The 120273-nt window shown below is 42.1% G+C and overlaps 3 protein-coding genes across 3 annotated transcripts; all 3 read right to left on the bottom strand.

Annotated features, from left to right (window-relative positions):
• Positions 1 to 8866: 8866 nt before the first annotated feature.
• Positions 8867 to 12744, bottom strand: SF3B4 (splicing factor 3b subunit 4). Its single transcript, XM_052637349.1, has 6 exons — positions 12670 to 12744; positions 12074 to 12202; positions 11298 to 11840; positions 10772 to 10978; positions 9622 to 9795; positions 8867 to 9426 (listed from the first exon to the last, which is right to left on the bottom strand). The coding sequence occupies exons 1-6, from the start codon at positions 12701 to 12703 to the stop codon at positions 9239 to 9241; spliced, it is 1275 nt and encodes a 424-aa protein (XP_052493309.1). The 5' UTR covers positions 12704 to 12744; the 3' UTR covers positions 8867 to 9238.
• A 1119-nt stretch (positions 12745 to 13863) lies between these two features.
• Positions 13864 to 22498, bottom strand: MTMR11 (myotubularin related protein 11). The gene is made up of 17 exons (XM_052637680.1): positions 22433 to 22498; positions 22000 to 22090; positions 20942 to 21063; positions 20377 to 20437; positions 20064 to 20206; positions 19516 to 19594; positions 19250 to 19385; positions 18913 to 19000; positions 18667 to 18755; positions 18457 to 18581; positions 17942 to 18008; positions 17627 to 17697; positions 16948 to 17114; positions 16513 to 16686; positions 15222 to 15398; positions 14501 to 14794; positions 13864 to 14230 (listed from the first exon to the last, which is right to left on the bottom strand). The coding sequence occupies exons 1-17, from the start codon at positions 22496 to 22498 to the stop codon at positions 14084 to 14086; spliced, it is 2097 nt and encodes a 698-aa protein (XP_052493640.1). The 3' UTR covers positions 13864 to 14083.
• Positions 22499 to 25198: 2700 nt separating this feature from the next.
• OTUD7B (OTU deubiquitinase 7B) lies at positions 25199 to 83424 on the bottom strand. The gene is made up of 12 exons (XM_052636757.1): positions 83196 to 83424; positions 50684 to 50833; positions 46752 to 46940; positions 44650 to 44877; positions 43185 to 43286; positions 40845 to 40972; positions 35238 to 35350; positions 33428 to 33555; positions 33015 to 33164; positions 32315 to 32429; positions 31301 to 31385; positions 25199 to 30074 (listed from the first exon to the last, which is right to left on the bottom strand). Exons 2-12 carry the CDS (start codon positions 50766 to 50768, stop codon positions 28866 to 28868), a joined length of 2532 nt encoding a protein of 843 aa, XP_052492717.1. The 5' UTR covers positions 50769 to 50833; positions 83196 to 83424; the 3' UTR covers positions 25199 to 28865.
• Between the last annotated feature and the right edge of the window lie 36849 nt (positions 83425 to 120273).

The raw sequence follows: 120273 nt of genomic DNA, 5'->3' as shown, positions 1-120273 counted from the left end.
TACATAAGTGTTAGGTTACAGAGAAAAATTTAACTGTCACTCATACTGAAGGAAAACTGATGTCTGCATGTCCAGCACATTCTCTCCCTTTAAACCAAGTCAACAATAATGTCAACATATAAATGCACATTGATATAACCAAAGAGAAGTTGTGTCTTTAATGGCATCTGGCCATCCCCAGCAAGGAGTCGTGCCAATGGGTTCAGAAAACTCTTCTTGGCTACGATTCTCCACCCCCCATCTCTACGCTGTGGGCAGCCTTGCCAATGCTCCTGGACTACTCTAACTCTGCTGGTTGAAGCACTCTTTCCAGGATGGCTCTTGGAAAGGCTGTGCCCACATGGGCCTGAGGGACTCTCCCGTTACTAGCATTCACTGCTGACTTCTCTTCAGGTTGGCATATTCTTCATTTAAATATGTAAATATTTTCAATTAGGTTATAACCAAGTTCTGCTGGCAGGGAGCCATGTCTTCTCTTTAAGGTGACTTTGCATACTCTACTTAGCCATTACCTATCCATTTCTAAAATAGAAATCTTGTACTCTTAGAGGGAAACGGTGGATATATTTTTCAAGTTCTGAGGAAAGATTTTATCATTTCTCCCTAGAACCAAGGACCCATGCACCTCACCAGCTACTCCTTCATGGGCCCCTTTTCTGGGTCCACTAAGTTTCCTAGGGGCTCAGTTCAGGGCCCTTCTCTGCTTGCACCTACTCTCTTTGTGATCACCTCAAGTAGATCCTTGACCTTAATGCTGTCTCTATGATATCAATTCCCACATTTCTATCTCCAAAGGTCCAGACCTTTCCACCAAGCCCAAACACAAAATCATCATCTGTCAATTCAACATCTCTCAATTCAACCATATGAATATCTAATAAGTATCTCAAACTTAACAGATCCTTAAACAAACTTCTGAACGAGTTCTTTCCTGTCTCTTCACCAAGGTGTTCAGGCCAAAAATCTTAGTTATGCTTGTTTCCTTTCTTTCTCTTATCCCTACATCAGCAAGTCTTGTTGGCCCTACCTTTAAAATATAGTCTGTGTTTACCACTTCTCCACCCCTGCCCCCTAGTCTAAGCCACCATCATCTCTTACCTAAAACTACTGCAACAGCCTCCTAACTGGCTCCCCTACTTCCAATCTTGCTTATTTAAAACCCATTATTCTCAGCAGTTAGGGTGATCCTTTAAAAACAAGTCAAATCTGATCCAACAAATACTCTCCCAAGAGAAATGAGTGCATATGTCCTACAAAAAAGACAGTACAAGATTTTCCACAGCAGCTCTATCCGTAATAGTCAAAAACTTCAAATGTCTGTCAGCCAAAGAATGGTTAAACTTGTATAAACCAATTGTGGTATATTCATATAGCAAATGTGTGACATGCTCAGCTGCGTCAATCATGTCCGACTCTTTGTGACCTCATGGACTGCAGCCCGCCAGGCTCCTGTCTCCATGGGATTCTCCAGGTGAGAGTACTGAAGTGGGTTGCCATGCCCTCTTCCAGGAAATCTTCCCAACCAGGGATCAAACCCATGTCTCCTGCATTGCAGGTGGATTCTTTACCGCTGAACCATTGGGGAAGCCCCCTAGAGGGAATACTATTTTAAAAGACTGAACTACTGTATTTGTTGTTGTCAGTTGCTCAGTCATGTCTGACTCTTTGGGACCCCATGGGTATATAGCTGCATAAAAAGATCTCACAAACAAAATACTAAGCAAAGAAGCCAGACACCCCCCCCTCAAAAAAAAAGAGTACACACCTATGATTCCATTTACATAAAAAGAAAAAGCAAATTAAACAGTGAGAGAAAATAGTGGTCACATGGTGGGAATGTGCTACATTTTAATCTAAATGGCAGTGAAAAGGGTACATGCATATGTAAAAATCCTTAAGAAATACTTAACAGAAATACTTAAATAATTTGTTTTGTTTGTTTATGGATCTGTGTAACTCAGACAGTAAAGAATCTGCCTGCAATGCAAGAGACCTGAAGTTCGATCCCTGGGTGGAGAAGATGCTCTGGAGAAGGGAATGGCAACCCACTCCAGTATTCACAACTGAGCAACCAACACTACTACTGCCAAGGATTCCTTAAGTAAAAATATTGAAGATCTGTGTGTCTTTTTTAATGTTTATCTGATTTATTTATTTAGCTGTGCCAAGTCTTATTTGCGGCATGCAGGATCTTAGATCTTCTTTGCAGCATGCAGGATCTTTAGTTGTGGCATGTGAACTTTTAGTTGCGGCATGTGGGATCTAGTTCCTGACCTGGGATTGAACCTCGGGCCCCCTGCATTGGGAGTATGGAGTCTAAGCTACTGGGCTACCAGGGAAGTCTTTTACTCTAGACTTGTTCCTACCCCTCAGACCGCTCTTCCCCACAAATGGCTTATATTAGGAGTGGGAAATAAGACTGTGGAGCAGGAGGTGATAAATGGGTGTACAGTAATGATGGCTGACATTGTTAGAGCAGTTACTTGACTTGGGCACTTTTCTGACCACTTTACGACAATTAACTCACCCCACCTCCCCATTAACCTATGAAGTGATCACCATTTACAGATGACATTTACAGGCACTGATTGGTTAAGTAGTAACTTGATTAATCACATAACTCAGAAACGGCAAAACTAGGATTTGAACAAAGGCAGTAGAGATGCAGAGTTCTTAATCTTTAAAAATGTATCCATCTTAGGTGTATAGTTCCATGTGTTTTAACAAATGTATATTTCCCTGTAAGCATCCTTCTGATCAAGATAAAGAACATTGCCCCTAAAATTTCCATTGTGCCATTCTGAAATTAATGTCCCCATCCTTTGCAACCACTGATCTCCTTTCTGTCACCATAGATTAGACTTGTCTATTCTAGAGCTTCATATAAGTAGGTCCATACAGTATATAGGTCTCTAGCTTCATAGCTCTGGGTTTCAGAGCTTTCCAAGGTTTTAAATCACGGCTTTATACTACTTTCTGGTGTAACTTCTTTCACCACTTATCCATCAAATTGGCTCTTCTTCAGGACTTCCCTGGTGGTCCGGTGGCTAAGACTCTGCACTGCCACTGCAGGGGCCATGAATTTATCCTTGGTTGGGAACTAAAGATCCTTCATGCCAAGCACGTAGCATGTCAAAAAAATATTTTTGAATATTGACTACTCCTCAACATCAGGCACCCACCTATATCCTATCACTACTTTTTATCTACTCCACTTCATGCACGTGAGATTGTCAGGATGGGGAGCATAAAGAGGGATATAAGAGGGTCAATAACAGCCTCTCTAAGATACCATAAGTGGCTTCCCTTGTGGCTCAGATGGTAAAGCATCTGCCTACAATGTGAGAGACCGGGGTTTGATCCCTGGGTTGGGAAGATCTCTTGGAGAAGGAAATGGCAACCCACTCCAGTATTCTTGCCTGGAAAATCCCATGGACAGAGGAGCCCAATAGGCTACAGTCTATGGGGTCGCAAAGAAAATACCATAAAGTTCTAATGAGAGACGTTAACAAGTGAAGCATCAAAATTCCTATCCTCGAAAAGCTTTTAATCCAATTAGAGAAGGGATAGCTTATATAGAAAGCCAATAAGTCACAAGGCAAAACATTCATTCATTCAACATGTATTTATTCAGTAAATACAATCATATAACATGACTATGCAGTTGGCTACGGAGTTCAGTTCAGTTCAGTCGCTCAGTCATATCCGATTCTTTGTGACCCCATGAACCGCAGCATGCCAGGCCTCCCTGTCCAAAACCAACTCCCAGAGTCCACCCAAACCCATGTCCATTGAGTCAGTGATGCCACCCAACCATCTCATCCTCTGTCGTCCCCTTCTCCTCCTGCCCTCAAACTTTCCCAGCATCAGGATCTTTTCAAGTGAGTCAGCTCTTCACATCAGGTGGCTAAAGAATTGGAGTTTCAGCTTCAACATCAGTCCCTCCAATGAACACCCAGGACTGATCTCTTTTAGGGTGGACTGGTTGGATCTCCTTGCAGTCCAAGGGACTCTCAAGAGTCTTCTCCAACACCACAGTTCAAAAGCATCAATTCTTCTGCACTCAGCTTTCTTTATAGTCCAACTCTCACATCCATTACTTGACCACTGGAAAAACCATAGCCTTGACTAGACGGACCTTGTTGACAAAGTAATGTCTCTGTTTTTTAATATGCTATCTAGGTTGGTCATAACTTTCCTTCCAAGGAGTAAGTGTCTTTTAATTTCATGGCTGCAATCACCATCTGAAGTGATTTGGGGCCCAGAAAAATAAAGTCAGCCACTGTTTCCACTGTTTCCCCATCTATTTGCCATGAAGTGATGGGACCGGATGCCACGATCTTAGTTTTCTGAATGTTGAGTTTTAAGCCAACTTTTTCACTCTCTTCTTTCACTTTCATCAAGAGGTTCTTTAGTTCTTCTTCACTTTCTGCCATGAGGGTGGTGTCATCTGGGTGTCTGAGGTTATTGATATTTCTCCCAGCAATCTTGATTCCAGCTTGTACTTCCTCCAGCCCAGCGTTTCTCATGATGTACTCTGCATGTAAGTTAAATAAGCAGGGTGCCAATATATAACCTTGATGTCCTCCTTTTCCTATTTGGAACCAGTCTGTTGTTCCATGTCCAGTTCGAACTATTGCTTCCTGACCTGTATACACACAGATCTTATTTCAATTACTACATCTACCGCTTCTTAGCATGTGACCTTGGTCAAGGAAATTAATGTCAGCTTCCCCATCTTAAAAAAGATGGTGTAAAAGCAAAATCTAAAAGCAAAATGTAAAAGCAAAATCTAAAATCATAAAAGTAAAATCTACCTAAGGCATCGTTTTAAGGATTGAGATAATGCATATAAAACAGTTCAGTACCTGGCATACAGTACAAGTTCAGTAAATGTTAGCTATTATTGTTCTTACAATTGGAACTTCCCCAGTGGCTCAGTCAGTAAAGAATCTGCCTGCAATGCTGGAGACTAGAGTTCAATCCCTGGATCAGGAAGATCCCCTGGAGAAGGAAATGCTAACCCACTTTAGTATTCCTGCTTTGGGAATCTTATGGAAATCCCATGGCAGGCTATGGTCCATGGGAACACAAGAGTTCATGACTTAACAACTAAACCACCACCACCACCATTTTTACAATTATTATGTGTATTAGACAGCTTTCAACACTCTCAAGGGATACAGATTAATAGAAAGAAAATCAAGGATTCTTAAGGGATTCAGTTTAGTGCAGGGATACTTAGATTGGGATACATGAAACTTCTGGAATTTTTGCTTCAGGATATTGGGTAAATATGCATGCATGCATTTTTTCCTTGGGTAGGGTCCATAGTTTTGTCATATTCTCAAAGGACTGTCCCATGGCCTACAAACATTAAGGACCCATTGTCTAGAGCCTGCATTGTCAATGGCAGTAGTATTGCCCCCCTCCCAAGAAGTCAAAAATTGGTACAGGGATGAGAATCTTAGATGTTACGTTTATGTCCTTCCAAAGGGCCATAGTACATATACAGATACAACAGCATATCGGTGATATTAAAATTTCATGCTTGGGGGAGGGCGATTACAAATGTCAGAAGATGCACAAAAACTAAAAAACAAACAGATGTGTGAACTGAAGTAGCAAGGCGTACTCTTTTCAGAGAACTGCTAAGCAAAAATGGCAACCCACTCCAGTGTTCTTGCCTGGAGAATCTCAGGGACGGGGGAGCCTGGTGGGCTGCTGTCTATGGGGTCGCACAGAGTAGGACACGACTGAAGCAACTTAGCAGCAGTAGCAGCAGAGTCTGAAATGGAGAAGGCAATGGCACCCCACTCCAGTACTCTTGCCTGGAAAATCCCATGGATGGAGGAGCCTGGTAGGCTGCAGTCCATGGGGTCGCTAAGAGTCAGACATGACTGAGCGACTTCACTTTCACTTTTCACTTTCATGCACTGGAGAAGGAAATGGCAACCAACTCCCGTGTTCTTGCCTGGAGAATCCCAGGGATGGGTGAGCCTGGTGGGCTGCTGTCTATGGGGTCGCACAGAGTTGGACACGACTGAAGCGACTTAGCAGCAGCAGCAGAGTCTGAAAGAACCAGAGGGTGGAGAGATAAAGGAGAGTTTAGGGGAGTCAAACTTAATAACTAGAGGAGGCACTCGGGAATCACTCAATGAATAAAAGCTCAGAGATTCTGAGAATAAATGCCTGAGAAAACAGTGGTTTGAATAAAGACAGTAGGGAATTCAGCAAAGGCACTAATTTACTCTATGACAGTGTGCATTCATCACCATGATATCAGAAAACAGCCAGAAATGCCTCATAGGAGGAGTTCCCTGGTGTCCTAGTGGTTAGGATTACAGGCTTTCACTGCCACAGCCCAGGTTCAATCTCCAATCAAGGAAGTGAGATCTCAGAAGAATCCATTCATTTGATAGATAACCTGAAGGCAGAAAGCACACAGAGACTGAGACAAAGCTTCCCAACACCTGGGGATGCTCCAGTGTTGGCCTTGGCGTGTGGGGCCAGGATCCAGCTGCTGGCTATGCCAGGTTCCAAGCGTTTCTGGGACCTCAGTTTATGACCACATATAGCAGAACTCTGCTTGAAATTAAGGTGGTCAGTTCGTCCCCTTGTGACTCAGAAGCCTGGTATCCAGTCACACTGTGAAATACCGCGTCTAATCTTCCCCCAAGTTTTTAGTTTGGCCAATGTAAGCGCTGCATGCAGGCTCTTAGTTCCGCGAGCAAGGATGAAACCTGTACATCCTGCAGTGGAAGCACAGAATCTTAACCACTGGATCGCCAGAGAAGTCCCTCCCCCAAGCTTTAGGCATATGTAATCAGACATCCACTAGATGACTCAACCTGCACACCTTCCAACACACTACAAAGTCAACATGCCCAAAATTGTGCTTATCATCTTTATCCTGCTTCCCCAAGTTCTTCCTGCTGCATACTCTCATCTTTGATTCCACTCTTCCTTTCATTCACTGTATCCAATCTAATTCCAAGTCCTAACTTGCCTTTTAAGTATCTCCCCACTGGAGGCTTCCCAGTGGTCAAGTGGCAGAGTCCACCTGCCAATGCAGGAGACACAGGAGATGCTGGTTCGATCCCTGGGTTGGGAAGATCCCCTGGAGGAGGAAATGACAACCCACTCCAGTATTCTTGCCTGGGAAATCCCATGGACAGAGGAACCTATAATTCTTAAGCCAATAGTCTAAAGCCTGAAGCATCCTATCTGTGTGCTGTTTGAAATGGTTCTCTGTGCCACAATGTGAGAAGGGCTGAGAACTAATCTTTGGGCACTCCCTGACTGGTTCTGACCTCATCCTGCCTCCAGCACTGAACAGCTTTAGCTTTAGCACATTACAGACTATGCTACTTATCAGTCTTTTACTTCTGCTCAGAAGCATCCCACAGATCTGGAATGAGTTTCCCTTCATCTTAGTCTGAGAAGCTTCTAACCTTCAAGATCATTCAACTATCATTTTCCCAGAAAGTTTTCTTGGACTTTCAAGCCAGGTTGGATACCCTTCCTTACGCTCTCAAAATGTTTTGTTTCATAATAATCTCTTATGTATCAGTCTACTGCCCTGGTGGCTCAGACGGTAGAGACTGCCTGCGATGTGGGAGACCCAGGTTTGATCCCTGGATTGGGAAGATGCCCTGGAGAAGGAAATGGCAACCCACTCCAGTGTTCTTGCCTGGAGAATTCCATGGTCCGAGAAGCCTCGTGGGCTATGATCCATGGGGACACAAAGAGTCAGACACAACTGAGCAACTAACACTTTCACACACCCCTGGTAATGATCAGACAGTGGAAATGCCCTGCTCATCTTTGTATCTTCAGTGGCCACCAGCAGAGTCGTGTGTACGACATTACCTGAATGAGAATGACGCAAAAGAACAAGAGGGCCAGGCTTACCTTTTCTTGCCTGGAGTTTAAGAAAGTTCGTGGTTACATAAGCCATAAAGAGCTTTGGAGAAGAGGATGATATAACAGGATTAAATGTGGCAAAGGGAAGAATAGGCCATTGGATTTGATCTAGTTACTTAAAGTCTGAGCACAGATTTAAATATGATGGAAATCAGGTTTGGAAGGCCTGAGGAGAAAAGAAATAGGAATAAGATACAAACCCCTTACCCAAGATATTTGGCAGTATAAAGAACAAAAGAAAATGAAGGATTACTGAGTTCCTACAGTCCCACTGCAATTACTTTGCTACCATTTAAGATACATGGTTCCACAATAACATAGTATGCTTGAGAAATCCAGTTTCCCTCCATATTCCTTCCCTTCCCCCAGTCGGTATCAATTTCCATTAGTTTATGGTTTATCCTTCCTTTTTCTGGCCGTGTAGCATGTGGGATCTTAGCCCTCCGACCAGGGATTGGATCTGTGGCCCTTGCAGTAGAAGCAGTCTTAACCTCTGGAGCTCCAGGGAAGCCCTATCCTTTCATTTTTAAAATAGAGACAAATGTACAACATACATTATGTGTCACCCTTTAGATAAAGCACGTTGTACACTCTGTTCTACATGCTACTTTCTTCACTTAATATAGCCTCGTGATCTCTTCAATCAGTGTGTAGAGTCTCCCTCATTCCTTTTTACTGCTGCTTAGTATCCTACTGTATAGATTTACCAGTTTATTCAACCAGTCCCCTACTGACTGATATGAGAGTTGTTTCCAATCTGTTATTACAAATAGTGCTGCAATGAATAGCTTTGTGCATGTTACTTCCTATTTTTGCCATCTTAGTTCTAGGAACTTTACTTCTATTCTAACTTAATACTCACAATAACTATGCCATAGATACTGGGTCTTCATCTTATGTATAACTTTGATGTAATGAATCAAGTGCTGCAGTACACAGCAGTCCAGCATTTGCAATAGCACATTATAGAGTAAGTCTTTAAAACTTGGAATAAACACCCTCACTCCTGCCTTACCGTTCTTCTCCCAATATACGGACATCTCTTCTCAGAGAAAAAGAAGTTATTCTGTCAAGTTAAGCACCACAAACGATAAACAAGGAGTTTAGTTTAATTTTCTCTGGGTATTTGTAAAACACTTAGGGCCAACATAGGAAAAAATAAAATACAGCCTCCTGTGAAAAAATTACACTTACAAAAGAAAGGCCTGAGAGGGATTAGCGCCTTAGCCCCTCGGAGCTATAGCAACTCTGACTGGTCCAAGGAAGTGAATAGATATTGGGAGGCTACAACAGGAGGAAAAACAATGAGAAATCACTGAGGGAGAGGGCCTCGAAGTGGGCCTCGAGGGGGCACTGGAGGTCGGGGAGTGGGTCTGGGTGGAGGGAGGGGCCCCCGCTGGTAGCCATAGGGTGGAGGTCGTGGAGGGCCAGTGTATCCATGAGGAGGCATCAGTGGAGGAGGTCCACGCATACCATGCGGAGGCATAGGACCTGGGTGACCTGCAGGTAAAAAAGGAAAACTAAGTAAAAACAAGGAATAGGAGACAGTTCATATTGAGACAATGTAAGGAGAGGATACACTGGGAGATAGTGAAAAGAAAGAGAAGAAAAGAAAGTGCAGGGGATAAGAGGTGTGACAAAACAAGCTGCAAGAACAATATGTGAGGATGAGGGAGGTGGCTAAAGACTACTCACCCATAGGAGAGCCAAACGGAGGCCCTCGGGGGGGCATGCCCATTGGGGGAGGTCCAGGATGAGGCATTCCAGGTGGTGGTCGGGGTGGTGGCTGCCCCCCAGAGCCAGGCGGCCCAGCGTGGGGGTGCCCTAAGCCATGAGGGCCATGGTGGGCCAGCTGCATCTGAGACATCCCTATGAGAACAAAACAAGACACAGTGAGAAATGAGACAAAAGGAAGTTAGAAGACAGGAGGGCAAAGAAAACAAGACAGAGAAGAAAATGAAGAAAGTGACATCAGATAGAATACAGAAATTAAAGCTGGTAAAAAGTGCCCTTATCTTTGACTCCATCCCAAGAGAATAAATCAACCAACTACCCTACAGCTCCCCAGTCCCTGAAGCCCATTTGCTCCTTCCATGATTTAGGCATTGTAACAGTGCTACAGAATGGCGTGATTATTCTACTGAACAGAATCTGGGAAGATAACAGAGACACTCACAGCAAAGATCTAATTCTAAAGGATGAACAGGAATTTTTCAGGTGGACAACAGAGTGGGAAAAGAACATTCCAGGCAGGAAAAAATCAGCAGGTGCAAAGCATGGATGTGATCAACAGCACAGTTTGTTAAAGGAAACCCAGTAGAACAGCTTGCAGTCATGGGAGTAACGGGCAGGAGCCAGATTGTGCAAAGCCTAGAATGCTACGATAGCGAGTCTGGGTTTCACTCTGTAAGTAAAAGGGAACAACCAGAAGAATTTTGAGCAAAGGGGTGTGAATATCTGTATTTAAGAAAAATTACTCTGAGATAGTCAATCAAAGAGAGATAATTAGAATCAAAGTGTCAGTTAGGGTATTACTAAAATAAATTAGATGTGAAATAATGAGGATAGGAGAGCCTGGGCTTCCCAGGTGGCGCTAGTGGTAAAGAACCAATGCAGACAGACTGTTGTTCTCTTTGGTAAAACTTAAACAAGAAATGAAGACAGCATGATGGTTGTTAAAACAAATGGTCGAGTATCTTGCATTTTTTTCCTAAAAGAATGTCTGAAAGAAAGGAGAGCTTGGGCACTATCTATTATTGTTAAAGGACAAAGAACAGCAGCATTAAATACTGACAGAGCTCCTCTATCAAGCTCATCCCTCTCCTTCCCAGCAAAGAACACCCACCTGGATGGGGCATCCCACCCGGTGGGAATGGGTGAGGATGTGAGTGTCCGTGTCCAGGATGTCCAGCCCCTGGGGTTCCCGCTGATGGGGGACCATGTCCTCCAGCCCCAGGAGGCATAGGTGGTGGTGGCATGGCTGGGGGTATCCCAGGAGGAAGGGCTCCAGGAGGTGGCACTGGAGGTGGGAAGGAGCCAGGAGGAGGCATGCCTATAGAGAAAATGGAAAAACAGTTAATGATAGTGAGCAGAGAGTGCCTTTAGAGAGCCTGTTCCACCCTGGCCTCTCCAGGCAGAATGAGCTCTTTTCCCCTCCTCCCAGCTCTCTGAAGTCAGCAGCAACATTAAGTGACTCGAACAACAACCTTCTGGAGAAAACTCAACAACTTTCTTCCCACCACAATCATCATCCCTCAACCCCTTTCTCATCACCTAATGACTCAATGTCCTCTCCTTGCCAGGTTATTTTTCCTTCTTCCTGGCCCCACCCTTCCCAACCCAAGACAAACATTTTTTATCAAAAGCTTTACCTGGTGGAGGAAGCCCAGATCCCAATGATGATACCACAGGATTGGGAGCAGATGGTGGAGGGGGTGCATCTGCAAATAGCTGATGAGGGCGGTCAGCCTGGGAGAGTGGGTTCTGTGCTGCCAGAAGTCTTTCAGCGGCTGAGCCATGGCGCTCACCCTTGGAGTCCTTCTTGAATGCGTAGGACACAGTGATTGGGCGGTTACAGAGGTACTGCCCATTCATGGCCTCAATCGCTGCATCCGAAGCATCAAATGAAGCAAAATTAATAAAGGCATAACCTTTGGAGTTGCCTGTGTCAGGGTCCCGCATAATCTTGGGGGTTTGTAAGATGACCCCAAAGGCGCTAAAAGTATCATAAAGCAACTTCTCATCAATCTCCGGGTCCAGGTTCCCAATAAAAATGTTGGCCCCCACATCCAGGTTTTTGTTGTGAGCTGATGCCTTGTTCACCCGTATTGGCTTCCCATAGAGTTTGATCATGTTCATGATCTTAATGGCATAGTCAGCATCTTCCTCACTCAAGAATTCCACAAAGCCATAGCCTGGGGAAGTGGAAAAGAAGAGGTTAGCAACTGAAGTGATTTAAAAACGAGTTTATAACTCATTTGTCTTCTAAAGCACAAAGGATAAGAAATAATAATTCCAACTTCAATTGAGAATGGTTCCAGAAACAAAATCTTTAGTTTGCTCACTCCAAAACGCTTAATATCACTGGAGACCTCCAGGAGCAATCTGTCCCCTCCATACGTAACTGTACTTTTTGCCGTGTACTCACCTTGGTGCTGACCAGTGACTCTATCTTTTGGCATGTGCGTGTTCACTACTGGTCCTGCCTGGAGAAATAGTTCCCACAGCAGTGGTTCGCTAACCTTCTCATCGAGGCCCCCCACATACACAGTGGCATCTGGAAGACAGGATTAAGAGGTGAGGACAGAGATGAGGGGAAATAGGGAGGTAACGGGAACATGAAGATGGAACCCAGGCGGAGGAAGTGGGGGTGGAGATGGGGTAGAAAAGCGAAAAAACAAAAAGATGTTAGATTAAGCTTTTAGAAGCTCCTCCTTTCCAGAAAATAGACAATCTTATGTCTAATTGAGAGTGACGGTGCAAGTTCACTCTGTAACTTTTCTTTTTCTTCTTCTTCTTCTATTTTTTTTTTTTTTTTTTTTTGAGTGGGAAGGCAGCAGAGGATTGGACACAGCATCACAACTACAGGCCTCAAGTCTGTCCATCCCGTCCCCATAAGGCATCGGAACCAGTCTCGCGCCCTTCGGAAAGGCAAAATCTCCCGCCCCAGCGGAAACACTGCTGGGCCTAGTCGAGGTCCCTCAAACCCCCAGAGCCCATTCTGGGTTTGTCCCCTCCAGTCACCCTGGTTTCGCTCGGAGATCGGCCCGGCCGCCATGGCGAAAGCGCTCCCGCCGTCTCCAAGCAGCGATCCCGCCCCCTGACCTCAGTCACTACTTCCACTTCCGAGGCGAAGGCTGACGTGAGGTGGTGGGCGGGGCCGCGGCAGGGGAGGAGCCGGAAGCGGCCTCGGCCATCTTAGGAGACGCTGAGACTGGAAGCGGCTGAGGTAGTGGTGCGCTTCAGTCCACGCTCCCGTGCAGGAGTGCTACTATGAGCGGACGCGGCGGGGAACGTGAAAAGGAAACGTTCTGTCTCTTTTAAGGCAGTGTTAGAAGTTAAACGGTCACACTGCTCCCGAAAATGTCACTTCAGAAGCTGGGAGAACAAAACTTTAGTTTTCATGTGTTTTGTAGCCTTTTTTTTTTCCCCTTAGAAGGGTGTGCAGAGGAACCCCTCAACGCAAGGCGTGGGGACAACCGTCCATCCCAACCCGCAGTCCTTGAACAGACGCGTCCTCACAGCCCAGGCCTGAGCTTGAGGTATTTCCTTTTTCCTCAGGGAGGGAATTGTGGAATGTCTGAGCTCGCCTAGTCACTGCATAGGAGGGGAACCTGAGGTTCGGAGGTGGGGTGGTACCGAAGTTTACGGGGGTTTGATACTGAAGCCGAGAGGCCTCGGCCTCGACCTTCAGAGCACACCCTGAACTCCAGCAACCTCTGGGTGTGCCTTTGCCCTGTCTACACGGAAGAGAGGACCTTAAATTGTGAATCCTGCAGCGCCTCACGCAGCCCAGCCCCTTACTTCCTTAGCAGTAATATGGTCGGTACCGTCCCTTCGTGGGTCACATTCCTTTCCCTCCTCTCCCACCACTCCCTTACCTAAGGTTCCTTTAATCAGACACAAACAATGCCAGCGGCGTGTATAAATATTGTGCTTTAATGAACTCCATAAATAGAAATGTCACAATGAAAATATATAATTGGAAGAGATAGGGTGTCCCGTGTATATTCCACACCCATAGAAAACTATAAGGGAAGAAATAGAAATTGGAATTAAGCAGCAAGAGGAGGTGAGAAGGAGGTCTGTAGGCCATCTTGTTGGCACTGATAAACAGTATATCTGATTATCACAATTTACCAGCGAAATATCCGAAATTTCCATCCCAAAGACATGGAATTGCCCTGAAAAAGAGAGGCAGTCTTCTGGATTGTTGTTGTTTCCTAATTCTTTAAATGATAAGAACTGTTTAAACCAAACAAGGCAGGATAAGAGTTGGATAAGGTTAGCACCACTCATCCTCAATAGAAACTCAGGTCAGTGATCTTGTTTATGAAAGCTGAGGCAGCAAGACCAGATAAGAAAAACCAAAGGATCAGACAGAACTCTCCCTCACCCCAGGCCACCCTCTGCCCTGCCCATGAGAAGGCCAGCAATTTCAACAGGATTGGGAGAGAATGGTATTTGGGTTTCTTTTCTTGGAGTGATCCTCAGGAGATATTCGTGGTGTCCATTTCCTTAATAACTCTTGAAGATGGGATAGCTCCTCCTGGAGACCAGAGATTGTGGGAGCTGAGAGGCCCATCTGGGAAGAGGGTGAAGAGAGGCAGAGAGGATCCTTAATTCTCTTAGTTCCCTTTCCTCCTCCAGCTGTCCCCTAGGTTCCACTTGATATAAGCCAGAAGCAGTTTTCCCACACTCCCAAATCTATCCACTTTGATACCAATAGGAATGGTATCTAACTTCCCAGTCCCCCAAACCCTTGCCCTTCTGCCTCCCGGAAACATCTGGTTTCTCCTAGAATATCTGGTTCAGACCCCTTCTCCCACTCCCAATTTTTGCCTTCCCTTCTCACCTGGACCTCAGGCCTTCCCCTCAGGTAGCAGCGTCTCCAGAGCCTGATCTGGGGTCCCAGACATCCAGGCAGCAGCAGTCCCGGGGGTAAAGGGCAAGCTCCCCAGTGTGAGGGGAGCCCCCACTCCTGATCAGCCAGGCTTTCAGAAGAGATAGCAGGTCGAGGGAGCCAACGAGAAGAGACTGCCAGCAGGGAGGGACTGTCCCGCCAAGGACAGAGTTGATTCAGGGGTGTCAGGGCCCCTCTAGAGAAGAGCCACACGGAACTGGGGGGCCCAGGAACCATGAAGCTTGGCTAAGGAGGAACAGGAAATCAACTGGCAACCTAGAAACCTGATGACCCCCAGTTTCCCCAAACTGGGTCATGAAGGAATGTCCAGCTGTCACCCATTGCACACTGTACCAGTTATCAAACTACAAGCCTTCCCCTGAGAACACTTTATCTGCTCTCCTTATTAGACTTCAAACTAGGCCTCAGGACTGATTAAAGTTGATTTTAAGGAAACATAAAAATGTGTGCATGAGACAGGAAGACTAATAAGGATGAGGAGGACCAAAAAAGATGCCATTTGTGATTTGTAGGATTTCTGTCTTCCTGGGGACAGTTAGGACTATAAATGACACCAGAAGGGGAATGAGGAACTCAGACACTATCACTTCTCATCTAGTAGGATGAGCCTGTGAAAAAAATCAAAGGAATTTAGGAACTTCAGACACTTTACCTGCTGTCTAGGGAGCCAGGAATCTGGGCAGTGTTCTGGGTTATAGCCAGGATTACAGAATTGTAGTATTTGTTTATTGCTGTAGCGTAAATTCCAGTCCCAGACAGATAGTTGTGGGTTAATAGAGTTCCCAGCCCCTGGGAACCCAGGGGTATAGACTTGTGTATAGTTGTTGAACTAGACAGAGGAAACAAGAAGAGGAAGGTTAAACAAAAATATATAATCCTCCTCAGTTTAGAGATAAATCGTGAAACTCATCTTATTCTAAGAATCAGATGTAAGGCTTTCCTGGTGGCTCAGTGGTAAAGAATCCACCTGCCAGTGCAAGAGGCACAGGTTCAATCCCTGGTCCAGGAAGATCTCATCTACCTTGAAGCAACTAAGCCTGAGCACCATGACTGTTGAGCCTGTGATCTAGAGCTTGGGAGTCACAACTACTGTGAGCCCACACGCCACAACTACTGAAGCCTGCACACCCTAGAGCCCATTCACAACAAGAGAAGCCACCAAAATGAGAACTCCATGCACCACAACTGGAGAATATGCTGCAACTAATGTGCGAGTTGGACTGTGAAGAAAGCTGAGCACCGAAGAATTGATGCTTTTGAACTGTGGTGTTCGGGAAGACTCTTGAGAGTCCCTTGGACTGCAAGGAGATCCAACCAGTCCATTCTGAAGGAGATCAGCCCCGGGATTTCTTTGGAGGGAATGATGCTGAAGCTGAAACTCCAGTACTTTGGCCACCTTATGCGAAGAGTTGACTCATTGGAAAAGACTCTGATGCTGGGAGGGATTGGGGGCAGGAGGAGAAGGGGACAACAGAGGATGAGATGGCTGGATGGCATCACTGAGTCGATGGGCGTGAGTCTGAGTGAACTGCGGGAGTTGGTGATGGACAGGGAGGCCTGGCGTGCTGCGATTCATGGGGTCGCAAAGAGTCGGACATGACTGAGCGACTGAACTGAACTGAAAGAAGAGCCCACTCAGCAATGAGGACCCAGCACAGCCACACACAAAGAAAAGAATCAGATGTAGGGTGAAAGTCCAGTCCTGAAAGAAAGCACCAACCCCCTTCCCCTTTCCCACCCGAAGACCACTTTTCATATTCAAGAGTAAACTTCAGAGAGTAGTTCTTTTGTTGACTAAACAGCTTGTGGGATCCTAGTTCCCCGACCAGTAATTGAACCTGGGCCATGGCAGTGAATGCCCAGAATCCTCACCACTAGCCCACCAGGAAACTCCCAGAGAGTACTTAATGGGTAGGGGAAAGCCAAAAATGGAAGTCACTGACCTGTCCACTCTGCTTTCCACGCTCCCAGGGGGTGTCTCTCAAGAATGTAAGGGTGTCAGGAACTCTGACACTGTCATGAAGAGCAAGAAGGAAGAACTCAGAAAATTCAAACTCAGCTGGAAACTGCTGGAGGAGCTGCCAGACACAGTCAAGGAAGAGGAGAAACACTGGGGCCTGAGAAGAGGGAAATTAAGAGGTTGGAAGGGTGTGTGGGGACTTAAATGGGGAGGATGAGTGATGTGGGAATGGGGACACTAAGGAGGTCAGGGGGTGGAAATCAGTTGAGGTAGGGGGTTGGGGTCCCTCATCTGGATCTCCTTTCAAGCTCAGCCCAACCTCAGACCTAATTGGGACCTAATTCACCTCCAGTGGATTTTAGTATGTCATTTTCTCATCCCTGTACTTCTTAATAACACCCTCCCCAAACATTCTCACCTCTTCACTGGCCCCAGATCCCCCAAGTCGGGTCAGGAAAGGATGTCCAGCTGCCACCCACTCTCGTTGCACTAATGATTGGAAGCCAAGCAGTGTTCGGGCTTCAGGGGCTGAAAGCAGCTGGACGAGTGAAGAGAGGAGGCCATTGAAATCACGATCACCGCGCTCTGGGTGATAAAGAGGGATAAGGGACAAAGAAAGAAAGACCAAGAAACTAGGGCAGAAGAGAGTGAGAAAAGGAAACATGGCAGGAGGAAGAGGCACAGAGGGGGAAAGTTTTGGGTAGGTAGGATTGAGAGGGCACATAAAAGTGAAGAAAAAACAAAGACCTTGAGTGATTCACTTCATACACTCCACCAAGAAATACCCAGCTTCACATGTAGGAAGCAGAATCAAATGCCAAACCAGTTTTCCTCATTTTCCTTCCCCAGCCCCCAATCCAAGCCCCCATCCACTGATGGAAGGACAGGAACAGAAGGCTGAGAAGCCCTCTGTTAGGGACCACAAGCTTAATGGGGAGGCAGAAGTAGCCCTGAAACACGAGTAGTTCCTAGCAAAACGAGAGAGGATGCCAGCACTGGAAGGGGACGAGCAAACTCTAGACCTCCCTGAGCAGAATCCAGTCAGGTGAGTAAAGAAAAAAGGCAAGGAATGGAGTGGGTTGGCCCAAGAAACTCACCTTGAAGTACTACAGAGCGAACCCTGGATGTCACTAAGACTGAGATGTCACTGGCCTTTCGAAGACAAGACCTGGAGGGGTGGGCGAGGAAGAGAAGAGAACAATAGGCCTAGAGGAAGGGAGTGATGGGTCATGGGATACTATGGGGGCAGACTCCCAATTCCTGCCCGCGCACCCTGCACCCCCCCGCCGCCTTCTAAGGAGCAACAAATAATAGTCTTCTTGGGGAACCAAGGAGAAGAGTTAATGGAAGACTGAGGAGTCCAAGTTAACAGAAGTTTGAATTATAAATCATGCCAGAAAAAGATGGAGTACCTGGTGTAGTCCAACCATCGTGTTCCTTCCAGAGCTGAGAGCCATTTATCCTCAGCCACAGATGAATCTGAGAGAGTGCAGAGAAGTCAGGAGGGCCAAGAGATCAGGAGAACTGGGGATTCAGGGTCCAGAATTAAGGGGTAATAAGTTGGGTAGTTGTTGCTTATGGGGAAAGGAATGAGAAGTAACTATAAATGGCTATGAGGTTTCTACAATTAAGTTGTGATGGTTGTACAACATTGTAAATACAATGAAATGCATTGAATTGTGCACTCAAGATGGGTGAAGGGTGAATTTTATGGTACGTAAATTATATTTCAATAAAGCTGCCTTAAAAAACAAAAATGTTGGGATCAGGAAGACAGGAAATCAATGAGTCTGTGGGAAATGGGAGTTGAGTGGAAAACGAAGGATTATTGGGCTGAAGGAGTTCTCTTCCATATCAGGCAAAAGGGTAAAACCAGGTTAGGGTCAACAGACCTAGAGGTGGGGTGAGGGGTCAAAGTTTATCTCACCAGGCAGGCAGAGGGCCCTCAGCCTCAGGTGGGCAAGTTGGACATCTGCAAGACTAGGCAGCTCATCCATGGTGTCTACAAGGACAACGTCTGAATGCCCAGCCTGAAGCATGGACTCCACTGCTCTGGAGGGAAGGGAATCAAAAAGTAAGGGAAGGTGTCTGCCGCTCACATCTAACCCTTGATTCTGCTTATCAAACCTCCCCTCACCTGATATCCTCCTTGTTGGGGTCACTGGCTGTATAGAAGCCCCCACAACGAAGAAGATCACTGCCCCCAGGGTGATGCCAGGACAGGCGCTTCACATGGATGAGAGAAGGATCACTGAGGGAGAAAATCCTAGCCTCACCCTACCCTTGCCCCAACACTGACCTCAGGGATCCCCTCCCTTCACAGTGACCGCTAACCTCCCATGACCCTCTAATCCCCAAATATTACCATCATCCCCACACTGACCGGTCCACGGCCCTGATGGAAGTGGCCAAATGCTCTCCTGACCTCACTGTCCAGCGTTCGGTTAGGGACCCAGAAGTAACGAGGGAGGCTGTGAAATTGAGAGTTATGTCACAGCATGGCCCAGTGACCTCAATACAATGCAAACCTGTTATAAGGAAGTTGCTTAGGAGGGGATCTTTCTGAAGGATCTCAGGTTTAGAGATCTAGGGGATAATGGGGCTAGCTTTGTGGATGTCCTTGGAGTCTGGAGTTTGTGGGAAGTCCCAAGTTTTAGAAGATCAGAGTAGCATGAGAAGATTGATGGCGCAGCATGGGGTTGGGTGGACTGGGGCATCACCTGGTGGCTACGTCGAACCTCTCATTGACAGTGCTGACCCTCCAGCCCCTGGCTGCCTGCTTTTTCCGCTCAGTCTCCCAGTCTTCTATTGTCTCCAAGAGGGGAATAGGTGGTTTTCTGGAGTCAGAACTCTGGCCTAGGGCAGGAGGTCGGCCGGCACAAGAGGAGGAGGAAGAAGAACCAGAGACAGCTTAGCTCTTCTCTCTCCAGCCAGCTTCTGCTTTTCAGACTCTACCCTTTCTTTACCCCAGAGCACCCTCACTCACCAGCCTTGCTCAGGGTTATCCCTGCATACTGTTGGGCTGGACTGTTCTGAGCTCTGGCTTGGACAATGGCTGTGGTCACCTGTAGAAGAAACGACAGCCCATCCTTTGCCTCACACTAAAGTGAAAAGGAGGCAATAAGGCTCATATGTTGTTTCACCATCTCGGCCACTAATAGAGAAGAAAAGCGAAGACAGTCCCTAACAAAGGGAGCTTCCACTGGTTATGAGAACTGGAGTCAGGAGAACACATTTAGAACCACAAAATGACAGAATGGTGGTGCTGGGAGGAATCTTGGGAAGAATCTTGTCCAACCCTCCCTGTTTTTCAAAGGAAGACACTCGTCCACAGTTATACTCCTGATAATTGGCAATGCTGGGCTAGAACTCAAGCCTTCACTTTCACCATACTCTAATTTTAGTTTTTCCTAGAGGAGAGAAGCAGAGAGAATGATGAGAGGGATCTTGAGAGATGGGACTATTGGGGATTGCCAAGTAAAGGATCCTAAGATTCTAAGGGGAGGAGGGATTCTTGGGTTGGAGACCTCTTACCTGAAAGGCCTGAGGCTCTAGTCCTCCAGCCTCAAAACCGACTCTGAGTAGTCGAAAGTCTTGGCCGTGAATCAGAATCTCCTCAGGGATAAATTTAAGCAGGGACCCTGGACGGAGGAGCTGGACTCGGGACGGGCCATTCACTGAAGTCAAGAATTAAAGAGTGGTATAGCCATGGATCAGGGTCCCTCTAGGAGGAACTCTTCCAGCCCATCCCACTCCATCCACTCAGTCTGTCCTCCGAGAATAGAGGAAGGATGAGGAAGGGTTCCAGCACCCACAGTGAGCCCTTTCACCAAATCGCCACACTTACCAGCCTCTAATCGCCCAATGTTGGCCAGGGAAAAATCATACTCACTGCTCAGGGGAGTCTCCTAGAGGAAGCACATGACTGACGCTAAAGACATCTGAAGTCTCATTCATTGTCCTACCTTGACAGCCCTAACCTCCCTAGAGATGCTTCCCAATGACAATCCTTGATACTCTTAGAAGGCAGCCTTTTAAGCATAACTATCTCACTTCTCGGAGAAGGCACTGGCACCCCACTCCAGTACTCTTGTCTGGAAAATCCCATGGACGGAGGAGCCTGGTAGGCTGTAGTCCATGGGGTCGCAAAGAGTTGGGCATGACTGAGCAACTGCAGTTTCACTTTTCACTTTCATGCATTGGAGAAGGAAATGGCAAGCCACTCCAGTGTTCTTGCCTGGAGAATCCCAGGGACAGAGGAGCCTGGTAGGCTGCCGTCCCTGGGGTTGCACACAGTCAGACATGACTGAAGTGACTTAGCAGCCTCTCACTTCTATAATGTTTGTCTAAATCTTCTAGACTCCCTTTCCACTTGCCACTAGTCGTCCTTTCCACTGCCCTAACCTTCTCACCTGACTCCGCTGCCATCCACGGGGCTGGAAGGTGACCCTCAAGTTGCTGCAGATCAGGGTTCCAGGAATTTCAGGTTCCAGCCCCTTCCTCACCCCCGGGGCCCATGCTAGAATCTGCTCCCCTGCAGGGCAAGAAGGAAAGCCAGGTTATGACTGTTCACAGTGTTGCCCCCACTCGTATACACACACTCCTCTCAGACATTCTGTAGCAGAAACTAGTTGAGGCACTCCACTGTTAGCCCTTATGCAGCCTTTATTCTCTCCACTCACTCAACCTACCCATGTTTGTTCTCCTTCTCTTTCTTGCTTAACTGCACTCTGAAAATGATTGCCTTCTGGCTACTTGATGTTTACCCCTCCAAGACAACTTTCCCTAACACTCCTTTCCTCTGGGAGCATCCTTCTTTCCAGAAAGAATGTCATAGGACGATGACCTCGAGGACCACCAGAACCTGTTCTGGAGTGACCCAAAGCCAGCCCTAATGATTCCAGTGACTCTAAGAGAAGAATACAAGGCTACATCAACCCTGATCCTTATCTTCAGTTCCATTTTCCCACCCTAAAACTATAAGACCTCTTCCAACTTCCCAGGAAGGGGAAGGGCACAGTCTTGAAAGCGTTAGCTTGCTGCGGCCCCCTTTGCCTGGCAAAGTAATAAAGCTACTCTTTTCTACTCCTTTAAAGCTCTGTCTCCTTTAAAGCTCTTTCTATTCAGCATAGGTGAACAGAGGCCAGTTTTTCGGCAACAGACAGGAGAATCTTAAGAGGAAAGACTAAGATTCCTCCCTAACCCCACAAGAGTGAAAACTTAGGAGGAGAGATTTTAGGCCCTCAAATATTTTTGAATAAGTAAATGAGAGGAGTAACAGGGTCAAGAAAACAGAGGGACCATCAAGCTCCAACCAGCCCTAGGCAGAGAACAGAGCAAATCTCAGGTAAAAGCACTTTGAACCAGAAGAGGAATACAGAGGTATCTTTAGTGAGGTTTGAAACAGGGTTTGAGGAGGGTGAAATTTGGAACAGTCTGGAAATCAGAAGTATTGGGAAGGCATTATTACCTGGGAGGCCTCCAGAGGCCAGGCAGCTGCCCAGCTGACGACTCCTGGGCTCTGGCATCCCAGTCCCCTGGACAGACTTCGGTCCAGAGAGCTGTGAAGGGTGTAGGGTTAATCCCCAAGCTTCTCTGGTGCTGGAGTCTGGGGTTACTTCAGCAGCCACCTTTGGAGGCCTACACTCAGACTCTCAGGAGAAACTGAGATCAGTGGCTGTGAAGAGCTCAGGACAGGCGTTGGCAGATAGTTAAGGGAGGGGCTGGTTAATGGATAATGAGACAATGAACTTGAGACTGCAAAAAAGACCAAGCACTGTCAACCAGAGGCTGATATGAGAAATACCCTCCGCCTCCTCTGGATTCTTCTCTTTCTCCACATCATCCCCATTCGCACCCTCTAGATGACAAACCCCTCCCCCAAGCCCTTTTCCTCTGCTTACCCCCATCTCTGGCTCTTCCTTCTGGGGGGCGATGTTGAAACTCTGGCCCCGGCCCCCCCACCACATTTCTCTGGCTCCATCCGGGGATGGAGCAGGCAAGGGTGGAAAACCTCGAGGATGCTCAAGCCCCTAGGGGAGAGGCTGAACCCTGTAGCTAGCAGGAGGGAAGTCAGGGAGAAGGGCAGGAGGAAGATTCAAGGGAAAGGAGCACTTGAGGTGCAAGGAGCACGATTTGGGGTCTTCTGAGAGGTGTGTCCAGTCCAGCTAGAGAAGGCTCCACGGAAACTTCAGTCGACTCTGGAGAGGGCGGAAGAGATGCCCAGCCCCTTAAAGGAGAAGACACACAATTTTGGAAAAGTGGAGAGAAAGTGGAAGAGCCTAAGAAAGGTGAGGAAAAATTGGGGAACTGAGAAAACCACATTCCCTTCTTTACTCCAAACCCAGATCCTATCCTCTTTCTGTTCATGAGCTTTGGAGACTATTTGAGGGAAGGAGTAATGACAAGTATTAAACTGGAATCATTTGGGCCACTTCCCTGGACTCTCACTGATGGCTTCCCTGGGAAGCTGTTTTTGTCTTCTTTAAGGGGATGTGAGGAATGATTAAAGGTACTTCAGGCCTCCTTACAACCTCTCCTGACAGTCTGAACTAAAGTAGTTGAGAATAAATAAATGGAAATTGGCCCTTGGGATTTTTGCCTGGGGAAGCCCAAGAACTGGGATGGGGGCGAGAGGAAGTGTTTTTGTATGTCCTTCTCCAGAGAGTGTGAAACATCTCATATGAAGGGTGCAGTGGAAGAGTAGGGAGAGAAACTGAAATATCTGCAGGATGCTGACACAGGTACAGGTGCGTGCAAGTTCTGTGGCTGGGGGTGGGAGGCCCAAAGAAAAGATCTAAACACTTAATCACACACACACACTTAATCACACACACACACACACATCCAAACAGTTGGAAACTAGAACCCATTCCAGGTACAGGAGCCCTCCCTCCAGCCCAGACATCAGATCTCCAAATTAATGATTCATGTTAAGGACTTTGAAAGCTGAGGGCTGGAACCCTCTCTGTTCAGTGCAACAGTCCCATCCCCCAGCCCTCCCCCTTGAAACCCAAGAAGCAAAGATGGGTGGGGAGGGCTGTAGCAGGGAAGTAAAGGAACAGTAACTAGGGTAGGTATGCAAAATCTACCTTTAGATATGAAAAAGACAAAAGAAGATACAAAGTAGGAATTACTGAGCTGCTGTTTTATTGATTTTGAGTTTGTACAGAGGCAGCAGTCCTTAGGTGGGGTCCCCAGTTTTCCAGAGTGACACTCAACTCTCCTCCCCCAGCACACACACCCTTCCGGCCTCAGTTTTGAAAAGTTCCCTGTCTTGGCTGCAACTGTGGAAAGAGTGAAGATATTGAGAGACAGGGAGTCCATCTGGAACAGAGGCATACACCTGCTAGGAAGGCGTCCCAGAAGCCTGATTCTAGAAGTCCTAAAAGCTGCTACATTCCCCACCCCCACCTGCATTCCATCAGCCTCAATCCCTCACGGGAAGAAAATATTTCCCAAGGTCTGTGGCAATAGAAAAAGGTGTGTACCACAATTTAAAAATCCATTATCCACTTTCCTTCTCCCCACCACCCTTCAGTCAAGAGCCTCATTCTATTCTTTAATACTTGAGGTGTAGGAACAGAATAGAGACAACATGAGGGGGGATGGGGGAAGGTCAGAGCCAGAAAAAAGATGGGTGACTTAGATCAGCACCTAACTAGGAATGCAAAGGGGACAGCAGCTAAGTGTTAAGTAACAGTAGGACACCTCCCCCTCCGACCACCCGCCACACATCCAGTGGAGGTTTAGTGGATGGAAGGAAGGGTGGGGAGGCGAGGGTCTGTATCAGATTTTTCCATTTTCAGAATCCTGGTCTGGTTGCAGGTTTGTGCCAGGAGTGAAGGCTGCTGGGAGGGGCTGCTAGAGGAAGGAGGTGGAGCTGAGTGACTCACAAGATGAATCATAGATCCAGTTATAAGCACAGAAAGAGGCCAAGGTCCTCCCCACCCCCGCTCCTCTCTGCGCTACTGGCAGCCAGCTTCCCTTCCTCTTTTCTAGCACCTCTTACCCAAGTGGCCAGTAAAAGGAGGGGTTGTGGAGAAAGTCTCCAAGGAGGGTATCATAATATTCTGTTAATCCACTTAAATTCAGGGGGCAAAACAGCCTGTGATTTCTATAAAGTGAAAGAAACAGACTGCCTGTATGAGTCACTGAATCTGTAGTTGAAGGGCCTGGAGGGAAAAGGAAATTAGGAAAATCTGTGGTGCAGGTGATTCCAGGACGAGAAGGGACTACTAATTCTGTCTTCTCACCTGTGGTGGTGGGCCTGGGGCACTGACTCCTTGGAGAAAAAAAGAGAATGCAGAGTCCAGAGGTGTCAGAGTAACTTGGGGACAATTATCTTTGAAACGCCTTTATTGGGAAAGATAAAATGTGACTGGAACTTTGGACATGTGGCTGTTTAGAAAGTGGTAAGAATAGCAAAAGCTAGGTTCTCAGAAGTCATTCGAAACCAGCTCCATCCTTTCCAGCTCAGTATCACTCCCAAACATACACTAAAAAGTCATTGCTGATTTTTGTTTAGTTGGTCTGTGAGCTTGTTTCACTTGAGAAGAAACAGCCAACAGCAGAGGGAAGGAACTTCCCTTCAGGCCCCACAGAGCACTGAGTTGAACACCATACCACTCCATAAAGAGACTGAATCTTTAAAAAAAAACAAAAACCTTTTAATATCATTTTATTTTGCTGTAGAATCCAGTGTGAGGGAAAAATGTTTGGTTAAATCTTGTAACTGTCCATCAAACCAGCATAAATTAAAAGGAGGAATCTGGAGGCATGTCCTATAGACCTATTTGCTCCTTCAGGGCTGAGATGGAGAATCTAGGGTGGGTAGAAGGGGTAGCACTGTCTGAAATCAAAATGGGAAAAGTAAAAGCCCTGAAAATCTCCCCTCTCCAACAACAACCTCAGTAGGTACCCCAGTGCCTTGGGTTAAAATAACTAAGTGCACTTATTTAAGCCTGAGATGATATCCCTCAATTAGGATTGAGGGGCCTGCCTCCCCCCTTCAACCACACTCCCAACTACGGAATCTGGCTCCTTTTGAGAGCATGTCCGTCTCCTCCCTTCCCCCCAACACAGTAACTGCACGAGGCTGCCTCTTCTACTCCCTCCCCAAATACTGCCATTTCCCAGGCAATTTTTCACCACCTTCCCATCCTACAGTCGTCTCAAAAAATAAAGCAGAACAGAATTTACTCATCCCTACAGAAAAACATCCATTGACTCAGGGTCCCTCATCTTTAGAATGCAGAGGTTATTCTTTTTTTAATGCCTCAATAAAGTTACCTTCCCAAATTAAAAACAAAAAATTCTTAATGAAAAAGCTATAGCGCCTAAATAACCTAACCCCCCCCACACACACACACTTTTTTTTAAACCATTTTCACCCCCTTGGGCACCCCTCAGAATTTCCACCTTTTTATTTGAAAAGAAGACAAAAGGGATTGGGTTGGTCAATTTATAAATCAAAACAAAAGCAAACATGACACAAGATTTCCGTTTTTGTTCATTTGTCCTCAGTTTTTAAAAACAAAAGTATTAACTAGACTCTAATAACAGATCAAATCCAAACACAGCAGTCCAGTGGAGAATTAAGTTTCCTGGTTTTAGTCTCTGGGAAAATCCCTGGTCTGTTTCCATTCCTATTGGTCCAGGCCAAAATCCTATGATATAGATGGATGCCTACGGGAAAGCTAGGTGTGCTGTGCAAATTCTAGGTGTGAGTTTGAGTCACTTGTTGTTTGGGTGCATGTTAGGCGACAGAAGTTCATATGGTCGTGGTCTCACCAGTGTTGTTCTAAGCCCAGACACGGGGTGAGGTAAGCAAGGCACTCACTTCAGGCACAAAATTTAAGGATGCCTCAAAAGCCAGTGACCAAGATGCTATTTTAACACAATATATTCTGAAAATCAAAACTAATATAAAAAGAGCCACAATGAATAAAATATTGAAATTTTAAATAAAGACACGATTCCACTCCTCCTTGTTCAATTCAGCTTTTCTTCCCTCACACTCTAACCCCAGTCCTGCTGGATCCTGTTTTAAAGATTTTGATATTTTGCTCATGATGGATTTTTTGCATTAATTTTTTTTAAATGCTGCATTAAAACAGTATTTATCTTGACTAGTGAGCTTTTGGCATCTCCTTAAGTTTTGACCCTGAAGGGAATGCTCCTCTCACACCAGCCCCAGTCCTGCCTGGAAATACAAACATACCCTCTTTTGGAACCTATCTCCTTTGACCTCATTGCTTCCTTAACACATCCATTTCCAAATAAAAGCCTAAGAATTAATAGCCATGGAAATTATTAAATCGACAGACAATCAGATTTAGAAAATAAGTGGCTTTTCAAGTTTGTTGAGGAGAAAGGAAACTTCCTAAATTGTGAGCAGTTCCAATGAAGAGGACAGTCTTGGCTGACTTTGTTATCAAGGGGGAGGTGGGATGACAACTTTCCTGATTGGGCAGAAGCAACATATGGCAAACACAAGTCCCCCCAATGCACACCCCCAGCTCATGTCTGCCTTGGATCAAATGTGAGGATTACATTCCACAGGATGGTTTAAGAGTACACACCTCAAAAGAGAAATCCAAATACACAAAAATAGCCCCAATTAACACTCTAGACACATTAAGTACACTTATGCCCCTTCTTCATATGCACCCAGGAGTGTATACAATTGCATAGTTGATTTTTACCCCCAGAAAGAAATAATTTAAAGAAAAGGGAAGATTGGCCCAGGATAGGTCCTCCAGTTTAAAGCTCTTAGAAATGGTGCTGGCCAGAGCATAGGCTGTCCAGACTTGTGCTTTGTGCAAAATGCAAAGGAGCTCCCCCCACTACCGTGTCCACAGACCCACTCCCACCCTCTGGGGAAAAGGATGGTTTGGGGAGAGGAGGGAGACCCAATGACAGATCAGCTCATTGGGAGTAATCTGTGATCTGTGGTTATAGTTCACTAAAATATATATTTCTCTAGCTACCTCTTTATAAATTGCCCCTAACCCCTACCCCAAGTTTCAACATCAGTCCTATTATCAAAAATATCTCTTCTTACAAAGTATTTTTTGAATTATTTTAATAAACTAACCACAGATTAAGGTCAGCTATGGCTTAACAAAAGAAGCCGGGATGTTAAGTTCATTCTCCAAAAGTAGAGAGGAAGGAGAAAGAATCACTTAAATAGGAGGGGAAAAACTCATTTTTAAAAATGTTTTTTGCTTGCTAGGGTCTTTTTGTTTCTTAAAAAAAAAAAATCAAAAAAATAAGTTGCTTTCTACAGAAATGCAGCAGCAGAGGACGGTAGTGCTCTATTTAGGTTTTTGGTTTTGTTTGAAACAGTCTGGCCAAAAGTCTGTCCTCCTCCCACCCCCTCCCAAGGCGCACTCAAATGTGTGGTTATTGCTAGTAGTTAAAAAAAGATCACCTCTGTACCAATTCACCTGGAAAAAATTCCACACACACAGCTGCTCTTATCATTCTCTTGCCTTCCCCAGAGGGAACTTTTTTTCTGTTTTTTGTTTAATAAAATTAAAGTCCTAAAAAAAATCACAACCTTCTTAGCTGAGCTCAGCCCTCAAAAAGGATGTGGAAAAGATAGGGGGCAATCGGCAATCTCCTCTAGAACTAGAAGGGATGACAGATGGCTGTTTAGAAGGGAATCAAACTTCAGAGGAAAAAGATTCCCCCTTTAAGTTCTTGCCTTTGCCATCTCACTAAACCGATTTAAGCCATCCCCCTCCTAATAAGCACCCAGAAGCACACATTTCTTCCTTGTCTTTCCAGATCCTTCAGAAGGAAAAATTTATCCAACACTAAACATCTACCTTAATTCAAGTCAACAGCAAATCTAATTTCCCAGTTTCCCTCCACACTCCCAACTCCACCACCGTGTGCTTTTTTCCAACCTAAAAGAACTTTGGTCTGTTTTTTCTTTTATTGACTGAACCTCCTTTGCCAGTTCCTCCCCCAGACTTCTGCCCACCTACCCACCCCCACACACCGAATCTTCCCTTACACTTTCCCTTAGGCCTGGGATGGACCCAAGGTGTTATAACACACAATTATCATCTTTCTCCCCTTGTACCTTCTCAGTACCATCAAGTCAAGATAGGCAAAGGATCAGTATAGCCTCAAGGCACCATCCAGCCCTGACCTGCTCTTGCCAGCCTGGCAGCTCTTCAGAGTATACACACTTAAAGAGTTTCTAGCCAGGCTCACACCAACATTACTGCATTCGCCCCATCAACATGGGAGCTGGGTCTTATGAGCCAATTAATTGAGCTTAACTTTCTTTGTTTAGCCCCCTTGCCCTCCAAGGTTTCCCATTCAGAACCTGTGCACCAGCAGCTCCCCACCCGGTTCACGTTCCCTTCTCCTCAGTTCTTCTCTGTAACAGCAGGAGCAGAAATTGTTTGTCTCAGGGTGTCCGTAGAAGCTGCAGTTCGGTTGTTTGCATTTGGTCTGGGTTGGGGGAAGCCCCCGGGGACCTCCAGCCCATCCATCTGGCTCAGGGGGCTCTCTGTAGCCGTTGCTATAGGAATCAGCCACGCGGAAGTGGGGTGGTAACGGTGCACCCCTGTGAGCTCCATCCTTGGAGTGACTGCCTGGCTCCAGAGAAGGGATGCTGTCCTGGTGGGGGTAGGGTCGCCCAGGAGGGCACTGTCTGGGGAAGGTGGCATATGGTGGTAGGCCCCCCCCACATGGCCCCCCTGCCAACTGCCTCCGGGGTTCCTGGCAGTGGACTCCACCCCCAGAAGGCCGAGGGACAGTAAAGCCACCAGGGTAGCCAGCAGAGAATGCCATTGCCTTGGATTCTGCTGGAGGGGCAGTCAGCGGCTCCTCCCCGCCATCTGGCTCTGGCTTTTTGGCTGGAGGAGGCCCACTCCCTACCCCTCCATTCATGATCTTCCTCTCTGTCTCCTTCTGCTTCTGCTCTGCCAGGAATCTCTCCTCAGCATCAGTGAGGTAGCGCTGGATCATCTCCTCCTGATACTGGTGGCGGTGACCCATCTTCAGGGTGCCAACAAAAATAAACTTCCCCTCCCCTTGCATTGCAATCCTCATAATGCTCAGGCTTTGCATCACCTCCTGGCTATACCTGCTCCCTCCATTACCAACAGACTCAGGTGTGGGCTTCTCAGATACAGGCCCATCCCCAGCTGCCTCCTCCTTGCCACCCTTCCAACTCTTCAGTGAGTTTTTCTTCTTCTTCTCCAGGGTCTCAGTGCCACTGCTTACCCCCGAACCTGTTCCCATCCCTCCAGGCTTAGAACCCTTGCTGTGCATCAGGCCTCCCATGTTCTTCTTGAGCTTGCTGCCCAAGGTTTTGCCAAAGCTGCCCAGTTTGTTAGCCACAGAATCTGCTCTCTTCTTGTCCTTTTCCCGATCTCGCTTTGACTTCTCTTTCCGCTTGCTGCCCTCGTTGCTGGCAGAGCTGCTGCCAACTGACTCCTTGTCTGACTCCCCAGACTCAGGAGTGGACCGGGGCTCATCTCCAGCTGAGGCTGTCGGGGACTCAGGCTGGGCCAGTGGAGCCTGGAAGAGACAAGAAGATGGTTAACAGATACAGAACGGATAAACAACAAGGTCTTTCTGTATGGCACAGGGAACTATATTCAATATCCTGTGATAAACCATAATGGAAAAGATCCTGTGATAAACCGTAATGGAAAAGAATATCCAAAAAAAGAATTTCTGTATGTGTATAACTTAGTCACTTTGCTGTACAGCAGAGATTGGCACAACACTGTAAATCAACTATACTTTAATTTTTAAAAATTAAATTTAAAAAAATGGCTGACCATTATTCCATTGGCCTAGGTTGAAGGAAGCCCCCAGGAACCTCCAGCCCATCCACCTGGCTCACGGGGCCTCCTGCAGCTACTGCTATAGGAATCAACCATGTGGAGAGGGGTGGTAACACCCCTACGAACTCTTTCCTTGGAATGACTGCCACGTTCCAGAGAAGCGCTGCTGTCATGAGGGGAAGGGTCACCCAGGAGGGCACTGTCCTTCCCCAACTCGTCAGCTCTCCCATGAACCAGGGGAAAAAGTATCTAATGTCTAGCCTTTATCCCACCTCCTATAATCTGATGCCCTTCTGTAATAAGGAGATAGCAAAATGAAGACTGGATTTTGCTCTTCTAGAACAATGTGCAACTATACAAATACATAGCCTCTGGGTAAGGTGAGAAAATATTCTGTAGACACTAGAATGGCGTTTATTATAAATTTATCTATGCCAGATTCTGCCCAAAGTTACTCTCAAGGAAGTTCTGAATAACCACCCCAAGTCTTAACCATTCTGCATCCACTTTCAGACATTCAGCACCAGAGTCCATCAGTTGGCCCTTGCTCCTGTGTTCCTGTTCTATGGATAATGACATCCTCAGAACCTACTAGATCAGGAGCTCTTTAAGCTATTCTGTCTCTCCTAGTGCCCAATACAGAGGTCTATGTACGGAGGGCTTAGAACAAAGTAATAACAATCTCAAGTTCAAGAAAACTTTTCCTGAAGAATATGTTTAGTATCAGAAAGCAGAGCCTGGTTGTTGAGAAGATGTAGAAAACAAAGGGCACTAACAGGTAGAAAGGCAAGAAAAAGTCTCTTTTGGAATTTATCTGGTATTTTCCAGTTACTCCTAATATTGAATCATAAGCCACTATCCAGAAGAGACGTGGAAGGAGACCACCACCAGACGTCCTCGTTCTCCCTGACGTGGAAAGGAGGGCATGCCAGGGTGGAGTGGGAGAAGCCTCACCTGTGCATCGGAGGACACTGGGATCCACTTCACATTCATGTAGCCATGCAGCAAATGCAATTTGACCTCTAGGGATAGGATCACACTGTGAAAAGGAGGAAAAAAAGAATTTCAAAGAACTGTGGCCTTTAAAAAGCAAAGCAGTGCGATCCAGTTGGGAGGCAGGGTGGGAGAAGGCTACATGGCTAGGAGCTCAGGGCTGATTGAATTATGGCTGCACCAATTACTAAGCTTTATCACCTTAAGCAAGTCACTTCAACCTCCCTGAAACTCAGTAGGGATTGATAATGAGTATAGATAATAATATCTATCCTGTAGGGCTGCTGTGAAGATTAAAATAGTATTGAGAAAGGGCCCAGCTCAGGGCCTGGAAAATAGGAAATATTTACAAAACAGTATATTACTTAGAAGGTGCTTTTGATAATTAGGTGAGAACTTACTTAAAAAGTCATAAACTCTTTTTTTTTAACCCCATCTTCTCAGTTGGCTCCAGTTTCAGGAGCCCAAAGAAGACAGCACTGGATAAGAGGTGAGGAGGGAACTTTTATGCTCCTAAGCTCTTCACAGAAAGCTGTGGAAGCAGGAGGAAGCCAATTTCAGGGAAATGGGGGTAGGGGTGGGAAGAACATATTTTTCTTGCCATTTAAGTTCCAAAAAAAAAAGCAAAAGTCTAGAGCAAATGATTTTGGTCAGCTATTTAAAACCCTTCTCGTTTGGGCTGCGAGAAGTGTGATCTGATCATCTTGATTCTCTGACCACTGTTCTGGGGTTCTGTAAGAACACTCCTCGCGCTATAAACACATGCCAGGATTCCCTTCTGTTTCATGGGGAGAAAAAGCAGTGGCCTGAGTCCAGGTGCCCACTCTGCCTCCCACCTCTCCATCTTCCCAAAGACACTAGAACTAGGATGTGACCACCTTCGCCCCTGAGTTGAGGAAAAGTCCCGGGAGACAGAAACCGCATGTGGAAGAGATCGCAGCTACAAAGCAGATGGAAAGGCCAGGCGCGCCTCACCTCGCCAATCGGACATTGTCGTTATCATCTTTGCCCCACTCCCAGCCCTTTCCAGGGTCCACAGCAAAGTGCAAAGGCAGCAGCTTATGCTCTGAATCTGTAAGTGGGATCACAGCTGGGGAGGAAAAACACATATAATCAAGGAGTCTTCCTGAGGAAAGAGGAAGGCAACTGAACACAGACTGACTCCAGTAAAAAGGCAGCTGAATTATACCAAAGGTCTCTAACTATAGTCACATCTCAGTTCTTAATGATGAATTGTCTTAGCAGAAAAAAGTAACAGGCAGGTTTCCCCTTTACTCAGAACGCAATTTAGGCCACTTATCTCCATGAATTCCCACCAGTCAGCTAGCACCCATGATGTTCCTGCCAATTAAAGTGAATTCAGGGAATTCAAAGTCATTATTAAGGCAAATAGAGCAAAGTATCATTTGGAAAGTTCTTGACCTTAATGTATAAGCTTCTTTACTCCAGATCAGGGAACACAGGCTGAGTTTTCCCCAAAACCTTTTTTTTTTTTATAACAAAACAAAACAAAACTCTGTTTATCTTAGAGCTTAAGAAAACAGCGTCAACACTCTATCTGGGCTTGCATGTCACTCACAGTTCCTTCCTCCTACATCCTCTCTCATTTCAGTTCTTCTAAGTGAAAATAAAGCAGACCACAAGACACCAGAGACCCAGACACTGCATTCCGCACCCTGTTCCTTGGCATTCTCCTTCTGCTCCATGGACACAAGTGCAGAAAAGTGGGCCTGATCGTAGGCGAGCACCAGAGGGGAGCGGTGACACTGGCTGGCTGGAACCTCCAAGGGCAGATATATTCCCCCAAAGGGAATAGGGGCGAATGCTGCAGGAAATCACAAAGATTATTATTAAGGCTATATTCTTGCCTAGTGGGAAATCTCTCCACCCAACTATGTCGATTGAAGCCCCCTTTCAGTCCAACCTGTGTTTAATAATTCTTTCCTAAGAAGTTTCATCAATTAACCTCAACTGCTTTACTCTGAGAATTGTGCATTGTTCTAATTTACACCGTGTTTTTCCGCAAGGGTCATATATCCCCCTTGCAGACAGGGCTGCTCAGGGTAGAGTGAGGACTGCTTGACTCACCTTCCCCCCCAGAGTCCCTCAGCATGGTGTCTGCCACGACGACTATGGGCCTCCGAAGCACGTGGGCAAGGACGAAGACGTGGAATTCTTCTAGACTCTCATACACAGGCTCTTCTGAACTCTCCACCCTAAAGTTGTAGGAGGGGAGACAATGGAAGAGATGCAGTGGAAGGGAGAGGGAAGAAAACAAATCAAGAGACCTCAGAAGACCAGTTCTGCAAAAAGGAAAAAAAAATGTCCATTTCCTGTTTTCCATTCTGAAGGCTGCCATAGACACAGATGATTATTTTACGCTAGCGTGGCTATTTCTACCTCCATTTCACAGAGGGAGAAATTCAAGAAAAGAAATGTGAAGGTCTGAGGGTTAAAGTAGTGCTCAGAACTGGGAAGTAATCCCTCTTAATACCTATCTGGTTCAACAACCTTCCCCTACTCTCTTTGTCCAGCAGCTCAATATACAACTGTGTAGCCTCATTCTGCTTATTACTTTACCCACCACAACCACCCACACGTCACATTCATCATGTCCTATCAAAAAAGCAAAACAAAAAAGGAAAGAAAACAAAAATCCCTTCTTCATGTTCCCTTACTTGAAGAACAGCCTCACCCATCTATTGGCTAATACTTAGTAGCTTAATCAGAAATCTGTGAAATATTTACTGTTCTTTACATCGCATCTTCAATTAATCACCTGGCCCGACCAATTCCACCTTTTAAGTGCCTCCTCTGGCATATCTGCAGCCACCACTCTTGCTCATATCCGTGTCCCCCTCTTTCCTGGACTATTATTACTCCCTCCAGTTCATCATCAATTTGGCTGTCACTGTGCTCAAATACATCAATTTGTTCCTGTTACTCAAAATTGAGTGGCTTCCTGCCCCCTGCTTCTGCTGCTGCTGCTAAGTCACTTCAATTGTGTCCGACTCTGTGCGACCTCATAGACGGCAGCCCACCAGGCTCCCCCGTCCCTGGGATTCTCCAGGCAAGAACAGTGGAGTGGGTTGCCATTTCCTTCTCCAATCCTGCCCCCTAAAGCAATCTTATTCAACACTGGGTGCTTGCTACAAATGCAGATTTCTGGGCTACACAACTGTACTTCCTTAGGGTGGAGGTCCAAAACTGCATTTTAAATAGATAGCCCAAATTATTCTTATACACAATAAAGTTTGGATAGGTTATATTTTTTAACTTTTTACTTTAGAAAAATTTTTAAACATACTCAAATTAGAAGGAATAGTACACTAAACTCTCATATATCCATCATTCAACCTCAATAATCATAAATATATGGTCAATCTGTTACACCTAGACCTTGATATATTACCCTAGGGATCAGCCCCCACACCCACTCCACCCCACCAGATTATTTTGGAGCAAATCCTAGATATCATATAATTTCAACCATGAATATTTCAGCTTCAATCTCTAAAAAATAAAGACTATTTTTAAAGATGCCCACAATACCATCAATATCACAATTCTCTTTTCTTTGCCTTTATTTATTGAGGAACCAAATCACTTGTCCTGCAGTTTCCCAAAGTCTGGATAGAATACAGTTTCAATTCCTCAGTATAGCACACAAAAATCTGGACTGCCTAGCTCCATCTATCATTCAGCATCACCTATTCTGTATTCTGGCAATACTGAACCACCTGTGGCTCCCAGAACATCCCACGCTCTTACACTCTTCTGTGCCCTTGTCGTGGCTTCTCTCCTGTCCTTCTGTCCAACGCCCTCTTAGGACAGAACTCTTTGGACACTGGGGACTCAGCAAAGATTACTTTCTGCTCCTCCAGTTAGACACACTTACCCACCACAGCCGGCTCCATTGGTACCCAGATGCATGCGGGGTTCACTTGAGGCCAGCTTGATCAGTTCATTCCATTCCTTCTGCCACTCGTCCTCTGTGTATACCAGCCCCGACTGTGTGAAAGACAGGCAAGGTGTATTAAGCAGTTAGAGGCTAAGTTCAAAAGGAAATAGCCATTCCAACTCACTCATGTTATTCCACTCTATGCTCCTGTCTTATAATTTGTAAGCACTTGTCTTACAATTTGTACACAAAGTCCAGTCTCTTCTCCCTGTTATAGTCAAGATCCATGAAAGAATAATCTATGATCACCCTTACACTTCTTCCATTCTTTTCCAACCCACTGTAACCCAGCTTGTTTCTGCCCTCCAGCCTATGCCCCTTACCCCTACACACTACTTCCCCTAACTGACTGGCTAAAGACAGTGACCTTCTAATTGGCCAAATTCAGTGAACTCTTCAGTTCTCATCTTTCTCAGCATTCATGTGGCATTTGATCTCCCCCTTAAACTTTCTTTTCCTTCAGCTCACAAAACACTACTTTTTCCAACCTCTCTGAACTCTGTCTATCTTAAAAATATTGATGTTGTGTCAAATAATTTTAGCCTTGGTTCTATCCAGGTTATCTCTTCTACTATTATAATCTCATCTACTGCTATCTACATGCTCAGGACTCAGATATCCTCCTCTCCAGTCCAGACTTCCTCTTCATTTCTATGTTCACATCCAGCAGCCTACTGAAGGCTGTCACCTGCCCATGACTACCTTACACTCTGTTCTGTCAAAACGGAACTTCTGCCGCTTCTAAAACTTACTCCTCCTGTTTTCTAACCTTTGTAAGCAACACTAACTATCATTCAAACGCCCAATTAGAACTACCAGGGAGTTATTGATGACTCCTCTCCTTTCACCCATTCCACACCAGGATCCTTTTAGTCAATAACTATTAAGCATGAGCTACTGTAATAGATGCTGGTTTCACTACTTCTAGTCATACACTGTTATGATCCATTTCCTACAATGCTACCAGAAAGATTTTTCTAAAATTAAAATCTGTGGGGTGGGAGGTGGGAGAGGGATTCAGGATTGGGAGCTCGTATATACCCGTGGCAGATCCATGTCACCTATGGCAAAACCAATACAGTATTGTAAAGTAAAATAAAGTAAAAATAAAATTAAAAAGAAAAACAAAAAAGCTGATGATGTTTGCTTCCTGCTACAAATTCTTTTAAGAATTGTTATTATCTATTAGATAGTGGTGCACTCTTTAAGCACAGCATAAAGACTCCACTTCCTGGGCTCTGACCTACCCCTCTAATATCATTTAGTTAGTCATACTTCCTTGAATGCACCATGTCCTTTTATACTTCTGAGCTTTTGTCTAGGTTTTGCCTCAACAGCCTTCTGCCTGAGACAACCCACTCCATATCTACCGGTGAATAATCTCTCAACTGTCAGGAAAGAACTCAAGTATCATTCCTCTATGAAGCCTTTCCTAAATCTCCCTGGTGCATCAGCCACTCACCGCTTCCTTTGTGCCCTCCCTGCTGAACTGCTATACAGACTTCTATCACAGAAGTCATAACTGGTTACTTTGCTGTAATCATATACTCACATATCCATCTCCTACTACCACTCTTAAAAGGCAGGACCATGTTTTAAGCAATATGCTTAGTGCTTACCATGTGATCAGTAATCGAGAAATACATGCTCGGTAAAACTATAATTTTTATCAAAGCAGTGGAAGAAACCGTACAAATAGTCTTAAAATACTACATTGGCTTTAGGATGTATATGATGGTTTGGAAGAAAGTCTATCTTGTTAACTGTATTTGGCCTACATAAGTGTTTAGAAAAGTTTAAACTTTTTTTTTTGAGTATTTATTTATATTCGGCTACACGGGGTCTTAGCTGCAGCACTCAGGATCTTCGATCTTCTTTGCAGCATGCAGACTCTCAGTTGTAGCACATGGGATCTAGATCCCTGGCCTGGGATCAAACCTGGGGCCCCTGCATTGTGAGCTCGAAGTCTTAGCCACTGGACCACCAGGGAAGTCCCAAGTTTATACTTTAAACACACACTGACAGAGTAGAAAGAACCACACTAGAAACATGAGAAGTATCAGAACAAATGTAAAAGGAATTAAAGAGCTATTGTGAGCATATTTTACTTTAATAATAAAAACAACAACAAAAACACAACAAAGCTATTTTCAATTTGTATAATTCTATAACTTTTTCTTTCAACTCAAAGTAAGAAGAATGCACAATTTATATATGGGGCGCTCTGTTCACTCTGATAAATGGTCCCTGATACACATTCACGAGGCTCTGTCTCCCTCTTCCTCTCATCTAGTTTCGCTGCTGTTTCTATACACACAGCCACTAGGTGGTGTACCCTTCTAGGCTGAAAACGTTCTTACCGGGTTTTACCACCATTTTCAACAACAAAACAGGGAGGCCTGGGAAATCAAAATCAATTTAATTTGTTTGGTGTTTGGTACTGGCTAAAAGTAGCTCCCCAGTCCACCTCCCTTTCCCCACCCCCACTATAGTGCTATAAATCGTCTAAGCTAATAGAATTACCTCATTCCCATATGGAACTTTCAACGTGTTGAGCAAAATGAGTAAAAAGACTACTCCTTCAATATCTACTATTGAGAGGCATGTATTTCCATTTGGGGACTTTGAGAGGGAAAAGGTGGCTGACCAAGAACAGAATTTCAGAATTTCTGAGTCTCCTGGCTAACTACCATCATCATGTAACCCCCGTTTATTTTGTTGGCCCTACTGGGTCTTTGATGCTGCGTGGGCCTTCTCTAGTTGCAGCGAGGGGGGCTACTCTCCAGTTGTGGTGCACAGGTTTCTCACTGTGGTGGCTTCTCTTGTCGCACAGCACTGACTCAGGCACGTGGGCTTCAATAGTTGCTGCTCCTGGGCTCCAGAGCGCTGGCTCAGTAGTTGTGGCTCAGGAACTCAGTTGCTCTGAGGCATGTGGACTCTTCCCAAAGCAGGGATCGAACCTGTGTCTCCTGCATTGGCAGGCAGATTCTTTACCACTGAGCCACCAGGGAAGCTCCTAACCCCACCTTTAAAATAATAACTATAAAGAGCTTAATATAGCTGGAATTGGCATCTATCCTCTGACTGTGGCTGTCATGTCTGCTTAACTAATGGCATGATCTGGTTTGGCCTTTTCCTGTCTGAAGTGATCAAATCTAAGGTTCAGGTATCAGTGCAGTTCAGTCGCTCAGTCGTGTCTGACTCTTTGCGACCCCATGAACCGCAGCACGCCAGGCCTCTCTGTCCATCACCAACTCCCGGAGTCCACCCAAACCCATGTCCATTGTGTCAGTGATGCCATCAAACCATCTCATCCTCTGTCGTCCCCTTCTCCTCCTGCCCTCAGTCTTTCCCAGCATCAGGGTCTTTTCAAATGAGTCAGCTCTCCGCATCAGGTGGCCAAAGTATTGGAGTTTCAGCTTCAACATCAGTCCCTCCAATGAACACCCAAGACTGATCTCCTTTAGGATGGACTGGTTGGATCTCCTTGCAGTCCAAGGGACTTTCAAGAGCCTTCTTCAACACCACAGTTCAAAAGCATCAATTCTTATGCACTCAGCTTTCTTTACAGTCCAACTCTCACATCCATACATGACTACTGGAAAAACCATAGCCTTGACTAGATGGACCTTTGTTGGCAAAGTAATGTCTCTGCTTTTGAATATGCTGTTTAGGGTGGTCATAATTTTCCTTCCAAGGAGCAAGCATCTTTTAATTTCATGGCTGCAGTCACCATCTGCAGTAATTCTGGAGCCCCAAAAAATAAAGTCTGACACTGTTTCCACAGTTTCCCCATCTATTTGCCATGAAGTGATGGGACCAGATGCCATGATCTTCGTTTTCTGAATGTTGAGCTTTAAGCCAACTTTTTCACTCTCTTCTTTCACTTTTATCAAGAGGCTCTTTAGTTCTCCTTCATTCTGCCATAAGGGTGGTGTCATCTGCATATCTTAGGTTATTGATATTTCTCCCAGCAATCTTGCTTCCAGCTTGTGCTTCATCCAGCCCAGCGTTTCTCATGATGTACTCTGCTGCTGCTAAGTCACTTCAGTCGTGTCCAACTCTGTGCGACCCCATAGATGGCAGCCAGGCTCCCTCGTCCCTGGGATTCTCCAGGCAAGAACACTGGAGTGGGTTGCCATTTTCTTCTCCAATGCATGAAAGTGAAAAGTGAAGTCACTCAGTCGTGTCCGACTCTTAGCGACCTCATGGACTGCAGCCTACCAGGCTCCTCCATCCACGGGATTTTAAAGGCAAGAGTACTGCAGTGGGTTGCCATTGCCTTCTCCAATGATGTACTCTGCATATAAGTTAAATATGCAGGGTGACAATATACAGCCTTGACGGACTCCTTTTCCTATTTGGAACCACTCTGTCATTCCATGTCCAGTTCTAACTGTTGCTTCCTGACCTGCATTCAGGTTTCTCAAGAGGCAAGTCAGGTGATCTGGTATTCCCATCTCTTGAATTTTCCACAGTTTATTGTGATCCACAGAGTCAAAGGCTTCGGCATAGTCAATAAAGCAGAAGTAGATGTTTTTCTGGAACTCTCTTGCTTTTTTGATGGTCCAGCAGATGTTGGCAATTTGATCTCTGGTTCCTCTGCCTTTTCTAAAACCAGCTTGAACATCTGGAAGTTCACGGTTCACATATTGCTGAAGCCTGGCTTGGAGAACTTTGAGCATTACTTTACTAGCGTGTGAGATGAGTGCAATTGTGTGGTAGTTTGAGCATTCTTTGGCATTATGTTTCTTTAGGATTGGAGGTTCAGGTATAGTGTGAATTCAACAGCGAAGAAGACAAACTCTAGGCTGGCTTTAGCTCAGCCAAAAAAAAAAAAAAGAACTCCACAAAGTCCAGCTCAGCTCACCAGAAAGCCAGGGGGTCTGGTGTCAATAAAGAATGCTATTTACTTGGTCTTGCCCCTGTGCATTCATTTCCCTCAGGAATCTTCTGGGGCAGACTGGCTAATCAAAGACCAGATTCTGATCTTAATATCATCCTAATTTTAACAATTGAGCTCATTTTTGAGAAAGAAACATAAGCCATTCTATTTCCATGTTTTAAATCTTCAGAACATAAAATTCTAATAATAATAAAACATTCAAACTCATGCTTTTATAGTTTTTTAAGAAGTAAACTGAATTTATGAAAAACAAATGGTATATTCGGCCCCAATTTTTTTTACACATTTACATTAATAAAAGTTAAAAACATAAGTCCTTAAAAATTGGTCTAGGCTTATTATAAGTAAAAAACCGAAACAACAGAAAAATCCAACAAGCTTGTATTTCATTTTGCAAAAGACGGCCACTAAAGGCTTACTGAGTGCCTCATCAGGAAAAGCACAGCATTAGATACCTCCTCTACAGGTCCCACTTCCCCACACCAGTTCTCATAACTCTATCAGAAGGCATTCAATAGGATTGTTAAGAGTAACACTGGCCTAAGAGCACCTAAGTAGGAGACATCTCCTACAGGAGGCACTGAGCAGTCCCTTACGTAACTCTGGGAAACAAGGTGCTCCCACCCGGGCTTCCTCACCTCTTTATTCTGCTGAGTTTGCTGCCACCTCCAGCGCCGTTTTAATGCTTCCTTCTCGGCTCCCTTATCCATCAGTGCATACAAAGCTTTCCGCAACACCAAGTCTCGATCGTGGAAACCCCACATCCCTATGGCAAGAAAACAAAATGGTTAAGACACCTTTTGTATTGCTTCACTGGTGGCTCAGTTGGTAAAGAGTCTGCCTGCAACGTGGGAGACCTGGGTTCAATCCCTGAGTCAGGAAGATCCCCTGGAGAACGAAATGGCAACTCACTCCAGTATTCTTGCCTGGAGAATTCCATGCACAGAAGAGCCTGGTGGGCTACAGTCCATGTGGTCACAAAGAGTCAGACACGATTGAGAGACTAACACTTTCACTTTCAAGACACCTTACCTTGACTCAACTCCACTTAATTACGATACACAGATTCTGGCATGAAGGATATCAGGCCTGAAGCCCAGGTTCAAAGAAACTCCTGCTGTAACTCAGCAGAAAGGTAATCAGGAAAGAAAAGACGTTCCTACTGTAGAGGCTCAGAAACTTTTGACAGCCTAAAAGCAGAGGATAGACCATAGCCTACAAACTCCTGACAAGAAGACTTTTTAAAGTCTTTATTGAACTCGTTACAACATTGCTTCTGTTTTGTTTGGTTTTTTAGCCATGATGCATGTAGGATCTTAGCTCCCCAACCAGGGATCAAACCTGCACCCCCTGCATTGGGAGGGGAAGTCTTTAACCACTGGGCAAACAGGGAAGAACCAGAAAGCCTTTACTCTTGATACCAAGTCTAACAAATTAAAATACAGAGTAGGAATTCGCTGGCAGTCCAGTGGGTAAGACCTCCATATTTTCACTGCCCCACACTCTCACTGCTAAGAGCCTGGGTTCAATTCCTTGATGGGGAACTAAAATCCTATAAGCCACATGGCTCAGGCAATTTTTTTAAAAAGCTAAAAAATAAATAAAACACAGAGTAGCAGCAGACAAGATGGGTCTGACACATGGCAATCAGAATCGAAGCTTGAGGAATGGTTGGAAAATGGGGACATTTTTTAAAAAAACTAAGGAGAAAATGGCACCCCACTCCAGTACTCTTGGGGTCGCACAGAGTCGGACACGACTGAAGTGACTCAGCAGCAGCAAGGCAAATAATATACTGAATTTTAAATAGGCATATCAATTTAAAGTAAACAAGTCAATAATTACGTAATATCTTTGTATGGTGACAGATGGTAACTAGACTTAACACAGTGATTATTTTGAAATGTATAGAAATATTTGAATCACCACGCTGTGTGCCAGGATATAACAGCATTATAGGTCAATTACACTTCAAAACCAAACTCACAGAAAAAGACATCAGACTTGTGGTTACCAAGGGCAGGGGGTAGGAGCAGGGAGAACTGGATGAAGGTAGTTAAAAGGTACTACATTCCATATATACAAGACTAAGACTACTGAGCTCTTAGGATGTAATGTACAACATGATACATACAATTAACACTGCTGTACATTATACATGAAAGTTAAGACAGTAAATCCTAAAAGTTATCATCATGAGGAAAAAATAATTCTTTTTCTATTTCTTTAATTTTGTATGAGATGATGGATGTTCACTAAATTTACTGTAATCATCTCATAATGTATGCAGGTCAAACCACTATACTGTATATCTCAAAACTTACACAGTGCTGTATATCAATTATATCAATACAACTGGAAGTGAAAAAAAAAGAAATAAAAAGAAAACTACATTATTCCAGATTAGACATACACAATCTAGACGGCTGGGATGGGGTGGCAGGTGGGAGGGAGGTTCAAGAGGAAGGAGACATACATATATACCTTTGGCTGATTCATGTTGATGTATGGCAGAAACCAATACAATACTGTAAAGCAATTATCCTCTAAGTAAAAATGAAAACTAAAAGGTACATTAAATAAAGGTTCATTAAAAAATAATATTAAAATAAACAAGTCTCATATGGGTCTGATGAAAACATATCTTTTTTATATACCAAAAGAATGAATTTAAAGTAGAATTATATACATACACAAACAGTATACTACTTGCTTTCTGCTGTTTATCACTTTTAGGGGTCAATTCTCAGAGTGAGACTTGTGCTAAATCCCATGCTCTCCATACAATTTCTCAACAAGAGTGAACAACCAGGACAGGGCTCTCTTTTATCTTCTCCTGCACCAGCACACACACATACATACACCTTGCTCTGAGCCATCACTTCTAAGATCAAGGTTGGTTGGCTCAAGTCCTTCACATGCGATTTAACTATTGCTTCCTTTCTGTGAGGGAATGAAGGGCCATTCTCGTGACTCACCAAGAGAGGCTGCGTGCAAGAGGCAGTTTCCATCTCCAGTAGTTGCCAAAGGAAGGAGCCTTTGACAGCTGGGGTCCACACTCACCCACCAGTTCAAACGCCCTACAGAAACACGAGGAAAGGGAGATGAGCAGATTATCCATAAAGCTCTCTACTTTTTTACTTCTAATACAAGACTCCAAGCTTGCCTCTTCTAGAAAGCCTACCTAGAATCAAACCACCACTCTATTACTCTGTGTATCTTCTTCACTTACATCTGGTTCATTAAAATTTGGGGAGTATAATTGGTTAGATTAGAGGTTCTTAAGTGGGGCCAACTTTGTCCCCTGAGGGACATATGGTAACATCCTGAAATATGTTTGGTTGTCCCAAATGGTGAGGGGGATGTTACTGGCATCGAGTAAGTAGAGGCCAGGAAGGCTGCTAAACACAACACACAAGGCAGCTCATACAACAAAGGATAACCTGATCTTAGATGTCAACAGTGCTAAGACTGAACAACTCTGGGATGGATGATGAGGCCAAGGTCACAGACTGCAATAAAGATCGGCACAAATCGATCATCAGCAAAAAGAAAATCAACCCAACACATATATTCAAAGTGTCACACAAGTATCATCTGCATATATGACAGTAAGCATGTCAGCATGCATGTGGTACGATTTTAAAGACATGAGCATTAAAATAAAATACTGAAAACACCTAAGAAAATGAGTCTCAGTTCTGTAGTCATCCTACAGTTGCCAACCTGTTACTTGCATAAAGAAAATATTGTATGAATGATGCTTAACAATGTTCAATTACTGAAAAGTCTACTGAAAGAAAAACTGGCCTATAATCATACCAGACAAATGACTAACTACTTAAAAATTATAAATAGATGTGCATGATTAGTATGGAAGGGTACAAAATGAAAAATAGGAGTTTCCTTTCCATGCCCCCAACTCCCATCCCCCAGACCTTCCATGGGAGTTAATACCCGACTAGGTTTCCCAGAAATCCCAGCTGCCTCATCCATTATACCAACTAATTTTAACAATAATTTAAGACAAACATAATTGTAAAGGTAAATAAATCTTTGGGGAAAGGTTTATATAAATAAATGTGACTTAGTTAATCACCACTGTGTATCATCTACAACACTGGTTCTTTCTGTTCGCAAGGTGCTCCAGAGCCAATTATAATTCACTTGTATTTTTATGTATTGATTTTTAGGTATTGATTCCTAGGCCTTTCACATGTGTATCTGGTTTCCCTTCCATCAAACAGGAAATTTCCAGAGCCAAGTGTCCTGTTTGTGTCCTTTCTTTAACTTGAAGACACGCCTAGCTCAGTACACATCTCTGACTGACCACTGAGTTTGACTGCCATCAATCAGATCACAGGCTTAGACTGGAAGCTGCTGGTCAAGCCCAGCCCCTCAGCAGAGGGGTGGAGGAGCACCGGGAAGGAAGCGCTCACTGACCTGCCTGCTCCAAGGCAACCAGCATGGACTGCTCGATGAGGTCTCTCTCTATGAAGCTGCGAAAGTCTTCATTGTACACAGTGAGATCTGGAAGCTGGAAGGCACAGATGGGCATTTCCAGGGGGTGCTCACTGCTCCCCCCACCCCCACCATTGGAGGAGACATGGGACCGGGCCAGGGAAACAATGCTGGAGCTGGCGTGGGAGATGCCCCTAGACAGGCGTTTTTCTGCAATGAGAAATGGAGTCACCTTAGAACATACAAAACCCACTCAAGAACTTTCCACTCATGTGGTGATGGTTACCTCTTGACAAGGTTTCCACTCAGGGAAAAACTGTAAGTCTAACTGGCTACCAAATTTCACAACCCTCTTTCTCACGCCAAATATAATTGTGAAATATACAAAGTGGCATTTTCTCAGGCATTCACATTAGCACCAAATATACAGTCCTCTTTCTACCCTTTTTGGAATTTGCCTGAACTTCTTCTTCCCATGACACTGTCTTCTTCCACTTCCATTTCACAACCTAATAGGGACCTATTCATTTGGCAACTTGGTCATTGTTTGGTGAGAGGAAGAGGGAATAAGGGAAACAGAATTCCATTTGGCTACCAACAGACTGAGTCAAATAATCTTGCTGATAAATCTCGGAGAATGTAGAAAAAGGATTTCCATTATAGAAAATTAATGACATATGTATACTTATAGCTGATTCACATTGTACAGCAAAACCCAACACAACACTGTAAAGCAATTATCCTCCAACTAAAAATAAATGAAAAAAAATTTCAAATAAACAAATAAAATTTATTTTAAAAATTAAATAATTTTTTTTAAAAAGAAAATTAGAAAAATCTTACACATTCAGGAACTTTCTTATCTAACATCAATAACATTTATTTACACTATTTACTACAACTTTTCTTGATATATTCATCAGGAATTTATGGTATAGTCAATTCTTACTTAACAGAGGAAGGCAGTTATATAAACAGTGCCCCCCCAAATTATTTAACTTGTTTTGAATACATGGCACTTATAATTCTCCAGCAGATATTTCACTGTGATCGTAACTTGCTCAGAAGAGTATTACAATTCATTTGCATGGCCTAAGTTATATAAACACTATCAAAAGACCTAAAAATCATATTGAGCAGCAGATTCTAATCCAATATTTACCAGGGATGTTGCACAAAGTAAGTGAAGAGTCAGTCTAATGCTATTCTATAGTGATGTTGTTTTTTAAGCTCTTTTTTAAGGTGTTTTAAAAGTACCACATGCCCATGTAAAAAATAAAAAATATTACCAAAAGGTTTAAAGTGTTAAAAAGAAATCTCCCTGTCATTCAAACTTCCTGATCCCTTCCCTAAAGGGGACTTTCTGTATCCTTATACAATTTTTTTATGCACATAGAATTGCACATAGCTTTTATAATAATTTTTAAAACATAAACAGTTCTGCATCTTACCTTTCTCAATAGAGTAAAGAGATTTTTCTAAACAAGTTCCATCACGTTCTACTTAATTCTTTCTAATGGCTGCAAAGTATTCCACGATATGGATGATTACCATTTATTTAACCACTCCTTTACTAATGGGTATTAAAAGTTGTTTTCAAGCTTTAACTTTCAAGCTTTACACTACATGTCTTTGTGTCTACTTATTATGTATGCATTTATTTAAAAGGATACACACACATACACATGATAAAATCTTCCTAGAAACAAAATTGCTGAGACAGTATATATGCATTTTAAAAATTTGACAGATAGTAATAAATATTAACAAAATGCCCTCCCCAAAAGGGTAGGTGATAGTGATCCTTTGAATTCTTTCTGTGTATTTTATCTTGACAATGAGATTGTTACCCTTCTTCTCTCTCTCTCATAGTATCTCAAGAAGGCTTTTAATCTGGACAGTACTCCAGATACAAACAATGAGGGGTTCCAGCAGCTGGAGGACTGAGTTCACCTCTGATCATCTGACTGGGGAGGTGGGAGAAGAAAGGAATCATTTCCAAAGGATCACGAAATTCTCTGGTTAGCAGCTGTCTCCCTTCCTTTTTATTCCATATACAGAAACAGCCCTCAGTACCCCAATACCTTGAACGATGTCATCCTGCCGCTGTAGGATGGGCCGGGGAGGACGAGTAGACTCTCGATCAGAAAACCCTTTCTCGGGGGTCCTGGAGCCACCACTCCCTTCACTAAAGGGTGGGGGCAGGTTCCCAGCATGGACCTGACGTAGCTGCTCGAAATCACTGAGGGCGGCACTCACATCCCAATTCTTTCCTGTCAGGATACAAAACAAAAAGTGAATTGGGTGCTGAGAGTACAGGAAAATTGAGGAAAGACACAGAACCATCATTCTAAGCATCTTACCAAAACTAGCAAGTATATATTCATGTACACTCCGGTCCTCCTTTTCCTTCCCCTACTCTAATTTCCTTCAACACACTTCAGTCTGGAATACCACAACTTCTTTATGTCATTTTACAGAAAAGGAAGTCTTAAGAAGTAGAGTTATTTGCCCAAAGTCACAGCTAGTTTGCACCAGGGCCTCAGCAGGACACAAGCCCAAGTCTCCTAGTTCTGCGATCCAGAGAGTTCTGAGTCTAGATGTGCTCTGGGGTGTCCTAAGTCACCTGAAGTTGTACACAAAGCTATAGGTATGTGCATTTTTCTAAAGAAAGAGCTGATAGCTGCCATCAGGCTATCCAAGGGAATTGTTAATTCCCCTCAAACTTAAGAATCATTACTCTTTTTCCATTGAAAGTTAACTCTGGTTGTAAAGAACAAATTATAGAGGGGAGGGACTGTCAGTAGACTAAAATGATAGGTCTGTTACCACAGACTTTTTAAACTGCTTTCTCCAGTTAAACTAGCCAATAAACAACATGTTGCATAACTGTTCACACTTCTTTCTGCTCTATTTCATTCGTCACCACCTTAATTCAATTCCTGTATCACCTAGTGCCCACCTCCAATCTATTCTGAAGGATCCCATGAGATTAATCTTTCTATAGAACAATTCTGATCGTTTTAGTTCCATAATCGAATTTTTTTTAGTGGCATACACCACTGCCTATGGAATAAAGCTTAGGCTCTTTTGTTTGACATTCAAGGCTTTCTATGACCTGGCCTACTTCTCTAATCTTTCCTCTGTGCTTCAAGTTCCCTGGCTATGAAAGTGGAGATGATTCCACATAGAGCTGTTATGAAGATTAAATTAATTGAAAGCACTTAAAACAATGCTTGGCACACAGAAAGCATTATACTGGTATTTACTGCCATTGCTATTACGCTTCTTGTTGTAATCATAATTCTCCAGTTAAGCCATATTAATCACCCATGCTGGATGAATTTACTTCTGAACCATCAGATTCACCATTTGCTCCAACTCCTTTCACTCACTCTGCATAAGTCATACTGGCCTCTTTCCTGGTCCCAGAAACTTGCTAAGACTGCTCCCACTTACAGCCTTTCACCAACTATTCCCACTGTCTAGAAGGCTCTATCTCCATTATATCTACACAGTCAATTCCTTCAGGTATTTGCTCAAATGTCACACTCTTAATAAATTAATAAGGCCTACCCTGACTACCCAATTAAAAATCACAACCTGCCTCACCATTCCCAACCATTTTTCATAGCACCTAACACTTTATAATATAGTACTTTACAATTTACTTGGTTATCATGTTTACTGACTCTTATTCTAGAATGTAAAGGCAGAGATTTTTGTTTGTTTTGTTTAAGCATCTAGAACTTGGCACATAATAGGTACTCAATAAATATCTGTTGAAGAATGGAGGACTTTTGTCCTGCACCAATGAATGAATAAATGATCTGTCTTGAGCACCGGATCATTATTTCCAACTGCCTGCTAAACTGCTTAAAATCAAGTCCTCCCAACAGTCAATATGACTGAAACTGAATGTCCATCATCTTCCCTCCTAAAGCTTACTTCTTCTCCTTCTTCTATATCCTCTGAATCAGGAATGGCATCTCAAACCCTCCACCATTCCTCAGACCCTACTTTTCCTCTTCCCTCACTATTCAATTCTCAGGGTTGTTTGTACCCCTAAAATCTCTCTCAAATCTTTTCTTTCTTGTCCATTTTTATCATCTCTGCCCCAATTCAAGTCCTCATATTGCCACCCAGTCTTTGGTCTCCTGGGAGGTGGCTCTCTGGTCTCTTTACTGCTAGTCCCTACCCCCTATAAACTGTTCTTTACGCTATAACCAGAGTTAACTTTCAAAGGAAAACGTGAGAGACAAGAAGAGACAGAAAATGAGGATCAGGTCCTTTGGTTCCCTTTCTAAATTACATCTTAAACCCACCCACTTCTCACTTTGTTGTAGTCCAAGTCACCATCACCACTCACCTGAACTATGACAATATTCTTAACTGACTTTACCACTTCATTTCTGGCCACCTTCCAGTCAGCTCCATTATCTTTAATCAGTATCCTGTACAAAAACTTAAATCCAGTCATTTCACTCCCCTGATTAAAATTCTTCACCAGGTTCCCACTGAACATACACGGAAATGCACAACCCTTACCACAGCCTACAAAGGCTCTCTGTATTCTGCTTCCCACTTATCTCACCAGCTACCTACCACTTTCCTGTACTACTCTTCCTAGCTCAAACACCATCAGTGCCAAACTCTCTCACTTTAGGGTCCCTGTATAAGCTACTTTGTCTTGCTATTTCTATGCACCCTTTTGAGCTCAGTTCACATGTCACTTCTTCAGAAAAAGCCTTTCTGCACTCTATATCTAAATTAGGTTTCTCTCTTAAACTTCCACAGCACCCTCAACTTTTCTTTCAACCCTCAACTTTTCTTTCATAGCATGAATGTGTGTGTACATGGATGTGTGTGCAACAGAAAGAGAGACAGCATGCAAACACTAACTTGTAACATACTTAAGAGCCCAACTCTGAAACCAGATCACATAGGTTCAAACTCTCCCTCACTTCTTGGACCTCAGGTTTTTTAAAACTGAAATACTGGAAAAATAAAACCTATTTTGCAGAATGGTTGTGAGAATAAAATATTTCAAGTAGCTCACACATCCTAAACACATAGAAGTGTTCAACACATACTACAAGTGGAAGAGAAGGCATATGAGTTGAATCTAGAAGTATGACAATTTCAGGAGAATAATGAATGAAGGGACACTGCAGACTTACGAGACAATTTAATATGATCAGGAAAAGGTGACAAGTCAGACCTGGCTGGAGCACAGGCACTGTGGCAAACAGTAGTAGGAGACGAAACTGCAAATGTAAATTAAGGGCAAAGCCATTTAAACCCTGATCTTCCATTTCCAAATCAACACTAGTCTCACAGGTAGCTAAGTATATGTCAAACTGCCACACCTTACTAAGGAATGACAATCTAAAAAATTACCTGTGTATACTAAGAACTGGCCCATCCCCCAAAATGTTTACCTAACTGTGTCATTATGTATTTTCATCATCAAAAAGCATCTGTTAACTATGACTCCAAACAAAGAATCCTGCTGACATGATGCCAAGCCTAAATGATCTTAAAATTTAGAATATTCACACTTCCGTGTATATACAGATATAAGTAAACAAAAGCAGCAAAATGAAAACATTAAATTAATCCACTCTATACAGAATGATCCATGTAAGTTAGGAAAGGAAAGAAAAAAACAAATATGGATGATCCCAAATATGAAAATCCAAGTCATTTATATATAAAAAGGAAGTCTTACAGACCTAAAATTATGCTTTTAGTGGACTAATCTCAAATTTCACTTGTATTACCTAAGCATAAATTGACAGTGGTGAAAAGCTACCCAAAAATTCAAGGTGAAAAAGGAATTTTGCATTTTAAAATTATGGGGGATCACACACAAAATAGATTATTAGAAGTAACTTAAATGTAAGACCTACCATACACAAAGTATCTTTCTGATCACCTTACATTCCAAATTATCCTAACAATAAATACCACGTTTTACTTTCTCTCTTCTCATTCTCCCCCAAAGACTCCTTACCTTCCAGAAGATCTCGAGCCAATCCTGGTTCTGCTCCTGTGGAACGGACAAAATCCGACAGGACAGCATCCATGTCCAGGGTCATGTGATCATTCAGTACTTTCAGGCAGCTGATGTAGGGAGGACATAGATCAAAAGTCAAGCCTCCACCTGAGGAGGAAATAAACACAGAAGGCCTAACTCACAGTGGAATGGGATGATCACAGCCCAGTATCAGCAGCTTCCTAACCAAATGGGGAAACTATTCTAGATCATTTATTTCAACTGAATTTACTATAAAGAGTAATTTCCTAATTCCTTATTAACATTAATTGTTTTCCCTTTTATTACATAAGTTTCAGGTGCCCAGCAATATAGTTCAACATCTATAAACACTACAGTGATCACCATCACAAGCCTAGTTATCATCCATTCATTACATACAGTTCACTATTTCCCCTATATAATGCTCCTCCTCTGCCATTCTAGAGTATTCCATTTCTATTCCTCAGTTTGCTTATGCAAACTAATGGAAGGCAGCAGCGGACTCACATCCTGAAGAATTTCCCACCTGCGTTATCCCCTAACATAGCACCTGGTTTATTTCTTTCCAGGCACTCAATATACTTTGAAATTATTTTAATTAGTTGCTGTCTAGCCTCCTCCTCCAATACACAAGTTTCTTGAAAGTACAGAGCTTGTGTGTCTTATTCACTAACATATCCTCAGCATGTACCCCTTGGCGTAGTCCTTGGCACCCAGCCCTCAGTAAATATTTGCTGAATCAATGAATACTACACACTGAATAACTTTCGAGTTGACTAGTATTCTCATGCTAGCTGAGGAAATGGGAAGAGCAAACGGATATCTGAAACTACTCAAAATAAAGCACTCTGCAATTATGCAAAGCAGGGTAGAGATGCCAAGAGTTCCTAACAAAGGTCAGTCTTTGTCCACTAACTTCATGAACCCAGGAAACATGCTTATCTCCAATCAAGACAAATGACTGCCAAATAAGTTCACCTGAAAAAGGTCTCTTCTTCAGACTTGACTTTGGCAGGAACTATGTCCCTGACCCGTCAGCCTGGCACCAATCCACATTCCTCTGAAATTAGCAGTCCCAGCTGAGAAAGCAATAACCAAGAGAAGAACAACTTCTCACCAAAATTTGCCGCTTCAGACAGGTTTACAGTTCTCTGCAGAAGAGGGCTTGTTCATAAAGCCACCAGGCACATACCTGCCCCACCACACCCACCAATCCCCTGCTCTGGGGGAATGCCAAAAGTGGAGTTCCCAAGGGTAGCGGGGTGGCTCAGGTGACTGTCTCTCCAGAAACATCTCCTTCTAAACAACCTAAACGCTAAGGATGATTCTCAGGTACTTTCTCATCACACCTCCCCAGACCCCAAGACACAGCTTACTTATTGGTGTGATCAGATCCTAATTCTCTACATTCCATAGAAATAGTAAGGCAAAGAAATAGCAGTGATCTGTAGGTCATAAAACCAGTAGTCCACTAACTTAATAACCTCATGTAGGATTTTTTTTTTTTTTGAGAGGGAAAGACATGACAAAATAGAAAGTATTCTTTCTGGTTCTGTTCCAAGAGGCCAAGAAGTCCAGGAGTAGAAAGAAATGTTTAATTCATATCTGTAGCCCCAACATCCAGCTCAGAATCTACAATACTGTAGACAGTCAACAAATGCCTGATGAATAAATGATTAAATGACTAACTGAACCTCTGCATCAGCCACCACCAAACCAATCAATTCGAGGTTTAAAATTCAGATCAGAAAGTCAAGGGTACTTCATCTTTCATTTCATCCCTCTATTTCTAATGGTCTGTCCCAGTCTCAATCCATCTCTCAAAGTCTGACAAACTCTCCTTTCTAAAGAGACGTTAACATACTGTCATTATTTCTACTACCCTCATATCATATGACTTTTACTTACACCTATATATATTAGGTAGGTGACTTTGGTCAAATTACTTACAGGTTCTCAGTTGCCTCTTGTATATCCTAGACTTGGATTTGATGACTTCTAAGATCATTTCCAGGTTAAAAAAAATAACTTCAGTTCCCTAAAGCTTCATAAATTATGATCCTTACATTCTCTTTTGCTCTGCTTATTATCAATGTCTAATTTACTTCCATTTCAATATCACAATTGTCAGAAAAGTCTACCAATACATAAAGAACTTTTGGCCGTGAAACGAAGCGAAGCGAAAAGCAAAGGAGAAAAGGAAAGATACACCCATTTGAATGTAGACTTCCAAATAACAAGGAGAGATACGAAAGCCTTCTTCAGTGATCAGTGCAAAGAAATAAGAGGAAAACAATAGAATGGGAAAGACTAGAGATGTCTTCAAGAAAATCAGAGATACCAAGGGAACATTTCATGCAAAGATGGCCTTGATAAAGGACAGAAATGGTATGGACCTAACAGAAGCAGAAGATATTAAGAAGAGGTGGCAAGAATACACAGAAGAACTATACAAAAAGAGCTTCACAACCCAGATAATCACGATGGTGTGATCACTCACCTAAAGCCAGACATCCTGGAATGTGAAGTCAAGTGGGCCTTAGGAAGCATCACTATGAACAAAGCTAGTGGAGGTGATGGAATTCCAGTTGAGCTATTTCAAATCCTAAAAGATGATGCTGTGAAAGTGCTGCACTCAAGATGCCAGCAAATGTGGAAAACTCAGCAGTGACCACAGGACTGGAAAAGGTCAGTTTTCATTCCAATCCCAAAGAAAGGTAATGCCAAAGAATGCTCAAACTACCACACAATTGCACTCATCTCACACGCTAGCAAAGTAATGCTCAAAATTCTCCAAGCCAGGCTTCAACAATACATGAACCGTGAGCTTCCAGATGTTCAAGCTGGTTTTAGAAAAGGCAGAGGAACCAGAGATCAAATTGCCAACATCTGCTGGATCATCAAAAAAGCAAGAGAGTTCCAGAAAAATATCTATTTCTACTTTACTGATTATGCCAAAGCCTTTGACTCTGTGGATTACAATAAACTGTGGAAAATTCTGAAGGAGATGGGAATACCAGACCACCTGACCTGCCTCTTGAGAAACCTGAATGCAGGTCAGGAAGCAACAGTTAGAACTGGACATGGAACACTAGACTGGTTCCAAATAGGTCAAGGCTGTATATTGTCACCCTGCTTATTTAACTTATATGCAGGGTACATCATGAGAAACGCTGGGCTGGACGAAGCACAAGCTGGAATCAAAGTTGCCGGGAGAAATATCAATAACCTCAGATATGCAGATGACACCACCCTTGTGGCAGAAAATGAAGAAGAACTAAAGAGCCTCTTGATGAAAGTGAAAGAGAGTAAAAAAATTGGCTTAAAGCTCAACATTCAGAAAACTAAGGTCATGGCATCCGGTCCCATCACTTCATGGCAAGTAGATGGGGAAACAATGGAAACAGTGAGAAACTTTATTTTGGGGGGCTCCAAAATCACTGTGGATTGTGATTACAGCCATGAAATTAATAAACGCTTACTACTTGGAAGAAAAGTTATGACCAACCTAGACAGCATATTAAAAAGCAGAGACATTACTTTGCCAACAAAGGTCCATCTACTCAAGGCTATGGTTTTTCCAGTAGTCATGTATGGATGTGAGAGATGGACTATAAAGAAAGCTGAGTGCAGAAGAATTGATGCTTTTGAACTGGGGTGCTGGAGAAGACTCTTGAGAGTCCCTTGGACTGCAAGGAGATCCAACCAGTCCATCATAAAGGAAATCAGTCCTGGGTGTTCACTGGAAGGAATGATGTAAAGCTGAAACTCCAATACTTTGGCCACCTGATGCGAAGAGCTGACTCATTTGAAAAGACCCTGATGCTGGGAAAGATTGAAGGGAGGAGGAGAAGGGGACGACAGAGGATGAGATGGTTGGATGGCATCACTGACTCAATGGACATGAGTTTGGGTAAACTCCGGGAGGTGGTGACGGACAGGGAGGCCTGGGGTGCTGCAGTCCATGGGGTCACAAAGAGTCAGATTATGACTGAGCGACTGAACTGAACTGAACCTCAAATTCAAAATGCTAAGTTATTAAATAAATTAGTTCCTTAGATAAAATGCTTAAGAACTGAATTACTTCAAAATTCACAGGTGAATGAGTGGTTTCCCCCTCTTCTAATACAGACAAGATTCTTTCCTCAAGCCCATTTTAGGCACCATCAGGTCACAGGAGATGGCAGCAGTCCAAATAACTTAAAACACATAAATAATCCAAAACCAAGAGCATACCTGCAAAATGAATTTCAACTTTATCTCTTAAAAAAAAGAAGTAAAGGAACTAGGTAAAGCCACTTTAATAACTTTCTGAAACAATGTGGGAAATACACAACTGGCACACAAATGGTGGTGGTGGTTTAGTCACTAAGTCATGTTCGACTCTCGCAATCCTATGGACAGTAGCCTGCCAGGCTTCTCTGCTCACAGGATTCTCCAGGCAAGAATACCGGAGTGAGATGCTATTTCCTTAACAATCAACAAAAAGGTGCTCAGCAGAAGAGTGAAGCTGATTAAGCCACAGGTTCATAGGACATTTCCAAGCCAGCCAGCAGCTTCTGAGTGAGAGCAGACAATGAAAACCATCAACATCACAGCATCTTAGACCTCACATGCCAACACAGTAGGTCATTCTTTTCCAAACACAGTTTTTAAAAATAATTTCAAGGTCCAACATTATCTAGAATGACTTGCTCAAAGATTCAAAGCACTAAACCAAACTTTTTGGTGGCACATTCTTACATTTGATGTCTCCAAGGTGCATGCCATGGACTCCACCCTCACCCTACCCAACAGGTGAGGACTGCAGCCTTTTTTTCACCACTACCAACACCTGGCTTGAGCTTCTCCAATTCCAAATGGGACTATCCAAATGGGACTTCTCAAATTCCAAATGGGACTAGGTGATGACGAAGACCCACAGTCCTTGGCTCTTGGAAGGAGAGTCTTGGAAGACTCACAGGAAGGAAAAAAAGAAAACACTGGCTTTCAAACTTTCAAATGAAACAGAAGAGGCAATCAAATATTCATTGACTGAATGGTGTTTCGACAAATCTAAATCGGAGTCAAATCCTCCAGTCTTCCAATCAGAGAGACTTTGTGTGCTCGTGAGTGCTCAGTCACTCAGTCATGTCCAACTCTTTATGACCCCATGGTCTGTAGCCCGCCAGGTTCCTCTGTCCATGGAATTTTTCTGGCAAGACTACTGGAGCAGGTTGCCATCTCCTACTCCAGGGAATCTTCCTGACCCAAAGATCGAACCTGCACCTCTTGCATCTCCTGCATTGGCAGGCAGATTCTTTACCACTGTGCCACCTGCGAAGCCAATTCTTAGATGAATCTCCCATAATTTTAAAATCACTGATCTGGACTGGTAAGCAACTCTTCTAACTTTTCAAGTTAGTGGAGAAATCACTAACATTTACTACAAGTTACAGGAAGTTTTTAAGTTGAAACATGAAGTTGAACTTCTTCAGCAAAAAGGGACTGAAGCAATAATTTAATCCAGTATCAGCCTCCATGCAAGAATCCTTCTACTGCATCTCTGACAGATAAATCATCCAGTCTCCACAAGAATACAAGTTCTGATGTAGACTCATTTCTTTGCTACAGTGTCCATTTTATTGTTGGACAGCTCTAATTGTTGGAAAATGCTTTTCTTAACTAAATCACCAGCCCTCCTCTTTAGCATAATGGTACTTGATCTCTTCTCCAGAACAGTAAAATCTATTTCCAGAAATGATGGAATTTTCATGGAAAATGATTATATAAAGCATTTCTTTCCATAAAAATTTGTGGTAGGTCAACACTGCAATGTTATCATGAGCCAACCAGTGGCCTCTTTTTTTTCTTTTACAAAGTTCTTCCTTATATCAGTACTTGCCATTACCTGTATTCATGCATAAATGTTTATGCTGACCCTATATTACAAACTCAACAAGTAGAATAAATGAAGACACGTACCTTGTTCAAAGTTCACTTCTGCTACTATCTTTGCTTCTTATCCCTACTTCCACTTCCATGCTCTCCTAAAGTGAGGACAGTAATCAAGAAAATAAGTCAGGGCTTCCCTCGTGGTCTAGTGGTTAAGAATTTGCCTGTCAGTGCAGAGGACATGGGTTTAATCCCTGATCTGGGAAGATCCCACATGCTCTGGAGCAACTAGGCTTGTGTATCACAACTACTGAGCCCAAACTCTAGAGTCCGCAAGCCGCAACTACTGAAGCCTGTGCTTTGCAACCAGAGAAGTCACCACAATGAGAAGCTCGCGCAACAAAACCGGACAGTAGCCCCAACTTGACACAACTAGAAGAGAGAAGCCTGCATGTAGCTAAAAATAAATAATTTAGAAAGAATAACAAGTTAATATTAAGCACTTTCAAAAACACTTCTTATTCATTAACAACAAAACTCCTGCAGCAGGCTTATTATTCCCAGTTTACACAGAAAGGAATAAGGCTTGAAAAGTCAGGTGGGTTACCCAAAATCTGAACCCAGACATTTTGAACACATGCTCTCTCTACTGTACCATACTGCTTCCAAGTGTGTCTGCTAAGTCACTTCAGTCGTGTCTGACTGTGACCCTACAGGCTCTAGCCCACCAAGCTCTTCTCTCCATGGGATTTTCCAGGCAAGAACACTGGAGTGGGTTACCATTTCCTCCTCCAGGGGATCTTCCTGACCCAGGGATCAAGCCCTTGTCTCTTGTGTCTCCTGCATTGGCAAGTGGGTTCTTTACCACTAGTGCCACCTCTAGGGACAGTCATTACTGGTTCCCAGAACTGCACTGATTTTCAGCCATTTAATTCTTTCACCACAGGAAAGGGCTGTGCCCATCTCTCATGTTTATTAATGACTCATGACTCTGCCTTATATTTTCCTCAGTTCAAATCCTATCACCTTCCTGAACAATTTCAACACCCACCTGCACAATCTATCCAACATTTCTGTCTAAAGTTTCATAAACTCATCAAATGCCAAGACCTTCATCTACCTCAGCAACTCAGCCCCACCATGCCCTGAAACTGTTCGACCTCTAAATCTTCAACTCCCAACATCTTACTCTGGCTACAACCTCATCTCTCTCCAGCTGTTTCTCCCTACTACTAAACTTACTCTCTCACCTCAGGACATCTTTGCCTCAAGACTAAGCCATCCAATTCTTTAACCATCTTATTCATTAATTCAACAAAAATTAATGGAGTACCTACTCTGGGCTAGGCACTATGGTCAGGATTGGGAACATAACCATGAACTAGACATAATCTCTATCTTCACAAAGCTTCTAGTATAGAGGAAAAAACACAAAATTTCACAAACAACTGTAATTATAATAGGGGAAAACACTGGGGGAGAGGCATTATAGCATATGGGGAATCAAGAAAAGCTTTCCCAAGGAAGTGATATTATATCTAAGAACTGAAAAATAAGTAGGAACTGGAGACAAATTGGGAAAGAAAGAATGCTCTGAGCAGAGGAAACATATCAATGTTCTGTGGCAAGGAGGTACAGAGAGGTGAAAATGGTGAAAAATGAGGACAAAGGGGCGGCCCAGTGAACCCTACTGAAGACTGAGATCTTATGAATATCCTAAAAGTAAGGAGAAGCCTTTGAAGAGTTATAGGCAGGAACAGGACAGAATCAGATTTACAATATTAAAAGATCACTCCAGTTGCAGTGGGAAGAATACTTTACAAGGAGCACAAGTGGATTTAGGGAGAACTGTTTAGAAAACTATGGTAAAATGAGATGACAGTGAGCTAGACTACGATGAGAGCAGAGAAGATGTGAAAAATGGTTAGATTCCACTTTGTCCTTTCTTGCCTATCTAAACATATACATAATGAGTGATCACTTTATTCTCCTGTAAAAACCTAGTTCCCTTATCCTTTCATCTGCCCAATCTGGATAGATCTCACATTCAGCTTCTCTACTACTAAACAAGGCTATTGTACAAGACAAGATTCCACAATAATACAGAGTAATACGACTACACATACATCATGTTCTGTCTCATTCCTTTCAGTGAGACACTGCTTTCTTTTGCTTGACTTTAGTACCTAACCAGTCTTCTCGGCTACTATCCTATCCCTTCACCATTCTCCCTGAGCCTCCCATGAAGTCCTTATCACCTCCCTTATTCCCAGTAGATGACCTTTCCTCCGACTTCACAGAAAAAATTATGAAACAAAGCAAGGGGTGTTCCTTCAGATTTTCCTCCTGCTTTATCTGCTGGCTGTTATTCTCGTCTTCCCTGCAAAACTCTTTGAATTAGACTACACTCACTGATGGTACTGTCTCACCTGATAGCAGTCCTCGACCAACTAAAACTGGCTTCAGTAGAAAGACAAGGACACCACTGTCTTATACAGAAGACCATCACCATCCTCCTTACTGCTTATCTAAAGTGTCTCTTTGTGGCATTTGAGACACACGGACCACTCTTCCTGCCTCTCTCGTTCTGTGCCTTGGTCACCTTTGTGAATTTTTCTTTCTGTGCCTGCACAAAAGGTTAGTTCACCCACAGTTCTAACCTCAAGCCTTCCACTTTCTCATTTTATATCATCCCCTTGAAGAACTTCATTCATGCCCCTGAGCACCCAAATGTCGATGACTTAAAAGGCATCTGCTGTCCCCAACTCTTTCCAACTCAACCAGGAATCCCACAGGCACTTCAGACTCAGCACTATCCCTCCACCTATTCAAACTATTTTTCTTCCAGAATTGCCTTTTCTAGCAAGCAGCACCATCATCCCTGCTATCACTTAAGTCACAAGCCTGGGAGCCACCCTGGATTTCTCTCTTGCCTTATCCTCACAAATCGTTCTTTACTAAAGTTTAGGAATTTTAAAGAATTCTCAGATCCATCCAACATCTTCTACAGACTACATCTCTTTTATCTTCTCTCAGGTGTTCAAAACCTGAACCACAGGAAATAGCTTCCTAATTTCTCCCTCTTCCTTTCTCCAGCCATTTTTCACAGTGGTTGCTTGTAGAGGCTGATCAATCTAAAATGCAAATATGATAGTATTATATCCCACTGCTCAATGGATCCTCAGTGACTAAAGCTTAATATCCAAATTCCTACTCAAGACAAACAAGGCCCTTCATGATCCAGCTTTACCTAATCCTCCGGCCTTATCTACAACCCACCTTTCCCCTCCTTGTACTTGATAGTTCCGCAACTATACTACATGCTTCAAATTTCAGTTCCTTTGTGAACGTTGTTCCTTCTGGCTCCGGGTCTAGCAGGTGAATTCTTATTTCTTCTTTAAGGCTACCGTAAGTACTACCTCATCTGCAAAACCTTCCCTGGCTTCCCAAGTTAAAGTGCCCACTTCCTCCTTGGTGTTTCATCTTGTACTCTCCCTCTAGCACATTATACTGCACGGTACTTGTGCTTATTTACATGTCTGTCCCCCCACTAAACCATGAGCAATCTGAGGGCAGGAATCTTGTCTTGTTCATCCTGTATTCCTAGCATCCAAGCACCTGGTAAGTATTTAGTTTTCATTCAGATAAACTGAATTCTCTTTGTACGGTATCCCACTACACACAGCCCACCTCCCCCCACCCAGTATTGACAATAACCAGATAATCAGTGTTATAAACAGGCATCTCAAAGTGTTCACCATGTTGTAAACAGTGGGCATCTCAAATACATTTGCTTAAGATTGTTATATGATCTTATTCGCAACAGTTTTCTCTCCCTGAACGTTCTTTCAGTTCAGTTCAGTTCAGTCACTCAGTTGTGTCCGACTCTTTACGACCCCATGAATTGCAGCACGCCAGGCCTCCCTGTCCATCACCAACTCCTGGAGTTCACTCAAACTCATGTCCATCCAGTCGGTGATGCCATCCAGCCATCTCATCCTCTGTCGTCCCCTTCTCCTCCTGCCCCCTATCCCTCCCAGCATCAGAGTCTTTTCCAGTGAGTCAACTCTTCGCATGAGGTGACCAAAGTACTGGAGTTTCAGCTTTAGCATCAGTCATTCCAATGAACACCCAGGACCGATCTCCTTTATGATGGACTGGTTGGATCTCCTTGCAGTCCAAGGGACTCTCAAGAGTCTTCTCCAACACCACAGTTCAAAAGCATCAATTCTTCGGCGTTCAGCTTTCTTCAAAGTCCAACTTTCACATCCATACATGACCACTGAGAAAACCATAGCCTTGACTAGACGGACCTTTGTTGGCAAGTTGTTTAGCTCAGACTAATACTAAAATCAGTCTTCATGATGAGTGCCCAACTGTTTATTAACAGAGAAAAGTGACTTAAAATTAAATACTAACTGATATTTAACGTAGCTATAGATAATACATAGCTGTAGATAATAGTTATGTTAAAATGCGAAAAAAATAAATAAAATGCGTGCAAAACTACTGACCCTACATTCTCTCACCTAAAATATCCCCCAAAGTGTCCACATCCTCACACTATACCCACTCTCCCGGTCCACTGATGCATTACAGCTGTGTCTGAGTACCCTCCAACTCCTCCCCAAACTCACTGGAAAACCACAACATTCAAAACCATCAAGAATTTTCAAAGGTCAGTGACTCCTTCATGTCTGTGATGTCAGTTCCAAGGAATCCAGACAAGGAGAAAGAGAAAGGACAGAAACCCTTAGAATATCACACAATTGTTGACTAGGTGGGTAGGAGAGATGAAAGACTATCTTGGCAGATTGTTTTTAGTTAATATGTGCCCTTCCAAGTGAAAAAAAAAAACAAAATATTACTTTCTTAGAAAAAAAAGAAAGATTTGCCTAAATTCCATACTAAAAAGACCTATGTACCATGAAATGTTATAGTGTTAGTCACACAGTCAAGTCTGTTTGCAACTCCATGGACTATAAATCACCAGGCTTCTCTGTCCATGGGATTCTCCAGGTAAGAATACTGGAGTGGGTAGTCCCTTCCTTCTCCAGGGGATCTTCCCGACCCAGGGACCAAACCTGCATCCCTTATGTTTCCTGCACTAGCAGGCGGTTCTTTGCCCTCTGAGCCACTAGGGAAGCCTGATGTATCACTAAATGTTATAATCCACCTTAAAAAGTGGTAGGACCAGGATTTTTATCAGTCCAGCCAATTCGACTCCCAAGTACTAAACTCCACTTAGTCCAGGGAGGAAGACTGAGGAAACATGGGCAGTCTGCCATGTGCAAGTCCACCCTCACTGCCTCAACTCCTTTCACCTCCACCTGGAGAGACAGAATAGGCTCTGGATTCAGACAGATCTAGGCTCGAATCCCTTATCTACTACTAACAGCTGTGCAATCATGGGTAAGCAATATTACTGTTTAGCGCCTCTGTTCCTTCATGTATAAACTGGGGCAATCATCTACACTTCAGACTTCCGGTTAGGATTAAATAATGTAAGATATAAAAAGCTTTTAGGACAGTGCCTAGTGTTCAGTAAGTCCTCAAAACATGTCAGTTGCCTTCTTTGCACCTAACCCCCTCCCACAAGCTCTGCCTCACTCCGCTGGTGTCCAACACAGCCTGTCTCTCCTTTAGAAGCTCCCTCTACTCCTGCAAACAAACCCTCCAGTGCTACAACCATTTCTTAGCACAGTCTTAACACATACACACAGTACCTGTTCTATCACTCCCATTCCAGTGTCTTTCAAGTCCTCAAGAAAATGTCATAAAGAGATTCCCTTAGTTGTATCTTCTCCCAGATAGTCCCTCAAAAAAAAAGAGAAAAAACAAAAAAGTCTGTCCTCTCCTAGAGGTACATACCTAGCTCACTGTGTGCGTGCTCGGCCTCTCAATGGCGTTCGACTCTTTCGAACCCCATGGACTGTAGGCTGCCAGGCTCCTCTGTCCATGGAATTTTCCAGGCAAGAATTCTAGAGTGGGTTGCCATTTCCTCCTCCAGAGGATCTTCCCAACCTAAGGATCGAACCCGTGTCTATTGTGTCTCCTGCATTGGCAGGAGAATTAAATAGTTCATTTATCCCCACATCTCCAGGAACAGCAATTTCCCACATATTGACCAAAATTCTCATGCCTTAATCTACCAACCCTACCTCCCCACCCTTAACCCTTACTACCCTACTCATTCCAGATGTCTATTTTCTCCTCCAAAAACAAACTTAAGAGGAAAAAACTGAATCCGATCATATAATTTACCACTCCCAAAACAATTCATCAGTATACTACAGGCTACTGTGGAAACACACCAGTAAAGATTCAAGAATTGGACCTCTAGCTTTATCATTACCACTGGTATGTGTCAGAACAAGATTTAACTATTTTTTTTTTCCTATAGTTTTTTTTTTTTTTTAATCAGGCTACAAACAGAAAAATGAATTCCTAAAGGACAAATCCCATCAACAGCCAAATGCTAATATACAAATGAGGGAGAAGCTCACACAGAACTCCTTATGAACTGGCATTTGTCTATTCAGTGCTACTGATAAAAGGCTCCCTGGGTTATAGTTATTTGGGAAATTTAACAATTTGGAAGGCTTGTACAATGGAAGTGACCTTTGGAAAAATAAGGTCAGAGAGAGTCACAAAGAAAGTCTATTATTACATTATTGGCACAACAAGAGTAACTTGAATAGAAACAGAAACCACGTTAGTGTTTACTTTTTTAGATCCAGACCAGTATGCCTATTTGCCCACACAATGGTTTTTTTTTTTTTTCCCCGTTTCAGCTAGGGTCAAGGGTAGTCCAGGTTCAACTCCCAATAAGTTCAACTTTTAGAAGAATAACCTGTAAAACAAACGAACAAAGTTCTACGAGCCCTTAAAAATATTCTGATTACTGAACTTTTGACATGAGAGAAAAATAAATATTACGAAACCACACAGGCTAGTTTAATAACAAAACACACCGTCTCTCTAGAATCAACCCTCAAATATTCAGTAGTTGACAACCTTCTCTCCCTTTATTGATTCCTAACTAATGGCCATTTCACTGTCAAGTACAGAACTTCCATTTAAGGGAAGAAACAGCAGAAGGAAAAAAAAATTACAATGACTATCCCATGTGTGATTAGTTACCCACAGGAAATTAATTCACTTTGTATATTTCTTCTGATAAATTAACTTCCTTCACCATATGATTACTAATTTTTATAAAAGCCTCAAACAACTGGAAAAAGAAATTTGTCTATTTTAAATTATATAATTCAGTTCCAAGAAAGATACTTTTATCACTTTTTTTTTTTTAATTCTTCAAATGCAGGTCTACAGTACCACCTTTCCTGGCTATATCTAAACCTCATTTGAATTCTCATAGGTACAGTGTGTGAAACGCTCACTAGCACTTGCTGATACCATATACCACCTTGTCATATTAGTTGGCCTTCCTGACACTTATATCACCAGTCTGACTATCAGTCATTCACTCAAAATTTATCAAGCTGGGTCCACCATAGCCTGAGGATACAAAGGGTGAAGCCACAGTCCTACCTTCAAGGGACTCCAGTCTGCTGTGAGAAATCTAAACATGTTTCTAGTGCCCAGTGGGCTAAGAAGTATAAGAAGCAACTAGTTTACCTGGATGGGTTAGGGAAGTTTCTCAAACTGAGGCTTTGGGATGGGTAAGAGCTCATGAGACTGAAAGACAAGATGCATTCTAGGTAGGACTAAGATCCTTGAGGTTGGCACCTTTATTTTGTACACTAAAAAATTCTGAACAGGCCTAATAAACTGCCTGGCACATAGCAGATGCCTAACAAATATTTGTGGTTCTAAATTATTCATGCTAGTACATGTGTGTGGATAATCGAGAGCTAATCTATACCTTAAAAAATACCTAAAATAGTCTTCTGAATTATTAAATGTCATCATTCAACAGATAGATATGTATCATCAAGGTCTACAGGAATAAATGTATTTGTACAGCTGTCTGTTCACTAAGAATAGCTTCTCTTTTGCTGTAATTTGTTTTAAAAGCACTTTCACAAATATAGCCTCATTTAATAAAAATTTTAAAAATTAAATACCCATTGAGACTTCTATCCCCTATTTTCTGATGGAAAACACACACACAGCTTACAAAGCTTAAGTGATACCCAGATAGCAAGGAGCTTGGACCTACATATTCTGAATTTGAATACAACACAGGGTTCATATCAGTTCTCCAGAGATTTATGGCACAGTCAAATTAGTCTAGCCATGCAAAGTCCACAGGTTGGAGAGCTCTTGAATATTTCGCTGTTAACTACTATCTACATTCACCCACACTGTCCACTAGCCACCACAACCCTCTCCACCCCCGACCAAGCCTGCCAACACATACATATTCCTATTTCCAGGTTACAGGTAAGAAGCAGAAACTCCAACCCAGGGTATCTTGAGCATTATTTGGGTCCCTTTCATTTGTATTCAAGTGTGTGCTAAGTCACTTCAGCTGTGTTCGATTCTTTGTGACCCCATGGACTGTAGCCTGCCAGGCTCCTCGTCCATGGGATTTTCCAGGGACAAATACTGGAGTGGGTTGCTATTTCCTTCTCCAGGGGATCTTCCCAACGCAGGGATCAAACCCACAGCTCTTATGTCTCCTGCATTGGCAGGTAGGTTCTTGACCACTAGTGCCTCCTAGGTTGTACCTTTTGTGGTAATAATTGCTCTTTTAAAAGCAAGCAAGCCTCTTATACTTATGCACATAAAATCAATTATGAGCATATAACACAATCTGACAAGTCTAGTCGACCTGGGAATATAGGTTATACACTTCTATGATTTACATAATCAACATTTCACATTCAGCTCTTATGTGGAACAGGCTGGTGGTAAGGGAGCAAAAGTCAGTCTATTTTCTTTATTTGGCCCTTTAGAATTATGGACTTTAGAACCAGCATATCCGAGATCATTTCACTCCATACCCTCAACTGACAGATGAGAACACTGAGAACCAGGTGAGTGAGATTTAGTGACTTGCCCAAAGCTAACCAGTGAGAAAACAGTGTGTAGAACCTAAGTTGGTTAACTCCCATTCCAGAAATCTTCACTTGACTTCACATATACTGATAATTTTCAATTCTCCATGTAATCCACTTTGTGGATTTATCTATGAAAATTTCATCTTCTCCTGCCACCCAGCTAAATCTCTTACTTATACAGATGTATATCAAAGAAAAAAATGTGTACCTGGGAAATTTAGTTACTTAAGCAAACCATATTTAAAAAAGGAAGTCATCCATCTATAAAGAAAATCACAAAGACACATTCAAATTAAATCATTTTTGTTTTGCTCAACAACACTAAAAATATAAACTGGATTTGAGATACTGTATTCTTCTAGACTTATATCCCTTAAGTCTGAAGTTTTATAAAATTATGCATGACATACACAGAGATTTTTTTCTTTTCTATTGATAGTATGACACTATGCTTCTCGTACATTATTAAGATATCATAGCAATAATTAAACTTTGAATAGAATAAAACACAAAATCAAGAGAGAAAGCACAAACCTTTAACATATTACTTCTCTTTGTCCAAAAATGTAAAATGCCTGCAAATATCAAAGCAAAAACTTTCCTTGCATTCACAGTTATTTTTGAGAAAGCTACACTGCTTCGTCCTCTTAGAAAGGGCCATGATCAGCACAGCAGCACCGAGAGTCACACAGTTCTCCCCTAATGAAAACCTTAACCTCCTGACTCAGCCATTCAGTAAGCACTTATTAAGGACCCACGCAATGCCAGGCAATCTGCTGACTGAAGAGGACACAACATGCATCAACTGAAAGTGAAAGTCGCTCACTCGTGTCCGACTCTTTGTGACCCCATGGACTATATAGTCCATGGAATTCTCCAGGCCAGAATACTGGAGTGGGTACTCTTTCCCTTCTCAAGGAGATCTTCCCAACCCAGGGATCGAACCCAGGTCTCCCACATTGCAGGTGGATTCTTTATCAGCTGAGCCACAAGGGAAGCCCAGGAATAAAGGAGTGGGTAGCCTATCCCTTCTTCAGTGGATCTTCCCAACCCAGGAATCGAACCAGGATCTCCTGCACTGCAAGCAGATTCTTTACCAACTGAGGTATGAGACAGTATCCCTGCTTTCTAGATGTTCATCTAATGGGCTGGTTCCACAGAAAACACCAGCTGGGTATCAGCTAAATTCCTTTATTGGACAAAGATTTACCAAGGGACAGGGACAAAAGACAGAAAAAGATGAAAAGGAAATTTTGAAAAGTAAGTAGTCTTTTCAAAATTTACTGAATAACTTATTTTGGATTATAAAAATCACATGTTCTTCTCCAAAAATAAGAGTCATCAGAAGTTGACTGCAAAGGCTTTTGATGATAACAGCTAACCAAATATTTTGGTCAATGACATTGTTTCCTCAGTCTTCCTACACTGGGAGGCCAGGCAGATACTACCCTGGACCGACCAATATAATTTTGTTATTTATTATAAGGTCCATAACGTAGGAATGTGGTTGATCTTACCAACAAACTGGGATGAACTGTTTCCTGTATAGACAGATGCTTCCAGTAAAATGTACTATAAGCCTCTAACAGATAATAAATCCTGCTTAATTTTCTTGCCACTACAGAGGACAGCAAAGTAGTATAAGGCAACCCTTCACAATGACATAGCACCAGGCCAAATTTTCAGGGTGACAAGTCTCTGCTTTTCCTTCTCCCTGCCACAAAAAGTACAAAAGGTATCAATTAGTACACAAATCATGTGGCAAACATCCCATTGTCCTCTGAGTTTTTCTCCTTGAAATTAATCACGGAAACTAACCCCTGTAAGAATGAATCCCATTTATTACTAATTCATAATATTAGTACTGGCGGTGGTGCAGATAACAACCGCTAGCTTTGCAGTTCACAATACATTTTTCAAATATATTGTCTTATTTACTGAAAAAAATGAAGAGAGGATAAAAGGAAACATCATAGGCAACTATCTCAAATATTAAAAAAATCAAACCCAGTTTAACTGGAATTAAAAGGCAAGCATTTTTAATTCCACCAAAAAGTCAAGAAGTCATTTTTATCAAAAAAGCAAAGGGCTGACTCTAGCAAAGTAAAATCACAAATTCCCCATTAAACGCTAGGCCTAACTGATTCAATTTATAAATGTTAAGATCACAGTCTCAGTAAGAATCTGCTATTAAAAATCTGTCCCAAATGCTTTACCCACAGTTAAAGGCTCAACAAATATTCTTCAAAAGGAATACTTAATGATGAAGAAGCTGCTCTAGAAAGACAAACTGACAAACTCTGTATTCAAGTATCTTTTAAAGATTTAACTAACATTTATTGTGCACCAATCAAGCACTAGGCTAGACACACCCGTATAAATCACCTCATTAACCTCATGAGCCATGCCCAGAAATTCCTGGAATCAAAATGCTAAATTGACTGGATCCCCAATACTAGTTTCAACACTTACAACCTTGATCCCACCTGATTAGTTCTTAGAATTCAGTTCCTACTAGAAATTCAGCACATCACTCTCACAGATTTAAGCATCTTTTAATGCTTTCTACTATGTAATGCCCATGAAAAAAAACCCTGTGCCTATTTTTAAGCTGCTAACTCCAGAACACTGCTCATTCCAAATATGGCACATAGTAATAATGGCCTTAATCTAACAAGTACTTTCTTGGATCACACTTGCTAAAGAATAAATCCCAAATGCCAACAAAATTGAATTTCAGCTGGGCAGAAGACACTGAATTTTAATAGTCTTCCCAACCTCGAGACTATTTTCTAGTCCTCTGAATACAGAAAGTCTTCTCTGTTTGAATGAGCTGTGGAAAGCAAGTCTGACCCAAGAGTCACACACTCATCAGAAAGAACCAAGGGAAAAAGAAAAAAAAAAATCCAACTGGCATGACCACATTACAATGTTAACAACATATTACTCATCATTGTGCTACAAGAAAGAACCTGCAGATGGGCAATGAAGTCAAAGAAACAACTCTCCTAGTCCTCAAAGCACAAACACATCCAAATGCCAAAGCAGGTCAGGCTGTCCAGTTTATACCCAGGTATGAGTGGGTTCAGGCTGAGCGCCGAAGAATTGATGCGTTTGAACTGTGGTGTTGGAGAAGACTCTTGAGAGTCCCTTGGACTGCAAGGAGATCCAACCAGTCCATTCTGAAGATCAGCCCTGGGATTTCTTTGGAAGGAATGATGCTAAAGCCGAAACTCCAGTACTTTGGCCACCTCATGCGAAGAGTTGACTCATTGGAAAAGACTCTGATGCTGGGAGGGATCGGGGGCAGGAGAAGAAGGGGACAACCGAGGATGAGATGGCTGGATGGCATCACGGACTCTATGGACGTGAGTTTGAGTGAACTCCGGGAGTTGGTGATGGACAGGGAGGCCTGGTGTGTTGCGATTCATGGGGTCACAAAGAGTCGGACACAACTGAGCAACTGAACTGAACTGAACTGATGAGTGGGTTCAGAGTGGGGAGAAGAGGGGGGAAGAGAGGAAAATAATTGTGCAGCTGTTCTTGCCAGCCCCAAGGCATATTTCTTTCTTGGACTCATCAAGAACCCTTTAAAAAAGAAATACTGGGGGAACTCACCTATTTTTACAACTTGATATGAGCAATTACTGAGAACACGTAGTATACGTAAATGGCAGCATATTATAAAAACTGTTGCAGACACTCCCTTTGGAATCCATCAGATCTATATTTAAATCCTAGCTCTACCACCTTCTTGCTATGGCACCTTGCACAAGCTATTTAACTTATCTATGCCTTATCAGGAACCTTATCTGATATTCACTGTGATATCCCTCAGCACCTTAAACTGTGCCAACATATCCTGGTGAATTAATATTGACATAGTAATAAATACTCTGGATGAATTATCTGCAAGCAGGTATAAGAATATCTAACCTATGGTGCTGTTATTAGTAATAAATGAGGTGATTATATAAAGCCCTTAGTATAACTCAGCCTAGGGTCTTCACTATTAAATAGTAAAGTTTTCTCCCCTTTATTCCCTAGCCAGGGCAAAAGTTATAAAAGAAGGGCTTCCTTTTTTTTTTTTTTTTTTTTTAACAAAAGAAGGGCTCAGTAATCTGCCTGCCAATGTAGAATACAAGACAGATCCCGATGCAGGAAAATCCCACGTGCTGTGGAGCAACCAAGCCCATGCAGCACAACTACTGAGCCTGTGCTCTAGAGCCTGGGAGCTACAGCTTCCGAAGCCTGCAGGCCCTAGAGCCCATGCTCTGCAACAAGAGAAGCCACCGCAGTGAGAAGCCTGCGCCCCGCAGCTAGTAGACCCTGCTCTCCGCAACTTGAGGAAAGCAGCAACAAAGACCCAGTACAGTCTAAATAATAAACAATTAAAATGACATACCCAAAAAAAGTTATAAAAGAAGAGTCATGGCAAGGATTAAGATAGGATAAGAACTGTAGAAGCCAAACATTGGAATACAGTGGCTGGTAGGGACTTAGCATAAAATCTAGAAATATTTAATCTTGGCTAATGAAATTACATAACAGTGCCAGACCCTTACAGCAGATAAAGTAAAGTGTTAGCTGATCCAGAAAATGCTATTTTGAGTCTGCAGGTATCTGTTACCACATCTGATAAAAGTCTGGTAGAAGGGGAAAGAAAAGGAAAGGAAACAAAGGTACAAGAAAGAGTCATACCTTAAATATACCTGACTACATATTTAAAAACAAAATATAGATGATTTTTCACAAGGCCATTTGATCCTCTAAAAACATACCATTAGCAAAAATACCATATTGATCCATACAATTTACAGCCCTTTTTAGGTAATAAGATCTGTGTAAGGAAACTGTTCGTAACTGCTGACAGAGTAAATAAGCCTGAAAGATTCAGGTCCAAAGCTCTCCTCCTCCCTTTACTCCAAAAAGACTAAGGTGGCCTCTGAGGTTACTTCATCTATAGTTTGTAAGCAAAGCAACCTACCTACAAGCAGGGGAAAGGACTATTTTATCTTCAAAAATTGGGGGTCAGAGAGTATATGCAATTAAGTCCAAAATCTAAAGGAAATTTTTTTCCTTGACTGTGAGGAAGTGAAACTCAGAAGATGGTTCTAAGAAACCCAGGTCATTGTAACACTGTGAGCCTGAGAGAACTATACACATTTAGAGCCTAAATACAAGGAAAACCTATGTAGAACTGAAACGGCTTGTGGTTAAACCTCATCATAATGTGGTCTTCAACTTCCCATTTCACTTCCAGGCTCTGTGTTTTAACCACTTGACCCACCTCCTCATAAGCTGTATATAATAGAAATAGCACTGGACAACAGTCAAAAGCATGGGCTCTACACCAAGTTCCACTACTTACGAGGCATGCAAACCAAGTCACTTAAACTCTGTACTCAGTATGATCTGAATGTTGGGCTAGACTCTGTGCTTTTTTCCACCAAGGCATTCCTTTGGAGAATAAATGTATGAGAAACCATGCAAACCCAGCTCCCCTATTGCTATAACCCAGATTAAAAACAGGTGCATTGTTATCTATCCCTTTCCTATAAAAGCAGTTACCAAATGCTGTTTAGTTTTCTTCAAATCACTTGAATCTCTCCCCTTTCTCCATTCCCATCATCCCTGTAAAGACTCCTTTCCCAGAATTTAACAGTCTTCTAACTGCTCTCTCTCCTTCCATTTCACACCACATGGCTGAAACAATTTTCTGAAAATACTAATTTACATATACAATTCCCTGCTCAAGGATTTTTCGTTGTAAAGATAAACTGAAATCCTCTACATGGAATTTAAGGTCCTCCCCAGTTCATCTAACTCTCCAACTTTATTAATCTCATTGCTCTCCTAAATGAAACACTGCGTCTACTTGTTCTGCCCCCTCAAGACAGGCTCAGCTCCCTGTTCTCATTCCTTGAATGTTCCCCTCTCCACTTATTCAGTCTTCTCTCTTCTCCGAGGCCTAGATTATCCTAAGGATACAAATGTTCCCTATCCACTCTCTCTAAACTTCTGTATAACTATATATCTCTATCCCTTTACCCTAAAAAGACTAATGCAGCCTTTGAGGCTACTTCACCTACAGTTTGTAACCAAAGCAATCTACCTACAAGCAGGGGGAAGGACTATTTTATCTTCAAAACTGGGGGTTGGAGAGTACATGTAATGTCATGGGTATTGACACTTAATACCCATGACTTTGTATCACTAGTTATCTTTTTACGCAAACATTCAGCCTTCATAACTAATTATTAAGTTCTTGAGGATTTTAATCTTTCCATACCTGAGACCTAACTTTTCAGAGGGCAGATATCCAATAAAATGTTTGTTGGTGAGGGTAACTACCTTGAACAAGTCATTTAAATATTCTGGGCCTCATTTTCCTCACCCAGAAAATGATGACAATATGTAAATCCCTTTTCCATTCTAAAATACTATGTGAGATTACACATAATACTACACAGTCTGTTTTTCTTTCTTCTAAAAATATGTGTCTCTGTGTGTGTATCCTATTTTAACCCAGAATATAAATTCCCAAGGAGCCAATTCTCCTAATACTTGTTTAGTTTATTTAGTAGGTAACATAACCTTGGCATCTCCTTAGAGCATCTTGTCCAAATTCCAGTACACAACACGTGTTCAATAAAAAGGAATTTATCATCTCAGCCAGGAAGCAAACATCAAGGGAAGTCTGCACAGATGACTTTTTTCAATCTTAATTTCCATAATGAACTAGAATACTACAAAAAACTACAGAGATGTGTGACAGAAGAAACTTAACATTAAAATGAAAGGCAACCTTGTATCAAATAGCTAGGAATTTACTTTAGGCAGCCAAAGAAGTTAGGATGCAGCAAATCTTAAGCCTAACTCTCAAATTCTATTTTCAGAATTTTGAGGAGTCTGGGAAGTCTTTATCCCAGGTCAGTAAACAGGGACCAAGTATTCCTCATATTAGATAATCTTGCCCCTAGTACTAAGGGAAATTTTCAGAAAATGAAGAGTCTAAGCACTCAGCCAGGTGAGCTCCCAGTTCAATGATGAAAGCAAATACTCACAAAGGAACTCAAAAGAGCAGGAAAGTTTTTAAAAGAAATGAGAGCATACTATCTAAAATATTTTTGTTAGTATTATTATATATTCCCATTATCTTGCCTCAGTTCCTCACATGGGACTATCTTCATGTAAATATCAAGACTGACTAGTTCTAAAGCCTCAGATGAATTATTTTCCTTTGAAGTCAGTTATTAATGATTCAAATGGTGCTAGTAGACCACCTCATTTAAAATGACCTGACTTTTCAAAGAATGATTTTAAAACACAAAGATGATACTTTCAAAGCTGGTGTGGCCTCCTCGATACACCTTTGGTATAGTTAAGGTACAAGGTTTATAAAGAATTCTAAGCCAGGTTTGGAATGACAGGAGGAAACAGAACCTCTTTAAATCTGTACGCGCATCCCTTTTCCCCCATTTCTAATTCTATGATATCTGTTACCTCCCGCTATCTATCTACACTGTTTCTTTGCTCTTTACCCTGACATCCGCATTCCTCTTCCCTTTTAACCTAAGAACTGTTGGGGGAACCACAGGTAGGAATCTGGTGCCAGGAGTTAGGGCTCTTACACTCTTCCCTGCTAAGTCTCCAGATAAAGTCAATGGTGACAAGAAATTTTCTCTTCCCTGGTTTTCCCTACCACCCCAGATCTCCCTTATCAAGACTAGAGAAGAGACATAAGAGGGTGGCAGGAAATGATCGTGGGGGAGTCATTTACTCAAATGTTGTAAGTTCATTAAAATCAACTCAATCAATTACATCTATTACAGCTACTGACAGCAAGAATTTTCATCTCAGGCTCATTTTCCTGAGATGAGGTTGTATGCCCTAAAATCCTCACACACTCCCCAGCCTTCCCCAATATACTAAATGTCTGCTGAGAAATAAGAACGTTTTATCAAAAATTGGAGCTAAAGATAACTACAAAAAGAAAATCTGTTGCAAAGTTCAGTAGTGCATTTTAGAATTATAAATAGAGTTGGAATTATTCACTTCAAAAAGGTCTGTGATAATGTTCTTCAGAACCCCAACAGGAAATCAGACCTGACCTATTAAGTTTAACCACAGTTTAAGCAATGACCATTAAATACAAGCTTAAGCAATTACCATTTAACACAATAACCATTAAACATAACAACCTAAACATAAGTTTAAAGAATAACCATTGGTGATATATGACTTATTTTATCTATAAAATTGCAATTTCATTACAGTTCAACTTAACATTTAATTTCTTTCTGGCAGGTGAGGGAAGGGCTTTGGTGAGGCCTAAACAATGTTATGTTGGTACTACACATTCCAGAATAAAAGCTTAAGAATATTTTGCTGAGATACAATCTGGTCTCATCGATAAAAATGGTGCTGTTAAAAGTATATTACATATACACACAAATGTGTACATTTATTAGGCCTTCTTTTTTAGAGGCCAAAGAATTCTTGTTTCTCAGCAGTATTTATTAAGTGAACAGATAGGCTGCTTTTTCTCGCCACCAATGTAAATCTCCAGCGAAGGTGTCAAGGCCTTGATGACAATAGCAGAATTTGATAGCTAGTGAAATGAGTCTGGCCACAGAAGCACACTGCCTCAAATGCCATCAGGATCAATTCCCAGGAGTTTCCTCATTGGCATGATATCACCAATCAATTCTCATTTCACTTCTCAGGAATGTTTGCTCTCATCTCCTACAGGAAGTCAGTCTTGAATGCACTCAACATTTATGTACATTTTTATATAATTTACAGTGCTGAATGTTTCTTTATAAGCTTTATTTTTCATAAAGGCCACACTACATTGCTCATAATTACACAGCTCACCAACTCAGAGGGCTGTTTTTATTGTTTAATTCATTAATTAACCATAGTGACTAAATGCCTAATATGTTTATGTTACTATGGCAAGTGCCATGAGGGATACAAAGATAAAAGAAACTACTTATCTGCTTTCAAGGAGCTCACAATATAAAAGAGGCAAGCCAAGGGCATAAATAAACTAAAATACAAAAATACACAACTACGACCAGATCAGCATCAATAAAATGATAGGCGGCTTCAGAAACAGGAAAGATCACAGCTTGCAGGAGGAAAAAATCAGGAAGGTTTTCATGGAAGATAGGATTTAAACTGGGACTTTGATGGTAGGACTATTTCACAAGACAAGTGGGGAGGGCAGTGGAGGAAACAGGCTTAAAGATCAGGTGATTAAATGAACTAGATCTACATGTAAATAATTCTGAAAAACAGCACTGAGAGACAGGGTTGCAAAAAATACCTGCAGTATGATTCTGATTTTTACTTATGATTTCAAAATAAAACTGTATGTTGCTTGTGCCTACATTACACAGTTTTTTTAAAGTATAAAACATGCAATGATACATACCAATTTAGGCCAGTATTCATTTCTCAGGAAAGAAGAAGGGGATAAGGATGCAGAGTAGGACTTTGGCTATATCTAATACTTAACAGTTTATATCTTAAAGATAGTGAGAAATCTAAAATAAACCTGCAAAATGTTAATATCCACTAAATCTGGGTTGTGGGCTCAAAGTTATGTTAGGGTTTTTTCCCCTGAACCTTCCAAAATATTTAAAATATCTTATTATTCAAAATGTTCAAATTAAGAAAGGGCCCAGAGACTGGAAGAATAGGGGAGTCATTAACACAAGAGTAATCAGGAGCTGGTTTAGGTTCCCCTAAAGTTCAAGAGAACACTTGACAAGCTCCATTTTAGACTGAAGAGGATCCTTCATATCCCTCACCCAGTGTGCACAAAAAGCACTGAGAGCAAAGTCGGGGGAGGGGGGGCAGTGGGCGGAGGCTGACAAATTTGGACAAGAAAAAGTATTTATTGCCATCCTAGATCAGATAACTGAAGGGAGTGAGAACCACCTTCCCACGTAACTTAAATGCCTGCGTAACCAAGTCATCTCCCCTAAAACAAAGCCAAGGAAACTTCCAGTTACATAGGAATTCAGATAAAGACTCACTATGAGTAGCTATTCTGTACCTCCTCTCTCTCCAACCCTCCCCCAAACACTCACAAACAAAAACAAAATGTACCCTTGCCCACTTGAGAAAGAATTAAGAATTGGCAGCTCTGCTAAAGTGGACACTATCCAATCCAAGGCCTTTCTCTAGAGAAGATGTTGACAGAACCCAGAGGAAAGAGTAAGGAACTCATAAATCAGTTTTGATGAAGGCTTGTCAATGGAAGATATCCATCCTTCCACAGTCCCCTCATGTTCCAGCTTTCCCCAGGGGAACCTAAGGACCTCTAAGATGTCCTCTATCCTATTCTGTTCTTCTCCAGCAAAAAAAGACTTAAAACACAAAATCCAAATTCTTACATTGCACTTTAAACCCAAACAATTTACCTTCACAAAAACCCAATGACATTAAAAACATGGGGAAGAGAGAGGTAGAATCCAACAATAATGATACATCTTTTTTTTATATATATACTTTTTGCTGGTACCCAATTTATCATAACATTTCTTTTACCAAAGTTTCATTGATACAGCTTAAAACTAAGTTTAAAAGAAAACTAGAAGGGAACTTAGCAGGAGAGATAAATACATCTGCACACACACAATAAAACAAATACCTTGACATCCCTCCACATCTGAATCACTTGAATCACTGAAGAATTCTAACATCCTAGTCACTCCACTCCAGGGTGTCCAACTGCCCCAGGCCAAAGCCCCAAAGCCCCAAGGCACTCTCAGGGCAGATATTCCTCAGTCAGACCCGGGAAAATACCACTGCTCACTCTGGACTAGAATAAAGGACGATGGAATGAAATGACAGAAGTCCTTCTGTCTTCAAGCACAATGCAGTGTGGCAGAATGGAACAAACACTGCAACGGGACTTGGGAGGGAATTAGAGAGGTGAACTAATATTTATTAATCACCCACTACATTACAGCCACGAATACTGAATTTCAGACTAAGCCATCACTTCACTACTTCTGTGATCCGGAGTAAATCTCAGGTATTCCATCTGAAAATCAGTGGGGGAGACTAAGAAAGGAGAACAGTCCCTCTTGTTCTCTGATTCTATTTCTACAAACATGATCACTCAACAAAAAATGTATTAGTAAGTTATTTCAAAAGTCTTTTGCTCTGTTTCTCTCCAATCTACTCTCTCTATACCACTGACAAAATAATCTTTCTAGAACATGAAACTTTATCACCCAATGTTTTAAAACCCTTAAATGGCTTATCATTTCATGCAGCACAAGATAAAACTGTCCATGATCAGCCTTACCTACTTCTCCAGCATCATCCCTGACCTCCAACCCTGTCCTCCAACCATAATATTAATCACTACTTAAAAGTTACCTGAAGAAGTCTGGCTGTTTCGTTCCTTTAAGCATTTATTCATGCTGTTTTCTCGGCCTCGAGTGTACTTCTCTCTCTAATCTGTAGGGTACATCCTTAACTCATCTTTCAAGACTCAGCTCAAATATCATCTCTTCTGGGAGGCCCTTTCCAACCTCTGAACGTCCAAGGCAGAACTGCCCCCTACATACCTTTCTCACAACATCAGTCACACTTCACTTCATCTATATATTGACACATCTATCTCCCACTAGACCCATAAACTCCCTGTAGGCAGAGACCTTGTCTGACTTATCTGTTTCCTCAGTGCCTAAGACAGTGCTTACAAGATAAGACACATTCAAAGGATTGATGGAGTAGGGAAGACAGGAATGGAAAAGACGAAAGGAGAAGGAAAAACTCGATTAAGATGGCCTGAATAGAGAATAGTAGTGCTTATCAGTACCACTATCTGTGGCCTTCTGCTCTTTCCCTAAACTCTAGTCTTCAGAGAGCTTATTCAATTTCTTGGCTACAACTATCACAGCAATGTTAATGAACTCCAAACCCATACTTTCAAGCATTATTTACCCCCACCTCTCCACCAGCTAAGGCTCATCTCTAACAACTGGAACAGCTTTCATTTGGACATTTCATTGCCACTTTTTAAGTCCAAAACGTTTCCAATTGAGCTCATCATATTTCCCTAAGAAATGAGGAAACCTCCCCAACTTCTTTACTCCAGTCAATGTCTCAGAAACCCAGGCTTAAAACACCATAGTCACGTTTGATCAATCACTCTCCTTCATCTTCCACATCCAATCCTCACTGATTTCAATTTTCCCTTCACAATCTTTTTTTCACTCTTTCCCCTCCACAACCCTAGCTCAGGTCTCATCACCTCATACACACCAGGTGCTCACCTCCCTTCCCTCCAAGCCAAATCTATTTCTTGTTATCATCATTTTATGATCCTATAAAAAATTCTCAGTGGTTAGCTGTTTTCCATCATTTAAAATCTAAACTTATACGCCTGACTTTTAAGACCCTCTATAAACACAGCTCCAAACCAACCTAACCATCTTTGTTTTATGACTATTCACTGCAACTCAGGTCAGTCTCATTACCGCCCCAAGAACACCCCAAGTACATCCCTGTTTCCAAGTTTTTGCTTGATCTCTCCAAGCTCCAAAATGAAATGATTTTTTTGTTAATTGCTTTATCTTCATTTCCTGCACCTAATACAATTTTCTAAAGATCTGGAGTAAACTACAATTCCTCTGTGATATCACTCATAATTACCTGAGTATTCTTCTCCTCAAATACTTATGGTTTGAGATCTGTATTATGCAATTGATAATATGCTTTCATATTTTAAAATTTTCTCTGGCATAAAGAGGCTCAGTAGGTATTCACCTCTTCCTATTCCCCTTACTCCCAACTGGACTGTAAATTCCTCAAGGGCAAAAAATTGTCATTTTTCCTGATTCTTCATACCACCTAATAGAACCAAATTCACAGCAAGTCACAAAAAATAATAGTTTAGTGGTCTCTCCTATGCAAAACTATTTCTTATAGTCTAAGGTATAAGACATAATTCTAAAAAACGCAGTTACAAATAATCCTGAACTGCATAAATGAAAATGCCTGATTTTTCCACCTCTGAATTTTAGCTCAGAAATACAATCTCCTGACTTCAGTGGTAAATAATAATCCTGTGCCCATGACATCACAAGCACATAGTTTGGTAATGATTATGAGAAGGCTGGGGTAGGCAAGGATGAAGGAAAACAAGTCAAATGAAAGAACAAGGACGGAAGAACAGCTGTGTGATTTTTTTTTTGGTTTACTTAAGCGTGGACACGTCGTCTTCCTTTTTCTCTTTTTTTCTTAAATTGGCCATATTTTCAACAAGTTTACTTCAGGAGGAAAAATCTAATGGATTTTCAAAGGAGCTAATACCTGCAGAGCCTTTACAAAGCTCAAAACCTTTGAAAGGCCAGCTTAATCTTCAGCAAGGCAGTATGATGCAACAGGACTCCTCCAGATATTGTGAGTAAAGACTTATTCAGAATGCAACATAGGCATCTTCTACCAATCGCTCTTAGGAATAAAGCAGACAGCTGAGAGGCCACATTGGACCCACACAGATTTTGAAAAGAAATCGGTCTTCATTAACAGACTCAGTGTAGCCCAGTCTTAATTATCCTTATATGGACTGTTCATTTTATGGATTTCTGAGGCAAAATTTTTAATTCAAGACTGATGGTTCTTGTCTATCAGTATATTTTCCTATCAGGTAATTCAGGTTTAGAGATAGAAATGCAAATTCATTCCATCAGTATGATCCCCAAACACTAAAATAAGTATGATTTTTAAAACAAGAAATTTCTTAAGCTCTGAATTACCTAAACTAGTGCTCCCTACAATAGCAGAGATAACTGAAAGTCAAGCGCACTTAACACTGTCCTTAACATAAGCTTGAAGAGAATCCAATCATAGCTGCACGACTGCCTCACAGGCTGGTACAATGTGAGACAGTAACAAGCAGAGTTCAAAATAGTGAGTAAGGTGTGTGAATACAAAGACTTCTACAAGGAATCTTACATCTCCTGGCTGATCTCTTTAGGCCTGGATATTCCAGAAAAGAAGGAGAGTCACAATGTATTGGTGCTTGACGCCTTGTCCCTGAGTTCCTGGACCAGAGGGCTCACTACTTCTCACTAAATCCATCCTTTGTTCAAGGACCTACAATGACTCTATTGACCCTTTCATCAACACCCAACAAAGTCTGGCCTCTGAGTCCCCTCCACCCTCTCGCCTGCTCTACCCATGACTTGAGCAACCCACATTTTCTCTAGTCATTCTTATTTATTCTCCCCACAAACACAACTTAGTCATTCATACCATAACTGCACAGTGTACATTCTATACTTTCTGCCCAGAAGATCTATTTCCTTTTACTCCCAACACAAAATAACTATTTCACTTACGTGCTCACATATATTATATAAATAAAGATGGAGAAGTAAATTGTCCAAGGTCACAGCAGAACCACGATTTGAACCAAGATCCACCTAACTCCATACCCCACGCATCATTATGACTCTAATCCATAACCTCCCAAGTCCATTTCAAATTTTCCTGATTCAAATCTTCTCTAATTTACCTCATTTGCACTTTACTTAAAATTTTCTAGTCTTCATGTATCCCATTTGTAGCACGTTAAACGTGGTTTTGTTTACATGCTTTTTCCTAAATGTTAAATCTTATAACAATAGTCTGCCTTCTCATTTATATACTGCCTTCCCCAACATCACCCTTCTCCCAAGGGCAAGAACACCTGTTTATTACATCTTTCTTATCTCCCCAAAGCCTGTCACTGGAGCTTGGAGACTATCTTATCCATAGGAGTATTCAATCATTATTCAGTAAGGATTTATTACTTTAAAAAAATCAACTTCCTTCTTCTATCATACTGAAAAATCAACTAATTTCAGGCATTCATGAAAAAACTGTTCTCCATCTATATTCTAGTTATACCATCTATATTCTAGTTACACTGATTTTAATTATCTCACTTATGAGGGGCTGCTGAGTGGATTCCAGGCTGCCATTCCACAGCTCCTAAGCTTGCATGGGAAAGATACTACTGAAGTCACACTTCAAAGCAGTTTCAGGATTTTTTCCCTGATGGGATGAGTGTCTGGGGTAAGGAGAAAAAGTGCTCCCTTACAATGTCCTCTTCCAGCATACTTAGCATGCTTGAGACATTCAGGAGCTCTAAAACTTTAACAAGTGGCCTCATAACAACCTGAAAACTTATTTTTAATACTGAGTTATTCCATCATAATTCACTTAGTAACATATACTGAAACTCAAAATTCCAAACAAAGCCTTCTGAGAACTGAAAACAGTGATGGGCTATTGGGTTGCCCTACACTTACAGGATTTTATTTACCATTTCAATCCCTACCCCTAACCCCAACCCTGGGAATAATACAGGTAGTTCAACTGGGGCAAGTTGCTAAATACAGATATAAGCTGAATGTGCCAGACATCATCACTAATAATGACACCAACTAACTCACAAATTAAAACAATTATTGATAGTCAACAGACTCTGGAACAGTGTGTGTAATTTTGAAAAATTAGATATTCCCTCCAAATTAAATCATTTTCAATAGGAGCCCCTAAGAAAGAGATTAAGGGGAAAAAGTGTCAGGAAAATTTCCAAGTTTCTGGCAACATAACTACTTGATAAGTCCAACCAATAATTAACACCCATTACTGGTCAGCCTGCCTTATACAAGTCAGTATACAGACCTTTCTTTGGCAAAGGTTTACTTTTTTTTCACAAGGAAGTCTTTGACATTAAAGGAAAGGGATAAGCCAAAGTAGGCAACAACAACAACAAAAATGACAGTAGTTTGGAAACTATTTTCCTTCTTTCCTTCCTGCTTCAGCGCATACTGTCCAAAGCCAGTATCTGTTCAATTCTCTTCATTCATGTTAATGGATGATTATCGGTAGAAAGGTGCTGATAATCCAAAATGGAAAAAATCGAAAAATAATCTATTTCAGTTTTGGAAAATCTTTTCAGTACGTTTAACTTCTCAATTACTCCTAGCATGACCTAATATGTGTATTCATTTGTAATCTCTAAGTACATAGTAACTGGCCACCAACTTAGGGAGGTGCTCCGAGGCATGCCGGGTAGCTAGTGGAAATTAGAACAGACTGGTACTCGGCTTCCCCGTGAACAACATCAATTTATTTTACAGTTCTGTCCAGCCTTCAAAATATCAATAGACTAGCACAGCAGGTTGGTTATTAACCTTTAAAAGAAAGGCTGGGAAAAACAATGAGGACAAAGAGTATAATTGTTTGCCCATAATGTATTCATTTGTAAATTATGCACAGCAAATGTTTAATTACAAGTCTGATTCTCCCTAGCCACCCAGCATAAGTCCCTACTGTCTTCTCAGTCAAGAATGCAACCTCATTTATTAGGAAGGAAATCTTCTCTCTTTTAAAGTTAAGTAGTATAAAAAATGTTTTTAAAAGATTTAAGACTAGCTACCCTTATGGACCCACCTTCCTACTACTTCTTCCCTCTGTCCTTTCTCACTTTAGAAATAGGTTGAAAGACAAAGGGTTCCAGAGTCCTCTAACATCTAAATATACAGTTCGATAAGTCAAAGACTAAACAATTACCCGTTTCTGATTTTATAGGAAGTATTTATACATATATGAACTACAAGTCAACTAATTTTTGCCTTTGCATTCATGAAAACTCCCTGAAGAGTTGGGGAGAATCTCATATAAAATCTATTTTAGTTTAATTTTTATATTTATTGTGCCCAGAGAAGCTACCTAGGTTCCAGAGACTACCTAAACACAGAGGGAGAGAAGGGTGAGAAAAAGAGAAAGGAAGAGAGACAGAGAGGGGGGAGAGAGACTCAGAGCGCTGGTCCTTGTGAGCTGACAAGCTAAAAATACGCCGGCCCAGTAAACAAATCCCATTCCATCCCGACCGGAGCCACACCGTTAACCTAGTAATTATGAGAAGAGGAGTGAGATCACGCAGCCCCCGGCTTACTCATCATCAGCTTCTAAAGTTTCCATCGGCTCATGGCAACTTTTTTTTTTTTCTCCAAAGTTCATAAGCCTGCCATAGAATCAAGCTCTCTCTCTATCACTCTCTTTCTCATATACACACTTCTTTTTCGCTCCCTTCCTCCATTACTGGACGCACCTCAGTTTAACTACCGATATGGCAGAACAGTTTGGTTTCTGCTCATTTTACTTTCGAGACTTTAAAATGAACTTTATCGTACTATGAGAGTAGTAGCCGGCACTCCTAGCCACCTTAAAATTCCACCATCCCTCCCCAAAGTCTAGCTGACAAGGAGAACCGTCCAAACTGCCCAGCACAGTTGAGGAAGGGAGGCCACGAACGGGGAAGGGGGGCTGGGAAGGTGGGACGCAGGTGAAAGGGAGGAGTAACGGGAGAAAGGTTGGAACCAAGCAAGGAGCAGTCAGGGCGAGGAGGGGGTGCCGAAAGGAGACGGCTCCGCGTGAAATACAATCAGAAAGGAGAAGAGGGACAGTGGCGATCAGAGGGTCAGAGTTTGGGAGTCTGAAGAGGCGGGAGGGGCGGGAACAGACGGGGGAGGGTGACAATGCGGGGGCTCCGTTACCCTCGCGGCTCCTGGGGCAAGGCCCTAGGCCGGGGCGGAGCGCGGGGCCCGGCTGCCTCTCCTCATTCCTCGGCTGTGACCCAGGGGTCCGGCCGGCCCCTCCCCCGTCGACGATGGAGGCGGAGGCGTTGGCTGAGACTGAGACCGCGGCTGCTGCTCCGCACAGGATCAGGAGCTGGAGCCAGACAGGACTGATCTGGACTGGCTTCCCCAGTGGCTTTTTGCCTGCTCCACACTCGGTCGCCACTCGGACTCTGGGCTGCTGGTTCAGGATCGGTGGTTTTCGGCCGTCCGGCCGGAAACAAGCGCCAGTTTCCGGCCGGAGCTGGTTGGTGGTGACACCCAAGCGGCCCCCCGAGCCTCCTCCCGCCAGCCCCGCCCGGCCCGGCCCGGCCCGGCCCCGCCCCGTAACAGCCCCGCCCTGAGCGCCGCTCCCCGGGCTGTGACCAGTTTGGCGCTTGCCCCGCTCCTGAACCCGTGTTTTCCTGGCGGGTGTTCCTAAAGTCCCTGGTCTGGAGAGTTCTTCAGCCGGAGCTAGATGGGTACTGGGTGGACTCTTGAGACTTTGAGGTGTAGTCAGTTGGACACAGCCCTTTGGGAAGAAGCAGAAAGAGGCGAGGTAGTTCTAGAAAGGTGAGAGGGATGAAAATTCTCAGAGAACCAGAAGACTGAAATTCTAGTTACCCTACACGATCATTCCGGACTGACCGGAGGAAAAATAACGCTTCTTCCAGATCAGTCTCCACCCGTTTATGCACTCTCTCTCCTTCACTCCTGTAGTGAACATGCTTTTCTCTATAAACACTTAATATTTATTTACTTGCACAACAATTATACCTTCTTGACATATCTACTTTAGATAGCGCAGTCAAAACAAGTTATGTTGTGCTTTTTTGGTAACTCCTTTTAACAACAACTATGCTATCGCATAGTTCAATTCACAAATATTGAGTCCCTACTGTGTACAAGGCACTGTGCTCATTGATATTGGGATCACAAAAACGTATAAGACATAATTCCAGGCATCAAGGGCCTTACACTTTAGTAAAACAGATAAAGTGAAAGTGTTAGTCGCTCAGTGATGTCCAGCTTTTTGCAGTGCCATGGACTGTAGCTCACCAGGTCCCTCTGTCCATGGAACGCTTCAGGCAAGTGAGTAGCCATTCCCTCCTCCGGGGGAATCTTCTCCACCTAGGGATTGAACCGAGTTGCAGGCAGATTCTTTACCGTCTGAGCCACAAGATAAGCCCATATTATATAAAGCAGAACTCACGTTAAGTGCTGTGTGAGGTAGGAGGACCTGTGGCTATGAGAACATAAGCCTTGCCTGGCACAGAGCAGACTTTCATATTTGTTGAGTGAATAAAATATTAGACAAACGTTGACTGTTTTAAATAAGAAGAGCTGTTTAATAACAACCTCTTTATGACAAACACAAAATAGGGCCACCCCCTGCTATAAGCTGACCAAAGAAATGCTGGATTTTAATTCAGATTCCTACATTCTGGCAACTGGTTTGCATTTTCAAAATGTTGTGCCCATTTCAGTTCAGTTCAGTTCAGTCGCTCGGTCATGTCTGACTCTTTGTGACTCCATGAATTGCAGCACACCAGGCCTCCCTGTCCATCACCAACTCCTGGAGTTCACTCAAACTCATGTCCATCGAGTCAGTGATGCCATCCAGCCATCTCATCCTCTGTCGTCCCCTTTTCCTCCTGCCCCCAATCCCTCCCAGCATCAGTCTTTTCCAATGAGTCAACTCTTCCCATAAAGTGACCAAAGTACTGGAGTTTCAGCTTTAGCATCATTCCTTCCAAAGAACACCCAGGACTGATCTCCTTTAGAATGGACTTTAGGCCTATTTAAAAACAGTCGACTTTTCTATCCCCTGACTACTTTCTGAAGTCCTCAGATTCTAAAGGGAAGGAGAGGAGCATAGACACTTGAGAATTATCCAACTCAAGACCATAAAATTGACATCTGAAACAGGAAACTTCCTAGACAGCTGTATCTCCTGGTAATACCCTAGGTTTAGATTTGAAGATTTTGAGCCTGGGACCAAACTAAGGTCACAGCCACCCCCTTTGCCAGCTAGATCTGAAGTAGGAGGAAAGGTCCACAGATGAGGAGTCTCAAAAATCTAAAGCTGTCTTGTTTCACTAAGGCCCTCCCAGGACCAGGTTATGCCCACCTGTTAACTATGTCTTTCTAGTCTTGACTTCACTACCACAGACTTATTAGGACCAGGTATGAGGTTCAAAGTCACGCTCCACCCTCAGTACAAGGCCGAATTTTACTTTTGGCAGTGTCTATGAAAAGTTTCCAAACTGGAAAGCGGGGCCAAGTTGCTAGTCAAACTCATTTAAGTGACCACACTTTACAGCCTTGTCTGGAAGTTTAGGGGCCAGGAAGTGATGGAGTCGCAGTTGCTTTGTGCCTGTTTCTTGCTCTGACCATCCATCACTCATTGTTGTTTGTGCAGTTGCTCAATGGACTGCTTGTTTTGGGTTAGCCCAGGCTATGTGGGTAGCAGTGTGGTCAGCTGGGCTGGAAGCCAGGCCACCTGGGTTCTGGTCCCAGCTCAGCCAACCCCTGATCCATTAAGTGACTCCCTATTCCTGTGTGTCAGTTTCTCTGCCTAGGATCAGGGGACCTCTTTTGTAGTGATGCGTGGTCACTCAGGCTGTCACTATGCTAAACTCTCGAAACAGCTGTCCGGTGTCATTGTCAGCAGCCAGAACACAGGTGGTTATTTTTTCTGACAGTTCAAAGAATAGTAAGGAAAGAAAGTAAAAAAACAGCAGAAAAGGCCCTACCTGTGTACCCAGGGCCACACACCCTTATCTGTCATTCAGTACAAAGTTCTTCTCCTCCCTAAAGGCTTGTTTCTGTTTACTCATTTTAGTGATTCTAAGGGCTGCTCCAAGGAGCTCCCAAGCTTACCAAATAGCTCAGAGGTTAAAGTGTCTGCCTGCAATGTGGGAGATCTGGGTTCGATCCCTGGGTTGGGAAGATCCCCTGCCGAAGGCAACCCACTCCAGTATTCTTGCCTGGAGAATCCCACGGACAGAGGAGCCTGGTGGGCTACAGTCCATGGGGTCGCAAAAAGTCGGACACAACTGAGCTACTTCACTTCAAGGGCTGCTCCTAGGAGTTCCCAGACCTTTCACTTCACTTTATGCAGGAACAGGAAAAAAAGAGCTTTGCCTTTTCTGCAGAGGAACTAAAAGGAGAGATTATTTCAACACTTGGGGCCAATGGATAGACTACAGGGAAATGTTCAGAGAAAGCTATTTTGCAGCTAACCAGGAAAAAAAAACAGCAATTGTTTGCATTTATATGGTTTTGTGGTAGAAAAGAAAACCAAACCAAAATAACTTCCTTTTCACTACTATCACTATAATTTAGCCAGTGGTTATGTGGAGTTTAAAAAACTATATATTGTTTGTGCCTGGGAACCTCAGAGGACTAACTCAGAATTCTTGGGATTGAGGACCATGAATCTATATTTTTTAAAAATATCCACTGTTCTTATAAAGTGAAACGTTTTCCTACCCTGCGGTGACTGTTGGTTTAGTCACTAAATCGTGTCCAACTCTTGTGACCCCATGGACTATAGCCCACCAGGCTCCTCTGTCCATAGGATTTCCCAGGCAAGAATACTGGAGTAGGTTGCCATTTCCTTCTCCAGGGGATCTTCTCAAACTAGGTGTCAAACCCATGTGTACCTGCATTGCAGGCTGTCTCCTGCATTGCAGGCAGATTCTTTACCACTGAGCCACCAAGGAAACAAATGACCAAGCAATTCCACTCCTAGATATTTACCCAATAGAAATGAAAACATGTTCACAAAAAGCTTTTATGTAAATATTCATAATAGCATTGTTCGTAACAGGTCCAAACTGGAAACATTTCAGATGCCTACCAATGGAAAAATGACAAATACACTAGTCAAAAAATGGAATACAGTCTTTAAAAATGAACCCCATTTAAACACAACCAAATGGATAAATCTCAAAATCATTTGTTGAGGAGAAAGAAGCCATTTATATGAAATTCAAGAACAGGCAAAAGTAACCTTGATGACAGAAATCAGAGCTATAGCTGCATATTGGTGGAGGTAGGGATTGAATAGAAAGGGGGCACAGGGGAAATTTTTGAGGTGATAGACATGTTCTGTATCTTGACAGTGTTATACCTGTATGTCAAATTGTGTACTGAAGATCTGCACGTTTCATAGTGTGAACCTTACTTCAATTTAAAAAAATAGAAAAAAATCATGGGTTCCTTCATAACACTTAATTAAATTATAAATTTACATTTTTTTCATCCATTAGATTGTAAATGTTCACCATTTTTTAATTATAGTACCTGGCATACTGCTTTACCCATGGCAGTCATTCATTAGATATCTATTGAGTGAATAAATGAATGAAGAAATTGACAGCTGAGTCCCATTGCTTTGGTAGCAAATATCAGACTCTATTTATACTAGAGTCACATCTAGACTTAGAATAACTACATGTAGTTTTATATATATATATATATATATATATATAAACTGGGTCTATTTCCAGGCCTTTTATCTGCTTGCATACCTTTGCTAGATTATGCTTCCTAAAATGTTTCATTGCTATTTTCCTTTCTTTTCAAAAGCTGTAGCAGCATGTTGGGCACTTAACCAGTATCCATTCCCCTTCTCTCTCTTTGCTTATAGAATCCTGATCACGTTTAGGCAGCCATCCTTTTCAGCGTGGCCATGGGCTTCAGGGATATTGGCTCCAGCGAAGGGTGGGGACTGAGTGGGAGGGAGATGAGTGAAACACTGATGGATCTAAACCAATCACGGGGTTCCATTGCCCTTGCCAGTGCCTGGCTTAGGAATATGATAAAATTCTCTCCAATGTGAGATCTGAGGAAGTCGACTAGACTTCCTTGCTCTTACAAAGAGACAAAGAAAAATAAGACATGATTCTCTTCTGCTGCTGAGTGTGGCTGGATTTAGAACTGCTGTTCTGTTTGGAGGACAAGGTGACATACTAAGGGTGGCAGAGCAAAAAATGCATAGAATCTGGGTCTTGGGTGAACTGCTGAATTAGCCAACCCTCAGCCATCCTCCTTGAAATTCTTATTATGTAAGAATACATCCTCCTTATTGTTTAAGCCACATTGAACTTAGTTTTTCTATTGCTTGCAATGAAAAGCATCTCAGCTAATATAGCCATCAGCAACTCCTCGGTATCTATAAAATGAAGCCAGTCTGCCCTGTAAGATCCTATATAACCTGATCCCAGTCTAGTACTAACTCCAGAATGTGGCTTGTTAACTTCCATTTCTCCATTTGTGTTCTGCTTTCTTTACCACCAGTGGTAAATATTAACAACCAGCTCTCCAGGTGTAAAAGGCCCGGATTTATAGCATTTACCAATTTCCATGGTGTAAATATTCCTGCTCTGATTAATTTCATGCTGCTAATGTGATATCACTGAACACAGACTTGGGGAGAGACATGCAACCAACTAGCCAACTAGCAAGCCTGTAAGAGCACTCTACAACGCTTCTACCCACCTTCCTCTCCTCTGTCTATAAGTTTTCTCACTGGAGTTCAAGGCTTAACCTGTATCATGCCCTTTTAAAGACATCCTATAAAATCTTACACTATAAATATCTTCACCAGTCAACACCAGTCAACTGGAATCCAATAATTGCCTTGAACTGTTAGTCTTCATAAGCGTTTGCTCATCTGTCAGCTATTGAGTCAATTAATTTAAGAACCTAGGAGTGGGCTTCCCTGGTGGTTCAGTGATTAAGAATTTGCAATGCAAGGGACACCAGTTTGATCCCTGGTCCAGGAAGATCCCACATGCTGCAGAGCAGCTAAGCCCGTGCACCACAACTATTGAGTCAGCTCTCTAGAGCCCCATGAGCCGAAACTACTAAGCCTATGTGCCGAAACTACTGAAGCCCACATATCTAGAGCCAGTGCTCCACAAGAGAGGTCACAGCAATGAGAAGCCTGTGCACCACAACGAAGAATAGCCCCTGCTCACCGCAACTAGAGAAAGCCTAAGTGCAGCAGCGAAGATGCATCACAGCCAAAAAAAATAAATAAATAAATCTTAAAGATAAAAATAAGAAAGAACCTAGGAGTAACAAAACAGCAAGAGAGAAGAGTTCAGTGATACAATTCACTTTCCCACGTCTTCTAAAGGGCTCCTAAGGTTAGGCATTAAGGGAACTGTGCTGTGCTAAGTCACTCAGTCGTGTCTGACTCTTTGTGACTATATGGACTGTAGCCTGCCCATGTACCTGTCCATGGGTATTCTGCAGGCAAGAATACTGGAGTGGTTGTCATGCCCTCCTCTGGGGGATCTTGCCGACCCAGGGATCGAACTCATGTCTCCCACAGTGCAGGCAGATTTTTTTATGGTCTGAGCCACCAGGGAAGCCCATTAAGGGAACTACTAAACAGAAAATCCTGCCTCCAGGCCCTAGGAGTGCTAAAGATCACTGGAAGGAATGTTGTAAATAGGACTTATCAGTTCTCCATTATTTCAAGTGCTGGTCCCCAGGAGAGCTATGTTAGGACATTAGCTACAGGGCTGTTGGCAAGATTTGGGCTTGTTCCTATTCTGCTCCTGACAAATCCCCTGAGGAGGAAAGAATGGGCATTTAAGGCTATCAGGGACCTAGCAACAGGTAGATAAAGAAAGAGAAGCCAGTTCCTGAAGCTTTGAAGATAGCAAGTGCTACTTTACCTGACTGGAATGCCATTCATGTCGGTCAGCTTCATCTCCACTTCACAGGTGACACACCCTCATATTTGGAGGAAAAGCAAATATTTCGACTGCTAACACTTTGGCCGACACAATGAGGAGAGGTCAGGGAATGGAGTGACTAAAGTGACTAAAGTCACTCCGTTCCCCTGACTAGGTCAGCACTGGGAGGCAGGCCAAATTCAGGCTACTGGAAACTGATAGAGCATTCAGGGGACAGGAGATGCAAGACCGCACCAAACTCTTTTTTAATGTGACAAATGGCCCACATTGAGCTCTATGGGTACTGCACATTAGGAATGTTTTCTAAATTAGAAATACATGCTTCTATCCTGCCTTGGAGAGCTACCATCCAGCTATAAGTGGTACAGTTGAGTGACTATATGTAATTGGCATCCAGTAGAATCTCTCTTATGATGTGCCCTCTGAGTGTTGCTTTCCAGGTTACTGAGCTAATCAGCATTAGGTTTGTTCCCATGTTGCTTGTGGTCTGTAGACAAGCCTGCCGATCATACCAACTCCTCATAGAGAAGTAAACAGATGATAGTTCTTCCAGCTGGGAAAAACAAAATCTGGGTCTGAAAAAATATCACAAGATTGCCTTAGGTTACACTTCCCCTAGCATGTCAGGTAAACTTCCTAGTTTAAGAAGAGATCAAACCCTGAGGTGAGAAGAAATTAGAACAAGACCAAGAACTAGGGAGATCCATGGATGAGTACATTACTCTAGGAACACCCAAGAGAAAACTGTGAGACCAGAGGGACCTTGACTATGAGAAAGCATTGACTATGGGAAAAGAAAGGAAAGAAAACTGAGGGGCTGATAATTGAGGCCTGCTTGAAGAGGGCTTCCCTGGTGGCTCAGTGGTAAAGAATCCACCTGCCAATGAAGGAGATGTGGGTTTGATTCCTGGGTCGGGAAGATCCCTTGTGAGAAGGAAATGACAACTCACTCTGGTATTTTTGCCTGGGAAATCCCATGGACAGAGGAGCCCGGTGAGTTACAGTCCATATGGTCACAAGAGTTGGACACGACTCAGCGACTGAACAACAAAGAAGGTTACAAATGCTAAACAGAGGTGCTGCGCCTGCAACCATGTTTAAATGGGCCAGTTTCCCCTAAGCAGTGACCTTGGGCTCCTCCCCCGGGCGGGAGATCACACACAAGTGGCCTCTCTGCTCTTACAGGCCAATAAATGATACTGAATATAGCACGAGAATGCGTGCCTCCTTATTTAGATCCTCTACAGGAGCAGCAAAATGGGAATTAATACCACTCCATGAATTCTGTTGATATTTTTAGGCATCCACCGTGTGTAAGGAATGCAAAAACACAATCATAGCCCTTAAGGAGATTTCATGAGCAAGACCAGGCATTGGAAGTCCAAATCCTTTTCTGTTTAATGCATATCCTTCACCTAATCCAGAAAAAAAAAGAAAAAAAGGAAGGTGATGCAGACTATAGAAGGACAATATGGCCTTTCATTACAGACATCCATTCCTAAAAGAAGCTGAAAGGGCCAATTCTCACTGCCCATACAGTACATTCTGTCATTTATTACCTGCTTCCTACAAGACTTTCCTTTTGATCTTTAGTTTCCTCTTCCCCTCCTTCTCAGAGAATAGTATTTATATGGCCCTTTTGTAGCAAACCCCTTCTAATGTCCAGAGCATGGTAGTTACTTCTTCTTCTTTTTCTTTTTTTTTTAACATTTATCTATTTATTTATTTGGCTGCCCCAGGTCTCAGTGCAGTACTTGAAATCTGGGATCTTCCATCTTCATTGCAGCACATGGGATCTACCTCCCTGACCAGATGTTGAACCCGGGCCCCCTGCATTGGGAGCGGGGAGTTTAGCCACTGGACCACCAGGGAAGTCCCACAGTGGCGGAACTTAACACTGAGGCACAGCCCAGTGAGTTCGTGTCATTCTGCCTATTCTCTGGGATAGCCCTAGCACTGATTTTTACTGTATATTTTTACTGTAGATTTACTGTAGAAATACACAGACTCTGTCACTAGAGTCCCTTCTTAAACCCAGGTGAGTTTTCTTTTAATATCTGAATCTATTGTCAATATCTCTACATCAAATCATTAAATCTAGTCCTTTCTCCCGGTTCCACTGCCATAATCCTAGCTCCTTACCTCCGACCTAAACTACTGTACAAAACCCCACTAGTCTCTTGTCTTTAATCTCTCTTCTCCTGTTATCCTTCATGCTCTGTCTAAACCTAAGGTCTAGTCACATCATTCCCCTGTTCAAAAGCCTTCAATTGTCCTCAAAGAAAATAATAATGATAATTATTATTATAGGTATACTATAATATAAAATTAAATATTATAACTATATGACATATATTATATTATTATCTTATAGTTAGAGTAAGTTTTTTTGGTCATTGTGGTTGGCACTATACATCCCTGAAGGACTAAAAGAATTCAAAGAGCTTGTAGATTGCTTTGGGTTAATTGTGTAAACTGAGAAAGAAAACATGTAATGTTACTTAAAACCAAGATTGACTACAACTGCTGCCTTTTAAAGGCAGTGATGTAATTCATATAGCAAAGAAAACCTTATTCACACTGCCTGTTTCCCTCACAGAATTATAAGAAGGGAGTGGCGGCCTTTGCCAGCCTCAGTTAGTCCCTCTGATTCTCAGGATGGGAACTGGAATAGATGATTCACAAATCAACACATTACTGAGTCCTTGTGTATATGCATGCTAAGTTGCTTCTGTTGGGTCTGACTCTTTGTGACACTATGGACTGTAGGCCACCAGGCTCCTCTGTTGGGGATCTTCCTGACCCAGGGATCAGATCTGAGTCTGTTGTGTCTCCTGCATCGCCAGACAGATTCTTTACCACTAGTGCCACCTGGGAAGCCCACTGAGTCCTTCACTATAACTCATCAAAGAAAATAAAATTATCTGAAGGGAGCCCCATGGAAGGGGGTCAAGAAAATAAGAAGCCTTTAAAGGAAGAGAAAGGACTGAGTAATATAAAACTTCTTTATTGCCTTCAGCAAAGCTTAACACATACACAAATAACCCTGTGTGAGGAATATTTTTTCGGGAAAATGAAAGTGGTCATTGCACATCTTGGGACAGTGGGGTACAAAACAGCAACAGCAACTAGAGATGGTGAACTGATCCATCCATTGAACCAATCAGTACCCAGGAAAGCCATAAGACACCCCTTCCCCCACCCCCACCCCCCCAACCCTGGTCTTAATTCCAGGGGAGACTGAGGGCTCTTACTGTGCAGGAGAATGAGCTTAAGGCAGTTTCATCTGAATCTCCCTGGTACCTGTACGAAAGCACTGGATCCTTCACAGAAATGTGGGTTATGATTTGCTGAGAAGTGTGTACTACTCTTTACTCCTGTTCTCTGTGGGGCTCAGTGTGGTGCTCAGCGCCCACCATGCGTGTGTGCTTAGTCCCTCAGCCATGTCCGACTCTTTGCAACCCCATGGACCTTAGCCCACCAGGCTCCTCTGTCCATAGGATTTCCCAGTCAAAGATCCTGGAGTGGGTTGCCACATCCTTCTCCAGGGAATCTTCCCAACCCAAAGGTTGAAGCCCCGTCTTCTGTGTCTCCTGCATTGCAGGGGGATTCTTTACCTGCTGAGCCATCAGGGACGCTCACATGAGTACTGAAGAGATACCTATCTGATAATAGTGTTGACATTTCTGTTTCATTGTCCTTTCGTGTCAAATGGTTGCTCAAAGGCCTGGTCCATCGTGCATTTTCTGCTCCTCCATCTGTGGTCACAAGAAGGGTTCCCTCCCTCCCATGTGAGTGCTGCTGTGGCCACTGCCCCGCTACCCAGGGGTGAAATCTGCCACGGATCCTGAAAACGGTAGTATTCTTAAGGCCTTCTCCTCAGTGAAAAGAAAACTCCATGCCTCTTCTCCAGACTTACTGCCACCCACACTTTTTCTTCCTGGAGAGGCCTCCAGGTAAATTTTGCTAATAAGAAAGGTCCCAGATAATTAGTAAAGGGAATTGGAATCACAGAGAAAAATAATGGAAGATACCATCCTTGTGTCCTACTTAGTAAAACAAGGATCTGAGCAGAACAATCGGTAGCCTCTGTGTGTTTGGAGGGAAGACAGTAGACAAAAGAAGCAAAAGACAGTAGTAGAATAAGAATTATAAAGGGGGTTCCCTGGTGGCTCAGACCGTAAAGAATCCACTTGCAATGCTGGAGACCTTGGTTTGATACCTAGGTCGGGAAGATCCCCTGAAGGAGGGCATGGCTACTCACTCCATGGTCATTCTTGCCTGGAGAATCCCTTGGACAGAGGCCTGATGGTTGGTGTGATTTGTCACCTGGAAACCATCCTTTAGAATTCCTGCATGTGTACTAAGTCATTTCATTCGTGTCCAGCTCTTTGTGACCCTATGGACTGTAGCCCACCAGGCTCCTCTGTCCAAGTTGGAACCTGGTCTTCCAAGTTATAATGAAAATATATTTGTGGAGTGTGGAGCATAAAACATATTTTATCTAAAAACTTGTTAGTATATGGGCCTCTATTGGTACTCTTGCCCCATGCCTACAAATGTTAAGGGTGACCCTATTTAAAATACAGTGCTAGGACTTCCTTGGTGGTCCAGTGGTAAAGAATCTGCCTGCTAATGCAGGGGACATGGGTTTGATCCCTGGTCTGAAAGTTCCAGATGCTGCAGGGAATCTAAGCCTGGGCACCGCAACTACTGAGCCTGCGTTCTGGAGCCCTCAAGCTGTGACTATTGAAACCATTTTCTGCAACAAGAGAAGCCACTGCAATGAGAAGCTTGTATACCGAAACTAGAGAGTAGCCCCTGCTTGCTGCAACTAGAGAAAGTCCAAGTACAGCAGGGAAGACCCAGTGCAGTGAAGATTAAAAATTAAGAAAAAAAATTTTACATAAACTGCTTGGGACTAAAGAACTGGGTATTTAAGAGAAAATATGCTTCCCTGCCGGAGAAGGCAATGGCAACCCACTCCAGTACTCTTGCCTGGAAAATCCCATGGACGGAGAAGCCTGGTGGGCTGCAGTCCATGGGGTCACTAAGAGTCGGACACGACTGAGTGACTTCACTTTCACTTTTCACTTTCATGCACTGGAGAAGGAAATGGCAACCCACTTCAGTGTTCTTGCCTGGAGAATCCCAGGGACGGCGGAGCCTGGTAGGCTGCCATCCATGGGGTCGCACAGAGTCAGACACGACTGAAGCGACTTAGCAGCCACAGCAGCAGCAGCATGCTTCCCTGCTATTGATTAAAAGCTTAGCTACAAACCTAGATTTTTATTTACAGCTACTGACTGATTTATCTGGAAATTTTCCTCTAAAGTGAAGTAGACCCCTATCAAATAATTGTCTGTATCTAAATATTACCCTTTCCCTAAACATGTTTGAGGTAACAAAATAATTATGGGCACTTGTTGATTTCTTAGTTTCCAAACAAGGGCTTGGATCCTGGCCTCTAGTCTGCCTCCTCTGGCCCTGCTGGGGTCTCTCCTGGGGAAGCCCCTCCCACTTCTTCTCATCCGGCTTGGGCTTTGTCCCCCTCCTTCCACTTCCATCAGCCTCCTAATGAAACGAAAGTCACATATTTTAAAAGTAGCTAGATTAAAAGACTTTTTAGTCAATAGTAAATGAATAGACTTTTATATTCCTTTTTCTCAAAATAAAAAATAATTAACAATTTTTTTAAGTGAGTCAGATTTTTTTCCCCTTTGGGTCATATACTTTTAGTAGGAAGCACTCTATTTTGCTGTATCTAATAATGTACTGTAAGTCTTTTGATGTCTGATTTTTTTTCCAGTGGGGTTAAGGAGGAAGGCAGGCAGCCTTGGGCAAGGTCCCAGAGACTTGGAGGACTTGAGTAAGGTATTTACTCAAGCAGCTGGGAGGGAATGAAGCCAGAGGGTGAGTGTAAAACTATACTAGGGAGGTCTGGCAGGGGTTAATTATTAATCTGGAGAAGCCAAACCTTGTCATCAAGTCCAAGGGGCCAATTGAGAGCCAAAAATAGAAGATGAAGTCAGAGACCAAAAACTCAGTAAACTTAAGTTCCATGATTAAGGCAGGTATGAGGTGAAAGAGTCCAGTATAGAATGAAATAGACTGAGCCCTAGAGCTCCCTGTTGTGGAATGAGCAAACAAGGGCTAAGCCCAGGTCAGGTTTAGTGAAAAAGACGTGAGAGCAGCAGCCCAAAGGAATCCAGGCTCTAGTAAATGAATACTTTTCAGATGATGAAATTACTTAGTAATTAGTCAACAATATGTATGAAGAATATATAAGATGTATGAGAATATGCTTATGTAAGTCAGTAGCTTTCCTGAAGAGAGGCAGAAGGGAAGAAAAGGTGTGAACGTGGACATTTAAAGTTCACTAACATTGCAGGCACAGTGGCTACTCTCGACTTTCTCTTGCCACCAAATGCAACATGTCACCCAGGCATTTCAACAATTTCAACTGTTAAAAAACACAACAGCTTCTTATTCCAAAATGAAGAACAATCTAGCATATCTGTCTCTTTTTTAAAAAATTATTCTTCCTGCTTTGTTACCCAAGCCTCTGGAACTTGAAATGGAAGTAGTGATGAGTCAGGGTTAGTTCCAAAGTCTTCATCTGTAACAAATACCACAAAATCTCCTGCCTAATTCCAAAGCAGCTGATCTGGCTGAGGGAGCAACTCCAGCCCTTGGTCCCTGTCCACACGTGCTCATGTGACTAGAGCATGTACTTCATGTGGTTCTCAGACTCTGGTCTGACCTGGAAATTCATTGGAAATAGACCTGTGGGCATAGAGAGATTTCACAGGCCATATAATGACATCTTATCACCATATCTCTAAAACAGGCTCTGCAAATCACAAACAACACATGGGAGTCTATCCCCTGGGCAGGTCAGTGAGGGGTTGCTCTCTATTTACCTTCAGTTTTATTAGGCCCTCTATTATCTCACTAGATTCATCTTATGTTCAATAGTAGCTATGTTTTTAAGACCCAAGAGAAAAAAAAAATCTCAAAGCACCCAATTACTATAAACTTTGAAGAATCTCTTTTCTAAAAGGCCAGAACATTATCCTCAGGATCAGCAGCCTCAGCTAAGGAATTTTCATTGTTGTTCAGTTGCTAAGTTGTGTCCAACTCTTTGTGACCCCATAGACTGCAGCACACCAGGCTTCCCTGTCCTTCACTGTCTATTGGACTTTGCTCAGATTCATGTCCATTAAGTTGGTGATGCCATTCAATCATCTCATCCTCTGCCTCCCCCTTCTCCTGCCTTCAGTCTTTTCCAGCATCAGGGTCTTTTCCTTCAGCTAAGGACTATTAGACTCCAATAAGATTTTATTGTTTGCCATTTTTGCGGCAAGAGTTTTACCACAACTAAATGATAGCTGGCAGTGGGAAACTAGACACCAGAAAAGACAAACAGATGCCTCTTACCTGGTGCATAGTCTAAAAGCAGAATCAGGAGGGACTATGACAGAAATACAGAAAGATGCAGTAAGCTGACCTAGTGACAGCCATACTTCCTGCTTATTCCTATAGATGTCAGTGACTGCTGATAGGATTTAACTTTTAGCCGAGAACTGCCTCCTTCATAGCTGGAACACATCAGTTACATCAGTTCTAGGGACATGAAAGGTAATAATTTCTCAATGGAGCACCACACTTAGCATAAAATTAACACACAATAAAATACTTTCCAAGCATGTATTTGCATAAGGCAATGGAATGAGTATTCCTTTCCACAAGGCAAATCTAGTCCCTGCTTAGTTTTTGTAACCCTTATGATCTATTTTAGATCACAAATTATATGTCCCTTCAAACAGAGCCATTTTCATTTTGTTGTCAAGGATGAGACCATACCAAACAATAATGTCTGAGGTAACAGTTTTTCTGCCAGGAGCTTGTCCCTGATTATTGCCTCTGCACACTGGGGAATAAAGGATCTCACAGGCTTATGAGGGAACATTAGCTTAAATAGGAGGGGAACAATAAAGAGGATGAGGGATTTGAGTACAAGGTGATAAAGCCTAGGAACAGATGGCTTGATGAAGAAGACTAAAGAAGACTAAAGATATTGATTCCTATGCTGCTTTCCATGTTCTTCACAAAAACTAGAAAAATTATTTTTGATCTTTTAGGAGCTTAGCCTGAGAGACATTATATGACAAGAATTGTAAGGACATAAATATAGCTATTGAGAACAAATATCTCAATAAGTAGCAATAATTGCAGCTTTCATTTTGGACTGTATTACATGCCAGGCATAGAAAGCTAAAGGATTGATGATGCTTTTCTTACTGAATCCTCTCAGCAATTCTTCTTTTAATTCTGAGTCTTCAGTGAAGCTTTACAAGACACCACAACCTGATCTGAGTTGAGGTGTGGACAGTACACTATATGAGTGACCTCAAGAAGAACTGACGAGAATCAGGGACTCAAATGTCTTCAGAACTATCTATAGCCTTTGTTACTAATGAAGAAAGTAGGGAAAACCACTAGACCATTCTGGTGTGACCTAAATCAAATCCCTTACCATTATACAGTGGAAGTGAGAAATAGATTTAAGGGACTAGATCTGATAGAGTGCCTGATGAACTATAGACAGAGGTTCGTGACATTGTACAGGAGACAGGGATCAAGGCCATCCCCAAGAAAAACAAATGCAAAAAAGCAAAATGATTGTCTGAAGAGGCCTTACAAATAGCCGTGAAAAGAAGAGAGGAAAAAGCAAAGGAGAAAAGGAAAGATATACCCATTTGAATGCAGAGTTCCAAAGAATAGCAAGGAGAGATAACAAAGCCTTCCTCAGTGATCAATGCAAAGAAATAGAGGAAAATAACAGAATGGGAAAGACTAGAGATCTCTTCAAAAAAATTTAGAGATACCAAGGTAACGTTTCATGCAAGGATAGGCACAATAAAGGACAGAAATGGTATGGACCTAACAGAAGCAGAAGATATTAAGAAGTGGCAAGAATACACAGAAGAACTGTACGAAAAGATCTTCACGACCCAGATAATCACAATGGTGTGATCACTCACCTAGAGCCAGACATCCTGGAATGTGAAGTCAAGTGGGCCTTAGAAAGCATCACTACGAACAGAGCTAGTGGAGGTGATGGAATTCCAGTTGAGCTATTTCAGATCCTAAAAGATGATGCTGTGAAAGTGCTGCACTCAATATGCCAGCACATTTGGAAAACTCAGCAGTGACCGCAAGACTGGAAAAGGTCAGTTTTCATTCCAATCCCAAAATAAGGCAATGCCAAAGACTGTTCAAACTACCACACAATTGCACTCATCTCACATGGTAGTAAAGCAATGCTTAAAATTCTCCAAGTCAGGCTTCAACAGTACATGAACCGTGAACTTCCAGATGTTCAAGCTGGTTTTAGAAAAGGCAGAGGAACCAGAGATCAAATTGCCAATGTCTGCTGATCATCGAAAAAGCAAGAGCTCCAGAAAAACATCTACTTCTGCCTTATTGACTACACCAAAATCTTTGACTGTGCAGATTACAACAAACTGTGGAAAATTCTGAAGGAGATGGGAATACCAGACCACCTGACCTGCCTCCTGAGAAATCTGTATGCAGGTCAAGAAGAAACAGTTAGAACTGGACATAAAACAACAGACTGGTTCCAAATTGGGAAAGGAGGATGTCAAGGCTGTATATTGTCACCCTGCTTATTTAACTTCTGTGCAGAGTACATCATGAGAAACACTGGGCTGAATGAAGCACAAGCTAGAATCAAGATTGCTGGGAGAAATATCAATAACCTCAGATATGCAGATGACACCAGCCTTATGGCAGAAAGTGAAGAGGAACTAAAGAGCCTCTTGATGAAAGTGACAAAGAGTGAAAAATTTGGCTTAAAACTCAACATTCAGAAAACTAAGATCATGGCATGTGATCCCATCACTTCATGGCAAATAGATGGGGAAATAATATAAACTGAAAAATAGAAAATAAAGTGAGAGACTTTATTTTTTTGGTCTCCAAAATCACTGCAGATGGTGACTGTAGCCATGAAATTAAAAGATGCTTGCTCCTTGGAAGAGAAGCTATGACCAACCTAGATAGCATATTAAAAAGCAGAGACATTACTTTGCCAACAAATGTCTATCTAGTCAAAGCTTTGATTTTTCTGGTAGTCATGTGTGAATGTGAGAGTTGAAAAGAAAGCTGAGCACAGAAGAATTGATGCTTTTGAACTGTGGTGTTGGAGAAGATTCTTGAGAGCCCCTTGGACTGCAAGGAGAGCCAACCAGTCCATCCTAAAGGAAATCAGCCCTGAATATTCTTTGGAAGAACTGATGCTGAAGCTAAAACTCCGATTTTTTGGCCACCTGATGTGAAGAACTGACTCACTGGAAAAGACCCTGATGCTGGGAAAGATCGAAGATAGGAGGAGAAGGGGACAACAGACGAGATGGTTGGATCGCATCACCAACTCAATGGACATGAGTTTGAGTAAGCTCCTGGAGTTGGAGATGGACAGGGAAGCTTGGCATGCTGCAGTCGATGGGGTCACAAAGAGTCGGACATGACTGAGTGACTGAAGTGAGTGAACTGAATGAACATCAGGGTGAATACACCTTTTCAAATTATGGTTTTCTCTGGATATATGCCTAGGAGTGGGATTGCTGGGCCATACAGTAGTTCTATTTTTAGTTTTTTAAAGGAACCTCCATACTGTTTTCTATACTGGCAGAAAACTTCCCACCAACAACGTAGGAGGGTTCCCTTTTCTCCATACCCTCTCCAGGATTTATTGTTGTAGATTTTTTGATGAAGGCCATACTGACTTGTTTTAGGTGATACTTCGCTGTAGTTTTGATTTGCATTTCTCTAATAACGAGTGATGTTGAGCATCTTTTCATGTGTTTTCTGGGCCATTTCTGTATGTCTTCTTTGGAAAATGTCTATTTACATCTCCTGCATTTTTTGACTGAGTTATTTGTTTTCTGATATTTAGTTGCGGGAGCTGTTTGTATATTTTGGAAATTAATCCCTTGTCAGTTGCTTTGTCTGCAAATATCTTCTCCCATTCTGAGGGTTGTCATTTTGTTTTGTTTCTGGTTTCCTTTGCTATGCAAAAGCTTTTAAGTTTAATTAGATCCAGTTTATCTTTTTAATTTTTCATTACATTAGGGAGTGGAACCAAAAAAGATCTCGCGTGATTAATGTCAAACATTGTTCTGTCCGTTTTCCCCTACTAGTCACGTAATTCTTAAGGAGGCTTCTATGTTCTTTCTTCCTTCTTTTTTGGGCTGGGCTGAGTGGCGTGCTGCAGGATCCCTGTTTCTGATCAGAGATGGAGCCCTCACCCCTTGCAGTGGAAGCTCAGAGTCCTAACCACTGGACCACCAGGGAAGTCCCCTTCCATATTCTTATATGACTCCATGTCACTGGCCACACTCTGGTCTAGGCTGGACTTGTGACCCAAACATATTTCACCATCCACAACAGTAGACATAATTCATTGATCTGATGATGGGCACCAGACCCACTGCATGCTTCAATAAAAACTATTAGTCCAGATTTTTTTAACTTGGACAGAGAAAGCTGGTCTCCACCCTCGCTGGTGGTGAGCACTGTGAGACTCAAGACTTTGGAGTTGTTATTCCCTCCTTGGTGAAAGAAGTCAGTCTGTGCTGGGATAGAATAAAGTTCAAATGTAGAAAGAACTTTCAGTTCACTTCAGTTCAGTCGCTCAGTTGTGTCTGACTCTTTGCAACCTCATGGACTGCAGCACACCAGGCCTCCCTGTTCATCACCAACTCCGAGGGTTTACCCAAGCTCATGTCCATTGAGTCAGCAATGCCATCCAAACATCTCATCCTCTGTTATCCCCTTCTCCTCCTGGCTTCAATCTTTCCCAGCATCAGGGTCTTTTCAAATAAGTCAGCTCTCCGCATCAAGGGGCCAAAGCATTGGAGTTTAAGCTTCAACATCAGTCCTTCCAATGAACATCAGTACTGATCTCCTTTTGGACAGACTGGTTGGATCTCCTTGCAGTCCAAGGGGCTCTCAAGAATCTTCTCCAACACCACAGTTCAAAAGCATCAATTCTTCTGTGCTCAGCTTTCTTTATAGTCCAACTCTCACATCCATACATGATTACTGGAAAAACCATAGCTTTGACTAGATGGACATTTGTTGGCAAAGTAATGTCTCTGCTTTTTAATACGCTATCTAGGTTGGTCATAACTTTCCTTCCAAGGAGTAAGCATCTTTTAATTTCATGGCTACAGTCACCATCTGCAGTGATTTTGGAGACCAAAAAAATAAAATCAGCCACTATTTCCACTGTTTTCTCATCTATTTGCCATGAAGTGATGGGACCAGATGCCATGATCTTAGTTTTCTGAATGTTGAGTTTTAAGCCAAACTTTTCACTCTCCTTTTTCACTTTCATCAAGAGGCTTTTTAGTTCCTCTTCACTTTCTGCCATAAGACTGGTGTCATCTGCATATCTGAGGTTATTGATATTTCTCCCAGAAATCTTGATTCCAGCTTGTGCTTCATCCAGCCCAGTGTTTCTCATGATGTACTCTGCACAGAAGTTAAATAAGCAGGGTGACAATGTACAGCCTTGACATCCTCCTTTTCCTATTTGGATCCAGTCTGTTGTTTCATGCCCGATTCTAACTATTGCTTTCTGACCTGCATACAGATTTCTCAGGAGGCAGGTCAGGTGGTCTGGTATTCCCATCTCCTTCAGAATTTTCCACAGTTTGTTGTAATCTGCACAGTCAAAGATTTTGGTGTAGTCAATAAGGCAGAAGTAGATGTTTTTCTGGAGCTCTTGCTTTTTCGATGATCCAGCAGACATTGGCAATTTGATCTCTGGTTCCTCTGCCTTTTCTAAAACCAGCTTGAACATCTGGAAGCTCACGGTTCATGTACTGTTGAAGCCTAGCTTGGAGAATTTTAAGCATTGCTTTACTACTAAATGAGATGAGTGCAATTGTGTGGTAGTTTGAACAGTCTTTGGCATTGCCTTATTTTGGGATTGGAATGAAAACTGACCTTTTCCAGTCTTGCGGTCACTGCTGAGTTTTCCAAATGTGCTGGCATATTGAGTGCAGCACTTTCACAGCATCATCTTTTAGGATCTGAAATAGCTCAACTGGAATTCCATCACCTCCACTAGCTCTGTTCGTAGTGATGCTTTCTAAGGCCCACTTGACTTCACATTCCAGAATGTCTGGCTCTAGGTGAGTGATCACACCATTGTGATTATCTGGGTCGTGAAGATCTTTTTCGTATAGTTCTTCTGTGTATTCTTGCCACCTCTTCTTAATATCTTCTGCTTCTGTTAGGTCCATACCATTTCTGTCCTTTATTGTGCCCATCTTTGCATGAAATGTTACCTTGGTATCTCTAAATTTTTTTGAAGAGATTTCTAGTCTTTCCCATTCTGTTATTTTCCTCTATTTCTTTGCATTGATCACTGAGGAAGGCTTTGTTATCTCTCCTTGCTATTCTTCGGAACTCTGCATTCAAATGGGTATATCTTTCCTTTTCTCCTTTGCCTTTAGCTTCTCTTCTTTTCACAGCTATTCTTAAGACCTCTTCAAACAACCAGTTTGTTATTTTGCGTTTGTTTTTCTTGGGGATGGTCTTGATCCCTGCCTCCTTTATGATGTCATATGAACCTCCATCCATAGTTCTTCAGGCACTCTGTCTATCAGATCTAATCCCTTAAATCTATTTTTCACTTCCACTGTATAATCATAAGGGATTTGCTTTAGGTCATATTTGAATGGTCCAGTGACTTTCCTCACTTTCTTCAATTTAAGTCTGAATTTGGCAATAAGGAGTTCATGATCTGTGCCACAGTCAGCTCTCAGTCTTGTTTTTGCTGACTGTGTAGTGCTTCTCCATCTTTGGCTGCAAAGAATATAATCAATCTGATTTCAGTATTAACCATTTATTGACCATACATTGACGTCCATGTATAGAATCTTCTCTTGTGTTGTTGGAAGAGGGTGTTTGCTATAACCAGTGCACTCTCTTGGCAAAGTGCTGTAAACCTTTGCCCTGCTTCATTTTGTACTCCACGTCAAATTTGCCTATTACTCATGGAATCTCTTGACTTCCTACTTTTGCATTCCAGTCCCATGTAGTGAAAAGGACATCTTTTTTGCCTGTTAGTTCTAGGTCTTGTGTGCAGCAGGACCCAGGAGAAAGGAGCAGTGACCCCACAAGAGACTGTTCCAGAGTTGCCCATGAGTGTCCAGGAATCTCTGCTGGAGGCATGGGTCAGCAGTGGCTGCTGCAGGGTCGGAGGCACTGAGTGTGGCAGTGTGTGCATGGGACCTTTTGAAGGAGGTCTCCATTATCATTACCTCCATCATAGTTTGGCCTCAGGTCAAACAACAGAGAGGGAACACAGTCCCACCAATCAACAGAAAATTGGATTAAAGATTGACAGAGCATGACCCCGCCCATCAGAACAAGACCCAGTTTTCCCCTCAGTCTCTCCCATCAGGAAGCTTCCATAAGCCTCTTATCCTTATCCATCAGAGGGCAGACAGAATGAAAACCACAATCACAGAAAGCTAGTTAAACGGATCACATGGACCACAGCCTTGTCTAACTCAATGAAAAAACTATAAGCCATGCTGTGTAGGGCCACCCAAGATAGGTCATGGTAGAGAGTGGTCCACTGGAGAAGGGAATGGCAAATCACTTCAGTATTCTTGCCTTGAGAACCCCATGAACAGTATGATGTTCATTACAGCACTATTTACAATAGGCAGGACATAGAAGCAACCTAAATATCTATTGACAGAGGAATGGATAAAGGAGTGGTACATATATTCAATGGTATATTGCTGGTGGTTTAGTCTCTAAGTCATGTCCGACTCTTGCGACCCCATGCACTGTAGCCCACCAGGCTTCTCTGTCCATGGGATTCTCCAGGCAAGAATACTGGAGTGGGTTGCCATTTGCTTTTCCAGGGGATCTTCTCAACCCAGCAATTGAACCCAGGTCTCCTGCATTGCAGGCAGATTCTTTACCAACTGAGCTACAAGGGAAGCTTTTCAATGGTATATTTAGTTCAGTTCAGTTCAGTCACTCAGTCGTGTCCAACTCTTTGAGACCCCATGAATTGCAGCACGCCAGGCCTCCCTGTCCATCACCAACTCCCGCAGTTCACTCAGACTCACGTCCATCGAGTCCGTGATGCCATCCAGCCATCTCATCCTCTGTCGTCCCCTCTTCCTCTTGCCCCCAATCCCTCCCAGCATCAGAGTCTTTTCCAGTGAGTCAACTCTTCGCATGAGGTGGCCAAAGTACTGGAGTTTCAGCTTTAGCATCATTCCTTCCAAAGAAATCCCAGGGCTGATCTCCTTCAGAATGGACTGGTTGGATCTCCTTGCAGTCCAAGGGACTCTCAAGAGTCTTCTCCAACACCACAGTTCAAAAGCATCAATTCTTTGGCGCTTAGCTTTCTTCACAGTCCAACTCTCACATCCATACATGACCACTGGAAAAATCATAGCCTTGATTAGATAAACCTTTGTTGGCAAAGTAATGTCTCTGCTTTTGAATATGTTATCTAGGTTGGTCATAACTTTCCTTCCAAGGAGTAAGCAACTTTTAATTTCACGGCTACAGTCACCTTCTGCAGTGATTTTGGAGACCAAAAAAATAAAGTCTGACACTGTTTCCACTGTTTCCCCATTTATTTCCCATGAAGTGATGGGACCAGATGCCATGATCTTAGTTTTCTGAATGTTGAGTTTTAAGTCAAGTTTTTCACTCTCCTCTTTCACTTTCATCAAGAGGCTTTTTAGTTCCTCTTCACTTTCTGCCATAAGGGTGGTGTCATCTGCATATCTGAGGTTATTGACATTTCTCCCAGCAATCTTGATTCCAGCTACTCAGCCATAAAAAGAAATGATATAGTGCTATTTGCAGAGACGAGGCTGGACCTAGAGACTATCATATGGAGTGAAGTAAGTCAGAAAGAGAAAAACAAACATCATATAATGTTGGTGATATGTGGAATCTAGAAAAATGAAACAGATGAACTTACTGGCAAAGCAGAAATAAAGTCACAGATATAGAGAACAAACTTATGGTTATCAAGGCAGTAAAAAGGAGTGGGATGAATTGGGAGATTAGAATTGACATATATACACCACTATGTATAAAATGACTTCCCTGGTGGCTCAGATGGAAAAGCCTCTGTCTACAGTGCGGGAGACCCGGCTTTGAGCCCTGGGTTGGGAAGATCCCCTGGAGAAGGAAATGGCAATCCACTCCGGTACTATTGCCTAGAAAATCCCATGGACAGAGGAGCCTGGCAAGCTGCAGTCTATGGGGCCGCAAAGAGTCGGACACGACTGAGTGACTTCATTTCACTTCACTTCATGTATAAAATAAGTAACTAATGAGAACCTACTGTTTAGCATAGGAAACTCTACTTGATCTGTGGTGACCTAAATGGGAAATCTAAAAAAGAGTGGATATATACATGTATTTATAACTGATTCACTTTACTGTACAGCAGAAACTAAGACAATATTGTAAAGCAACTAACTCCAATAAAAATTACCAAAAAATTAATTCTCTGTCAAAGGGAATTAGTATAGTACCACACTCTTCATTAAATTTGTGATATTCAATACAGTTAAACTAGAGGTACTGACAAATGTGATGCCAGCTAAATTATTGATTTTAAGTCTTATTTTTACTATATTATAGTATTTATGTTATAGTTTCAAAGATCATTTTCATTTTCTAGGTGCTATTTGTTAATATGATTAAAATAAATTCTTATTTGGTCAAAAAACATTACATGATTAGAAAAGATGTGGTCAGAGTTTGTGTTCATATTTGGAACCAAACAATATAGGGGAAGCAGAGTGGGGAGAGTTCTATACGGCTGTGAGAGGATCTAGAGAATTCTGGAGCAATGTGACCTTGAGTGAAAGCTCTCCTCTGTTCCTCAGAGAAAGAAAGACAGATCGCGCTAAGCTGTGTCTGACTCTTGCAATCCCATGAACTGTAGCCTGGCAGCCTTCTCCGTCCCTGCGATTCTCCAAACAAGAATACTGGAGTGGGTTGCCATTTCCTTCCCCAAAGGGAGGAGGGAAAAAATGAAGAAGCACATGTTCCCTACGTTTGGAACATTTCTTAGGCACTGCACATAACTAGGGGCTTCTCAGGTGGTGCTAGTGATAAAGAACACGTCAGCTGATTCAGGAGACACAAGAGACGCAGATTTGACCCCTGAGCTGGGAAGGTCACCTGGAGGAGGACAAGGCAACCTGCTCCAACATTCTTGCCTAGAGAATCCCATGGACAGAGGAGCTATAGTCCATAGGGTCGCAAAGAGTCAGACACAACTGAAACGACTTAGCCGGCATGCATGCACAGCATTTCTGCTTACATTATTGGCCAGACCTTGGTCACGTGACGACACCCAGCTGCAAAGAAAGCTCATAAATGTAAATGTATTATTTTTTCTAGGTAACCATTTGCCAACTTAAAATGAGAAGCTCTTTTACTAAGGAAGAAGATCAGAAGGAATAGTAAAAGAAAACTAGCAAAGTATGTCATAGACCATGCAATGAATATTTACTATTTTGTCTGAATATAGCAGTACTTATCTTCTTTGAGAAACCTTTTCTTTCCAACTGCAACCAAGTGATTCTGGAAGGATTTGCCAATAATAGTATTCCACTTCACTGGCTACAGAAATGAGCTCCTGATCCAAGTTGTCTCAAACATAACATCACATACTCCTTGACCTCAGTGATTAACACAAAGTTGACACAACCCAAATTCCCTCCCTAGAATTTTTTGGTTGGATTTTTCATAGGTTATGAGGTCATAAGAATACGGCCCAGGGCTACTTAAGGCAATGTTTGAAATATGGTGACAGCAACTTAAAAGATTAAAGCCAATCCAGAGAAAGAAGTAGGGGTAAAAAACTGAAGAGAAAGAAACAAGGAGATTCTAGATGATATCCAAGCTCTTGGAGCCAGTCAGCTATGAGAGCAACTCAACTCCTGCCCTTTCTTCATTCTGACAATATGAGCCAACACATCCTCCTTTCTTGCTCAACTTCATTCCATTTGCTGCTGCTGCTGCTGCTAAGTCGCTTCAGTCATGTCTGACTCTGTGCGACCGCCCCCCCATAGACGGCAGCCCACCAGGCTTCCCATTCCATTTGGGTTTCTCTAAATTTTAGTCAAAAGTATATTTATGTTCAAATTTTATTTACATTTAAAATATTTTATGTCTAGACAAAGTTATAGGGTATGCATATGCAACGTGTGCCATTAATGATGTGATGTGCTCCTGCTAAAATAATCTTTTAACTTTCAGGCTTCAGATAATGTAAATCAAATATATTGTGTTGTATCGTAAATCAAATGTATTGTACTGTACTGAGTGCCTTCTATATGTGATAGGCACCCTGTTAGGTTGGTTCTGGGAATATAATAGTATGTCATTATTCTTATGCTCTGTAGGGGAGGCAGAGGAAATAAATAGTTGTGATAGCATGTGATAGTATAGAGATATGTAAAAGGTAGGCAGTGGTACAAAGGAAGGAGTGATCAGCTGGACATTTCCAACTTCATCAAACAAGATTCTTTGTAATTGGCTACTCTACTAGTATCCTCCAGTGCTGAACGAATAAGTGCTTAGAAAAAGTGCATTTTCTTAAAATTTCAAATTAGAAGTATTTATTTTCCTTATCTCTTCCCAATGGGCTTCCCTTGTGGCTCAGCTGATGAAGAATCCATCTGCAGTGTGGGAGACCTGAGTTCAATCCCTGGGTTGGGAAGATCCCCTGGAGAAGGGAAAGGATCCCCATCCCAGTATTCTGGCCTGGAGAATTCCAAGGACTATATAATCCATGGGGTCACAAAGAGTCAGACATGACTGAGTGACTTTTACTTGCACTATGAAATATATAAATTCTATTCTATCATGAGAGATTTCAGTAGCAAAGAAACTTCTTCAACTAATTTGGTGAATTCAAATTATTAAGATGATTAATTAGCCAAGACGAGGAGAATTTCTCAAACATTTTTAATACAGGGGAAAATACTAGAAAAAAAATCTTTCTGAAGCAGCCAAAATAATCTGTAAATATCCAAATAATTAAACGATAAATTTAACTTGAATTCCTTAGATAAAAAAATTAAGTTTTTATATAATAGGTAATATTCAATGACACTCATGTTTTCATTAGATGACTGTACATAACCATTCTGCTCAAAGAGTTATTTGCTTAAATCAAACAGGTTTGACAAGACTCCAGGATTCAGTTGTCAACTTTGTCCCTGATTCAACAGACACTGTGAAACTAAGCACAAGGAACCAAGCAGGTGGTAGCAAGTTCTAAAGAGCCCAGCTTGCACTATAGTAACCACCAGAGTAAATCCTAACAAGATCATTTGGCCTAATGTGAAGTTTTGTGATTCCCAGGAGGACCTGGGTGAAGCCACATTAGGGGAAAGAGCCATTGAATATAGTGTTTACTGCACATTTAAAATTATTATGTTATATAGATTTAGTTTATTTGATTAGATTTTTATATTAAATACCTTTATTTCTGGTGTGAAAGGAATTTTATTTCCCATTTAATTTTTGAAGTGGTTGCTACTTGTTTAGAGAAACATTCATTAGTTTTGCATGTTTGATCTTGTCAGCCAGCTCTGATTGGTTTCAGTAGTTTGCCCATTTAAGTACTGCTCAGCCATAAAAAGGAATGAAATAATGCCATTGGCAGCAACATGGATAGACCTAGAGATTATCATAGTAAGTGAAGGAAGTCAGAAAGAGAAAGATGAATATCACATGATACCACTTACATGTGGAATCTAAAATAAGACACAAAAAACTTATCTATGAAATAGAAACAGACTCACAAAGAAAACAGACTTGCGGCTGCCAAGGGGGAGGAAGAGGTGGGAGAGATAAATTGGGAATTTGGAATTAGCAGATACAAACTAATAAACAACAAAATCCTACTATATAACACTGGGAACTGTATGCAATATCCTGTGATAAACTATATGGAAAAGAACATGAAAAAGAATGTGTGTGTATATATATGTATAACTGAATAACTTGCTATATAGCAGCAAACGCAACATTGCAAATCCACTATACTTCAAGAAGAGAAGGGGGCAACAGAGGGTGAGATGGTTGGATGGCATCACTGACAACAGACATGAGTTTGAGGAAACTCAGGAAGATGGTGATGGACAGAGAAGCCTGGCGTGCTGCAGTTCATGGGGTTGCAAAGAGTAGGATATGACTTGGTGAGTAAACAACAACAATACTTGAATAAAATAAATTTTTAAAGGAGTTTGCCCATTTACTTTCTTGTCTATGTGGATCATCATGTCATCTTCAAATACAAACAGTTTTTTACAGGTTATATCCCTCATATTACTCTCACATTATCGTATTTGTCTTCCAATGAGTGTTGAACGGTAGCAATGATTTCCCTTGTCTGGAAAATCTTCTGAAGTTGCGCTATTAAGTACAATGTCTCTGCATGTGCTAAGAACTCTTTATCAAGTTAAGAATTTTTCTCTCTATTCCACAGACTTACGAACATAGTGGGGACAGGAGAGGGTGGGACAAATTGTGAGTAGCAACACGTATATGTTGCTGCTGCTGCTGCTGCTGCTGCTAAGTCGCTTCAGTCGTGTCTGACTCTGTGAGACCCCATAGACGGCAGCCCACCATATGTAAAATAGACAGCTAATGGTAAGATGCTGTATAACACAGGGAGCTCTCCCTGGTGCTCTGTGACAACCTAGAGGAGTGGGATGGGGTGGGAAGTGGGAGGGAGATTCAAAAGGGAAGGGGCATATGTATACCTATGGCTGATTCATGTTGATGTATGGCAGAAACCAACACAATATTGTAAAGCAATTATCCTGCATTAAAATAAATAAGCTTTTTTAAAAAGAATTTTGCTCTCGACTCCTATTTTGCTAAGAATTTTTATTATTTATTTAGGAATGGCTGTTTTATCAAATCTTTTTTATCCATCTATTGAATAGACATCCATATTTAGCACATTAATCTAGTGAATTATATTTATAGATGTCTTAATATTGAATTATTCTATATACTTGGAATAAATCCTACTTGGTCATGATGCATTATTCTTTTAATACACTATTGGCTTTATTTGCTAATATTTAAGATTTTGTACTGTGTTAATAAGTAAAAATGATCTATACTATTCTTTTCTGGTGGTAATTTATATGTTTTTGATATCCTGACTTTGCCAGGTTATAATGTGAGCTAGAGCATTTTCTTTCATTTTTCTGTGCCTTTATATTAGGCTGTAACAATTATTTTTCTGTCTTCCACATGGAAATGTAAGCTCAGCGAGAGCAGGAACTGTCTTTTTTCTGATCATCTACAATCTTCTCAGTACCAAGAACAGTGCTTAACAGCTCACAGAGGCTCAAAAAGATTTTGAAAAATGAAGGTCTCCCTGCAGATCTAATGTATAGCATGATGACTATGGTTAACAATACTGTATTGTACGCTTAAAAGTTGCTAAGAGAGTACATCTTTAGTGTTCTCACCACACAAATGGTAATTAAGTGAGGTGACGGAGGTGTTAACTAGCTTCATTGTGGTAAATATTTTGCAACATATAAGTGTATCAAGTCATCACCTTGTACTCCTTAAATTTACATGAATATATATCAATTATATCTCAATACAGCTAGAAAAATATGATAAAGCTCTCCCCACTTTGACCTCTCAAGGTACATAGTGTCTTAACTATAATGACCATTTTCTAGTACTGTATGCCTTAATCTCCCTTACCAAGTTATAGATTTCTTATATACTCCTTTTGTTTATTTATTTATTATTTTTATATTATTTTGATTGCACTGGTTTTGTTGCTATGTGCAGGCTTTCTCTAGTTGTGGTGAGTGGGGGCTACTCTTCCTCGCGGTACTCGGGCTTCTTATCGCAGTGGCTTCTCTTGTTAGGGAGCACAGGCTCTAGGTGTCCAGGGTTCAGCAGTTGCAGCATGTAGGCTCAGTAGCTGGGACTCTTGGGCCCTAGAGCATAGTAGTTGGGGTGAGCCGGCTTAGATGCGCCGAAGCATGTGGAATCTTCCTGGACCACAGATAGAACCAGTGTCCCCTGAATTGGCAGGCAGATTCTTATCCACTGTGCCACCAGGGAAGTCCTCTTTGTATGCTTTTTGTGCCTAGCAAGAAAGGATCTAATGACTTCCTGTTAAATACATCAATGAAAATTTCAAGTGATATGGAAGAGCACTATAACATCTCTTGTTTTTCCTTTCGCCCTGTGGCAGGGAGTGTGGGGATCTCAGTTTCCTGTCCCAAGATCAACCCCATGCCCCCTGCAGTGGAGCTCCGAGTCTCAACCACTGGACCGTCAGAGAATTCTCCATGTAACATCATGTTTTAGATGAGGCCACAGGGGCAGGCCCAAACAAAATTTTTCTCCAGCAATAGCCACCCGCATTGCACTCCTTATTAACCTAATCTTACTCTTTCTTGCTCAATGCTCTTCTGCTGCCCCGTAGAACCTGTTATTGACATGCTTTTCCTTTCACCTCCATAAAATTTACCTGTCCTATTTTTTATTTCCTCAGGGCCTAAGGTTTCAGCCAGCAAATCAAACAGACTAATTTTCATTAATAGAGAGCAGTAATTGGAAAAGCCAAAAGGAGCACACATATAGGCAGTAAAGGTGTACTTTCAATAAAATATTGTGCTTTTTCTGATTATAAAATACATATTTATTATGAAAGAAATTTTAACTACCAAAAATAAAAAATAAAAACCACACAAAAACCTCAGTGAAGTGATAACTTTTTTGTGTTAATACAGCATAGCAGTGAAGAGCCCAAATGCTATTGCTTCAGCTTGAATCCCACCTCTACTACTTTCTGACTGTGTGATCTTGAGCTTAATCTCTCTGTGCCTCAGCGTTATCATCTGTAAAACAGGAGTAGTGATAGAACCTATTTTTGCTCTGAAGATTAAATGAGTTAAACATGCACAAGGTACTCAAAACAATCACTGGCACATTGTAAGGTCTATGTAACTGGTGGCTATTGTTGTTCTGGCAAATATTCTTCCAGATAGATGAGCCCAACCACCAGACAGGAAAGCAATATGTCTATAAAAACACATGCTTTTAAAAGAAATTGGAATCATCCATATCTACACTACTTTTCTTATTTGCTTTTGATGTCTAAAATTATACCATGCATTGAAATAATGCAGCAACATGGATGGACCTAGAGATGATCACACTAAATGAAGTAAGTCAAAAAGACAAATATCATATGATACCACTTTGAGTGGAATCTAAAATATGACACAAATGAACTTCTCTAGGAAACAGAAACACACTTACAGACATAAAGAGGCTTGTGGTTGCCAAAGGGGAGGCAGGGTATGCATGGGATTGAGAGTTTGAGACTAGCAGATGGAAACTATTACATCAAGATGGGACCAACAACAAGGTCCTACTGTACAACACAGGGAACTATATTCAATATCCTGTGATAAACCATAATGGTAAAGAATATGAAAAAAGTATATATATATCCACACATATACATACATGTATAACTGAACCACTTTGCTGTATAGCAGATGTTAACAGCATTGTAAATCAATGATACTTGAATATAACAAAAGGTTTTTTAAACTATATCATGAATATTTTCCCACATTTTAATATTCTTCAACTATAGGTGTCTCAAGCTGGTATATCTATGGGCAGAATTCAGACTTCATCATCTTCTTTTTTTTTTTTTTACCAAATAGTGTTGTTTTATTATTTGAATTTTAATGCCATAGCGTAGTATACAAAATCTCCAGTTTATCACAGTCCTCACCACTTGCTAGTATTCTACTCAGAAGCTTCACACATTTAGTTTACTGGCTAAGCTTTTTGTACCCAACATGATTTTTAGTAGTTGAATATTCTTTCATTCTATAACTAGGCCATACGGTACTTAAGCAGTTTCTATTGTTAAGCTTTTAATTTGTTTCTAACTCACTATTGTATGAAAAAGTAATGCTGTGACAAACATCCATAAACACAAATCTTTTTATAGATCCCTATATCTTTTCCTTAGAAAAATTTCCTAAAAAATAGAAATGCTGGGTTAAAAATTGAATATTTTCAAGATCTTTAATATATATTGCTGAATTGCCTGACCAAAAAATTGTGCCAGTTTATATTTCCACTGGCTCATTTCCTTAAACAGCTGCTGACACTGCCCAGAAAAGGTCTACTAAACAAAAATAAGCATCTTTTAGATATGGCCTTTTGAGGACACAATATTCTTCCCTCCAGCTGTCCAACCTCATTCTTTTCCTTGCTTTTCAGACAACTAACTGAAATGGTCAAGAGAAGACAAGAATTTTATCTATGTCCTTAAATGATACCAACATGACCCAACTGTCTCTATGCCTCACAGAACTTGCTAGTACATGGGACTAAGATACAGGATATCTTCAGTCTCTCCTAACTTCTATCATTAAGGTATGAAATTACCATCAGTGTAATTATTATTATAATTGTTAATAACAGCAGCTATCATCTACTGCATACTTTATTATGTTAAGTGCTGTAATAAGCTCTTTACTTTCAGTAATCCTCATGGTAGCCCAAGAGATAAGTATTATTCTAAGTATTACCACACATAAAACTGAGGGTCACGCAGGTTAAAGAAACACAGTTCAAGTTACAGGATCATGATCAGCAAAGCCAGAATTGAAGCCTGGACTAGTCTAACTCCAAAACCACTAAAATGTCTCTAAGAATATTGTTATCAAAAATAAACCTAATTAAATACTTATAATTTCTCAAAAGAATTTCATCATATAGTTTGGTACTGATGATAATAAGTTTGTGGAACATAATGAAGAGGCCTTGTGATCAGTTCACAGATTAGGTAACTGAGGCTGTCTGTTGCAGGAAACAAGAAACACAACATCTTACATGGGCATTGCTCTCCAATAAGGTCATAATCGGGGCTTCCCAGGTGGCGCTAGTGGTAAAGAATCTGCCTGCCAATGCAGGAGACATGAGACACGGGTTAGATCCCTGGGTCAGAAGATCCCCTGGAGGAGGGCATGGCAACCCACTCCAGTATTCTTGCCTAAAGAATCCCATGGACAGAGGAGCCTGGTGGGCTACAGTCCACGGGGTCGCACACTGGACACGACTGAAATGACTTAGCACACATACAAGGTCATAACCAGCCCCATACTTGCACTGAAACTTTAAAATTACTCACATCAGCACTTTGAGTTAGATGTAGATGACAGCCCTATAGATCTCACACACAATTAGGCTTCTCCTAGCTGCAGCAGGAATGCCAATTACAGAATTATGACAGGAGTTTCAAACCATCCTCATTCAGCAAGTTTGTTCTTTTTCTGTTCTCCAGCTGACAGAGCTACTTTTAAAAAAGAAATCATTTCTGCAAACATTTGAAGCAGCTCAGCCCTCTGGCGTTCAGCATAATAAGACTCAGTCAGAACAATCTGGAAATCTGTTTTCCAGTGCTTGTATAAAAGTTCCTAGGTTCTTTTACTATAAATTTTGGGGTTGTTATGGCATTAGATTAGGCCAAAAATATAAACATAGATGCATTTGACTTATCCAAAATAGCGTAATTTTGAATACCACAGTTCTATTACTTTATATTACTTAGGGGGCCTTTAAAAAATGTCAATATGATCTAAAATACTAACAAGGCTCATTGCATTTTTAATTTTAGCAATTTTCTTCATAAGATCAACACACAATAAAATGGTTATACTAAACCTCTGTTTCAGTGTTCTCAATCTTTTTGGTCCCAGGAAACTTTCACGCTAAAAAATTATTAAGGACTTCAAAGAGCTTTTTTTTTTGTTATGTGAGTTATAGCTATTGATACTTACCATATTAAAAATTAAATCTGAGTTTCTTCTTTTTTTTTTTTTTGGCTGCACAATGTCTTAGTGCAGCATACGAACTCTTAGTTGAGACCCAGGCCCTTGCATTGGGAGCATGGAGTCTTAGCAACTGCACCACCTAGGGAAGTTCCAAAACTGAGATATTTTCAAACTGTTTATTACCCATTATATGCTAAATATACAACAAGTTTTAAGAAAAATAACTGTATTTTTCAAAATAAGAAATTAGTAAGAAGATGGCATTGTTTTGTTGTTGTTTAGTTGCTAAGGCATTGCTTAACATGTTTGCAAATCTGTTTAATATATGGCTTAATAGAAGACAACTGGATTCTTTCTCATATCTGCTTCTCCATTCAATTTTTTGGGGTATGTTATTTTAAAAGATTGAAATAGTTCAAGAAAATCCAGCTTCACACAGATGCATAATTATAAAAAAGAGGAATATTTCAAAGCCTTCTTCAAATAATTGTGGATATTTTTCTTTGATACTATACCCAAACTCACCAAGTAGCAGTTTCTAAAAGGTTAGTTGCAAAATATGGAATCTGAGAGCATATCAATGAATTTTTCATATTTTGTTACATTAAAATCTATTACTTTATCTTGAACTTATTTTGTACTGGTCATTTGAAAAATATTGAGCCACTGTATTATGCAGGCTTTCTGAATGTTAACACACTTCATTGTTTAATATCAATATATTACATTTACGAATACAACCTCATTAGAATATCTTTAAGTGTGGGAAGTTGTCAAGTTCACAAAGGCAGATATAATTCTCCCAAAATTCCTATATTTGTTTGAAAGCTCAGATTCGATCAATGGCAACAAACTTGGTCAATTGTTTTCCTTGGAGTGTTAGACTCACTTTGCTCATTTTTGAGAAAACTCCTGCCATTTACCTATGTCTCAATATCCACAGATTGTCATTCTTTCAAGTAAAATGGTGTTCCACGACCAAAAAAATGGCTAGTTCAACTCACAATTCAAACAATTCCATAAATGCTTTTCCACAAAACAACCTTCATACCTTGGGATACAGCAGGAGTGCTTATGTGCACCAACTTCATCACCCAGAATATCAAAAACAAATGTACTCAGGAGTCAACATTTAATAAAATTAATTTTCCTGCTTTATCAGTAGTCTTAAGTGAAACTAGCATTTCCTTTTTTCCCTTTCTTTCTTTCTCTCTCCTTTCTTTCCTCCTTCCTCTCTCTCTCCCTCCCTTCCTTCTTTCTCTTTCCTTTTTCTTCTTTCTCACCCTCCCTTCCTTGCTCTTCCTCTCCTCTCCTCTCCTTTCCCCTCCTTATTTCTGCAATTGCCTGGCAGTGAAAAATACAGTCACTACCAATAGTATATTAATAGTTTGGTGTCACTGTTTAATTTGTGCTAAGGTGTCAGGATACATTTAACAGGAGGCTTCCTGTATGCTGTTTCGGATCTGTCAGGAATTCTCTGCTCCTTATTAATTCCTGAATACTCAGGAATTAAGAGGAGAGGCAAGCTTCTCCAGGGGGCTGAAGAATCCAGGCATTTCCTTCATTAGTTTTCCTATACAGTGATAAGTATCCTCTTCCTCCTTGTGAACCTTATGGTAAAAGTGATTATTTACAAATCTCTCTCTTTAATATGGACTGCCTATGTTTTCTAAGTCTGGAATTTTAATCTTTATCTTTGCTAAGAATAACAACTTTGTAAGACAGTATATATACACACACCATGTTAATTAAAACACCTTTGCTCCATCAGAGCTCTGGTCCCCGTGTCTTTCTTTCTCTCTCTCTCCCTCTCTTTTTCAGGCGATCCCTTGGAGAGGAGAGGCTCTCTGAGTTCACTTTCCTGCCGGGGCTTCCGAGACCCTCTCGAGAAGGCGCTCTGCATCTTCACTCCATCGAGAGGGCGCCTGAGGCCTCTGTGAACAGAGCAAGTCCCGTGTCAGGGGCTTTATTGGCTTTCTGCGTAAACCAAGGATTATCAGCCTCTTTCTCTCTCCTTTGCTTTCATATCAGTCGACTCCGGACCACCAGGTTCCGGTCCATTAAAGGACCGCAACACTAAGGGACTAGCATTTTATTCACAATTGCTTTTGCACTATCAGTATAACATTAACAGAAGGGGGAAAGGTAAATCACGTCTAAAACTTTTTTGAAAATAGTTTATTTAACCTTGCAACTCCTATAGGTACCAATATACTACACTACTATGCTGTGCTGTGCTTGGTCACTCAGTAGTGTTCAACTCTGCAACTCTATGACTGGAGCCCACCAGGCTCCTCCGTCCATAGGGTTCTCCAGGCAAGAATTCTGGAGAGGGATCAAACCCAGGTCTCCTGTATTGCAGGCGGATTCTTTATCATCTGAGCCACCAGGGAAGCCCAAGAATACTGGAGTGGGTAGCCTATCCCTTCTCCAGGTGATCTTCCTGATCCAGGAATTGAGCCAGGCTCTCCTACATAGCAGGCAGATTCTTTACCAGCTGAGCTACGAGGGAAGCCCACTACACTACTACAGTAGTCACCAAGTATGTGTGTGTGCTAAGTCGCTTCTGTCGTGTCTGACTCTTAGCGATCCTATGGACTGTAGACCACCAGGCTCCTCTGTCCATGGAATTCTCCAGGCAAGGATACTGGAGTGGGTTGCCATGCCCTCCTCCAGAGTCACCAACTATAATTGTTAGCAATGCTCTTGCTAACTTAAGCTCTGCTGATTAGCAACCTTAATTCCTTCTGCAACATTAATGTCCCTTTGCCATCTAACATGGCCTATTCACAGGTTCCAAGGATCCTAACCCTAATGAGGATGTCTTTTGGAGGGGGGCATCATTCAGCTTACTATAATGAGCTCCATGCTTGAGTCACCACCTCACAGAGAGGCATACCATAGCGTAATACCACTATTAAAAGACATTCATGTATCTTGTAATTCCCCACTGTTTGCTCTTTGTGACTCCCCAGAATGGTTCATAATAAAAAAATTTTAATGAAAAAGACCTGGGAGGAATGATGAATTGGGTTAACAATCTTCCAATCCAGAGCTACGCTTGGAAGAGATTGAGCCCAGGGATGTTGAATCAGGAAAGGAAAAGGCAGCCTGAGTCCCCGAGGCCAGAGCCTCAGCGAGGAACACAGGGTACAGGCAGCATGAGTGCCCTTACTTACAGTGACATTTAGAAAAGCCATGTCCTCATACATAGAACTGGCAACTGTCTGGGTTCCCGTTTCTAGCAAAGAGAGAAGCAATATGTCAACCATATCACTAGAACTGGGGTTACCATATATGTGTGATTCTACTATATCCCTTAGGGTTAAGTCTTTTTTATGGTTGCAGTAGTAGCAGGTGCTCAATTAATATTACCACTGAGTACCAAGGACAGTGCTAAGTAGGGGTTTAATTCTCATCTTCATAAAAAACTTGCAGAGTAGCTAATTATATGCCATTGGATAGATGGAGACACAGGTCCAGGGAGCCAAGCCACACAACTGGTGAGGGGTTAAGCTGAAATTAAGACCCTGTTTGCTTTGAGTTCAAAGTCAGTGTCTTTCCATGACATCACATTGCCTCTCTCATGAACTATCTTTGCCTGCTACTTGCTCACACACTGTTCTCTTGTGAGAATTTACTGTTATTATGTTCTTCATCATAACTTTTATGACTGTTTATTATCCCAAGGCAGTCATCATTATGTAATCAATCATTTTTCCATTGTTGAAATTTTTATGATCATAGATAAAGCTATGGTGAATTTAAGAAAAATTGTTTTAATGGAATGATCCACAAGGGAATGAATCCAGAAAGAAATGTTATGAAATTAAGATATACTTTAAGGTGATTTTCATATTGATTAAAACAGTTCTCATATCTTATTTAACAAAAAAAACAATGTAACATCAAGAGCCATAAAATTGAATTATTTGAGCTCATGTATGTATCTTTAAATTCATTCCTAAAATTGAATTATTCATCATGTAGATTTATACTAAAGCAACAAAAATGCTCTAATCTTCAGGTCTTTAAAAAATAATGGTAAACTGCTCTTCCACTGCTGTTATTCATCCTGAAGACACAAAATACAATAGTTAACTTTTAAATTAGGTATTTTCTTTATTTACAGGTATTTTCAAGCATATATGAGAAAATAAGAGCTAGCAAAAAACAGATCAGCACACAGTGCCAATTGGCACACAATGGTAACATTAATTAAGCACCTACTACTATCACAATATTGTCCAATCAACTCAACATTTTATCTAATGAAAGTGATATTAAAAGATCAATTCCTAAGAATATGTGCTAGAATGTGTGTGTGTTAGTCGTTCA

Source organism: Budorcas taxicolor, chromosome 3, assembly GCF_023091745.1.
Source record: "Budorcas taxicolor isolate Tak-1 chromosome 3, Takin1.1, whole genome shotgun sequence".
NCBI classification, from domain to species: Eukaryota; Metazoa; Chordata; class Mammalia; order Artiodactyla; family Bovidae; genus Budorcas; species Budorcas taxicolor.
The sequence above is the reverse complement of the archived record's forward strand: the minus strand, read 5'-3'. Positions and strand labels throughout refer to the sequence as shown.

Coding starts and splice junctions, on each gene's coding strand:
- MTMR11 (XM_052637680.1), bottom strand. CDS start 22,498: ATGTGGTGGGGGGGCCGGGGCCAGAGTTTCAACATCGCCCCCCAGAAG. Junction 18,582..18,666: donor CCCAACAAGGAGGATATCAG/GTGAGGGGAGGT, acceptor CCTTCCCTCCAG/AGCAGTGGAGTCCATGCTTC. Junction 15,399..16,512: donor GTGGAAAGCAGAGTGGACAG/GTCAGTGACTTC, acceptor TCCTCTGTCTAG/TTCAACAACTATACACAAGT.
- SF3B4 (XM_052637349.1), bottom strand. CDS start 12,703: ATGGCGGCCGGGCCGATCTCCGAGCGAAACCAGG. Junction 12,203..12,669: donor GATCTCCGAGCGAAACCAGG/GTGACTGGAGGG, acceptor CCTGTCTTCCAG/ATGCCACTGTGTATGTGGGG. Junction 9,427..9,621: donor TCCGTTTGGCTCTCCTATGG/GTGAGTAGTCTT, acceptor TTTTACCTGCAG/GTCACCCAGGTCCTATGCCT.
- OTUD7B (XM_052636757.1), bottom strand. CDS start 50,768: ATGACCCTGGACATGGATGCTGTCCTGTCGGATTTTGTCCGTTCCACA. Junction 46,941..50,683: donor GGCTCGAGATCTTCTGGAAG/GTAAGGAGTCTT, acceptor GTATCCTGACAG/GAAAGAATTGGGATGTGAGT. Junction 31,386..32,314: donor GACAATGTCCGATTGGCGAG/GTGAGGCGCGCC, acceptor TCCTTTTCACAG/TGTGATCCTATCCCTAGAGG.